The 108,977-nt window shown below is 33.8% G+C and overlaps 7 protein-coding genes across 7 annotated transcripts; 2 read left to right on the top strand and 5 right to left on the bottom strand.

Annotated features, from left to right (window-relative positions):
- Window positions 1–214: 214 nt before the first annotated feature.
- Window positions 215–772, bottom strand: LOC123665394 (histone-lysine N-methyltransferase SETMAR-like). Its single transcript, XM_045599707.1, has one exon. The coding sequence runs from the start codon at window positions 770–772 to the stop codon at window positions 215–217; it is 558 nt and encodes a 185-aa protein (XP_045455663.1).
- A 7,589-nt stretch (window positions 773–8,361) lies between these two features.
- LOC123665395 lies at window positions 8,362–11,058 on the bottom strand. The gene is made up of 2 exons (XM_045599708.1): window positions 9,680–11,058; window positions 8,362–9,301 (listed from the first exon to the last, which is right to left on the bottom strand). The coding sequence occupies exons 1-2, from the start codon at window positions 11,056–11,058 to the stop codon at window positions 8,362–8,364; spliced, it is 2,319 nt and encodes a 772-aa protein (XP_045455664.1).
- Window positions 11,059–25,951: 14,893 nt separating this feature from the next.
- On the top strand, window positions 25,952–36,153 carry LOC123665601 (myrosinase 1-like). The gene is made up of 10 exons (XM_045599881.1): window positions 25,952–26,051; window positions 29,308–29,455; window positions 30,640–30,806; window positions 31,676–31,936; window positions 32,623–32,711; window positions 33,422–33,569; window positions 34,202–34,365; window positions 34,749–34,901; window positions 35,381–35,472; window positions 35,775–36,153. Exons 1-10 carry the CDS (start codon window positions 25,952–25,954, stop codon window positions 35,911–35,913), a joined length of 1,461 nt encoding a protein of 486 aa, XP_045455837.1. The 3' UTR covers window positions 35,914–36,153.
- Window positions 36,154–38,474: 2,321 nt separating this feature from the next.
- Window positions 38,475–49,174, bottom strand: LOC123665396 (myrosinase 1-like). The gene is made up of 13 exons (XM_045599709.1): window positions 48,901–49,174; window positions 48,089–48,224; window positions 46,235–46,338; window positions 44,845–44,992; window positions 43,222–43,388; window positions 42,581–42,841; window positions 41,883–41,971; window positions 41,609–41,756; window positions 40,846–41,009; window positions 39,804–39,953; window positions 39,391–39,482; window positions 38,970–39,114; window positions 38,475–38,516 (listed from the first exon to the last, which is right to left on the bottom strand). Exons 1-13 carry the CDS (start codon window positions 49,172–49,174, stop codon window positions 38,475–38,477), a joined length of 1,920 nt encoding a protein of 639 aa, XP_045455665.1.
- A 5,637-nt stretch (window positions 49,175–54,811) lies between these two features.
- Window positions 54,812–62,773, bottom strand: LOC123665398 (myrosinase 1-like). The gene is made up of 11 exons (XM_045599710.1): window positions 62,745–62,773; window positions 61,792–61,895; window positions 60,043–60,190; window positions 58,872–59,038; window positions 57,873–58,133; window positions 57,325–57,419; window positions 56,587–56,734; window positions 56,069–56,232; window positions 55,562–55,714; window positions 55,200–55,291; window positions 54,812–54,999 (listed from the first exon to the last, which is right to left on the bottom strand). The coding sequence occupies exons 1-11, from the start codon at window positions 62,771–62,773 to the stop codon at window positions 54,849–54,851; spliced, it is 1,512 nt and encodes a 503-aa protein (XP_045455666.1). The 3' UTR covers window positions 54,812–54,848.
- Window positions 62,774–79,207: 16,434 nt separating this feature from the next.
- LOC123665399 (myrosinase 1-like) lies at window positions 79,208–92,048 on the bottom strand. The gene is made up of 12 exons (XM_045599711.1): window positions 91,878–92,048; window positions 91,432–91,664; window positions 85,212–85,315; window positions 84,514–84,661; window positions 83,904–84,070; window positions 83,033–83,293; window positions 82,520–82,608; window positions 82,069–82,216; window positions 81,792–81,955; window positions 81,176–81,328; window positions 79,957–80,048; window positions 79,208–79,417 (listed from the first exon to the last, which is right to left on the bottom strand). The coding sequence occupies exons 1-12, from the start codon at window positions 92,046–92,048 to the stop codon at window positions 79,279–79,281; spliced, it is 1,869 nt and encodes a 622-aa protein (XP_045455667.1). The 3' UTR covers window positions 79,208–79,278.
- A 2,884-nt stretch (window positions 92,049–94,932) lies between these two features.
- Window positions 94,933–102,272, top strand: LOC123665559 (protein SYS1 homolog). The gene is made up of 4 exons (XM_045599846.1): window positions 94,933–94,990; window positions 100,557–100,902; window positions 101,182–101,303; window positions 101,876–102,272. The coding sequence occupies exons 2-4, from the start codon at window positions 100,723–100,725 to the stop codon at window positions 102,063–102,065; spliced, it is 492 nt and encodes a 163-aa protein (XP_045455802.1). The 5' UTR covers window positions 94,933–94,990; window positions 100,557–100,722; the 3' UTR covers window positions 102,066–102,272.
- The last annotated feature ends 6,705 nt before the right edge of the window (window positions 102,273–108,977 follow it).

The raw sequence follows: 108,977 nt of genomic DNA on the forward strand, positions 1-108,977 counted from the left end.
TATAACTTGGAGACCATCTGCTTTGCAATATGAGGTCGCGCGTTGTCATGCAGGAGTAGCGGAGCCTAGCGATTGACTAAAGCTGGTTGGAGACGTGCGAGCTTCCCCATTATTGTGTTTAGTTCTTCACAGTACACATTTGCAGTAATGCTTATGCCATTTGGCAAGAAGCTGTGAAGAATTACACCGGCGCTAGACCACCAAACAGTTAGCATCACTTTCTTAAGGTCACTTTTTGTTTAGGGCATTGTTTAGGTACTGAACCAGGATCTAACCAACTAGCTGAGCACTTGCGATTGTCGAATAGAATCCATTTTTCGTCACAAGTAACAATGCGATTCAATATGCCTTCGTTTGTGTGTCTGTTAAGCAGTGCAAGGCACGTCTCGATGCGTATTTCGCGCTGACGTTCATTCAATTCGTGAGGCACCCATTTGTCGAGCTTCTTTACCTTGCCAATTTGACGCAAATGGACCAATATTGTTTTAGTGCTAACTTCGAAAGCTACTGCTAATTCAGCTGTAGTTCGAGAATCATCAGCCTCCACAATCGCCTTTAATTCGTCATTGTTGACCAACATTTTCGGGTGACCACATGGTTCATTTCTAAGGTCAAAATTTTCGGAACGAAAGCGAGGCAGCCTATAATGGGTGGTACGATCGATAGTAGTGATCGCACCGTAAACATCGTTGATGTTGCGTGCCGCTTCTGCCGCTTTGCTACCATGATGGAACTCATACTCCATAACCACTCGAATTTTTAACATATCCATGATGTCGAAAAACGTACAAATACAATGTAAACAGAATGTTTAACACTAAACGAATGACTAATTATAAAAAAGAATTCTATATTTATTAAATAAAAATAATTTGAAATTAGAGTTCTTAGCGATTTTTTTTTTAGTTTTTAAATAGACAGTACGACGAAACGGCAATTTCATATGTAAAGACAGTATATAAAAAATGTTGTCTTGTTATCAACAGTAAAGATAATTGCAATTATTTTTATTGACTGGATGATGTCCCTAAAAGGGCAATCACGTAGTATGACAATGATGTAGTAACTCGATGGCTATAACACGCCGCAACTAAGCCAGGTATTTAGAAGTATTACATAAGTAACAGCTCTGTTCTATCTGTATATCTACTGCTTTGTTCGTAAGGACCTTTGTCACAAATATGAACATAGTTTAATTTAACTTTGGTTACATGCATCAATAGTAAGCAGAAGAGAACTCAATATACAGTCTACAAGTTCGCCATTATTTAACGCCGCGTTGGCGCAACGGTCACAGCACTGGTTTGAGGCTGTTGCGCTGGCGGTTGCGGGTTAGTTCCTCGCACATGACAAACATTTGTATTGGCCATACAGATGTTTGCAGTGATCTAGATGTTTGTGCAGTCCTTGTGGGTCATCCCACCGTGCCTCGGAGAGCACGTTAATCGTCCCGGCTGTTATCATGTACACCTGATAGCGATCGTTACTCATAGTAGGGAATATATCCGAAAAACTTGCATTGAACAGCGCGGTGGATTAAGCTCTGATCCTTCTCTTACATGGGAAAGAGGCTTATGACTAGCAGTAGGATATTCCAGGCTGAAGCGTTACTAGGTTCGCTATGATACATCGTACCGAATAAATGTCTACATATACCATATCGTTAGATAAATAACAAGATTAGTAGTTATGGTCATAAGTGCAATGAAACGATAAGATTTGTTTCTCCCTGAAGTTATTTGTATCGTAACGAACGGCATGAAAAATCTACATTTTTAAATAAGTAACAACAAGTTATTGTAGCAAAATCAAGGTAGAATTTGTAAATATAGTAATTTATTATAAATTTTAACACTTGGTAGGTACGTTACACAACGTTACCGTAAAACTATAACCTGGGTATCTTTAAATTGCGAGTGAATAGGTTACTTCTAGGTAAGCGTGCTCCATCTTGGACCGCATTGTCTCTTATCGTCAGGTGAAATAGTGGTCAAACGCAAGCCTATCATTGTATAAAAAAAAATTACAATCTGGCAATGTACACAGTGCTCTAACCAGCAATCTTAAAATTCTTATACTTTCAATCTTTTAATGTTTAAAATCTTTCAATGTTTTAAAGCTAAACAGGCAATTTTACCCGATTTCATTTTTACCCGCGAACACCCAACGAACAAATTTACCCGTTTTCATTTTGTTAATTGTGTTATTTAATTATTTATTTATACTTTTATATAATACTTTTATTATATATAATTTTTTATTGATCATTTGAAATTACATATGGAAAATAACAATATTCTAACTTTAATAAAAACAAAGTTTGTCTTTAACACTTTAAATCACTAAGTGAAAAGTGATTTCTTGTAGACAACCATTACGGAAAATATTAATAAAATAAACAATCAAGAATGAAAGTCAATTATTTACACGCTTTACTCATACTCAGTACGCGCAAATAAAGATATTGTAGTTACACGCTTGTGAGTGAAAATACAAATATTATATTCAAGTGCAAAGGCAATGTCGAATCATTGTTTAGCGAAGTATAATTAAATCAAATTCATTATTAAATTATTTTTGGTTAATTTTAAGTTGTAACCTTTTTGGAATAAAGATTCTTAAAAGTATCATTAAGTAACTTAAGTCATTTATAATTGTGTTTGCTCGCAAACGAAAAAAAAACTGACTTCAATTACATCGACCAGTAGTACAACGTAGATCGACGAAAAATAGTCAAGTAACTGCGCGTTATCAAAGATTACTCAAAAAGTAGTTATCAGATCTCAATAAAATTTATATGTGACCACATGACAAACATCAGCTTTCGATTAAATTATTAAAATCGGTACACCCAGTAAAAAGTTAATGCGGATTTTCAAGAAGTTCCCTCGATTTCTCTAGGATCCCATCATCAGATCCTGGTTTCTTTATCATGGTACTAAACTAGGGATATCTTCTTTCCAACAAAAAAAGAATTATTAAATCGGTACACCCAGTAAAAAGTTATTGCGGATTTTAAAGAATTTCCACCAATTTCTCTAGGATCCTATCATGAGATCCTGGTTTCCTTATCATGGTACTAAACTTGGGATATCTCCTTTCCAACAAAAAAAGAATTATCAAAATCGGTACATCCAGTAGAAAGTTATGTGGTATAATACAACGTAGGTCGACGAAAAAAGCGTCAAGTAAAAACGCATTATTAGATACAGCTCGAAAAGTAGTTGTTAGATCTCAAATAAATTTAAATGGGACCAATTGGCACACACCACCTTTCGATTAAAAGAAAATTTGTCGAAATCGCTCCACCCAGTCAAAAGTTCTGATGTAACATACATAAAAAAAAATACAGTCGAATTGAGAACCTCCTCCTTTTTTGGAAGTCGGTTAAAAATTTAAAAATTGTCAATCCGATGGCTCCTAAGTATACTGAGTCAACTAACAACTTTTGAATATTTAATTTTTTTAAGATATTAATAACATTTACTTAATTTCCTATCTACCTATGTAACAAAAAAATAAAGTTATTAGAAGTAGAGTTGACTCAGTATACTTAGGAGCCATCGAATCATTAAAGATCCTGATGTTAAGATAGCTTAAAAACAAACAGCTTACTAACCTTATAACAACCGCTTTCAACCAACGCATGGTAACTACTGCTAAAGTTATCTATTCAAGATAATGTGGATTATTAAATAACTAGTGGCCCGCCCCGGCTTCGCACGGGCGCAATGCTGATACTAAATATACTACAGAATGTCTTTACTTATAGTATGAAGCTAGCTTATAGCATCGTTATTAACATAATAACAACATTCAAATACGCGTCGTTAGATTGTAGACACGTTGTTACAGAATGCGTTGAAGAAATAAAGGTTCACTGCTCGTTCCCCGTTGGAGATAACGTGATAATTTGTAGCCTATATGTTGATCCGACTTCTTAATAATATTCGTGCCAAATTTGAAGTAAATCCATGCATTACTTTTTGAGTTTATCCCGGACATACATACAGACAAACGACAAACAGACAAACAGACAAAAATTCTAAAAACTATATTTTTGGCTTCGGCATTGATTGTAGATCATACCCCAGGTATTCTTTTGAAAAAATATTCAATGTACAGTTTTGACTTTCCTACCATTTTATTATATGTATAAAAAAACCGTAAACAAGCAATATAAAGTCGATATCTTTATTTAATGACGAGTAAAAACTTAAAATCACCGTTGCTTAGATGTTTTTTTTAAAATTTGCCTTGTTTAGGAGGCTAGAAATCGTCGGACCTACGAGCGATATTGTTTTGTGATGACTTTCGAAAACAACTTACGGACATGGCTCAGCAGCGTGATGGGTCTGCAGTTCTTCAGCATTTGATATTGGTGAATGTTGAAGACCATCAAAAAGTACGAGGGGTTTTAGTGTCGCTCCGCGTCGATAAATGCCCAAAAAATATACAAAAGTGGTGTTTATTGATAGATTTTCAAGTATCATACATCAAAAGTTGCTCTAAGTAAGAATACAAACTGATTTTCTAAAATAAAAAAAAATAAAAATAATAATCTACGGATCATCGGAAGGGAAGCATCGGACACCACAATTGGATTTTTCTCGCGCACAGGCGAAGAGAAAATCCCAAAATAGTAAGTACCACGTGCCCACGTGCTCCCACTTCTTGGGGTGCGCAGGGCGGGATAGCCGAAATTCAGTGCGGGATAGCCGAAAGATCATCGGACAAATCGGGCATAATTTTAAGATAGCTATTCCAATGATATTCGTTTTTATAAATTGTAGAAATTTTATGTTGGATATACAATAAAAACATTTGTTTGTCTGTGCCCATCCACTCTAATTTACGTTTTTGTATATGGTATCATTCACTTTCCTCTTGTCCTCGATGGCGACTAAAGATGTCTGTTAATTAATTGCTCTGCTGTGTATTTGCTTTTGTAAAGTCCGCGTGTACAAAATAAAGTATAGAGAAGTAAGAATATAAACGCCTATCATTAACCCAAACCCAATATTTTAAAAATAATCTCACCAAATTTAAAACGGTGACACTCAATTTATATAAAAAAAAAGATTGACATGAAGTAGTTCTACGTAATTATAGATTGGAAATTTTCAGCCCAAGTATTATTGTTTTATAAATTTTTAAATTTATGATACAATAATAGCACGAAGGGGTATCCCCCGTTGCCCAGTATATTAGGTTTAAAGAAATTTATTCTCAATAAGACGATACAAAGTCACTTACGCTTCAGCCTGTAATATCCCACTACTGGGCATAGGCCTCTTTCCCCATGTAGGAGAAGGATCAGAGCTTAATAAACCACGCTGCTCCAATGCGGGTTGGCGGCAAAGTCACTTACTTGAGAACAAAATCACGCAGTTGAGAACGATACATTTAAATTCGTCAGTCCGCCTACACTCAGATTCAGATATATCGATTTCGCTACAACAATTACTAAAATAACTAATTTTATAACAAACATCGAATTACAGTGTTAACCACTTAACACATTCATTTAGAAAAACGAGATTGATTAGTAATTAGATATTAATTAAAAAATTGCAACTTAAATGCACTGAGTGAGTGTACACTTTTATTGTTGAGGGTATTTCGTTATGTGTATGTTTATGTGCTTCTTCAAAGGCGTTAGATTTTATGCCATATTGCGTGTGCGACTTTTGTACGAACATATAGCAAGCGCGAGGGTTACTACAATTAACTGAGGTAGGGCACTGCAGGAATTTCCTGCTCAAAATATGGAGCAGCCCGACTGGGGTACCTCGACCTTACAGAAGATCACAGCAAAATAATACTGTTTTCAAGCAGCATTGTGTTCCTGTTGGTGACTAAGGTGGCCAGAGCTCCTGGGGGAATTGGGGATTGGGTCGGCAACGCGCTTGCGATGCTTCTGGTGTGGCAGGTTTCTATAAGCTACGGTAATCGCTTACCATCAGGTGAGCCGTACGCTTGTTTGACGACCTAGTTATAAAAAAAAAAAAAAAAAAATTAAAAATTTCGTTCACACTCACTTCAGCCTATTGTAGTCCACTGCTGGACATATGTCTCCCTAACTTCACGAATTTTTGAAATTGAGTAGAAATTCCCTTAAATCAAAATCATTGACGTTTCGTATAAAAGTGTATCCCATTTTTGCATAAATATTACTTTACCCTATATTTTTAGACTCAGTTAAGTATTGGTTAAAAATAAATTAATAATCACATGTAATTTTTGATGTAACTTTTATGCTTTAATGTTTAAACTTTTTCCTTTCAAATCGGAAGTAGAAATTTTAGAAGCGTGAAATTTAATTTTTAGGAGTTTTGATGGCATATAACGTTAGTAAGAATCCCAGCCTTAACAATAATTCTGAATGGTAAAATAGGAGATTAGTTCGTATTACTGAAATTACCTAAAGATGGTTTGAGAAACCTAAGGAAAGACTGTTTGTCGTATAACTGTTCCAGGATGTGTGATTGAGAGCGAGCTGTGTGAGTAGTCTGGTAGGTCTAGCGCACGAAGGTGAACCATAAATGTGGCACAAACAGGTCATGAATTATTGTAATATAACGATTATACATTATTTTAGACCCTCTTTGTAAATATTATCAATGTCTACGCGAGCGAAGCCACTCCACTTATAACCTAGAAAACCTAGTGTGTGATAGTTTGAAAAACTAGTTAGTAAACTTTCCTTAAATCTTACTGTACATATGTATAATGGCGCCATTGCTCATCTAAAGAAGCTAGGCGCTTATATAATCATAATTAGAATACAATGTGTACCTGAACACTAATTAGTAAATGTAATCGTAATCACCAAGTAACTTATGCAATGATTTATATCAATCTTAAGGATCGATCACTGCTAGATCAATTTTTAGTACTACAAGAATGGAAACAACCGTATGATCCACTTGATGGTAAGCGGATACCATAGCCAATGGACGCCTGCAGTATAAGGAGTATTGCAAGTGCGTTGACAAGCGGATTTCTGGTCACCTTACTTAACAAAGGAACTCAACGCTATTCGAAACCAATATTACTTTGCTGCATGTGTGTTTTCATCTAGGTCAATATTTGTCAAGCTACAAATATTGACCTAGATGATGGTATGGAAAATCTCTAGCCTAGTAATAAAGAATTGTGTGAGGCGACAAGACTTAAGGCCAATGATGAAACTACAAATTTTTATGGGTCAGAGCTAGCCATTAGTTAGGTAATTGTAAAAAATTAAATTAGAATGTTTTGATTGTTATTAAGAATTTCGAAAATTAGCTGAAATTAAATAATTATGAATAAGATTGTTTTAGTATTTAAAATTACAGATTTAACTTGATTTTACTATTACTGTAGAGGCTTTGAAACTATTTTTTTACAGTAACCATAAATTAAATTATTACCTTAATATATCTATCAAATTTTGTTTAATTGAACTGCTGGCTTATACACAGACCGAAGACGGACAGCAGCGTCTTCGATGTGAGAAAGCCAGCCCTGCGGTCACCAACCCGCCTGCCAAGCGTGGTGACTATGGGCAAAATACATGAGTTCACGCCATTTTTGGCGCGAACTTGTGGAGGCCTATGTCCAACAGTGGACTGTATTATGATTATAATGATGTACACTGTATAATGTTTAAATATAGGAAACTCAAAATGACGGACCACCAACAAACACGTTATTAGTTTTCACATTTCTACATATATTTATTTCATTTTAAAGTAACACTGTGTGAATATCATATTATGTCATGTTACCATTATTTCGTTTATCACAAGGAGTCTGAGAAAATACAACTTACATATACAAATACAAAACATGCTTATAAAATAAAAACTAATATTTAACAGGTACTGCTTCCTTAATTTAAATTATGGATATCAAATTAATTAAGAGATAAGAACGAAAATAATACTAATAATAAATATCCGATCTTATGAGTTCCTTGTTGTGACTTACTTGTAGCAGATAAAAATTTTACAACACTTTTTTAAGCTGGACACAGTGAAACCACCCTTAGATAACTTTTTTCAGTTAGATTTGAATTTGGTTAATTACTTAGAACTATGAAATGTACTTTACGACTTATCCTCATCATACCAATCAAATTTTGTACAAATATCATAAGTCTTTTTGGATGAGTGCTAACAATTTGACATGAGATTTTTATATAATAAAAAAAAAATAAAAAAATAAAAAATAAAAAAAAAAAATAAAAAATAAAAAAAAATAAAAAAGCCTTTATTTCCTTATCCTTAATTTCCATTTCAAATGTTTGTTAGTGTTTGGTTAGTTATTAATGATTTACTTATTGTCTAAATGTTAGTAAGTTAGTTTTTTTTTTTGCTATTGGATATGGACCCCTCCTCGGGTGAAGGCCTCCTCCAGTCCTTTCCACTCATCTCTGTCCCTGCTGATAGTTGGCCAGTCTTTTCCTAATAGTTGGGTTATATCGTCTGCCCATTGTCTTTTTGGTCTCCCTACCCTTCTTTTGCCGATTGGCCCTTTCCATCTTGTAGTGATAATTGTCCACCTGCTGTCTGTGTATCTCGAAACGTGACCTGCCCACTGCCATTTCAACTTAAGAGCTTGTGTGAGGGCATCTGTTATCTTTGTTTTCTGTCTGATTACTTTGCTCCTGACTTTTTGTACTTTTCTAATGTTTAGGATACTTCTCTCCATAGCTCTTTGTGTTGTTGTGATCCTTTGTTTTGCTTTTGTCGTATAAATCCAAGTTTGGCAACCATACAGCAGACAAGGCAGTATACAGGTGTCTAATACCACTTTCTTAAGATTTATCGAGTAGTCTCCTTTTAGAATTTCTTTGAGTGACCAAAATTTCTTCCACGCTATATTTGCTCTTCTTTCGATTTCATCTTCATTGCGCGTTTTCAAAAATGATATTTGTTTGCCTAAGTAGATGTAACTGTGGACATATTCTATAGATTTTTCCCTTACGTTGATGGGCCGCTCTATACTGTTTGTCATAATTTTGGTTTTTGTAGCATTCATCTCTAATCCTACCTTTGAGCTTGCTTGAGCAAGAGAGCGGAGCATGTCTTGTAATTCATTTGCTGTTTCAGACAGTATGACTATGTCGTCCGCGAATCTGAGATGGCTTAGATAGCTGTTGTTTATTTTTATGCCTCTAGTTTCCCAGTCTGTGTTTTGAAATACATCTTCTAGAACCGCAATAAACAATTTAGGTGACAGGGGGTCCCCCTGTCTGACTCCTCTTTTGATATTAATTGCATCACCTGTAGATTCTAGCATGACCTTACTTATGCTGTTGTTGTATATGTATTTTATAATGTTTATATATTTCAAATTTATGTTTAAATTTTTTAGTGATCTCCATATAGAGTTGTGGCTTATGCTATCAAATGCTTTGTTGTAGTCAATAAAACCTAGATAGAGTGGCTTATTAAACTCTTCGTATTTTTCTATAACCTGTTCGAGTGCCTGTATGTGATCTAATGTGCTAAACCCAGAGCGAAAGCCAGCTTGTTCTATTGGTTGTGCATTTTCTATCTCTTGTGATATGCGTTTCAGAATTATAGATGAGAAGATTTTGTATATGTTTCCTAGTAAACTAATTGGTCTGTAGTTGTTGATATCGAGAGGGTTTCCTTTTTTATATAGTAGTATGATATTTGATGTGCACCATTGGATTGGTACGATTTCGGCTTCAAGTATGAGATTGAATAATTTTGTAAGAGGTCTAATTAAAACTGGTGCACCTATTTTCAAAACTTCATTGGTTACTCCATCGGGACCAGGACTTTTATCTGATTTTAGTTGTTTCAGCTGAGCGTATATATCTTTCTCTTCTATTGGTCTAATTGTTTCTGTGTTATAGCAATACTGTGATTCGTTGGCTTTCTCGATGTTTGTATCTTTATTTTTGTATAGTTCTCGGTAGAAAGTAGTTGCCTGCTGTATGATTTCTTGTCTTGTTTTAGTTTCTTTGTGTTGGCCTTCTAATTTTTGTATCCAAGTTTTCTTTAAGTTTAATTCTTTAAATGCTTTCCTTGTGCTTCTGGATTTGTTTAGATTTTCTGTTATTATCTTTTGTCTGTGCTTACTATAGTCTCTTTTGATCGCTTTGCTAGTTTCCTTATATAATTTGCTGAGTTCTTTCTTTGTATTAGTATCTTTATTCTTACTTATAGTTAGTTCATAGCGTTTCTTAATTAAGGCTATTGTTTCTTCGCTAAGTATTTTGTGTCGTTTTTCTTTTTTAGTATCGTTTTGGTTAGTTAGACTTTTTGTTATAGTTAGTTCTAGCGCGTCGTAGTAAGATTGTACGTTTCTGGTGTCTACTAGTTTATTTTCGATATTCAATTTCAGGTTATCTATGTAGTATCTTATTTCTTCTTCAGTTTTCGGAATTTTTGGTGCTGGTTTAAAGCCTTTTCGACTTTTTTTCGGTTGGTTTAATAGGACTGTTGCTCTAATTAGTCTATGGTCTGTTCGGAACTTTACGTTATTGAGAACTTCATAATTTTGGACTATTTTTGGGACATTTGTCATGATGTAGTCGATTTCATTTTTAACACTTTCGTCTGGTGACTTCCAAGTCCATCTTCTGCTGGGTCTTTTTTTGAAATAAGTATTGATTATTGCTAGTCTATATTCAAATGCGTATTCTAGCAGTCGTTCGCCTCTTTCGTTTCTTCGGCCTAACCCATACTGTCCCATAACTGGTTTTTCTTCTTTTTTGGGTTGCCCTATTTTTGCATTGAAGTCTCCTAATATTATGATTTTCTCATCGGCTAGTGTGTGAGCTATTTTCAGATCATTGTAGAATTTTTGTATCTCTGTATCGTCTGATCTTTCCGTCGGTGCGTATGCCTGAATTATAGAAATGTTTAGTGTGCCAAATTTCATTTGCAATAACGCTACTCGCTCCGAAATGCCAGTAAAGTTAGTTATATTATTTTTCCATGCCTTTTTTATTAGAAATCCGACTCCATACAATCCCTTTGTTTCTCCCATATAGCAGAAAACATAGTCTAAATCCTCTTCTATGTGACAACCCATTTTTCTTGTTTCTGATAGTCCTAGTATGTCGCAGTTTATATCTTTCAGTGCATTATTGAGTTCTAAGTATCTGTGTATTGATGACAAAGATCTGACATTATAAGTTCCAATTTTGATACAATTCTTAGAGTGTATGTCCAATTTTGTGGTTTTTTGTTTTTGTGGTTTTCCTGGAGGGTTGTGGTCGTAATCTTCCACGGGGACCAGCCGGCTTGGAAGATCATTCTCTTTGTTTATTGTTTTTGTTTGTGTTTGTGTAGATTTTTATATATCAGATAGTATTTACGCAATGTTCCGTCAAGATAGACGAAAATTTAAAAAACACATTTTCCTTTTTAATATTGTTTTTCGTGTTTTTGTCTATGAATTGGCTTGCAGTGTAATTTAAAGTAAGTATTGGATTTATTACAGTTATATTAGTATAAATAGAAAGAAATAATAGATCAATCCGGTCTTGTGTAGTGGTGCGGGTACCGTGAATGCGCCCGAATTCCTGTAGTCGAGTGTTCGATTCTTGCTCGGGATCGACATTTGTATTTGCGTAAATTTATTTATGTATACTTTGAATATCTGTATTTTGTGAGTCTCTCCACCGTGTATCGGAGAATACGTTGAGCTGTCAGTCCCGGTTAATGTTATCATAGACGGCTGATAGCGATCATTACTCATAGTAGGAAATATATCCGTCAATCCGCAGTGGAACAGCGACGAGAGTTAAACTCGGATACTTCTCCTACGTGGAAAAAGACGCCTATACCCAGTAGTGGGATATTACAGCCTGAAACAATCATAGAAAAGAAAAACTCGTTTTAATCGATCGAATTCAAAATTCCACATTACACACGCAGGTTTTCCTCATTCATTTACACGTATGAATACTTATCGTCTAACTTGTTTCCTGTGATATGTTTAAAAAAAGATATAAAACATGAGTAATATTTCAAATGAAGTCATTTTACAGGCAATTTTTCATTCATGAAACTCGTTACGATGTCACTTGAGGATAAGAAAATGAATAAGCTAGAAAGAATGGACTAAAAATTATTTGAATGGAAAGTGGTCTTTGTAAAGTACTGTTCGTATCAGTATTTTTTTTTAAATATCAAGCGGCATATTTTCATTTGTTTTATGAAGTTTCAAGACACTCGCAGTTGGCTATATTAAGAAAACAAATAGGGACAAAGGCTAATTAAAACTTAACTCGCACTGAAAGCTGACGTAGGGGACAGCAGAAAACATCCTGCTCAAATCTGGAGCACCCCGACTGTGGAAGTACCTCGACTTTATAGAACATCATTGCAGTGGTCATAGCTTCAGGCTGATTTATTTGCGGTCGTGATTTTGTCCAACGCAAAAAGACAAATACTTGGATAGCCCATATGAGGTTCATGGGTGGTCTAGGCATTGTGGGTTGTTTGGTCTTGGCTGTGTTTTTATTACCCCTGACACAGGTTTCTTATCCTACTGGGCGCCGTTGAGTCTGAATTTTTTATTCCTTTTATTATCATTTTTAACGCAAAACAAAACTCCAGCCAAATTACACGGTACTTGAGAACTAACACGTGCGTACAGAAATGAAGAATAAGTGCAAAAATAAAATAAAATAACGAACGTTGTCTATGATTAGCAAAACACGCAATTATCAAGGAACAGCTACACCTATTACTGCTAATCTTGTTGTTTCGAAGATTAAAAAGGATCTGTGAACAACAGATGTTATCAGTGGACAATAGAAGTCAATAAATTTGATAAGACATTATTAAATGTATATGCAAGGTTAATCATTGTTGTTGTCTCGGGATTAATATCTGTCATGAAGTTATCTAGAGGAGAAATTCTTAGTCTTTTTAGATATTACATGACTTAATGACATGAACTCAGAATAGGCAAAACTAAAATCGTCATTGAGAATATATTCTTTTTAGGTTGATTATTCTATTCCTTACTAATATTTTTGTCTTATTTGTGAAATACTGAGACAGTCTGCCGTATAACTATAGTTCGATATATATATAATATCTATTGTCAATTTTAATTTGCAGACTATTTTGTCAACTACATCGATCAATTTTCTACGTGTCATTAGTGGAATCAACTATGTCTCATGCATAGGCACAACTGAAAGCCATTAACTTATCAATCAATCAATTAATTTCAATATCCTCTGCTAAATGCTATGTTTTGGAGTAGCTGGACTAGTTTTTTACAGTACCCTCTCTAGTTCTGGTTGCGTTCATTGCTTACAAAATTATTCGACATGTATTGGTATCCACCAGAGAATATTTTACGACGTATTTATCTTTTCATTTTCAAACTCCACATTATTTAAAAATCCAGAAGTTTTAGATTATTAGTTGAGGTGAAAGAGGCGCTAAGAGCATTAACTTCCTGTTTTACTTTTAGCAGCTAAACCTACAGGGTACTTCCCGTGAACTCAGAATCTTGAAATTTGGTACGAAGCAACTTCTTACGCACAGATAAAGAAAAAATTGCGAAAAGCATAAACTTTGAGTTACATCATGTAATAAAAATATTTTTATAATTTTGTTTGTACGGAACCCTCGGTGCGCGAGTCCGACTCGCACTTGGCCGGTTTTTATTTAATTATTTATTTATATAATTATGTATTACTTGTATGTTTTTTTTTAAATGTAACTAGTTCGGCAAACAAGCGTATGGCTCACCTGATGGTAAGCAATTGCCGTAGCTTATAAATGTCTGCAACGCCAAACGCCCGCGTCAGCGCAAGCATGTTGCCGACCCTTTCCCCTATCGCCCCAGGAGCTCTGGTCAATTTATTTACCAACAGGAACACAACACTGCTTGATAATAGTATTATTTAGCTGATGATATTCTGTAAAGTTCTACTAGTACTACCCCAGTCGGGCTGTTCCATATTTTGAGCAGGAGGAGGATTTTCTGCTGTGCCCTACCTCAGAAGTGTATTTATTAAAAAACTAGCTGCTGCTCGCGACGTCGTCTGCGTGAACGCTATACAGCACCAAAAATGCCTTCGATTATACCTTTTAAAATAACATTCATTTACCCGTTTCTTCTTTACATTTCATATCTACAGAAAAATTTCACAGATAGCGCTGCTTTAAGATGGTTTTGTCTACTTATATTCATTTAATTATGTTTATCGGCTTAGTTACTTAAATTGAGTGATTTTTATAGTGTGAAGCTAGCTTATATCGCATGGTTATTAAACATAATAACAATAACATTAAAATATGCATCGTTAGATTACACGTTGTTACAAAATGCGTTGAGGAAATAAAGGTTCAGAGCTCGTTCCCGGTAGGTGATAGCATGATAATATGTGCCTGTATGTTGACCCGACTTCTTAATAATATTCGCGCCAAATTTGAAGTAAATCCATGCGGTACTTTTTTTAGTTTATCCTGACCATACATACAGACAAACAGACAAAAATTCTAAAAACTATATTTTTGGCTTCGGTATCAATTGTAGATCACACCCCAAGTATTCTTTTAAAAAAAATATTCAATGTACAGTTTTCAGTTCCCTACCATTTTATTATGTATAGATAGCGATAACAGTCGACTGTTACCAACACAAGCGTTTATTTGCTTAACATTTTTTAATATTATATTTTACATAAAGCCCTCTTAAACTGTAAATTTATTCGCACTGTTTATCATATCAATATTTTCTTTCTATAAATCGCTAGTGACTATTAACATAGTCAGAACTGCAAAATCGCATTTTTTTGTTTATTTCATAAAACGTTCCCAAATGACCAAGTCTATCATCAGCTGAAGAGAAATTTTTTATTTTATGCATAGTTTTTGAATTACTTAATTTAAAAATGTCGGATATTACCTGGCTAGCTCGCTAACAATGTCAGATGATAACTACCAACGTTGTTAGCGGTGCGCAGGAGCGGGTGAGTGCGCACGATCTCTTTTTTTTTTTTTTTTTTTTTTTTTATGCATAGATAGGCTGGCGTTTGACCGCTATTTCACCTGATGATAAGTGAAAATGCGGTCTAAGATGGAGCACGCTTACCTAGAAGTAACCTATTCACTCGCGACTTAAAGATCCCCAGGTCATAGCTTTCAGGAAACACAGACGCTGGTAGAGAGTTCCATTCTTTGGCCGTACGGATCAAGAATGTACTAGCGAATCGCTTAGTGCGTATAGGGGGAATGTCAACCATATAAGGGTGACGTAACGCAGAGCGTCTGGTTGTACGATGATGGAAGGGGGAGGGCGGAATCAGGTCATGGAGTTCTTGCGCACACTCTCCGAAGTGTATCCGATAAAAAACCGACAGGCCGGCCACCCTACGCCGATGATGTAAGCTTTGCAGCTTTGTGGCGACCAGTGCATCGTCACCGATGAGCCTCCTGGCTCGTCTCTCAATTGATTCAAGAAGCTCCAGCTGGTACTTGGCTGAGCCATCCCAAAGATGAGAGCAGTACTCCATGCATGATCGAACTTGTGCTTGATATAAATTCAGAAGCTGTTCCGGAGTGAAGTACTGTCTCACCTTCGAGAGGACGCCCAGTTTTTTGGCAGCTGTTTGAGCTTTTGCCTCTATGTACGAGCCAAAATTGAGGGTGGATGTTAGAGTAACGCCAAGAAGCTCCAGGTGGCCGGATATGGGCACGGGCACATCTCGGAAAGAGGGAGTCAGTTGGAAAGGACTCCGTTTTGCCGAGAAGAGACACGCCTGGGTCTTAGAGGCGTTGAACTTGACCAGATTTGCGTCACCCCAATCAGAGACGGCTTTAAGGGACAAGTTCAGACGCTGAATCATGGCTTCCCTCAGCGACTGGATCTCAGACCCACTCGCTCGTGCGTCGGACATGTAACGCTCGACAACGGTGCTGTCATCTGCATACCCAAAGGTCCCGGGTTTGAGCAGGTCGTTGATGTGCAGCAAGAATAGCGTTGCCGAGAGTACAGACCCCTGAGGGACCCCGGCATTGATGACCAAACGATCGGACTCGCAACCGTCTATAACCACGCGAATTGATCGATCCCTCAGGAAGTCAGATATCCAAACACAGAGAGAAGCGGGTAGGCCGTATGAGGGAAGTTTGCTAATAAGGCCATCGTGCCAGACCCTGTCAAATGCCTTCGAGATGTCGAGCGAGACCGCTATGGCTTCCCCGTGTTTCTCGATAGCCTCACTCCAAATGTGTGTGGCATACGCGAGAAGATCACCAGTGGACCGCTTGCGACGAAAACCGAACTGTCGGTCGCTAAGAAGATCGTTCTCCTCAAGGTGTGCCAGAAGCCGATTATTCAGTATACGTTCCACACTCTTACAGAGTATGGACGTTATGGAAATTGGTCTGTAATTGACAGGGTCAGATCGACTGCCCTTTTTGGGCACAGGCTGCACGTTAGCTTGCTTCCAGGCTTTCGGCACTTGTCCTGTCGCTAGAGAGAGACGAAACAGACGTGTCAGGATTGGAGACAACTCTCAACAATCTCCCACTTCAGACTATGTTAGCGGGACTAACTGATGTTGCTATGACACTTGTTTTTTTAGGACATTTTATTGTTAATCCTTTACTTTATAACACCGTTCACAATGTCTAGTAGATAAGCACGTTTAATCAAACTAGCTACTGGACGTGGTAAACAAAAACATAGTAATAGAAGTAAAAATGCCGATGAAAACATTTTGAGCAAAGCAAAACCTAGTGAGAAACAGGTATTATTAATTTTTACTTATTATATTACTTTTACGATTTCTAACAATAAAGTTCATAGTTTAATACAATTGCAAATTTGATAATAGATAGTAGAAATTACACGAGACATTTACAGTAAGTAATTTAAAATTGTAGGATGTACCTCATCCAACTTTGTTAACCGGTTTTTGAAAGGAGTTAAATGTCGTTAGTACCATATCCGACGTTGTTAATCGGTTTTCAATATGAGTTAAATGTCATTAGTACCACATCTGACGTTGTTTATCGGTTTATCAAATGGATTCAATGTCGGTAGTACCATATCCGACGTTTTCAACGTTTTTTTATTTAATTAATTAAATGTCGGATATATTACATTTGAAGTTCTTTGAGGTTATGCAGATGACTTAAAATGTCTTTAGTACCAAATATAACACCCAAACATATAAAATAGTTAATTTTAACTGTTTTTTATTATTTCCTATTGAGTTTCTAATACCGAGAACTTTTCAAGATGAGTGAACTCAATTTTTTTTTTATATATAACTAGATCACCCAACAAGCGTAAGGCTCACTTGGTGGTAAGCGATTACCGTAGCTTAAAGACGTCTGCAACCTACTCACTAACAGGAACACAAAACTGCTTGAAAGCAGCGTTATTTAGCTTTGATCTTCTGTAAGGTCGAGGCACTACCCCAGTCGGACAGCTCCATATTTTGAGCAGGATATTTCTTGCTGTGCCTTACCTCAATAACTACTAAGTATGGTCATAAAATTTTATTATTTCCATCCAGACCATAAAAATTTATAGTATGTAATGTTCTTAACTACAATATCTGCAGGTAAGCGCATCATCTCACTACATAATGGAAAAAATTTGAGGAACGAATTTCAGTTTTAGTAGATCAACGTGGCAAATATTAGCACAAGAACTGAATTATAGATGAGAATGATGAGAGGGATGACGAGAAGTGTGTGTGATGATGTCAAATCGTTTTCATTGATTGTATCATATTGTGTCAGCAAAAATTCAAAGAAACTATCTTTAGAAGGTGTGGATAGTGCTTCTCGAATGTATAGCATATACACGGAATGATTTGATTCTAAAAAAATATAGTGACAAAGCAAATAAATAGGAATATACTTAACGCAAATTTTAATATTGGCTTTCATAAGCCTAAAAAAAGATCTCTATGATACTTGTCACACATATACGAAAGTAAAGAATTACCTACAAATGAAAAGTAATCAGTAGATAAAGATGAAGCTAAGTCGAATGAAGAAGTATTAGCAGCTACTTTTGATGTTGTTTTTTGAAAAGTTTTGATAACACCACATATATATGTAAGCGTGTTTTACTACAAAATGAAATTGTCTACCTTAAACTTTACGTTCTATAATTTGTCTAACAAAATAGCTACATGTTTTATGTGCCACGAAGCTATTGCAAAACGTTGTGCAAATGAAGTTTCAGGTTGACTTTATCAATATATATATAAGAAAACGCATATAGTCTAGGCAGAAATTTTGGTCCGACTATAGCCCGGGTCAGAACAGGAACGGAAGGAAGGTTTTTTCTCTATACTTGCTTGCAGTAAAAGAATTTGGAGTCACGATTACTCACTGTTTCATGGAGAAGGGTCATACTCAAAATGAAGGGGATAGTGTGCATTCAATCATCGAGCGCGTAGTGAACGCAAGATGCTATATTATATACCAGAGGAATGGTGCTGCCTCGTTCGCTGGGCCAAAGCTGAAGGTGAACCTTATGAAGTTAAAGTGATAACAACTCCAGCAATATTGGATTTTAAATCCTCGCTTTGAATTATATTAATTACACTGGACACATATGAAATATGTAACAGTTATGACACAGTTTTGATAGAATTTAATATGAATATAATTTTTAGGACGCATTTAAGTGACTAATCCCCAAAAGATATCACATTTTTTATTAGAATTCTATAATGTATCGGAAGGAATCTTCTTGGATGAAGAAGACTGATTTTCATTGATTAATCTAAAACATATTAATATAAGAACCTTTACACCGTAACTGATACACTTTCCATTCGAAGACTTTTTATATTACATATAATAATAAAAAAACACACTGAATCAGACTTCAACCCTAATAATATAAATAAGCGAACAAACACTAGTGTTGTTAAGAAAATCCAGACACACACAAGATTTGCTCAATCCCAATTTCAATATCTTGCATCTCACTTGTATAATAAATGTAACAATATCCTACAAATATACCCTTTAAATCTGCGCGAATGTAAGCAAAAAGTAACTGCGTGGCTTAAAACTCTAACTTATGAAGATACAGAAGTTTTATTTGAGCATATTATGTAAATAGGTTTGGATATCTAAATACTTAGTCTTTATACAAAAAAAAAAAAAAAAAAAAAAAAAAAAACAAACCACACAAACACACACACACACACACGCACACACACCACACACACACACACACACACACACACACACAGACACACACACACACACACACACACAGGTTATTACTAACAATTTTCTTTTTTCTTGTATTTATTTGTATTATTTGTAAAGCTTAGTTTGCTTCGTCTTATAACTCTTTATTAAGTATGAGTGTGTTAAGGAAGAGTGACTTCTTCTGGCACGGGAGCTTATTGCACTCAAAAGAAGAAGTCAACCTTTGTGTTATTAATGTAATGTTTTGGTTATTGATGAAATAAACATTTATTATTATTTATTATTATTATAAGTCTTAGATTTAACCAAATCTTTGATTAATACCCAAGTGTCTTATTAAATCTAGATAATTATTATAGAAGATTTTGTGTTTTGTTTAGTAGGTTTTAGTGATGCCACCAATTGTTGATTGTCAATAAGAAGATTGATTTGATTTAGTTAATCTGAATATTACTTTAAAAAAAAACAAAAGCTGTAATTATTTGTTGAGTTATTTCATCATCTCAGCCGATCACAGTCCATTGCTGGACATAGGCATCCATAAGTTCACGCCAAAAATGGCGTGAACTCGTGTGTTTTGCCCATAGTCACCACGCTGGGCAGGGAGTTGGTGACCGCAGGGCTGGCTTTGTCGCACCGAAGACGCTGCTGCCCGTCTTCGGCCTGTGTTGGATGGTTATCCCGCCATCGGTCGGCTTTGTTAGTTCCAAGGTAGTAGTGGAACTGTGTTATCCCTTAGTCGCCTCTTACGACACCCCCGAGAAGAGGGCTAGGGTGAGAGGGTGGTTGAGTTATTTAAGTCAAAAGAAATATTTTGTATTTATTTTGACGATTTCCTTTATTCAACAAACTTTTCTTTGTTATTTTTAAATAAATATATTCACTTTTTTACATTTTTGGTGTTTGTTTTTTAGTAATATTTACATACGACATACATTTTTTATAAATACTAACAATGAACAATGACGTAAATGGAACTTCCGACAAGCAATCATTAATTTCGTACAAGCAACAATGTCGGTTGTGGTACTTCTGACCAATCAGTATTAGTCTTAACCCGTTAAAAATGTAACAAGTGACTTTTCTCATATTTACACATTAAATACCGGCTAGTAATAATATTATCCAAAATATAAATAGCCTGTACAGCATTACTCTAAAATTTCATGACCCTACTTAAAATGAATAAAAAGATACACGCAATTCACACTTTGAATCGCTCTCCTGTAAAGTTGCTGTTTTTCACATCCGACGTTTTTAATAGTCATGGGCGAAATAGATAAATTAGTCTTTGGTAATCTTGATATTAATATATTATACAGTATACGTATATACGTATGTATGTAAAGTAAATTTCTGTATGAAAAAATTGTAAATTAAAAATGTAAAATAATGTAAAAAAAATTTGGAAATAGATTTTTTTTACTAAAACGGAGGTAGTCGGTATGGACACTGCTGAAGCCATCAAAATCTACCCGCAAATTTCAGTCTCGTGAACAAGACATTCGCAGTTAATGTCGAAATATCGAGCTCCGCAAAATGGAAATATAAAAGCGGTAAATATCCCGTTTTTTTTAATAGTTTTAGTAATAGAAGTAACCATGTTGGTCTTAAATCTTATATAGATTTTTTTTTCTTAACTTTTTAAGTGATTCATGCCTCCAAGGAGGTTTTATTTATATTAGTTAACAATGAAGCCGGCTGTAGATAAAAATATAGTAAATATTTTATCTTTTACCGATTATAGTTCCATGTTTATATAAGGCAGGCATCACTGCGAATAATGAGTAAACTTAGTAAGCGTCATGTTGTGGTTGAAAGCAGTTGTTATGAGGTTAGTTAGTTTATTATTATTTACTAAATATATTTAATATGTTATATGTGTTGTATTAATTACATAATATAACTATTTATTTAATGCACATATTATAAATTACTTATATACTTAGGTAAACTTTTAAATCAATATTCTTATGTAACCATGTTCCGTATGTCAGTAACCAAGTTCTATTCGAGGTATAAAGAAAATAATTATTCGGGTATACATTTTTTAAAATTATTTTTTTTATCGATAAAAAAAAAAAAAACTTCTTTCCAAAATCATCTTAACAACTTTATTTTATTTATATTGATTTTAAAAAATTAAATAATAGTTTATCGAATGATATAATAATAATAGCAAACTGCAATAATAATAACAGTCATCACTAGACTATACATTAGACTGTATAGCCATCATTCCATCACATAAGAATCTTACGCTTTTATTAAACGTTACGCCCAGGCCCGTAAGGCCCCATAAGGAAGTTCGTTCCAAAATCATATCTATATGTCCAAATCTAAATCGATTTTTAACCGACTTCAAAAAAGGAGGAGGCTACTCAATTCAACTTTATATATATATTTAAATGTATGTTCGGGGATAGCTTCGTGGTTTATGAACCGATTTTTATAATTCTTTTTTTGTTGGAAAGGAGATATTCATAGTTTGGTACCATGATAAGGAAACCAGGATCTGATGACGGTATCCTAGAGAAATCGGGGAATACCCTCGAAAATCGTAGTGACGACTAGTGCGCTTGTTAATTGCTATATTTTAGGCAACTACCGGATTTTTTTAAATGTACATATATGTTACATTCACTTACGATAAGAACTTATCTCGCCCATCCAGCCTCCGGAACAGAAAGTAGGGTCAGTGCAAATTGCGCCAAGAAACAAGTCAATCCTGTATAGCACTGACTGGCTGTAGCGCCAACGGTTGCGTGTATATCCCCGCACATGGCAAAGCTTCTGTCCTGGGCGTTTGCGCTTGTGTATTTCGTGTTTTCCGGACACCCGACACTGGAGCAAATCTTAGTAATTCCGTAGAGTGTAAAGCGTCTATTTATTATTTAATTACCAAATTCTTGGCACCATCCTTTATATTTCATATGTATTCTTTACAAACTGTACGTTTAATTTAGCATACAGTAAATAAACAAATTACTTTCATAATGCTATGGAATTGTTCGTTTGTGTATAAAAACACTAATCCTACATACATTTCGATAAAAGGAACCGCAATTGCCAATAATCCGCCGCTCATAAATTATACAGTAAGTAAATATGATCTAATATGTAGTTGGTAATCTTATCATCATAGTACTATAAGGATTTACATAAGTGGTGGCGACAAACAAGGAAACAAAAATCATAAATAAAAAAAATACGGCAATATGTTAACCGCGTTATTATGATCTGTTTGGTTTTGGCTATCTGTTTTCAATTCCATGATAGTGGAATCGATTCCTGGTCCAAATCTGGATGAAGTATTTATATATCATAGTGTATGTATGTATGTACAGACGTTTTATTGTATTTCTAATTATCAAATGCGTGAAGTAAGAGTAGCAAAAATCATCTTGCGGTATAAAATATATTTATTTATTCAGACTCTTTTCAACATCAACACAAAAATTAACAATTTAATTAAAAAAACAAAAGTAATAAAGTCGCATTAATTGCAACAGGCGGCCTTATTGCTAAACCAGCGATTTCTTCCAAGCAACCTTTGGGCAGAGCACTAGAACTTTTACATTGCGATCTATTCTTATAGCAACATATTGGTACACAAAATAATCATTAGCGCCGGTCGAGCCATTACAGAGAAACACTGTGCCACGAGGTTTTGTATATAAGGTATATCAGTCGGCTGTTACTAACTACTACGACACAGGCATCTTATTATATCAAGAACATCTGTTCATGCTTGTGTCTTCATCTCTTCTTCCTGTGTCATCAGATGGTTGTGTGTGTATGTTAAATATATTGCTATGTATTGGAATCATACTAACTTATTATTTTATATAGTAAAACTAGCTCTGCCCGTGACTTAAATTAAAAAACAATTATTGTTCGGTTCGCAGAGTTACAAACTATATAAATTTCTAAAATAAAAGTAGCCTAAGTTACTCCTTATTATATCAGCTATCTGCCAGTGATAGGCCCGTCAAAATCGGTCCAGCCGTTTCAGAGAATAGCCGGAACAAACAGACAGATAGACAGACAAAAATTGTGAAAATTGTCATTTTGGTATATGTACTGTGTATACATCCATATGCATATAGTAAAAAGCGGTTCTTTTAATTTTACAAACAGTCACTCCAATTTAATTTATTTATTTTTTTTTTTTTTTTTATTTGTTCAAAACACAAAAAACACATAGTTAAAACTTATACATAAGCCTGCCACGAAAACTCACAAGAGCTTATCCGGACAAGCCGCCGCGTCGCATATCATATTATCATATGATATCTTTATCGTACCGTACCATGTTAGGCCATTAAATTTAAACTAAGGTAATTACCAAAATTTTGTAACTATTAAACGCTTAAAGATTTTAGTAAATGTTCTTTTAGTGATCTTCTATATTTGCGTTTGTCCAGGTATAACTCTTGTAGGTCTTCGGGAAGTTCATTAACAAATGCAGGTATAATAGTGTTTAACATTCTAGCTCCGTAAAAATTCCTAGCATTCGGCACAACAAATTTTTTTGAGTTTTGGATATTTCTTAGGGTATTGGGTCTACATTTTTCGATTAATAAAGAAGGATCATTAACTTCATTTAGGATATTGAATTTCACCAAAGTAAATACATCCATGACATTACAATATTTAAAAATATCACCTTCATTCAAGATACATTTATTTTTAAATTTTGGGATAATGGTTTTTAATAAACGTAACTGTAAAGCATAAATATTATTTAAATGTGTTTTATAGGTCCTACCGTAGCTACTCAGTCCATAACTGATAACAGATTGAGCCAGGGCTAGATACAGTGTTCTACAAATTTTATATGGGAGCTTATGTTTCAATATAAACAATCTACTAAGTAGAGATCTTAATTTAGAGCAGACGAGGTCTATGTGAGGCTTCCAGCTAAATCTGTTATCAATAACGATGCCGAGATAAGTATGTTGATTTACTTTTTCTAACAGTGGACATTGACAATTCAAACTAATACGACTACTATGGAAACATTCATGAGTGTGGGCCATGATAGCAGGGGAGGTGATAGGTACATTATGGGAAGAATGTATATGTATAAATTTAGTTTTTTGAGCGTTAATCACCAGCCCAACATCGTGGGCCCATTTACAAATAAGATTATAGTTGTTTTGCATAATATTTTCAGCTTCAGATACTGATCTATGTGCCGCAATCAAACAAGTGTCGTCGGCAAATTGATAAATGGAGCCTTGTTTTATCAAATTACACATTTCATTAACATAGAGGAGATATTCAATTGGCCCAATTACAGATCCCTGTGCTGTGCCATTTGTGGTTGGATACATATTACTATAGCAATTGGCAACTTTAACGGTGGTAAAGCGATTCGCATGATAATCTTTTATTACATTTAGTAAAGGGCCTTGAATCCCATTTTGTGATAATTTACTGTATAAAGTATTGAAATCTAGCATATCAAAGGCTTTTGAAAAGTCTATAAATAAAGTAATTACATGATATTTTTCATTAAGATAGAAGTTTATTTCATCTGTAAATTCCCTTAACAAGTCAGTAGTGCTTCTGTTTTTCTGAAAGCCATACTGTTTGTGGTTAATGATATGATTGTTTCTCAGAAAAGATGTTATTTGATCCCCTAGAAATCTTTCAATAATTTTATCGATACAAGACAGTATAGTGATGGGTCGGTAGTTACTGTAATCATTATGCTTGCCCTTTTTGAATATGGGTCTTATAAATCCGACCTTGAGACTGCGAGGATATAATCCTGTATCCAGACAGCGGTTTATTAGGTGACATATAACAGGTACTAGCACATCAGATAAATATTTTATTTCGCGCGCACGGATTCCGTCATAACCTGGACTTTTATTTAAGTTGATACGTTTTAAGATTTGGGCAACAGCTTCGTGATTAGCGCGTTTTACTCTTAAGGTCATAGTGGGTTTTATTTCGTACAAATTTGGATCTAAAAGTTTAGTGTCACAGTTAATTTTTATTTTATTTACTGAAAGGTCGAACTCTTTCGCAAAGTTGTTCGCTAATATTAAAGGGGTTAATTTAAAGAACTTTAATAAGGTATCATCAATGCATCTAGTGATTTTTCCGGATATCCTATTAATTATTCCCCACATTATTCTTGGATTTTTAAAATTACTACACACCTCTGACATAATATATTTATTTTTTAACTTTTTAATGTATTTATTGGTTTTATTACGATATATATTATAATATAACCTTTTAGCAGAATTATTTTCATCTTTTCGCCACACATTATACAATTGGTCCCGCTTATAACACATATATTTTAATCGCTGGTTAACCCACTTGCACGAGTTCCGCCTATTATTTAAACTAATATTTTTTGATGTTGATAGATAGAGTTGATGATTTGTATAGATGTATGGATAAAACTAGATATGTCAACGTGTATTTTGTGGTGTAAAGTGATCTATTTTTATTATTAAATGACCATGGTAACACAGTACCACAAAATGTTGTATGAGTACTTATTTTACACAACAAAATACAAAATACAAAACAAAATAAAGAGATTTTACACAACAATAAAGATATGAGGGGGCTAATGATGATTTTAAGAGTAAGGGATGGCATTTGTTGATTTTTGGCTCGCACACTTATCTTGAGAAACGCAACTACAGTACATGGTTATCTAGAACTATCTTTAAACGAGGAGTTCCTTAGTGAATCTTTATTAAGATTCTAATGATTATATTTTCAGTGTTATGGTGTGTGCAGTGGTGGGTGGTAGAGATTTCCCACCTGGTTTCAAATTCGGGGCAGCAACAGCAGCATACCAAATAGAGGGAGCCTGGAATGTAAGTGGTGAGTAAAAAATGTTTGTATTTATTTTCAAAACAAAGAAAAAACCCACTTCTATAGGTAACAAAACGTAAATATCATGAATGTAGTCAAAGTCAATACGTACTCCCGATCCCTCCAGGAGCTCTGGTTACCTTACAGCAGTATTATTTAGCTGTGATCTTCTGTAAGGTTGAGGGTCCATCCTTGATGTGCTGCTCCACTTTTTTTAGTAGTATAAATAACGTATATACAACATTGTTGGGGATATAGAATATAATAATATACACAGCTATTGGATAACACGAAATGGAAATTCTATCAATAAATATATAAACGCTTCACACTCAACGGATCCCCCAGTAGGATTTTCTCCTGTGTTGGGGGAACACATATAATACACAAAGACAACGCCCAGACCACGACTAACATCTATACAAATGTCTGTCGTGAGCGGGGATCGAACCCGCCAGCGCAACAGTCAGTGCTATTACCGCTGCCCTAACGCGTCGTCGAATGATAATGCCAATGATAATGTGATAAATGCCATTTTTTATGAATTGTAGGAATTAGTCAATATTACGGTTTATTACTTAGATAACTTTTGGATATATTCGAAATAATACTTGGTTAAAAATTTAAATATATCAACAATTTTGTACGTTTTTTTGGCTTCTCAGCAAAATTTACATTTCGAATCAATGCTAGTTTCACATTAACTATTACAAAACAATAATAATTGTCATTTAATAATTTTTTTCTCACTGTCCTGTTCAGCAGTGGATTGCAATAGGCTGAACTGACTGCACTTTTTCAGCGTACATGAGTTTAGATATTTTTGGTTTTGATTTTACTTTGATAAATTTTTTAAATAATTGGTATTTAGTAACTACTGGCGACTCAAATGGATAAATTGATAGCTTTAATAAGAACAATCATTAGTTAAGTCAATTACACTGTCAATACGCACTCCGCCTTTCCGAATAAGGCAACTGATATCGGCTAGTTTATAATAGTATTGTTATAAAAAATAATTAAAACAATTAAAATTTTTATGGCACCTTACGTATAAATACAAATTAAGAAATACATAAAATAAGAGAACAAAAAAGAAATATAGGTCGAATCGTATATACGGTCGAATTGAGTAACCTCCTCCTTTTTTTGAAGTCGGTTAAAAATACATAAATGAATTACAACCAAGATTATGTTAAAACGAAACATTAGTAGCACCTTGGCAGTACAAAACAGGAAGTCCCCTATGTACAATTGTACATATAAAAAAAAATATTTCGCATATAAAAATAGTATTGTGAATAAAACGAATCGTTTTTTGAATGCTGAAACTGTACTTAGCTGGAACTAGAAGTAAGCACAAAAAATCTTAGAACCGATTCAGCCTGTAACACGCCATGCTGAGCATAGGCTTCTTTTTCCATGTGGGATAAGGATTCGAGCTTAATCCATCACGCTGCTCCACTGCAGATTGGCGGATATGTTCACTACTATGTAACGTACAGGTTTTTATGATAACAACCGGAACCGAAGGCTTAACGTGCTCTCCGTGGCACCATGGGGAGACCCACAAGGACAGATATCCAAACCGGAAAGAAATATTTGTACAGTTACAAATGTCGATCCCGAGTGGGAATTAAACCCGCAAACCGTTGGTATTTTAGGCGACCACTCGCACCACGCCAGAGCGGTTCATAGCTTAGTGTTAGTTGAGCTTTTAAAAGATTGTGCTTAATCGAGTTGTTTTGATATTTTTAACTGACTTCAAAAAAGGGGAAGAAATAAAAGGCTAACGTCATCATCATCATCATTACAGCCTATACAGTCCACTGCTGGACATAGGCCTCCACAAGTTTACGCCAAAAATAACGTGAACTCATGTGTTTTGCCCATGTGTTCACCACGCTGCTGGGCATGCGGGTTGGTGACCGCAGTACTGGCTTTGTCGCACCGAAGACGCTGCTGCCCGTCTTCGGCCTGTGTATTTCAAAGCCAGCAGTTGGATGGTTATCCCGCCACCGGTCGGCTTTTTAAATTCCAAGGTGGTAGCGGAACTGTGTTATTCCTTAGTCGCCTCTTACGACACCCACGGGAAGAGAGGGGGTGGCTATATTCTTTAGTACCGTAGCCACACAGTACGTCATCAATGTAGCCGAAATCGATTAAACTCACATTACAAGAGATAACTCTAAAGTACTTATTAAATCTCGCTCAAATTGAAATAGGACTACAATGCAAGCGACAGTTTACGTATTTAAATAGAATCTTCAAAATCGGTACAATCAATACGAAGATATGAGGTAATAAGGAGGACCTATTTCTTTCTTTGATGTTGGCTAAAAATAGAAATAGATGGCAACAAGTGAGTCCTAAGATAAAACATTGTTTGAAATGAATAATATCCCCTTGAAAAGTATGTAAATAAAGATTTACTGTATCTTTATTACCTAAAATTATGTTAAAATTGACTCCCATAATCATTTATCAATAAAAAAAAATATAATATGGTTCACGATAATAAACAACACATTAATAACATTTAGACTTATCACTTAATAATTTACAATATATTATAAAATAGTATATATAACAACATTACTTAACCGGCAAATAAAGTCTTATCTTAAAGCCAAGTTTATGCCATCATTTATACAGCTTTAGATAAATTTTTTGAAAAATTGCGGTGAGCAGATATATGACTACGGTACACTTTCTGATAAAAAGTAGCCTTTGTGTGGTAAAATTGAAAGTCATTAAACCAACCAATCAATTAATAAGTGTAAATATAGACATAGATAAGAAAAATAATAATATTAGAAATTAGAAATCAATTATGTGTATACTTCTGCATAAAAAGTATTTAGTAAGGAAAACAAGAAAAAAAAAAGAAAAAAAAAACCGTCGGCGTCGGACCACGTCCTAGTTTTACCAGGCAGTCACAGGACTGTTGATCTGTAGTATAAGTAGAAAAATCGCCTGTGGTATTATAATGCATGCATGATAAACAAAGGCGCGGGCATTTTGAGCCCGTGGATCAATTATAAAAAAAATAAAATATAGTTTTTTTTTTTTAAAAAAAACCAATCAATTAACTTCTGACTTTAACAAAACCAGTAAACAGAGATGGCACTGTGAACAGACGCTTGACCACAAATTCGAAAAAAATGGCGTCTAAGATCGGAACATTAAAATAATATTCTATTTAAATTGGATATCTAATTATTGTAAGCAATAATTGACGCACTTAATATATATTATTTTTCAGATAAATCTCCTAGTGTATGGGACAGCCACGTCCATGCCAATCCTGATCGAATCATCGACCGATCGAATGGCGACGTCGCTAGTGACAGTTACTACAAGTGGAAAGATGATATTGAGATCGCGAGCAAACTTGGCTTGCACTTCTACAGGTATTAAACACCATTATTTCTGTGCCTAGCGCAGTAATATTAGCATCTTGCATATGATGTCCTACTGTTAGATATAAATTTCTAGTACACAATTTGCACTTTGCAGTATGTCTACCATAACTACAGTAAAGACAAAAACAGCCTACAACGCTTAGACTGCCTTGAACCGCGTACTGGTTATACAATTATTTGTCTTTTTGCGTTGAACAAAATTGCGACACTCAGTATATTTGAATAAGTTTTTTTTTTTATGTCACTAGGTCGGCAAACAAGCGTACGGCTCACCTGATGGTAAGCGATTACCGTAGCTTATAGACACCTGCAACACCAGAAGCATCACAAGCGCGTTGCCGACCCAATCCCCAATCCCCGCAGGAGCTCTGGTCACCTTACTCACCAACAGGAACACAATACTGCTTGAAAACAGTATTATTTTGCTGTGATCTTCTGTAAGGTCGAGGTACTATCCCAGTTGGGCTGCTCCATATTTTGAGCAGGAAATTCCTGTTGTGCCCTACCTCAGTTAAAAGATATTGGTATAGCAATCAATTCTTCAAGGATTTTTAATTTATGATTATTTTCTAAAAAGAAAATAAAAAAGTATTTAGTTACAAAAAGGTATAATGGTATTAAGCCAAATCATCTAGTTTAATTTAAAACAGACTAACTTTTAAACAGACTTAATAGTCTCCTTTGTTGAAAGATTAATCATCTGTATATCGAGTATTTTGACAATATTATTTTATATTATATCTATATATTATTATTATTTTTGAGTATATTGTATTATCAACATTGCTAAGGCACGTTGGGTACAATTAGCGACAAGAAGATAAAGAAAATAACTTAAAGTATGTGAAAATTTAACCCATTTGAGTAAATAATGATTCATAGTTAGTTTTAGAATTGTTAGTCTAATTAAACAGCTGAGCGCTACACGAAAAATAGAAATGACGGATTCCTAAATCTTTAAATAATGTTTTATTACGTTTTTCTTTAAATTTATGTAGGTGAAACCACGGGAGACAGCTAGTGTTAATTATTGTATGAATTTTTAAAAAGTGTTTAGAAAATTTAAAAAAGTAACCGTGTTGGTTTCGTCTTTCTCTTTCCGCTTAGCTACTTTAAGCGATACAGTTTTATTTGTTTGTATTATTCATCACATGTTTTGTTTTTTATTGCAGATTTTCGATCGCTTGGTCGAGATTACTGCCTAAAGGCTTTGCGAACTATATCAGTGAAGATGGAAAGAAATACTACAATGACCTAATCGATGGGTTACTTGAGAAGGGAATCGAACCTTTGATAACGCTGTATCATTGGGACTTACCACAGGTCTTACAAGACTTAGGTAAAGTTGAATTTTATAAAATATCATAGTCTACTTGTTCCTTACTTTTGTAATAAATTTTAATTAGCATATTAATTAAAATGCATTAAATGCCGCGATGCGTTAGGTAGCAAAAGTTTCTTGGAGTCAAGGGTAAGTAGGGTAAATAGGTTGGCAACGCGCTTGCGATCCTACTAGCTAAAGCTACAAGCTAAAAGCTACGGTAATCACTTATCATCAGTTATGCCGTACGATTTTTTGCCAACCTAGTCACATGAAAAATTAAACCATAATTTTATTTGCTGGAAAACGAAAATAAAACCGGCTTAAATTACATCGACAAGTAATACAAAGTAAGTTGAAGGAAAGATAGTCAAGCAAATGCGCATTATAAGAGATAACTCAAAAAGTACTTGTCAGATCTCAGTTGAATTTAAATGAGTACATGAGACGCACCACCTTTTGATTAAACAAAATCATCGAAATATGTGCACGCGGATAAAGTTCTAAGGTAACATACACACAATAATATGGTCGAATCGAAAACCTCAAAATAATTTTATGTGTAAAGCAAGAAAACGAAGGTTTATGTTAAGAGATCACAAATCCTATAATCCATTGTAGCAACAGAGAAGATATATGGTTAATGAAAAGATTTCTCGTTTGTTAAACAAATTTAAGTGTGAAATGTGGGGATTAATGTAGCTTAAACTGAATGGAGAAGACAATGTTCTTGACAAGGCAAGTGTAGATTAGGGAAGGGGGAAGTTGGAATGACTAAAAAGGTAGGAAGTAACTAGGGAATGTATTGCTAATTCTTCCACAGATGGTTGTTTACCTGCAATTTATTCTACTTAATCACATTTCTAACATAATATTTTTCTTTTTAGGTGGTTGGACCAACCCTTTGATATCCGACTGGTTTGCGGACTACGCACGCGTCGCATACTCTCTTTTTGGAGATCGTGTTAAAATCTGGATAACTCTAAACGAACCTGTGATGTTCTGTGATATAGCGTATAATACTGGTGCTTTAGCACCAGGCGTCTATAGTCCTGGAAGAGGAAGCTTCCTCTGTAACAAACATTCGATGATCGCTCATGCTAAAGCTTACAGAATATACGATGAAGAGTTCAGACCCAAATACAACGGTAATTTTGTGAAAAAAATTTAAATTAAACTAATACTAAAAAGCTACATTTATTCAGGTAGGGGTATTCACAGCAAAGAAATCGGATTCAAAATTTCTAATAATCCGACTGAGAAAATACCTCAATCTCACAAAAAAAACACAGCTAAGTAAATGCTGTGGTGGGTAAGTAGTTACAGTTCCCGAGGTGTGTGGTTCGTGGGTAGGGTAGGCAACGCGCTTGCAATGCTTCTGATGTTGCAGGGGTCCAAAGACAACTGTATCCGCTTACTTAGTCGAACCATATGGTTCTTTGCCACTAGTAGTATAAAAAAAGCTACTATATCCTTAATATTTCATTCTAGTTCAAAGGTTTTCCAAGATGAAGCAATTAGATAAAAATTGATCTAAACCAACTACGAAATTTTGTAATTAGTTGAATGTCAATGTTTCTGAATTTTCCATGCGATTAGTATGTCGGAAAAGTTTTTGGTATTATTTAAGGTACAAATAGAAATATTTCACATTAAACAATGATTATAGACAACACAACATAAGCCCTAGAATCTAGGGACATTGACTAGTCCTTTGAGGCAGTTTGCTATGATCCCGCTATCTTCTCTGGTGGATGTGTGTTTTATTTCTTTCGTTATTTTAGTTTAATTTAAATTTATATCGTTAAATTTCAATGTATTGTTTTCATTTCAGGCAAAGTATCTCTTGCCAATCAAATTATGTGGTTCGAACCAGCTACTGAAGATGACGTTGAGATTACAGAGATAGCCAGACAATTTATGGTATGTGTTTTCTATGAGAATATCTATATGTTATTTTACGTATAAATTATTATTTTATGGAGGTAAGGCATATCAGGAAACATCTTTTCCTAATTTGAAATCCAAACGGGGAAGTACCTCAACCTTACAGAATATCACTGCTAAATAGCACAGCAGAAGTGTTATGTTCCTGAGGCGAGAGAGGTAGCTAAATATGCAAATTTGCAATTCCCCTGATGTTACAGGCATCATTGGCTACGGTAACCGCTTCCCATCATGCGACCCTGACGCTTGCTTGTCACTTTTATAGAATAAAAAAAATCAATGCCAGTTATGACCAGACAGTTTGTCCTCGGTACTTTTGCTCTAGGGCTATGTATACCTTTATTGCAATAAAAAATTGCATCTGTATCAGCCAATTGTTACATAAAGTACAAATATTCAGAAGCCTATATTAGGAACAGAGGAAATATAAAGCAGATTAATATTATACGAAATTTATGAAATGTTCGTTTTAATGTTCGAAGAAAAATTCAAGGCTTAAAGTCTGGGGACTTCAAACAGGTCAAAAACAAAACGAAAATCCTCCATTATTGTTACACTAGACCTTACAGCTCTAACTTTAACGTCATTATATATACCTGTATGTATGTTAGCTATAAGGTTATAACAAAAGTCCTCTTTGTATTCTATAAAACAAAAAACTTACTACATAACCATTTTTGTTTCAGGCTGGAATGTACTCTCATCCTATATTCTCTAAGGAGGGTGGCTGGCCACCAGTCATGGAAAGGATCATAGCGGAGAAGAGCAAGAAAGAAGGCCTAAACCATTCAAGATTACCACCTCTTACGCAAGAAGAAATCGAACTTATTCGAGGTTTGAACAATTATTATTCTTTCATTATTCTTTTGAAAAATATCGGTAAAGCTGATTTATTGCTTGTCTTTATATACGTGTTTTAACTTATTTGTATATATTGTTTCAAAGTTGTACTCATAATATATGTCGTCATAGTGAAAATTAATATATAATTAGTTACGCAAATTGAGCTTAAGTTTAACCGAGGTAGGGCACTGAAGGAAATTTCCCGCTCAAAAGATAGAGCAGCCCGACTGGGGTAGTACCTCGACCTTACAAAAGGTCACAGTTAAATAATACTGTTTTCAAGCAGTGTGGTGTTCCTCTTGGTGAGTAAGGTAACCAGAGCTTCTGGGGAAAATCAGGGATAGATAGAGTCGGCAAAGCGCTTGCGATGCTTCGGGTTTCACAGGCATCTATAAGCTACGGTAATCGCTTACCATCAGGTGAGCCGTACGCTTGTCTGCCGACCAAGTTTTAGTCTGTTTAGAGATTTAAAATACAATCAGACATAAAATAAACTTCTAGTCCTATTAGTTTGATCATAAGATTTAAGTTTCATTCGTGTATTTAGTGCCGTTAGTTTGGGCATCATTCGGAGCCATGAAATTGGATGAATTAAATTTTAATCATGTTCTTTTAATTTACAGGTACTTATGACTTCTTTGGTCTCAACTTTTATACTTCGAGAACTGTCCTTACTGCAAAAGAAGAAGAAAAGATAGGCCCATGGCCTTACAAAGGCTCGTCTGATATAGACGTTCATCTTACAGTTAAACCTGAGTGGAAGAACGCAGGGACTAAGTGGTTCTTTGTATGTATTTGATAGTTTGTATCTAAAAAATTATAGCCAACTTAAAACTAAATCATTTGGGTACCGTAGTGAAAATTTTACTAATATGATATGATTCAGCCCGTAACATCCCACTGCTGGACATAGGCCTCTTTCTCTATGTAGGAGGAGGAGATTAATCTTAAGACAGATAGCGTCAGTCTGTCTGTCTGAGTTTCTGGGAGGATGGGGGGTAGGGTCGGCAATGCGCTTGCGATGCTTCTGGTGTTGCAGACGTCTATAAGCTACGGTAACCACTTACCATCAGGTAAGCCGTACGCTTGTTTGCCGACCTAGTTATAAAAAATATATAACAGTATAGTAATATACCAGTATTTGTATTTGTGTATTATAATTTATTTCAGATATATCCTGAAGGTCTTCGCAAGCTACTCGTTTGGTTGAAAAAAGAGTATGGAGATATGGAAATATTTATCACAGAGAACGGCCTCGCTAGTTATGACATCGGTTTGGATGATCACGATCGCGTAGAGTATTATAAAGAACATTTGGAGCAGGTAAGAAATTACAAATCTGTTGAATTAAAATGTTTGAAATCTGAACTAATTTTAGTTGGTTTGGGTTTAAATCTTGTCTGGATTTTGTGGATTTGTATATGAGACGAAAGACAATCTGGATTCGTATGTCGATCTATACTATAGGTAGTGGACCTTTAGATTTTATTTTCATTTATTTATTTATTAGGATAAGAGATATTTTGATTATGTTGACTGCTTTTAAATCATTTTTTTTCAGTCAGTTTTCATTAGTAGTAGTAATAGTATTTTTATTAGTAGAGTTTTGTTATAATTTCATAAATAAGTTAATTGATTTTAATTCATGAATGAATCTTTTTCTCGGCATTTTTTTTTAATTTTAGAGGAACGTAAGCTTTTTATTTTGTTATGGTGATTTTGATATCTTCTTCCTATAATAGTGTCTGTTATAATTAGTAAAAATATATTATATAAATATTTTCTTGTAATTTTGTTTTTAGGTTCTTCTTGCAATTCAAGAAGACGAAGTCAAGGTAACAGCGTATACAGCCTGGACTTTGATTGACAACTTCGAATGGTTAGACGGTTACAGGTATGTTTTTTCTTATTACCTTTTTATGTTTGATGGGATGCCTAAAAGAGCTACTAGATGACGCAGTGATAAATATGTATGTCATAAGTATGAGTTGTAAGCAAAAGTTTTAAAGATTGCGAGCAGTTTTTTTATGTCACTAGGTCGGCAAACAAGCGTACGGCTCACCTGATGGTAAGCGATTACCGTAGCCTATAGACACCTGCTACAACAGAAGCATCGCAAGCGCGTTGCCAACCCAATCCCCAATCCCCCCAGGAGCTATAGGAGTTATAGATTTTCCAAATTATTTCAAATTTTAGGTCCAAATTTGGGTTGTATCAAGTAGACTACGAGGATCCAGAGCGCAAGCGGACACCAAGAGCATCTGCGCATTACTACGCTAGTGTTATCAAGTGTCACTCATTAGATATAGATAATATAATCTCGGATGAGCTTTAATTTTTTGTTTTATTTTAAATGTAGTAACAATACCTTTTTTATCAGTCTCCTAATTGACTTTTTTTTCATGTAAGTGAATTTTGTTATAATTTCGAATACAAGAGCCACTTAACCCGTTTCACTTTACTATTTGTTCTTCAACAGAATAATATATACTAATGTGATTTATGTCTATTTCGACGTGTGTAACTATTTATTAATAAATTTTATTATTAGTCGTAAGAAAGACAGAAATAAAAACGAGTGTGTTTTATTTAATAATAAGTCAGTGCAGGATTTTTCTAAGCAACCCATTTTTAATATATTATCTAATATACTAAATTTATTATAAAATATGTTTCATTTTATTATCAGCTCGGTGAAGATCGACTTAAGTTCGGATCTTCTATTATTGATATCGTTTGATTTTAATGAATATCTTAAGAGATCGTACAGTTTTAATACGTCTCTGCAACGAATTAATTAATGATCAAGAAAGTAAGTCATGTGAATCCTTCCAAAAAAAAAATATTTCAGAAACAAGATAATTTTATAAAGATAAACTTTGTACTTTATAGCATTTAGTTTGGACGCATAACAATTTTAAATCGTTCACAGTTTTATTCAAATCGATTCAGATTTTAGTTTTCGGTGTAATGCGAGATATACTATGTATGTACAAGCTAATTTAAATCTTTAAGTATACTTCCAAAAATGTCTCAAAAGAGAGTTGGATCTGTTATAGTTTTATTTAATACTAGCTTCTGCGCGCGACTTCGTCCGCGTGGAACAGAGGTGCGCGCAATACTTGATCATTATTTTGCTGCGATGTTATTTAAAAACTGCGATATCTCCCGAGATACTCATTGAAATCGAATTATGTAAAAGGCTATTTTGTTTTAAATTAAATACTTGTGATGAATAACGTATTTATTTAGATAAGGATTAATATCATGTTTATAAAAACATTTTCGCAAATAATGCATTATTTTAGAACAAACTTGGTTAGCATAAAAAAGGTTATAGTGAGCCAACCTTAAAAGATAGATATATGCTGTCGCGGACTTTTTTTTAGAACTTTTAAAGAGGATCAATTCTGTCATAAATGATTTTTGCGAAACTTTAACTGTTTTCACAGCGCACGCAGCGGAAACTCTCCAAAGGAAAAAGAACCCCCGATTTTGAAACATTCTTTATTGGTGGTCCGCTCCTTTTGGTCTTAGCGTGATGATATATAGCCTATAACCTTCCTCGATAAATGGACGATCTAACACTAAAAGAATTTTTCAAATCGGACCAGTAGTTTCTGAGATTAGCGCGTTCAAACAAACAAACAAACAAACAAACTCTTCAGCTTTATAATATTAGTATAGATACATACATAGTATGGAGAAATGAGATGAACCTGTGGGCTTAGTATAATGAGACACACATTGAAACCTTATTCCTCACTATGTTATTGTATTAAGGTATACAAACAGTGACAAATCAATAATACCATTTTTTTAAGTTATATTTCTTTCGGTGCGTTAGGGAAAAATGATGGGAGTAAGTTTTTACGATGCACACGAACACCGTCACAAAAAACCGACACCCTGAAGTTAGCTAGTCAACGAAGAAGAAGAAGTTAGCAACGTGAAGTTAGCTAGCCAATGAAGTATAACTTCTTACATCAAGTTCTTACGTTAGTGCACACACTTATTTTTATTATTTTCTTATAATCCCATGTGTACAACCTCATTGTTCTTAAATACCTCCCACACTCCATAGATAACAAGTACAAATATTAAGTAATCAAGCGATAAAAACAAATGCCAATTACGTCACAGAAATGATAACAACGAAATATACAAATATTATTATTTTATCCGAATAGCAACACCTACTTAGGTACTGTGTAAACAACTAGGTACTTGCTAATCACTTATTAGTTAATAAGAGAAACAAATACCATATAACGTTAGATATTTAAAAATTGATAAAGGTCATTCAAGATTATATAAACTGCGATAATAGCTTATGACCTTGAATCTCGAGTTTTTGGGATGTTTTTTTAATATAAATGTACGTATAATTATGTCACGTGTCTTCTTATTGCTTCCACTAGTGATAAGAGGGCAGGTGCATTTCTTACCCAGAGAGTCCGCGCATAACGATTCAACGGGGAAATATTACCAGCATTTTTGGCACCATTGCACGCGGACATGATTTATACTGTAACTATGTTTAAATATTTAGTTCTTAAGGTGTGAAATTTAAATATGTATAAAATTGTAAAATTATGAAATAAATGCAACAATGATTACGACATCAACATACATTATCAAGAAAAAATATTCCTAAGTAAAAAAAAAAAATCTGCCCGTATCATACTTTCTGTACAAAGTGCAGATTGGTTATATTAAGGGTAAGGTAGAATTTTACAGTAAATATTTACCTAGTCTTCATTGTTCATTATATACTAATCTCAAAAATAATTAAATTTGAAATTTAACTAATAAACTGAACTCAAAACTGTTGATTATTTTAAACTTTAAAGGGTAATGAAGGATGTAACTTAAAGGATTTGAAAATAGTAACTTCTAGGTTACGACTAGTTCAATAAATTGAGGAATTGTTACTGTCTGAAATAATACAACTACACATAACACTAGCACTTTCCATTCACACTGTTATACTTTAAGATATAAAATTATAAACATTTTTGAATATCATATCAAAAATTGACCGTTCCAGCGGGATTCCAACCTGCGTCTCCGACTGACCATGTCGGCGCTCTAGCCAATTAAGTTATGGAACGATGTACCCGCTAGATCGAAATTTTTGATATGATGATTTTATTTTCGGTTTAAGCGAACCGTGGCGCCGTCTATATTGAGTTCTTTATAGAAAACCGTAACTATTCAAAGTTTCATATTACAATGAAAATCTTTGACAGGAGACGACACGGCGACACGACGGCTGGAACGGTCAATTTTTGATATGATATTCAAAAATGTTTAGAATTCCTAATGTGTGGGTAACACAAAAATAAAATCGTACATATATAAAACTATTTTAAATATTTTCAATAAAACCAAAGAATAAAGTTCATCTGTAAATTTATTATCAACATCTAATGCGTTATTCTTGATAAGGTCAGTGTAAAAGCGCGCGGAGGCTCGAAGCGTGCGTTTGCGCTCTGGATGCTCGAAGTCAACTTGCGCAAACCCGAATTTTGGTCTGAAATGTTAGGTGACATTAAAAGACAAGTATTTTCTAGGTTTTATCGGAACTTTTCTAGATTTAAAAATATCTATAATCCAAATATAATTTTTTCATATAAATGCAATCTGAAAACACCACATGTGAAGTAAATGACTCCGCCAAGAACAATACAATAATGTCTGTTAAAATTTTACTAAACTGTTTTATTATATTATTCTGCATAGTGCTTTCCAAGATCACAAAGAACATAATGATTGAATTTGTTGTACTGTGTTTATTAACAAAGATTACCTGTAACCATCAGTCCATTCGAAGTTGTCAATCAGAGTCCAAGCAGTGTAACCTGTTACATTAACACCGTCTTCTTTAATCGCGAGAAGAAGCTAAACAAAATCAGAAACAAACACTTGATATATTTTTACGATTAGGTAAGCGCGGTAACTTACTTACTGAAAATTACTTAACATAAATTATTAACTTGATAACTTATAATGACTTAAATTATTGAAAAAAATACATAAACTTATCATTAAAATTTGTGTTTTGTAAGGAATATATACTAAGAATACATACCTCAAAGAGAAACTTTAACCTAATTACTTGCAGAAACGTCATGAGAAATCCTTGTTTTTCATAAAAAGCTTAAGCCTGCTGTTAATAAGCATTGAATTGTCATGGATTAATGTAGTTAGCAATTTGATTACCTGTTCCAAATGCTCCTTATAGTAATTAATTCTGTCGTAATCCTCAAGACCGTCTTCGGTGGCGTAACCATTCTCAGTGATCAATATTTCAATATCCCCGTACTCCTTCTTCATCCAGGCTAGCTGTTTGCGAATACCTTCGGGGTATACCTGGAATACGTTCCACAAATACAATGTTACAAACTTTTGTAGATTTGAATATTCGAAGTTCAAATTTTTGAAGTTCACTCCTTAAGAATCGATTTTCATATTCAAATTCAAAATATTAGGAGTAAAATCGATTGAACGAATGACCTCGTAACGTTTTTGTTAAGGCCACCTGGCGAATGATGGCGTTATTTTATTTGTTTATTTACCATTTGATATGATATTAATCTTATTCATAGACTAGTAAGACTTTTTTGTGCCTATTTAGACAGTCGATCTGAAGGAGTAAACTCCAGTTGTGCATCGGAGCTGACACACACAGTTTTTTTTATTTCCTTTGATAAAAGTTTCTGGGTAGTTATAGATTGTAATAATTATACTAAAGCGCACTATTTTAAAACTCAATCTCTGATCTATATAAATATAATGAAAACCAAACACATCAGTTTTTTCATGCCTAGGCGATGTCTTCCTACTGGATATACATTGATCCCCCACTTATAATTGTCAGTCCTAATTTGCAAACTACTAAATAGTAAGTAAATAAAAGTTAGGTATCGGGGAGTGACTGCTACCTTAACCTTCAACCACATCTGGATCTTTTATCCACAAGAGTTATGAAACTTATTAATATTTTTAAAATTAATTTATAAATTAAATAAACGACGACGAAAACTGTAAATCGTTACTTTCTTTGTCACGCGTTGTAAATACATGCATTTGAACTGTAAGACACGTTCAGTCTGTAAAAGTTAACTTAAGCCCAGTTGCTATGTTAAAAAAACGGTTAGTTTTCTTACGAGTTTTAATTTTAAAACATGTCTTGTTCGAAATATAGTAACCAAGCGTTTTCTGAATATAGCAACCTGACATCACATTATCTGGTAGTACATACAAAGAACCACCAAGTGGCTGCTTGCTTCCACTCCGGTCTTGCTTGGAGATATATGTCTAAATCACGTGATCCAAAAAATGGCCAGTCACCGATTTGTTCTCCCTCTCTCGCTTTCCTCACAGTTCGTGACGTGTAATAATTGAAACCCATGTAGTCGTAGGTTCCTGTGAAAACATTTGAATTAAGAAAAATTTAATTGTAGTATGCGACGAGTATACAATGACAGAGCAATCTTCTGAGGTAGTTACGAAGCTTAATATAGAGATATCTTAAAAAAGTTTACATTAAATGTTACTTATTTTTAAAGAATATTTTACATTATATTAGAGTTTAAGATCAGTTGAAGCGTGTTCTTATTATACTTATACATTTTAAACCAACGTTCTGGCAAAAAAAAAGATTATAATTATTTTTAATTCTACATTCAAAAGAGCCTAAACTTAGCTCTAGGAGAGAGTCAGGTTAGGGTCGGCAAAGCGTTTGTGGTGTTGCAGGCGTCTATAAGATTAGTAACTGCTTACAATAATAATAATAATAATAATAATAATTTTTTATTGTACACCAAAAGTGAGCAAAAATACAAAAATAAAAACAGGATTTAAGTACAAAAGGCGGCCTTATCGCTAATGAGCGATCTCTTCCAGGCAACCTTTGGGTAAAGGAAATGGTATATATGTAGACAGGCTACAATGTGTTGGACCGCGCACTTATTTGCCACTTAGTTTTATAAAAAATCAAAGTTGATTTTAGAATGAACACAAACCTTTAACTAAATCAATTTCCTCTTGAGTGAAAGGGGGTAAACGTGAATGGTAGAGGCCTTCTTTTCTGCTTTTCTCCGCTATGATCTTTTCAATCACTGGAGGCCAGCCACCTTTCTTGGAGAATACTGGGTGGGAATACATGCCTACCTGAAATAAGTTAAAACAATTATATATGTAGGTTTCAACGCAAAAAAGTTCATATATTCAAAATCAGTCAATTTATTCAAAATGAAAATGAGTGTAAATGCCTGTAACTCATATACAAATACATACCACGAGTTGTCTTGCTATTTCTGCCGCTTCTTTGTCACTTTCAGTCTCGGGTTCCATCCATATTAAATGATTGCAGTAGGATACTTTTCCTGTAACAATAATCTAATTATAACTCCTTATTCAAGTTTTCTCATGACATTTAATAATAATAAAATTTATCAAGTATTGAGGTAAGGTAAATTGGGACATATCCTGCTAAAAATCTGGAGCAGTCCTTTTGGGGAAGACCTCGACCTTCCAGAAGATTTCTCCCAAGTAGTGTTGTGGTCCTGTGGTATGGCAGTGTTTGTTGGGGTAGAGTCGGCATCGCGCTCGCCATTTCTTTGGTGTTGTAAGTGGGTCATCAAGTGGACCGTATCAAGCATACGGCCCACTTGATGGCCCATACTCGTATACAATACTAATCTTTTCTCGCAGCTTCATCCACGTAGATTACACATTTGGACTGTTTCATTTTCTCTCGTTATTATAATTATAACTTTTGTCATTCTGTGATAACAGTAGTTTCATAGTTTATAGAAATGTTAGTAATTTACGTACCTTATAAATTTACCTACACATAATTTCTTAAATTAACATCTAAATACCCAATAGTAAAATGTTTTAAGGTCTGCTGAATCTTTAGTCACCATTTACAGTATTTAATTTAAAAAAAGTGTATTTAAACTTAATACTTAATTTTTTTGAAATATATTTACCTTTTTGTTTATTCCTAAATTCCTTATCGTAAATTCTCCAAGCTTTAGCGTGAGCGACCAAAGCGTTTTTGTTACAAAGATAGTTGCCAACTCCAGGATTACGGATTCCTGGAGCGTGACTGCCGAGGTTGTAGGCTACTTCGCAGAAGATAATAGGTTCGTTCAGCGTTATCCAAGTCTTGACACGATCTCCGTACAGGGAGAAAACAACGCGTGCGTAATCGGCGAACCAGTCAGATATATGAGGATTTGCCCAACCACCTGAAAAAATTCGAATCCTGAATTCTTCGAACGCGTGTATTGTACGATTTTGGCTGTTCCATATTTCCCCATCAAAATAACCAAGGTCTCTCTGTGATAACGTAATATTTTCTTGATGAAAGGAAAAAAATTAAAATCGTCAAAGTAGTTTTTAGTTTATCCATTAAAAAAAGTGCTCCAATATTTCTTAATGAAATAGTAATGAAAAACTATTTATTTTTATTTCAAATATAAAGTATGAGAAGATTACTACCCAGAATTTATAGGGGTAGAAAATAAGAAGACACACATAGGCCTTCACAAGTTCGCGACAAAAATGGCGCGAACTCATGTGTTTATCAAAGAAGCACAAAAATATATGAATATATAATAACACGTACCCAAATCTTGTAAAGACTGTGGCAGATCCCAATGGTAAATTGTGACCACAGGCTCTATCCCTTTTTCAAGAAGTGCGTTTATTATATTATTATAGTATGCCTTTCCATCTTTACTGATGCGATCCGGAAAACCAGTCGGCAATAGTCTGGTCCACGAAATTGACATCCTGAAAAACAAAAATGAAAAACAATATTATTTAAAAATAGGTACATTTACTATAAGTGAGGGGCTGGTGCGTTTTTTGCCCAAAGAATCGGTATAGCGTATTTAGCGGGAAAATACTGACATCATTCTTCATACCATTCCACGTGGACATGATTTATATCGAAACTATCTGCAAATATTTAATATATACAAAAAATATATACAAGTTACGCAAAGATTTTGATTAGGAATCGAACATACAGCCATGGAGTAAAAAGTAGAGTCCCAGCCAACTGCATTAACGAGCTAGTCAACAACCATATAGGTACCTACTTTGATTATAAGTCATTTAATTCCTACAATCTTATCAAAAGTTATAAACAACAATTTTTATCGTATTTACATTTTGTATTTACACACTACCTCCTTGGTTGGTATTAGATAATGTTACTGATTAAATAAATATTAAATAATAAAATAAAACATAAACACCTTAATACCTTATAAGTATCTTACAAAAGACTTCGAAAACAAAAGCAAATACCTATGCATATAGAAACGTTATATAAAAGTGTATGCGTCAGCTCTGACACGTGACTAGAGTTTATTGCTTAAAAACGATTACCTTAGTATTTAAAAATGTTCTATTAAATAATTAAAAGGCGACAAAGACAGCCCTGCGGTCACCAACCCGCCTGCCCAGCGTGGTGACTATGAGCAAAACACATGAGTTCACGCCATTTTTGGTGTGAACTTGTGGAGGCCTGTGTCCAGCAGTGGACTGTATAGGCTGTAATGATGAAATCATTCATTCCCAAAGTGGTCTAAGTGGGCTTCCATGAGTCCACGAGATACTTGACGGGGTCTATGTAGGCGTGATCAAGAAATACGGGGTTGACAATTCGTAAGTGGGGTCCGAAAAATTTATCTTGACTCGATTATTTTAAGGATTTATCGGTCTAATTTAAAGTATCACGCGCTTTTGTGCTTGTATATTATTTCTGTTGCCGGGCCTCCAACACATAATAAGTCTTAGTGCGAGCTGTTTACAAAAACACTAGTGAAAATGACAATGTAAGTAAATTGAATGATCGAGTTAGAGCAAGTAATGGAATTTAAGAATAAATAGTAATAAACCTTAATTGCGGTAGAGCAGCAAATACCCTGCTCAAAATCTTGAGTAGCCTGACTAGGGAAGTACCTCGACCTTACAGAAGATCTCAGTTAATTGATACTGCTTTTAAGCAGTGTTGTGTTCCTGTTGTGAATAAGGTGACTAGAGCTCTCGGAAGAATCGGGGGTAGAATTGCGCAGCAGAAAACAATGTCATTGCTTTCTGCTACGCAATGCTTCTGGTGTTGCAGGCGTTTTTAGGCTATGGTAAGCGCTTTCCATCAGGTGAGCCGTACGCTTGTTTACCGACCTTGCTGTGTACATGAAAAAGGTAAGTAAAATTTAAAGTGCAAAAAATACTGTACCGATAGAAATGCAAACCAAGTACGCTTGCAAGTTCAACATCCTTCATCCAATGAGTGTAGCTGTCGCAGGCGACATCTGCCGTTGACTGACCATGGATCATTTCTGGTCGAGATCTTACGAAGGTGTCCCAAATACTTGGGGATTTATCTGAAACAACGACCATGTAATTGTAACCACTATATTTTTCTTCTTTTATTTTCTATCTTTTTTTTAAACTGCTAAAAATATCGATATGTTTAATTTTTAGCTTATTGTATTTTATGTTTCACATTTTCAGTTTTGCGTAATTTATTTCTTTATAGAATCTAAAGGACCGGGTAAATGTCATACCTAATATATAACTAGGTCGGCAAACAAGCGTACAAGCTCACGTGATGGCAAGGTTCAGCAGATGATAGCCTACTCAAAATCTGCTGGTCGAAAATAGCGACAAACCTATCCCCAACCCTCTCTTATTTATCGCAGTAACACAACACTACTTGAAAGTAGTATTATTTAGCTGTAATCCTAGTAACGAGGAAAGATCGGATTAGAAATGAGTATATAAGGGGAAGTTTGAAAGTAGCACCTGTGACAGAGAAAATGAGTAGAAATAGGTTAGCGTGGTATGGGCATGTAATGAGGAGGGATGAACGCTATGTTGGTAAAAGAATGTTAGGGATGAATGTCGAAGGACGAAGAGCGATCGGCAGACCGAAAAAGCGACGGATGGATTGTGTGAGTGAGGATATGAGAAAGAAAGGAGTAAGCACTGAAGTGACGAATAATAGAGAGGAATGAAAGAGGAAAACATGTTGTGCCGACCCTACATAAGTGGGATAAGGGCAGGAAGATGATGATGAATCCTCTGTAAGATCGAGGTACTTCCATAGTCGGGCTGTTGAAGATTTACAGTAGGACCTGTCCTGCTGTGCCCTACATATCTTGAATATAAGTGTTGACATATCTAAGATCCTAATAAATAGATAGTTGAAAATGAGTATTTAAATGTGTAAGAGTAAAACGAAACATAAACGTGCTCAAAATGACAAAGGAACGAAACCGCATTGTAGTAGATTGATTGGAATTTAAAATTAAGTTAAATTTTAAATTTACGTATAATGTATTGTTAATTATAATTTACTTTACGTGGAGTATGTTTAGCTATTTGCGAAAAAAACAAAACTTTTTGTATGCTGAATCTTGCCAACACTATTTCCTAATTTTATTTTTGATGAAGGTTGCCCCCTTACTTTTAATGAGAGATCGCTAAACGTTAGGGTTGGCTTTGCACACTTGTATTCATTAGTAAATATATTTCATTGTATATATGTCAATATGTGCAACAAACATTTTACAAATAAGATACACTTGAAATGTTCATTATAACGTAAAATGTAACTTATTTACCACTTGCATTCCAAGCACCTTCCACCTGATACGCTGCTGTGGCTGCTCCGAATTTAAACCCAGGTGGGAATTGTCGACTACCCACTGCCGCACACACAAATCCACTGAAAACATAATACAATCAATTAGATGTAAGCTGAGTTGAATCAAATAATATGTAGAAACATTTAAGTAACATAAAAACTGCCTTTAAAGACTGTTGGGATCCATCCCTTCGTTTTATGGCATAACACACCTTTAAGTTTTCCAGTCAATTAGACAAGTTGTCCCATTATTACTTTCCTATTTTAGTTGTTAACTAACTTCAAAAACGGAAAAGGTTCTCAATTTTACTGAATTTTTTGAAGTGAGATTTCTTTAGAATCGTTGTGATTTGATACTCGATAAAACGAAAACGTGACACGATAAAGAAACAAACACCTAAATGTATAAAGAGAATGAGATAGAATACACTACACAGGATTTTATAGTCTCAGTGAAAAAAAAATTCTCGTAGGCTACTTTTCAGAAGCTTCGTGGCTTCTTCCGTGTATGAATTGCACACACACACACTTTTTTTTGTGTGTCCTCATAACTTTTTAGTTGGCAAACCGATTTCGATGTTTCTTTTTTATCAAAAGATCTTACATGTCATTTGGTCGTGGACCTGTGTTAAAGACGTCTATACGGATTTTGAGAAAGCTTTCGACCGTGTAAACTATAACATCCTTCTTCGAAAGCTACACGGTCTCGGAATTCAGATCGATTTGTTACTTTGAGTGCGGTCATATCTTACTAATCGTGCACAGACGGTTGTTTTCAGAGGTTAAGGGTCTGATTTTATCCATATGGGATACCCTAGGGATCCCACCTTGGCCCTATTTCCTATAGCGCGTATATTTATAACATAGTAACGGTTCTTGTAAACCCAAAATACTTACTCTATGCTGACGACAGAAAAAGTGTACATGAATGTACGCATAGTTGATGATTCTAAGAGATTACAAAATGATCTTAGCAACCTATTTGATTACTATACAAAGTATAATATAAAATGTTAGTATTCAGAAGTGTCAATGTAGTAGTTTCACTCGCAAAACAATCCTATTGTGTGTAAATATAATTTGAATGGCGTTGATACTGGCAGAGCAAAGATGGTCATTTATGTGTGTTGTTTTTGACGGCAAAATGTTGATGTCATCTCATATTGCCATAACTAGATCTTAGTTTTGTCATGAAAACGTTAACGTGAAGTCCGTTTAAAGATCCTTTACCCTTCAAAATAGTTCTTTTTAATTGTTCTTCGTATGTGTACATTAGAAATTTCTTTATTATTTTTTTTTATACAATGATAGGCTTGCGTTTGACCACTATTTCACCTGATGATAAGTGAAAATGCGGTCTAAGATAGAGCACGCTTACCTAGAAATAACCTATTCACTCGCGACTTGAAGATCCCCAGGTTATATTTTTCTGGAAACACAGACGCTGGTAGAGAGTTCCATTCTTTGGCTGTACGGATCAAGAATGTACTAGCGAATCGCTTAGTGCGTATAAGGGGAATGTCAACCATGTAAGGGTGGCGTAACGCAAAGCGTCTGGTTGTACGATGATGGAAGGGGGAATCAGGTTATAGAGTTCCTGCGCACACTCTCCGAAGTGTATCCGATAAAAAACCGACAGGCCGGCCACCCTCCGTCGATGATGCAAGCTTTGCAGCGATGATCACCGATGGGCCTCCTGGCTCGTCTCTCAATCGACTCGAGAAGCTCCAGCTGGTACTTGGCTGAGCCATCCCAAAGATGAGAGCAGTACTCCATGCATGATCGCACGTGCGCTTGATATAAATTTAGAAGCTGTTTCGGAGTGAAGTACTGTCTCACCTTCGAAAAGACGTCCAGTTTTCTGGCAGCTGTTTGAGCCTTTGCCTCTATGTATGAGCTGAAATTGAGGGTGGATGACAAAGTAACACCAAGAAGCTCCAGGTGGCCGGGTATGGGCACGAACACACCTCGGAAAGAGGGAGTCAGATGGAAAGGACTCCGCTTTGCCGAAAAAAGACACGCCTGGGTCTTAGAGGCGTTGAACTTGACCAGGTTTGCGTCACCCCAATCGGAGACAGCTTTAAGGGACAAGTTCAGATACTGAATCATAGCTGAATCATAGCTTCCCTCAGCGATTGAATCTCAGACCCACTCGGTCGTGCGTCGGACACGTAACGCTCAACAACGGTGCTGTCACCTGCATTCCCAAAGGTTCCGGGTTTGAGCAGGTCGTTGATATGCAGCAAGATAGCGTTGCCGAGAGTACAGACTCCTGAGGAACCCCGGCATTGATTGCCAAACGATCGGAATTGCAACCGTCAATGACTACGCGGAACGCGGATCCCCCAGGAAGTCACATATCCAAACACAGAGAGAAGCGGGTAGGCCGTATGAAGGAAGTTTGCTAATAAGGCCGTCATGCCAGACCCTGTCAAATGCCTTCGAGATATCGAGCGAGACCGCTATGGCTTCCCGTGTTTCTCGATAGCCTCACTCCAAATGTGTGTGACATTCGCCAGAAGATCACCCGTGGACCGATTACGGCGAAAACCGAATTGTCGGTCGCTAAGGAGATCGTTCTTCTCAAGGTGTGCCAGGAGCCGGTTATTTTGTATACGTTCCATACATACATTCCATACATACATAGTATGGACGTTACGGAAATGGATCTATAATTAACAGGGTCAGCTCGACTGCCTTCTTTGGGCACAGGCTGCACGTTAGCTTGCTTCCAGGCTTTCGGCACCTGTCCTGTCGCTAAAGAAAGACGAAACAGGCGTGTCAGGATTGGAGACAACTCAGGTGCACAAGTTGTGAGTACTATGGCAGGTATTCCGTCAGGACCACTTGGTTTTTTCACGTTAAATTGCCTTAAATTAAGTGTAGAAAACCTGATATAGGTGATGAATACATACATATCTGCTGAGCTTGCAACCTTCTTACGTTAACGGAACGCAGAGTGGTGTTAGATATGAGTTATTGTGTGGATTTTATAATCCACACAATAACTACGAATTATTTCGTGGCCACCTTGGCTGCCCGGAGCTAGCTGAACTCATTTTACTAAATAAAACGGCACGGCGCATGAAATAAACTCCCTCATTATATGTTCCGAATCGCTACACCAAATATGTACAGGATTCTGTTCTTACAAGATTACCTAACCTATAATCTATATATTAATACGTGAAGCAAAAACTTTGTACCCCTTTTACGAATATTGCGCGGACGGAGGAGTACGAAATTTCGTAAACTTGAAATTTATATAGAGAAGGAGAAAAGAATGCTAATGTTTTTTTTTAAATTATTCATATAAATATATTAAATCAATATAAAACATTACACGCTACCATGTATTGACACACACATACACGCATATTATACATACTCTTTAGTTGATTATTAAAGTCAAATTGAAAACTTTTAAAAAAAGTTCTTTATTTTCATTATATTTTGGGTTTTATTTTAATTTAAATTTTTAATTATGGTCGAATTCCGACCACTGAGCGACCACTAATTTGAAATTACAAGGCAATATATTTCAAAACAAAATTAAACGAAACGAACTGTCTGTAACAAAATTAAGCAAACAAAAATCAACTAAAATACATATTATTTGTATATAGTTCATAAATATTTATATATACTTTCTAAATACAAGTAAGTATAATTTTAATATTAAAAACTAGAGCACTATTAAAAATAAAACAAATCACAGACCTAAGTAAGACCACTGTTAACCAGTTCATTTTAGCGACTACTAAATTATCTAACAGATGACGTTTTTATCAACGAATGGTATTTATGCACGTTGTCAGGGTTATCAAAACTTTTTTACGATAAAATATAACATCTTTGTAGAGAAAAACTGTAAAAGTAAAGAAAGTAAAATATAATAATTATACAGAGAACACGGGCAGCAGCGTCTTCGGTGCGACAAAGCCAGCCCTGAGATCACCAACGCGCCTACCCAGCGTAGTGAATATGGGCAAAACACATGAGTTCACGCCTTTTTTGGCGCGAGCTTGTGGAGGCCTGTGTCCAGCAATGGACAGTGATAGGCTGAAGTAAAAGAGAAAAAAATTAGTTGTCTGTTAAGTTGGTTTACGGATGATAGTTTAACGTGACAGCGTCATAGCAAAACATCTCCTCGGACGCATAGGCCAATCGAGTGGAAGAGAGATAGATGCGGCGTAGGCGTAAAATGAGCATAAAGGGACTATGAGCATAACGGGACAAAGAGTCATCCTTTTTCGTGCATGCAGTCTGCGCTCAACGATTTTTTAGACGTTGTCAGGTCAAAAAAAAAGGACAAAAAGCAGTCCCGTTACGCGACTGGAGTTTACTCCTTAAGTACGACTACCATGGCATTTAAAATTATATCGTGTCGTTCTCGTAGATATGTTGCGCTGTAATACGTAACTGTTTGTCACATGATTTCGCTCTCAATTTTTTTGAAGCTATAATTCTTCTAGTGCTTTACGGAAAAATGATGAGAGTACATTTTTGTGCGCTCACCGTCACAAAAAAATCCGACACCCTGAGGTTAGCTAGTCAACGAAGAAGAAGTTAGCAACGTGAAGTTTGCTAGCCAATGCAATATAACTTCGTAAGTGCGTACATAAGTACATACACACTTTTTTCCTCATAAAACTTTGGCCCTTATATTGTTTCTTAACGACTAAAATCCAATAATAGCATACCTGGTTTCTTTTTATTGCATTAATTGTCTAATAAAAATTTAAATTTGTATTAATTTATGGAAGAGCGAGATACCCACTTATTTAGAGAAGTCCTGATTGCCACTTATTAAGAAGGTTATATTTTTATTTATTTATTTATTTATTTATTTATTTACTCTTTATTGTACACCACAATATGCAAATACAAAATAATAATAATACAGACAACTTAAGAATGTGTAGTACAAGAGGCGGTCTTATGGCTAGTTAGCCATTTCTTCCAGACAACCCTTTTTTTAAGTAATACCTAATTATAATTATATTTTTACAGATATATCGCAACCGCCCTGGTGTATTGTTGTGTGTCGTGTCGGCGGCGCCGAAATACCGACAGTCGCGGGTTCGATTCCCGCTTGGAGTAATTAACGAACTTCGTAGATCATTTTATTGCTTTTACAGTTTTCTAATTTTGTAGATCATTCGCTGCTGATTCAAGGTAGACATCATGAATAAAATGTATGGATTTGTTGTGATACAGAAATAGCTTATTTAAGTGGTTCAAGCTTCTAAAAACTATATAAACATATTTTCTATTACAGTTTTTCGATATAGTTGATAATTTTTAGGCAGACCACAAGTCAAATCAAACAAGTCAATCAATGGTGTTAGGACACCAACTTCAAGTGTCAAACAAATGAATCAGTGGTGTTAGGATCTACTTCATTTACATAATTAAGTTGTTTTTTTTTTCTTTTTTTTTTGTCGCGCTGAAAGGCCTTTACGCACTCCGACGACGATGCTAGCGGGAGTGTAGACGCCTGGCCAATCTAGACTACGCACTAAAACCCAGAGGTGTCCTCATTGCCATAGCGGGGCGCCACGGGATCGCTTTCGCATACTACCGCGACACCCCGTCGGTTGGCCCACCATGAGCGGGCCGCCTTCGTGAAGTTTGTGTCCTAACACCAGGGATTGACTTCTAACTCAAAAATTCTTGACTCCTAAGTAGCCATTGATTTTGTAAGATTTTGTTTGAAAAATAATCTTTATTTTGTAAGATTTTGTTTGAAAACCTTTGTGTAGTTAAAAAAAATTAGGAAGTGCATCATATTTTATTTCAACGAGTAATAACCCTAGTTTGGTTAGTAAATAACATTATTATTATCTGAAACATTAATAGATAAAACTTAGTTATCTTCAGTATCAGTTTTCAATTAAGGATTATAATAAGTCATTTTCAAATAAATAAAATATTTATGTAATCTGAAATGGACTAATAAACTTTCAAGGTCAATGATATTTGGCACGAGGCAGGCGCTTTCTCTAAAATTCTATAAAAATCCAGCTAATTCATTGATTGGTTTAGTCTGTAACATCCCACTGCTAGGCATAATTCTCCTTTTCCATAAAGGAGAAGGGTCGGAGCCTAATCCAATGCTTATTTCTGTTGTTAATAATGATGTCTTTGTTATTCTTTTTAAAGACTTTGAATTGTCTTGTTGTTATAATGTTCCATGACAGTAACAGATCTAAAAAAGCGTATGGCTCACTTGATGGCTTGATCCTGCTGTGCTCTACCTCAGTTAGTTGCTGCTCCATTGCGGGTTGGGGGCCAGTTCTATACAACTAGTAACGATTGCTATATAACCGACGGCTTAACGTGCTCTCTAAGCCACGGTAGGTACACCCTCAAGGATAGACATCCAAATCGGAAAGAAATATTTGTAAAAAAACAAATATCCATCACGAGTAGGAATCAAACCCACAAACCTTCGGTGTTTTAGATGACAACTAACACCACTACACCATAGAGGTTGTTTGATCACATCATAGTTAATTTGTTAAAGAGCATCTACATAATATATACTTTTTGTACCTGGGTGACCGATTTCAGCTCGGTATTTTTAGTAAATCGTGAAGGATTAGTAGAAGAGAGAGTTAAAATGATTCGCTGCCGGTTTGGATGTCCGGCCGCTTTGGAAGTCTTTTTTAACCGACTTCATAGAAGGAGGAGGTTACTCAATTCGACCGTATATATATAATTTTTTTAATGTATGTTTTGGGCTAATTTCCTCGTTTATGAAAAGATTTTGATAATTCTTTTTTTGTTGGAAAGGAAATATCCCTGATGTGGTACCATGATAAGGAAACCAGGATCTGATGATGAGATCCTAGAGAAATCGAGGGAAACTCTCGAAAATCCGCATTACTTTTTACTGGTTGTACCGATTTGATGATTTTTAACTTAATCGAAAGCCGATGTTTCTCATGTGGTCACATTTCATCGAGATTTGATTTCAATTTTTGGAGTCATCTTTGATAATGCGTATTTACTTGACTATTTTTTCGTATACCTACATAATACAGTCGGTTTTCTTTCGTTTGCCTGCAAACACAATTATTAAAAATGAATTAACGCACGATTTGACAAAGGCAATGTATAAAATAAAAATAAAAAATGACGATAAATTAAAAATTGATACAAATTACACAATTACAAGATTGAGAGTAATTGCTTCTCAAAAACTGATAGGCGCTCCAACAAATCGTGTTTTTTGGAAATCATATTTAAATACGGATTACATATTTATAAAATATGAATAATATTTTTTTTACCGACAATAATTAAAAATATAAAAAATCAAAAATAAAAAATAATAACGATAAATTAGGAATAACAATTTTCAATAATATTGAAAATATCGAGTGCAATTACAAAAAAAAAGGAAAAAAAACAATTCGTCACGGGACATGTGGATTTGAACCACGATCTTCTCGGTTGATCCCGACCGGCCGATTTCCCATCGAGCTATTACAACTTTATTGACAGTTGTGAATTTTACCTTCGTATTCTAACAATATTGTAGCTACTTTTTCACTCCCTAAAAACAGGGATAAAACGACACATTCTATCCGAGATTCAGATTCTATATAATTTTAGGCGCACATAGGGCACACGCCATTTTAGGCGCGAACTTGTGGAAGCCTATGTCCAGCAGTGGACTGTGATAGACTGAAATTATGATGATGAAGATGATGATGATGATGACGATAAAAGAATTTAATTCTGAATGCCAGTCCGCCTTTTCAATATATAATAAAAATATTATATTTGTTTATTATTAATTTAAATTACTTCATTCTTAAACTAAAATATTTTTAACTGACTCCCAAAAAAGATGGAGGTTATCAATTTGACAGTATTTTTTTTTTAAATATGTTACCTCTTCTGTTACCTCTCTTTAATTATTTACTATAAGTATATTATTGACATTGACTTTGATTGTTAAATATGAGTGAGCATCTTTTGTGTGAGTCTAGTCAGGCTGTATGACTGTTATATTATTATATATTTCTTTTCTTTTTTTTCTGGAATATTTTTATTGTTACTTCTGTTATTTTTTTCTCATTATTAAGTTTTTTTTTTTTTTTTTACGTGTCTATCTTTCCTTGATTTTTATTTTATATTCTCTTTTTTAGCACATTATGTTCTTGTGGCGTTTGGCGTCTGAAGTCGCCGATGCAGGCTCTGACGGAAGAGCAGTGCCTTAGCAGTAACAATTTGCTGCTAAGCAATGCTGAGGCAGAGACCTGGTTGGCCTTCTAACCTAATTGTATTATTAAAATTTTAAATGATAATGGCCAATAAAGAACTTTTCTATCTTTCTTTCTTTCTTTCTTTACCTCAGAACTTTTCAACGGGTGGACCGACGCCTGTCTTGTAGTTCCTTTTAAAGTAATTGGAGTCATTTTTTCTTTAATTTGAGGGAAAACACAATTATGTTACTCAAAATTTATTTCAAATGGATAAAGAAAATGAAACTAAAAGAAAATAGTTAATAAAAACAATGTAAGGGAAAGAAAAAATAACATTAATTTTCAAAAGAATTTATTTATGAACAAAAAAATTTAAAGTTCATCAGTAATTATATTAGAGGTTGTATCATCAAAATCTAATGAGCGATGCTTTATCACGTTCGTGTAGTAATGTGAGGAAGTTCGAGGCTTGGGCTTGAGTTTTGGATCCTTGAAGTCCACTTCGTACAACCCAAACCTTAAGCTGAAATAAGTTGAAAAGAATTATTTTCCACTTTTTTTTACGATACAAAAATATTTGACAAAAAGTAGGGAATTTATCCACCAACTCGCAGTTGATTAGTATGGTAAATTTAGCTCTAAGCCCTCGCTTATTTGGAAAGCGATATTATCTCAGTGGTGAAACGTTATACGATACCTAAATTAATATTAAGAAAAATATACCTGTAACCATCACACCACTCGAAGTTGTCCATCATTGACCAAGCGGTATAGCCTCTTACTTTGACTTTATCTTCATTAATCGCAAGGAGAACCTGGAAAAATCCGAAATGAAATTTTAGTCTACAGAAATACAAAACGCACAAAACTGACTAGCACGTTGTTACAGTTTACATTGATCTTGTTTCAGGAGCTGGTTCCATTGCCACCTCTGAGTGGGAGAGGGATTATTTATATTTATAAAAAAAAACACCTATTACTAATACAAGCATTAAACTTCCTGTATTAAGATCAGATGATCGTATGCGTTAGATATTTATTGCAGTGATTAGTATTGACTATTTGTCTGCTGGCGACTATAGTACCTGTTCCAAATGCTTTTTCATGTAATTCACTCGAGCTTGGTCATCAATTATGGTTTTATTAGTAGCGTAACCATTTTCAGTGATCAGAATATCAATGTCCCCATATTCATTTTTCAGCCAGTTTAACAGTCGACGAAGGCCCACAGGATATTCCTGAAATGATTTTTACAATGTCACGTTTTAAGGCGATTAAGTCAAAATCAAGTTGATGTTAAAAAGTAATAATTTTATTATTAATATTATAAAGCTGAAGAGTTTAGTCAGTAGCACTAATCTTTATAACTAATATTTGAAATTGAAAAACTACTTTAATTTTAAATAGTTTATTTATCCAGGACAATATAGAAAGAGCGAGGACGGCCGATAGCCTTGCAGACATACATATAATCTGTGTTCCTCGTTTTTTGCGGGCAAAGCCGCAGGCGGACGGTAGTGAAATACAATAGTGACAGTTATTTGAAAAATATACTTTAAAAAGTTGAACCGTATTTTTAATAATATACATACGACGAGCCACTCCGCATCCGTCTTATTCCATTCATCATTCATAGTGAGTTGTATGTCTAAGTCCTTTGATCCTGAAAGAGGCCATTCACCAACGTCGACTCCATCTTCTGCTTTGTTCACAGCCCGTGCCGTGTAAAAGTTGAAGCCCAAAAAATCGTAGGTTCCTGCAAAGAAAAGTATATATTATCTATATATAATAGAAAATATATTGCTTAAAATCTAGAGCCGTTTAATTGAGAAAGTACCATAATATTTTAAAAGAACACAGAAAAATTATATTACTGTCAAGTAGTATTGACTTCCTGTGGTGAGTAAAGTAGCCAGAATTTCTAGTATCGGAGCTAGGGTTGAAAACGCGCTTGTGATGATGCACCGCACTTATTATTGCAGGCGTCCATCGGCTAAGGTAACCGTTTATCATTACGTGGACGTCTTTACCGTCCTAGTGGCTAGCTAGTATATTAATATAAAATCTTATGAGAATAAGGTTTTTTAAGCATTAAATATTATAACCATACCTTTTATTACTTCGATTTCTTCTTGAGTAAAACCTGGTAGTCTTGACAGAAAACGACCTTCTTCCTTACTCTTCTCTGCTACAATCCTCTCAATGACCGGTGGCCATCCGCCATCTTTGGAGAATATCGGATGCGAGTACATACCAATCTGAAAATATAATAATGTAAAAGAATTTCAAACTATTTAAGTATTTTTCTACTTTCACTCCATTCGATTTGGATAATTGCCGAGAAATTTGTTATTATTTAATTATTCAGATAACTGTAATAATACAGAGAAGGTTTAAAAAATTTATAAAAATTACACGTAAAAATATGTTGATGAGTAAACTTTTCTAAAGGAAAAGTAGAAGAATTAGCAAGTTGAAGTGGCGGTGGGCTGGTCTAGTGTGTTGCAGGACCGATAGTCGTTGGAGCAGACGGGTCCTGGAGTGGAGACCTCCGTCTTGACAAACGTAGTGTGGGATGTCCTCTGGCCCGTTGGACCAACGATCTACGTAAGATTGCCGATGTAGGCTGGATGAGGATTAGGGAAAACCGGGGTGTCTGGTGCGAACTTGGAGAGGCCTATGTCCAGCGGTGGTCTGCAATAGGCTGAACTGTTCTGTTCTGAATAAACTTTTGCCATTAAATTTTATAAGTAATACTTCTTAATTAGTAAAAGCAATAAATTTTATGTATTAGTCACGAATACTAATATCATTTGATATTAATATGAAATATATATTAAATAAATACCATGAGTTGTCTTGCATTTTTTGTCGCTTCTACATCAATTGGACTATTAGTACGAGGTTCGAGCCAGATGTATTGATTTGCAAGAGAAACTTTTCCTGTAAAAAACAAATAACACAATAACATAAGTAATAATCACGTAAGAATACTACTACATACATGTAAATATATATATGTATGTAATGTAGAAGAACATCTTGGCTAAAAAAATCTACGCCAATGGTTTGGGAAAAGCACCCGTTCGTTATTCAGGGCTGCGGTATCAAGGGTACAAGTTTCCAAAATGATCGCCGAATTTCGTGAGAAGATGGCACTTTAAAAAGAAGATATATGTAACAAATAGTTATATATACTCCTACAACATGTTTAATTTTTTCCCCAATATAAAAACTTAAGTTTATTCCCAATATTTCGATGATGATGCCGTAATGCTGATGACATGGTCACGGGAGACACATGCGATGTCGCCAAAATTAGCGAGAGTTTTTAAAATGACATCCACGATAAGTCCCGTATAAGGACAAGTTTGTAATTTTTTCAAAGAATATTACCTCCTTGTTTTCCTCTAAATTCTTTATCATAAACTCTCCAAGCTTTAGCGTGAGCGAGCATCGCATTTTTGTTGCAAATGTAGTTGCCTTCACCAGCACTGGCGAGTCCTGGAGCGTGTTTACCAGTGTTGAAGGACAATTCACAAAATATGATAGGTTCGTTCAGAGTAAGCCAAGTTTTCACGCGATCTCCAAATAGAGAGTAAAGGACGCGTGCATAATTTTCAAACCAGTCAGATATTAGAGGGTTCAGCCATCCACCTGAAAGAACAAATTGAAATTCAATAATTAAATAAAATATGTGGATATTTTCGCGACCATTCGAACTTTCTATTCGATTCGATAGGTTCCATGACCATTATAACTCCATTATGTTAACCCATTGATATTTCGATGCCTCCAGATAATTCCGAATTTTAGGTTTTAGATTCGATATTGATATTTTTAATTAATTATGTAATAATATTATAATATTGACACAAAACCGTTTACTTAAAAAAAACTTCGAAGGAAACCTCTCTTGTAAATTCTAGCCTATGTTATAATTTTTATTTTGTAAACATTTTTGAATATCATATCAAAAATTGACCGTTCCAGCGTGGATCGAACCTGCATCTCCGACTGACCGTGTCGGTGCTTTAGCCAATCAAGCTATGCAACGATGTACCCGTTAGATCTAAACTTTTGATAATTATGATAATTTTATATTCTTATATTGCCGATTTTTAGTTTGCCGTTATAGCCCCCATATTTTGTGAAAAACATACATAACATAACAATACACTTTATTGTACACCAAAGTATCTATATATTACAGTTCTAAAGATACATATAACAAATAGAGGAAATAATAGTAAAGTCTTGGTAAAAGAATTCTTTTAGCACTTTGTTAATACGAAGCCTGACTATTAAAATATATAGCCTATATCCAATAAGAACCAGTATTTTAAATAATAAATGTATAAGTTTCGTTAATATTGAAAGCTAATAAATATGTACCCCAATCTTGCAAGGCCTGCGGCAGGTCCCAATGATACATCGTGACAACTGGTTTGATACCCTTTTCAAGCAACGCGTCGATTAGGTTGTTGTAATACTTCATCCCGTATTCACTGATACGATCTTGTTTGCCAGTGGGCAAAATTCTTGGCCAGGAAATTGAAAATCTGAAAAATTAGGAGCAATCTTATGAAATAAGTTTCAAATGAGATATTCTGCAAATAAGTTTTTTTGCTGCTACTTCGGAATCAATTTAATTCCTTTATAACCAAGTGTAATATAATTGTATATTAATTACAGGTAATTTTGAGTTCATCCATGTCATAAAATATACCCTGTACAAACAAATTTTCTTCTAAATGTTATGTAGGTAGAATTTTTAAAATTACAAATTTAAATATACTCCTGTACTGTGTGGCTACGGTACAAAAGAATTTAGCCACCCCCTCTCTTCCCATGGGTGTCGTAAGAGGCGACTAAGGGATAACATAGTTCCGGTACCACCTTGGAACTTGAAAAGCCGACCGATGGCGGGATAACCATCCAACTGCTGGCTTTGAAATATACAGGCCGAAGACGGGCAGCAGCGTCTTCGGTGCGACAAAGCCAGCCCTGCGGTCACCAACCCGCCTGCCCAGCGTGGTGACTATGGGCAAAATACACGAGTTCACGCTATTTTTGGCGTAAACTTGTGGAGGCCTATGTCCAGTAGTGGACTGTAAAGGCTGTAATGATGAAATATACTCTTATAATGAATCTAATTTTACCAAGTCGTCATCAAAGTTCTATAAATACTAAATATGTGTTTTAGTTCTAAACATATACATATGCTAGCCGGAAGTATAAAAGCGTGACAAAATAAATTCTGACCCTGCCCCTCGTTGATAATGAAATATTTAACCAATTGGAGCATATTTATACAGATTTTACTGAAGTAGTAGCTTAGTAGTACTATTTAGGATACTTTTGAAATAAAAGACATTTCTTCGACTTAAACGCTATACATGAATACCGGATATATTCTAGTAGAATTCACACGTTTAGTGAAAGAGGCTTTTATAGGACACTATTAAAACAGAAAAAAATGTTTGCGTATGTAGGAAGTGCACGCTAATTAGCAGTCAGCAGTTTATTGTTTATATGTTATCATTAAATTTAGAGAATATGGTACCTGTAGTAGTCTAAGCCCAGTTCGGTTGCTATTTCAACATCTCTCTCCCAATCATGGAAACTGTTGCAAGCGATGTCTGCATTTGAATGGTCGATGATCACGCTGGGATCGTTTTTTATAAAGACATCCCAAATACTAGGAGTTTTGTCTGGAACATATCAAAGACCAATAAAGATAATCTTTGTATACGAAACGTTCTTGTAGCATTTTTGTTTCACAAATTCGTAACTGTCGTTGTGATTTCTGAAGCTATCAATAATGTAAAATGAATTATATTGTTCATATTTCCCAATTTAGTTACTTTAAACTAAAGCTTTCAGGCTAATTATAAACCCAAACAAGATAAATCTGAACTACCGTATCTTACATTGAATGGATTCACCATTTCTCTCCGCAGTGACCGACTGAGTCTCTCCGCAGATTGCGTGTGATTGCGTACTACCCATTGCTACTAAAATTGCTCTTGCACATAGTCCAATTGTTGATTATGCTGATACTTGCTATTTTAATATTACAGAGGAGTAGCCTAATAAGCTTGATTACATTCAAAAATTATGTACATATATTATTTAAATTTGGACTACGCAAATATATAAAAATTAAGTGGTTCCCAATTTGCCTTCGCAGGAATACTCATATCCTTATCCTTAACCTATTTTATTTTAAGGAACGATTCAAGTTCCATTTCCAGTATTATTATTATTATTATTATCATTTAAATAATTAATAATATACTTGTTATACTGATATACTGATCATAATTTAATTTAAGGAAATTAGCTTATCATATTTATGTGGTATATGTATTTAATTAAGATTAATTGTTAAATTAAGTATTCTTCCTGCTGGTACTATTGTATCAATTAAGTAAGATCGAAGAACTGCACAGTATGAAGTATCTTGCTCAAAATTTAGAGAAAACCAATTGGGGAAGTTCAGTTCAACCTTTCAGAAAATGACAGTACAATGGTACTGCACTCTAGTTGTGTTAAGTTCCTATGTTGAGTAAGGCAGTGGAGAGGTATTCGAGTGAAGCTTTTGATGTTGCGATCCATAGGCTATTTAAGGGTTTATCATTAAGCGGACCGCACACTGGTTTGCCACCATGCCACGCTACTAGTATTATAAAATAATTGTGTTTGCTCGCTAACGAAAAAACCGACTTCAATTATACCGATGAGTAATACAACGTAGGTACACTAAAAATATAGTTGAGTAAATACGCGTTATCAAAGAGTACTCAAAAAGTAGTCATCAGATCTGAATCAAAGTTAAATATGACCACACGATAAATATCAGCTTTCGAATAAATTAAAAATCATCAAAATCGGTACACCCAGTAAAAAGTTATGCGGTATAATACAACGTAGGTCAACGAAAAAATAGTCAAGTAAAAACGCATTATTAGATATAACTCGAAAAGTTGTTGTTAGATCACAAATAAATTTAAGTGGGACCAAATGACACACATCACCTTTCGATTAAAAAAATTTTTGTCGAAATCGGTCCACACGGGCAAAAGTTCTGATGTAACATACATAAAAAAAAATACAGGTGAATTGAGAACCTTCTCCTTTTTTGGAAGTCGGTTAAAAACATTTTTATTTGATTTTGTTTTGTTTTAAAAAAAATTGTCGAAATCAAAAGTTCTGAAGTAACATACACAAAAAAAAATACAGTCATGAAAAAAATACAGTGAACATTCTCCTATTTTAGAAGTCAATTAAAAATATTAAATCAATGACTCACCGCCATAATTCCAAGCCCCCTCAACCTGGTAAGCAGATGAAGCTGACCCGAATTTAAAATCAGGTGGAAAATTTTGAGCACCCAGCACCGAACACACCAACAAACTAAAAAATGAAAAAAATGCGTTCGCTTGTCAACGAAAAAAATATTGACTTCAATTTTCATCGACTACTTCTCGTATATAATCGAATAAATGTTCAATTAGATACGCATCATTAGGGATGTATCAAAAAGGTTTCGATCAAATTTTAATGGAACTACATGATAGTACCAGTTTTCGATAAAAAAAGGAACATCAAAATTGGTACATCCAGTAAAAAGCTATAAGGCTGTACACATAGTAAAAAATAAAATCGAAAATTGAGAGACTTTTCCTTTTTATTTTAAAGTCGGTTAGAATATTTTTTAAAATTAAATAAAAAATTCTGATAATAATTAATAAAAAGACCTAATCCATAGTTCTGTTGTATATAAAGCTTAAAAGCTCTTAGTATTCAAGAAGTTAAAGTTCTGCGATCTTTTTTTACTTTTTTAAATTACTAATTATTTTTATTTATTTATTTATTTATTTATTTATTTATTTATTTATTTATTTATTTATTTATTTATTTATTTATTTATTTATTTATTTATTTATTTATTTATTTATTTATTTATTTATTTATTTATACTTATTTATTTTTACTTTATTGTACACCACAACTACATTTTAAACAATAAACACATTTAAAAAACATTTACAGACTGTGAAGTACAATGGGCGGACTTATGGCTATTTAGATGGTTAATAAAACTTAATAAGTTATTTTTGATTTCCTGAAATAGCGTATGAATTTTATACGAATTATATACTTTGAAATTTTGAAAAAAAAAAAACAATTAATATATATTTCATATTCAATACTAATATTATTTTATTAATATTAAAATTACAACTGAAACTTTTCACTAACCTTGTCGCCACAGCTTTAAGCCCCCACATCTTGATTCAGATTATCCTTATTTGGATTGGAATTCTCGCTTTTTATACCCTCAGTATTATGACGTATACATTTTTGATAAACGCACACATACATACGGTGGTCCAGACAATAAGTCCAAAAACGTGTTAAATAGAGATAAAGGTCCTAATTAATATAAGGCAAAGCTCATTCGATCGGGAATGACGTCTAGAAAGTTATTTTTTGAAATGAATTGCCCTTAATTTTTTGTTAACTTAAAAAATGTATTATAAACGAAATACACGATTTTTAAAAGCTTTAGCAATATGGTCCTATTGAGTATAAGAAAGGCTCCAATAAGCAAAAATTTATACAGTAATTATTTAAACATTTTCAATAATCTGCAATGAAACACGGAGCTCGGAGGTCGAGTCGAGAGAAATTTTGTTATTTAACAATAGAACTATTTCTTAAGAAAAATTAACTTTAAACTTTTTTCAATTTGGAATTTATTTATTCAAATGCTTATGCACCATATATTTTTTTTAATTTTTAGTTTTAAAAAATATATTTTTGGGAGGTACTCGTTTTGGCAGCGACGCGCGCAAGCCACAGCGCGAGGACTTATTTTCAGCGTTAAATTAAAATTATAGCTCTTAAACTATTATATATTTTTATACAACATTTCAAGATTTTTATATAATATTTAAAATAATATATAATCCGCCCCGTGTCTGCTGTAAAGTATCCGAAACATCGGGCATCTAAAAAACTTATAAACCGCGATAAAACCCGAAAATGTTGTTTGTATGAGTGAAATTCGCGTACGCTTCAGCCTATAATATCCCACTGCTAGGCCCCTTTCCCCATGCAGGAGAAGGACCAGAGCTTAATCCAATCCAAGAAATTCGCGTAAATATTAGAAAATAATAAAACATAATTTATTTTTTATTTTTTCTAAGACTTTTTTAAAAAAAGCGTTATGTTGCCTTATTAATAGTTTCGGAGTTATGACCAAAAAACGAAATTGCTTTTTTTGCAACTTTATGTGTTAATAACTTATGCAATTATTGCGTGCTAGTAAATCCTTTCGATCCATTTTTCGATTTGTATGACAATCGTTCATTTTTATTGTCCCTCTGTTTTGGCAGTCGAGATATTTAGAAAAAAGGCAGTGACTTCAGAATACCTCACCTCATCTACTACTATTACTACTATACCTCAAGATACAGTAGCCGCCAAAATCAAAATCAAAAACGAATCAAATAGGCTTCAAAAGCATCAAATCGTCATTTTACAAGTTAAATTTTTAAAAGTGAAGCTACCACCGATTCGAAATGTAGGTTCTGCAGAGAAGAATAGGCAAGAAACTCCGCAGTTACTCTTTTGAAAATAATATATAAACTGTGTTTTTTAATAGTTTAGTAATATTTTTCATGAAATACGGTGTCACTAAATACACGCATCTTTATCAACTATTTTATTTTATATTAATATGCACCGAATGTAGTATTCCGCTTTATCTATTTATTTCTTATTCATAGACACTATAAAATTATGTTGAGACAATTGTAAAATTGCTTGTGTGATTTTATCATACATGCGAATACTATAATCTAAAAAGGAGACTTTGCGTCGTTGGAAACTTAGAGTTACAATTTTGTTATTCCTTCTCGTATTTAGATTGCGATTATTACTATTAGACCAGTGTTTTTAGCCTTTGAAAATGGTTAAAAGTGAAACAAATTATAAAATGTAATCCATTGGAAAAGGAAGAGAAAACAAATAACAGGTAGTAAGGCCCAGATCCTCCTAGCCCCCTCTTCTCTATGAAATGTTGATGGGCTAAAATTTTCCGCAGGTCACTCAGGTATATAAGTTATCTTAAAATAGCAATAAATAAGTATATACCCACGTATATAATTTAAAGAAGATGATACAACTTTCTCAAAATATTGAAAATGTCTTATTAAATATTCTTTTTATTTTCTGAGCATTTCTTTGCATTTGCTGAAAACATTTACCATGGTAATGTATATTTTTTTACACCATCAGAAAGTAGAGATTTCAACGAATAAAAAGACCACCGACTTTTTTAAAACGTTGATATGTTGACCTGAGAATTTTCGAGGGTGCTTCTTTGATATTGAGGTGAAAACAAGGTAAAAAAAATAAATATTTTAAAACAAAAAATTACAATCTTGAGTTTTTTTTTCCTAGGACTTGTAGTTTAGCCGGAAATCGAGATAAGCCGTTTTTTACCCTTAAACCTAACCTTTTACCACTTCCCGACCTCAGATCTCCCGTAATTTATTTTTCCTTTCTTTTTCCTTCCTTTCTCTTTCTTGTACAATGGGTTTCATCCTATTTTTTTTTTGCTTAAAAAGCTATCTGTACTGGTCTATATTTATATCAAAACAATCAATATACTTGTGAATATACTTAATATTGTTATAAATATATTGCAACAAAGTTGTTAATGTCTCTACCTTATGATTAACATCTTGCAGGGAGACTCGAGCTTCAAGATTGTAAATGAAGCAAACAAGGGCTATTCTTGTTTGCAAAATAAATACAGTCTCAATATCTGTAGCATTACCCCACAGTAACAGACCATAAGACACAACACTATGGAAATAGCTAAAATATATTAAACATGTAGTAGCAATGTCGGTCTGTTGTCGAACTTTTCGTACTTTTACACCTTATCAGACCTATAAATACGGATTGTGATTGTCATCGAAGCCTGATAACGTAGATTCACCATGGACTGTTCATATCTTGATAGGCAGCCAAGCCAGCGTGTGAGCCTTGACATAATAGTAGAGTGATGGATGGCTCTAATCTTTTTGACAAGTTGCAAGTTGAAGTAATAAGGAATATAGCCACCCCCTCTCTTCCTGTGGGTATTGTAACAGGCGACTAAGGGATAACACAGTTCCACTATCACCTTGGAACTTAAAAAGCTGACAGATAGTGGTATAGCCATCCAACAACTGGCTTTAAAATACTCAGGCCGAAGACGGGCAGCAGCATCATCGGTGCGACAAAGCTAGCCCTGCGGTCACCAACCTACCTTCCCAGCGTGGTGACTATAGGCTCACGTCATCACATATGAGTTCACGCCATTTTTGGCGTGAACTTGTGGAGGCTTATGTTCAGCAGTGAGCTGTGATAAGCTGAAATGATGAAATGATGAAAGAAGGCATGTGTCGAACAGTGATTCTGAAAGAATTTCAAAAATTCCAAAAAGTATTTTTATTACGTTACAAAAAGTGTATATTATCGATGTGTAGATAAAAATAAAAAAAAATACAGTTTGGATGGACAAAAGTTATAGATACAAAAAAAAATATTTATCAATATAATTGGTCATTTAAAATTAATTAGGAACATTTGTGTAATGTTTTACAGCAGTCGTTTCCGCTTATTGTGGTTAAAACGTTCGTTAAAGATATGATGCTTATTTAAATATTAATAACTTTTATAGAAAATAAATGTATTACTAATTAATTTTTTTTCTTAGATTAAAAAAAAATAAAATCAGTTGTACCTTTTTTACAGAGGACTGTCTATCTTTAGTTTTCGTATTAAAGCACTTGAAGGATAAGCATAATTATAATCCATGATTTTCAATAAAATGAATGGGCATTTTAAATTAAAAACAAACTCTTTTAACTGACTTTAATAAAGGAGTTAGTAAATGTGACCATCTTTTTGTGTTACTTCAACTTTTTACTGTGCGTATCGATGTTGATGATTTTTAATCGAAAGCTCATGCTTATCATGTAGTCTGATTTAAATTTTATCGATATTTGATAAGTACTTTTTGAGTTATCTTTATATAATAATTCGTATTTAATTGCCTGTTTTACGGCTACCTACGTTGTATTAATCGTGGTTATAATTGTAGTCGGTTTTTTTTGCGAGCAAACTAATTATAATTATTTAATACATACCAACTTATGTTAAGTGCTTTTTCCTGCTATTGGACAGTCAGAGACAGAAATTGTCTGCCTTTAGGGAAAATGCAGAAATTTTCAAAAACATTGTGCTCTGGTAAAACCTGAAAATGATGGCCTTCCTGTAAGTATGTAACAAGGAGATTTTGAAACCCGTATATTTGACGGAGATCAGGTAACCTAGTGGCTTGTATGGTAAAGGTGCAATGGTATAAATGGGACGGTGGTACTATGCCAAAGCGTTCTTAGAAAACTAGGAAACTTTCCACTGTACACATGATAAAAAGCATGGAGATAAATATAAATAAATATAAATATTTACAACAAACACACGTGGTCACCTGTTCCTAAAATAAGCATTTTAAAGCTTATGTTATAGGTATCAGCTGACTGGTATAGCTACATACATACATTTTTTTTGAAAATAAATAAATTAATTAATTAATGTAAACTGCACCAAGGGGCTAGTCAAAGAAAATATCAATAAGATCCAAAGAAAGTATTGCTTAAACTGCAAAGTTCTAAACCGTTTAAGTCTGTGAGCTTGGGATCGTCGACAATTCGAACTGTCTAGCGTTGGATGACGAAAAGCGTTAGGTTAGGTTAGGTTAATATTATTATTAGTTGGTATTTTTTTAAATAATGGCTCGTAACCGTGGGTTTTTGTCGCTTTTTGGTATTATATTTGGCGTTATAACTTATATGGCGTATTACAGATACATTTTTTAGCCATACATCTAACATAAAATCTTCAAGTGCTTGTAAATAAACTGACCAGATTTTTTTACTAGTTATTAATAAAAAAATATATTCAATTAAAACACCAAAAAATGTATACAATTATTTATTTTATTAAGATACATTATATATTACAATCGCTAATAATAAGATGCCAAAAAAACTCATTCGAGTTTTACCGGACATCAGTGTTGTCGACATTATCTCTATGTAATTAGGTTCACATTTGACTTAATACTTAAGCACATCATTCTACCATCGTAGCATTTCGTAGCATTTTAGTATAAAACAAATTCGCATCCCGTTGTCAGTATGCTTTGAATATAGACAACGGATTTTGATGCGGTTCTCTTTGATAAATAGAATGTTTCCAGGAGGAAGGTTTATATGTATAATACATGCATAATATAGTAGAGGTACACTGATAGTTTTAGAGGTTTCTAATGCGATGTCATAAATAAACATTTTCTTTTTGTGCTTACATTGCAAAGCTGGCTGAATCCTACGAGATAGATCAAAATAATGTACTGCAATATTGTACACCTTTATAAATTATAGTTTACAAAACCTAAAAAACCACGCTTTTATAACTAATCGAACTAAAAAGTAGAAAATATTTTTTAATTACAAAGATTTATATTACAATAGTAGAAGATCGAACAATTAATCATAATTAATTACTTCAAAATAAAATTATAATAAAATTTAAGTTACTAAGACAATAATTCAATTCAGAGTAAAAAAACGTGGCGTGCATTTTACAATATTTTCATTAACTTTTTGCTATGTGTTTATAACTCTCCGCACATAGATAGTATCAAATACCCCACGCTTTTTACTAAAAAGTTATATCAATTTAAAGAGTGACGTTGACCATGTAAAGTCATTATTCCACGAGGACAAAGTCGTGAGTACAGCATTTAAAACCTTAAACTTTTTTGATCAAATTTCAATAAGTACTTGTTCGGATTGAAAAAATATTTTTGTGTTAGATAGTCCATTTTCCAAAAAAGGCTATAGGCTATATAACATTATAGTAATGTTTTTTTTCTCAAAAAAGCGGGTGAAATCGCGAGTCACAGCTAGTATAAAATAAATAAAATACGAACCGAGGACTCATCATTGTTAGCAAGGTGTAAAAAAATCATATTGGTTGTCAGGGGTTTAGCGGCGCTGTATTTCATGAAAGACATGGCTATATGCGCCAATCCGTATTAGAGCAGCGTGGTGAATTAAGCTCTGATCCTTCTCCTACATGGGGAAAGAGGCCTATGCCCAGTAGTGAGTGGGATATTACAGGCTGAAGCGAATGGCTAAATTTATAGTAATTGACATTTTTAATAGTAAATACGGAGTTTCTTGCCGATTCATCCCTGAAGTATCATAAACTGAACGGTAGCTTTTTCATTACTATAATTAATTTATTAATAATTGTGTTTGCTCGCAAACGAAAAAAAACCGACTTCAATGACATCAACGAGTAATTCAACGTAGATCGACCAATTAAAAGGTCAAGTAACTACGCGTTATCAAATATTACTCAAAAAGTAGTTATCAGATCTCGATAAAATTTATATGTGACCACATGATAAACATCAGCTTTCGATTAAATTAAAAATTATCAAAATCGGTACACCCAGTCAAAAGTTATTTCTGATTTTCGAGAGTTTCCCTCGATTTCTCTGGGATCCCATCATCAGATCCTGGTTTCCTATGGTACAAAACTAGGGATATCCCCTTTCCAACAAAGAAAGAATTATCAAAATCGGTATATCCAGTAGAACGTTATGCGGTATAATACAACGTAGGTCGACGAAAAAAGCCTCGAGTAAAAACGCATTATTAGATATAACTCGAAAAGTAGTTGTTAGATCTCAAATAAATTTAAATGGGACCAATGGACACACGCCACCTTTCGATTAAAAAAAATTTGTCGAAGTCGATCTACCCGGTCAAAAGTTCTAATGTAACATATATAAAAAAAATACAGTCGAATTGAGAACCTCCTCTTTTTTTGGAAGTCGGTTAAAAACTAATGTATTCGAAATAAACGAATTAATTGTAAACTGACGATTCAAAAGTGCTTTTAAAGCTTACTTATATAAAGTATGATTTTATTTTGATTTAGCTTTTATTTTTATTTTTCAGCCGACTTCAAAAAAGGAGGAGGTTACTCAATTCGATCGTAGGTATATCTAGGTAGGTAGATCTTATATATATACCATATTTAAATATGTGTTCGGGGATAATTTCGTCGTTTATGAACCGATTTTGATAATTCTTTTCTTATTGGAAATGAGATATCCCAAGTGTAGTACCATGATAAGGTAACCAGGATCTGATGATGGAATCTCAGAGAAATCGAGGGAAACACTCAAAAATCGTAGTGACGACTAGTGCGTTTGTCAATCTTTTTCGTCTACTTGTACGTTGTATTACTTGTCGATGTAATTGAAGTCGGTTTTTCTTCGTTTGCGAGTAAACACAATTATTCTTTTTAATTCTGAAAAAAAATATATATGCGTTTAGTCTTTTTTCAAGGAAACAGGGGACGAATCCAGAAGAAAAAAGAATATACTATACAGCTTTTTCTCTTTCTACGATCAAAACACACTGTAGAATGCTTGAAATATGAAAACGTAAATAAAACACATATTCAATTATCTTTATCTTCATTTATTTAAAGTTCAACTATTTAAAAAATGAAGTAAATTTAAAGTAATCATGTTGAACTAAGGGGTTAGGTGTGGTCAGAATTTTCAAAAAAAACGATTCCTTTATGTATTACATCTTAGAAATATTCTCTGAAATTTTGATCTAAATCCGACAAACACTATCTTAAAATTACTATAACGCGTGTTAGATTGTAGTAAAACCAATGTCAGCAACTGAAAATGAAAATACTAAAATAAATAAAGAACTACTTACATGATTTAAAGAACTATTTATATAGCCAAGGAATAGATGACTCGGTGAAATTAATTAAATTATACGTATTACTTTCGTAAATTGTGTGTAAAACTTCCAATGCGTTATATAAGATTTTAAATCCTTTTTTCTTTAAACTATGTTTTTTGAACTGGTGACCACTGTAGCTCGAAAGCCGCTCGATAGATTTTAATGAAATTTATACAGCTTTTTGAAGACGTGTGCTAAACTAGTGTCTGATCGAAGGTTTTTTTAATATCGATTTTTCCTGAAAATCTGGAAAAAAAATCCTGAGAAAGAATAAAAAAAAGCTTCGATCAGACACTATATTATCTATCAATAAAACTATTTTTTTTGTCCGATTGATTTTAAATAATTCTCCAAGGATAAGCGATGGTCACCGTAAAGAGCCCCGGTTGGAACTGGATTAACACAAACAGTCATTACTTTAATCTTTTAAAATTATTTTTAAAAAAATCTAAACTTTCTGTCAAGTCAAGTCGAAATCTTATTTAATGATACTTTTATAAAAAAATAAAAAAAAATACATAAAAATATGTATTTAAAATTGTAATTTTTTCATGTCTCTGCTTACACCAATGCTGCAATTGCTTAAGTCAATCGTTAAGTCATTTAGATTTGATGATTGACGAGCTTAATTAGCAGCCTTAATTCGAATTCGTAAGGGAAGGAGCTTTATCTAACACGCTGACCACCGCGGGTTGGTAAAATATTTTCGTAAATAATGGTAATTAATTCGAGGATAATGGCAGGAAAACTTATTTATTACTATATTTAACTAATAATAATAATAGCTGATAAGTTTAATTGCGCTAATTAATTTTAATATTAAATAATGTTCTATGAAAACCGTTTATTAACTTATCATATTTTGTAATCCTAAAATACGGTAATAGGCAATTATATTCGGCTGAATACTATGATAGTAAGAAAATAAAAACAGGAAAACGACACTAATTGTCTAATTATGTAGTTCGAGAGGAGATTAATAATAATTTAAAGCGTTTTAATTATAAGGAAATTTAATATTGTTTCGGGTGCATTTCCGACTTAATGATGAGATTATGTGCACTAATATAGTATCATTTGTTTTAATATATTTTCTTTCTTGTATAAAAAATATTTAAAACGGAATACTTATCATGTTTGTTATTACATGCTTTTTATTAGCTGCAACTGTATGTTTGTAACCGTCTCCTTTGGACTTCATTTTGAACCACTTTAAACGTTCAGATTTCATTTAAACTTAGTAGACTTATCGAGGACTGATGACAATACACTAATTTGATAAGATTTTCTACTTTTTAGTTTAGTTTAGTTAGGAGGTCGATATTTCAACATTATCTACGAATCTTTTGTTCACGAGACACCCAGTTTCTTATGAAAATAACTATGTTAATATATAAAAAACAATCTGGCGTTCTAAGATACAATTAATCGGTGCTAATCAATGCTATATGCTATGTAAAAATGATTTTAGCGTAGTTTCATATGCAATTAAAATAGAATGATATAATACTAGCGGACCCGGCGAAGAGTGAATAAGAAGTTATCGCCATATGTTTTATGAATTTTACCTTCTTTTGTAATGTATCTTATAAAAACTCAAAAAAAAGTAAGACTTATCCGATTTGGTTGTGCCTTTTGAAAGTTACGCGATAAATTTCGGCGAATTATTTTTTAACCGACTTCAAAAAAAGGAGGAGGTTACTCAATTTGACCGTATATATATATATATATATTTTTTTTTTATGTATGTTCGGAGATAACTTCTTCGTTTATGAACCGATTTTGATAATTCTTTTTTTGTTGGAAAGGAGATATCTATAGTTTGGTACCATGATAAGGAAACCAGGATCTGATGATGGGATCCCAGGGAACTCTTTAACGATTTATAGCAATTACCTGCTGTTTGAACTTAATTCGTTTCTATTGATGAGAACTTTGCATATGTATGAGTTATAAGTGCCATTTCAGTCTGATAATGGAGACGAAAGATAGTCGAGGGAACTCTTCAACGACTTATAGCAATTACCTGCTGTTTGAACTTAATTCGTTTCTATTGATGAGAACTTTGCACCTATATGAGTTACAAGTGCCATTCAAGTCTGATGATGGAGACGAAAGATAGTCGAGGGTACTCTTCAACGATTTATAGCAAGTACCTGCTGTGTGATCATCTGTGTCGCAGGACCAGGTTTGATGATGGAACCCATAAACACTTGAGGGAATTTCTCAACAATTTACAGCAGTTACCTTTTGCTGTTTGACGACCGCTTTGATATAATGGTGCATGTGCCGTGGCGGCGGTGCCTAAACACCGAGGGTCGCAGGTTCTATTCCCGCTCGGAGTGGATATTTATGTTTATACAAATATTTATTTTCGGTCTAGTTGTTAATCCTTGTGGTTATCCCAACCTAGCCTCAGAGAACACGCTAGGCTGTCATTCCCGGTTGTTATTACGTACACCTGATAGCGAACTTTACTCATAGTATGTCGACGCGTTAGCGCAGCGGTCACAGCACCGGCTATTGCGCTGGCGTTAGTGGGTTCAATCCCCGCGCACGACAGACATTTGTATTGGCCATATAGATGTTTGTCATGATCTGGGTGTTTGTGCTTGTGTATGTTTCCGAACCCCCGACATAAGAGAAAAAGCATCCTTGTTAGGTCTACCCATCACTAAAAATTGTAAAATAAAATAATTTTTAACAAAAAAAAACCGGCTCCAAAAAGGAAACTAAAAAGTGAAAAATAAATTTACTTAGTACAAAGTAATTCGTATTTTGATTTAGTTAATCAGAAATGATTAAATAAATATTTTATAATTTTGAAGTTGGTGCCAAGTAAAACAATAACTACTCTAGTATCTACTCGTAAGTTGTATTCAGTTTTCTTTTATAATTTGTTTCATTGACTATTAGTAATATTTTGGCGGATATATTCCCTACTACGAGTAACGGTCGCTATCAGGTGTACATGATAACAACCGGGACCGACAGCTTAACCTGCTCTCCGATGCACGGTGGGGAGACCCACAAGGACTACACAAACACCCAGACCACGGCAAACACCTGTATGGCCAATACAAATGTTTGTCATGTGCGGGGATCGAACCCGCAACCGCCAACGCAACAGGTACAATCCATGGCTGTAACCGTTGCGTCAACGCGGCGTCTTACTCAATTCTTAGTTTGTTTACTACTACAACTAAAACTTATAAAAAAACTAAAATCATGAACATTTTAAGCAAATTTATATATATAATTTATGTATTTTAATATTAAAAAAATAATCAGTAAATCTATGCATTCAAATTTGTCCTTTATATAATGTATCACGAAGCGCAGCAATCGTCGACCCACCTTATTGGTTCTGTCTAAGACTAGAACGAAATTTGCCTGGAGGAGGGAAGGGTAAAGGGATATCACATTCGAAGGAGCACGATTTTACAACTAATTACCTTGTCTAATAAAAGATGTAAGCTCAATTAACGAATTTAAATCTCGGCTTTCGCAATATATTCTCAATAACACTTTATCGTTGGAAGAAACCATTTAAACTATTCGTTAACTATGCTTTATATAGGATTATTTATATTATATATAAATATTTATATATATAGGATTTATAAGATGACGATATGTATGTTTTACTTTTATTGTAATATGTTGTTCTCATGTAAGTGACATCGTCTTTTTGAGAATAGAGTTCTTTAACCTTACTACCTAAAACTTATTTAAACTAAAAAACAAAATTATTATCATATATGTATACTTTACTTTAATTTATATATACTACAGAATTAGCAAGTTGAAGTGGCAGTGGGCTGGTCATCTGTGTCGCAGGACCGATGGCCGTTGGAGTAGACGGGTCCTGGAGTGGAGACCGCGTCTTGGCAAACGCAGTGTGGGACGTCCTCCGGCCCGTTGGACCGACGATCTACGTAAGATTGCCGGTGTAGGCTGGATGAAGATTGCGGAAAACCGGGAAGTCTGGCGCGAACTTGGGGAGGCTTATGTCCAGCAGTGGACTGCCATAGGCTGAAGTGATGATGATGATGATGATATATATATACTTATTTGTCTATGCTACTAACTTATATACAATTATATAATTGTAACATATTTGCCTGACCTTTTAACTGACTTCCAAAAAAGGAGGATGTTCTCAATTCGACTGTAATTTTTTTATGTATGTTATATCAGAACTTTTGACTGGGTGAACTGATGATCAATTTTGTTTTAATTTAAAGGTGTTGTGTATCATTTGGTCCCATTTAAATTTAATTGAGATCTGACAAGTGCTTTTAGAGTTATATCTAATATTGCGTATTTACTTGATTATTTTTTCGTCGACCTACGTTCTATCAAACCGCATAACTTGTTACCGGTCGGGTTTATCGATTTTGATAATTCTTACGTTAATTGGAAGCTAATGCTTGTCATGTAGTCTTATTTAAATTTGATCGAGATCTGATAACGCGTATTTACTTGACTGTTCGTTCGTCTACTTACGTTGTATTACTTGTCGATGTAATTGAATTCGGGTTTTTTTTCGTTTGTCAGCAAACACAATAGTCAAGTAAATACGCATTATCAAAGATTACTCCAAAAGTTTTAATCAGATATCGATAGAATTTAAATATGACCACATGATAAACATCGTCTTTCGATTAAATTAAAAATCATCAAAATCGGTACACCCAACACGTACGTACGTACAACCTACTGAATCGATTTGAAAAATTATTTCACCGATTTTAACGAAAAAAAAACCGACTTCAATTACATCGACAAGTAATACAACGTAGATCGACGAAAATAAATAGTCAATCAACTACGCGTTATCAAAGATTACTCAAAAAGTAGTTATCAGATCTCAATAAAATTTATATGTGACCACATGATAAACATCAGCTTTCGATTAAATCAAAAATTATCAAAATTGGTATACCCATTAAAAAGTTATTGCGGATTTTCGAGAGTTTCCCTCGATTTCTCTGGGATCTCATCATCAGATCCTGGTTTCCTTATCACGGTACCAAACTAGGAATATCCCCTTTCCAACAAAAAAAGAATTATCAAAATCAGTACATCTAGTAGAGAGTTATGCGGTTATAATGCAACGTAGGTCGACGAAAAAAGCGTCAAGTAAAAACGCATTATTAGATAGGTATAACTCGAAAAGTAGTTGTTAGATCTCAAATAAATTTAAATGGGACCAATTGACACACACCACCTTTCGATTAAAACAAAATTTGTCGAAATCGGTCTACCCGGAAAAAAGTTCTGATGTAACATACATAATCAAAAAAAAAAAAAGTACAGTCGAATTGAGAACCTCCTCCTTTTTTGGAAGTCGGTTAAAAAACTAAAAAAACCACGCTTTTATAGCTGATCGAACTAAAAAGTAGAAAACAATTTTTAATTACAAAGATTTATATTACAGTAGTAGAAGATCGAACAATCAATCATAATTAATTACTTCAAAATAAAATTATAATAAAATTTAAGTTACTAAGCGAATAAATAATTCAATTCAGAGTAAAAAAAACGTGGCGTGCATTTTACAATATTTTCATTAACTTTTTGCTGTGTTTTTATAACTCTCCGCACATAGATAGTTGCAAGTAGAATAATTGTTACATTCAATATATCAAGCACCCCACGGTTTTTGAATTAATCAGTTCGGACATTCCATTCGAAAGATATCGTGAGTTTAAAAATGTAAGTATTAGAAAAAAGTTGCGTGGTCGCCGCTCACCATGAACGGCTAGCATTATGTGATCTTTTATATCTTTATATGAAATTTTTGAAGTGAAACATCTTTAGGCGCATGAGGGTAAAATTTTTTACGTATGAAACGGCAACGTTTTGATGAAACGGCAACGTTTTGATGAAACGGCAACGTTTTGATGAAACGGCAACGTTTTTGTCAGACTTAAAAATTAGTTTGCAAAAGAAGTTTCACTTGTGACACATGCACATTGTACGCTAGCACTTTCCTTTTTAGTAACCTGACACAAATAGAAGGGTTATTGTTTGTAGGTATATTTTAATGTTTAATATCGATTTTTTTTTAAATAGTCCGTGCGAAGCCAGAGCGGGCTGCTAGTAAGTAATAAGCTTAATGCTACTATTATTAATAAATGAAGTAAGTATTTTATAACATTCACACACGGTCGTCTGTTCCTAAGGTAAGTAACATTATGATTGTATTATAGGTAAAAGGTGACTGAATAAAATAGATCATTACACTTAGATAATCAATGTAGAACTAAAGAATTTTCTAAACTAATCAAGTTGCTTTAAATTGTTTCAATTATAACAACTCAAAAACTAATTTCAAATTTTATTTTTTCCCAAATTCGTTTAATTTTTTTGTTAGAAAGTTGAAGTTATACTTCATTTGGCGCGTTTGGAAAAAATGATGATAGTCAATTTTTACGATGCGCGCGAACTGTGTCACAAAAAAGCCGACACCCTGAAGTTAGTTAACGAAGAAATAGTTAGCGATGTAAAGTTAGCTAGCCAATGAAGTATAACTTCTTACGTGCGTGCTTATGTACACACACACACTTTTTGAAGAAAATAAATTGGGAGAAATCAAATTTGACATGTCAATCACAAAAGCTTTATGATTTTTAAATTATGGTAAAAAATTAAACACTAAAATGAACACATCTTTAGATTTTTGTTTCTTCAACTTTTTGTGAGGCATGCTGCGAACTTATATAAATAATATCTTAGTTAAATACTTTTAATCGATAAGTTTATATTGTATTTCTTTTTTTGTTTTGTTTTACGTTTGCATCCTCTTTGTATTTCCTTGCCCTTGTTGTAAATTATGTACAATGTGTTTTCTTTATGTATCATTTGAACCTGATGCAGTGTGTTTTCACAAATAAATTTATTATTATTATTATTATTACCTATAGTTGAAGACGCGTTAGTTGCAGAGGTCACAGCACTGTATGTTGGGCTAGAGGTAGCAGGTTCGATTCCCGCACATGACAAACGTTTGTATTAGCCGTATAGATGTTTGTGGTACGGGCGTTTGTTTTATGTGTGAAGCGTTTGTTTATTTATTATATACTAGCAGCCCGCTCCGGCTTCGCACGGATATAAAATATATGTCATTCACTGAAAAAATGATTAAAATCGATCCAGTGGTTTTGATTTATTCATTACTGCCCGTGGCCCGTACGCGTTAACTTTAGAGTGAAACAATTCTTCTTTTCCTAAATCATGAAAATTTCTTCTTTGGAATATGTAAATTCATAGACTACATTTTTACTTATTATACTATACTTATAGGCACGCTCGCGCTGACCCGACCGGCCGAAACCGCCGCAAACGCTACGTCCCGCAATTTTTAAATCTGTAATATCTTCGAAAATATTCATTTAAATTATATGCTGTACAGGACCTTATAGATCTATATTAAATCAACAACGTATTTAGGGTATTTAATTAGATAAGGATTAATGCTGTATTGATTAAAATCGCTTCGAAAATTAGCCATTATTTGTCGTAAAAAGTAAATGACAAAAAAATGTTATTGTGGGATATCCATAAGAGATAGACATATACCATAGCGAAGTTTTCTGTAGACCTTTTCAATGTGTACAATACTTAGTACATTATTTTGATAAATCTCGTAGGGTTCAGCCTGCGTTTGCAATGTAAGCGGAAAAAATGTAATTATTTACGACATCACATTAGAAACCTCAAAAATAACAGTATTTCTTCACTATTTAATGGATGTTATTATACATATAAACCTTCCTCTTCGATCACTCTATTTATTAAAAAAAACGCATGAAATCCGTTGCGTAGTTTTAAAGATTTAAGCATACATAGGGACATAGGGATATAGGGACAGAGAAAGCGACTTTGTGTTTATACTATGTAGTGATTTTGCAGTCAGTTGTTGAATTTGGTTTTCGTAAAAAGATATGTACTTGTTTGTAAATCTATTGTACCAACTGAAAATCCAATTTCAGTTTGGAAATCGAAATAATAAATTTTAATGAAATAATTAATAAAAATTAAAGGCGTGTAAAAAAAAATATTTTACAATGTTTATTGTAACAACACAACATAACAATACACTTTATTGTACACCCAAGCAGAAATAATATATATCAGATTGATTTTAACAAAGTATAAGGTACAAAGCCTTATCGCTGAATAGCGATCTCTTCAGGTCAACCTAGAGGCAGAGGAGATGTATTGTAACGGTGTAAGCATACAAATTGTGACATAAGCGTGTGAATAAATTAAATAATATACATTTATTATGAATGCGTGAATAAATTAAACAATAGTATATTTTATTAAATTTAATTTATATTAACACACGTGCAAACCATTGATTTGCATGTTTTTGTTTTGAAGTTATGAATATTATTTTATTGAAATAAATAAAACATAAAACAAACTAACTTTTATAGAATTAGCTTACACAAAACTTTAACTTTACAGTAAATTTTTTAGTTTCATTACTCTACAGTTAATTATTGACCACACCACCGATAATTTGCTGGTATTGAAAGAGCAATTTGTATGAAAACACAATTGCTATAATTTTGTAGCAGGCGCAATATATGAATAGAGGTACAACATTTTTATATACATAACATATTATTACTTGATCACAGATAATATTGAAACTTCTGATTTATACCATTATTGTGTCTAGATAATAGCGTTATAGTTTTTACGTACGATTATTTACATCTCTTGGATAGCAACATTCGTAAAAGTTATTAAAATGTACAAACAATTTAGAAAATATTCATATTTTTTGTTTTTTTTTTCTTTAAATAATTTGTTCAATCATAAAGAAGAAATACTATATTTCTAATTATATGCTTCTTAAAAAACGTAATTTACAGTTCATCAGTAATTTTATCATCAACATCTAATGAGTGACTCTTGATAACGCTAGCGTAGTAGCGCGCGGATGCTCGAGGCGTGCGCTTTCGTTCTGGATCTTCGAAGTCCACTTGATACAATCCAAATTTTACACTGAAATTAATTGAAAAAGCTATTATTTCGCTTTTGTTTTTATCACCTATTTGTCTTTAGAGAAAATAGAACCTCACAATTTAGAATTATATTATGTATATTAATAATCTCTCTCTTTTTAAAACCATATCGGAAAAAAAATATATAAATTCCGAATAAAAAAGGGATGATTTGCACAGGATGTTATTGTAAACTATTGTGTTTGAAACAGGGATTCCAAAATTTTATACAATTTTTAGCTGTTTTTATCTAGGCTATCTGGATTCCAATTTGTATCTGGATTCAAAATTGGAATTTTCAGCAGGGTATAATAATCTTTGTTTTTCTTATCAGTTACGCTAACACAATGGCTGTACTTGACTCGTCGGTTACAATTTACTTATTCTGTATAGACATGATGTGACTTCAACAAAATAGTTTATCCTTTAGTTAAGTCACTACTGCTGTTACATAACTCTAAAGACAGACACACATTCAACCTTACAATTTATTACAAATTATATAATATATTTATTAATTTTTTTATTTAAAATATATACCTATAACCATCACCCCACTCGAAGTTATCTAGTAACGACCAAGCTGTGTAACCAGTTATTTTGACTCCGTCTTCCTTAATAGCGAGAAGAATCTGGAACATTTTTGAAATTTCGAAATAAAACCTTAAGGGGCTACACTACCTCAGCTCGAATTCAGATTTCACCCGTACTAAATACACATGAGAATTGAGAGCGCATGGTTGTTCATCGCGCGAATTATATGTACCTATTTTCTCCCCACAAACATTATCAATAGTTATTTTTTAAAAAGCGCAACATATAAAATGTTCTTCATACTTATTTCAATTACCATGCTTAATCTCAAGTCCATAACTTCTATATTTACTGAGATATTAAGGTTTTGATACAAAAATAGAGGTAACTTTGCGATTTTTTTGTATCGAGAAAATTTTATGGAATCGTGTTTTCGAAACATATGAAAGATAGTTTATGTCCTGAACTTTAGATACCATACATAAATTTCAAACTTAAATATTCAGTAGTTTGGAAGATATGGACATCCTGCCGAGTGGAAAATAAGCAATTTGAGGTAGCATACACTCTTAAAATCTTCTCCTCGTTCTACTTAATATTAGAAATTTACTTAATACGGATATGTTTGATAGCAGTAAAGAGTAGTGGTAAGACTTATAATTATAAGCTCTTATATTGTTGCGTTTTCTTAGACACACTAGACAGAGTATACAGTATCGCTGGATATTATTGGACGTTTGCAGCATCAGTGGATTTGTAGGTAATAATAATAAATAATAATTAATATTTATTTTATTTTCTCTCACACAAAATAGACACAAAATACAAATTTCAACAATAACAAAGCAAAATCTGTGTGAGAGACTGGCGACTGTACTAGGAGACCTTGTATTCAAGATTGCCCGTCCCTCCACATCCGGACCGAATGCAATTTATATAGATCAATTTGATCTATAAAATTATTACAAATATAGGTGTATTTAGGTATACCCTTTTGCATGTTTTTTGTGCCCAAACAATGTAATCCATTTTATCTACTAGTGGCTTTTGAGTGATTAGTTGAGTGAGTAAACACAAATGGCGGGGAGGAGTAGGTTTCCAAATTACTTAGAAAATACTGCTCAAAGTAAATCTTCGGAAATCACAAACCACTCATGTAACTAGGTAGTATGAGCCCCAGATACAAATATTTTTAATATGTTATAGGTATACGCTAGTGTATTACCTGTTCCAAATGATCCTTAAAATATTGGACTCGATCCTGGTCATCAATTCCATGGTTAGCGCTGGCGAAACCATTCTCAGTGATCAAAATTTCAATGTCTCCGTACTCTCTCTTTATCCATGCTAGCTGTTGGCGGATGCCTTTAGGATTTAGCTGCAATTAAGTTCCACAAATTAAGATTATATTTATAATAATTTTCACAATAAACATTTTCTAGAATATTTTTACCAGATATATATAGTTTATTTTTTTTAACGAGCTTATTTAACGGAACGGATGGAACGTAGTAAAATTTAATGTGGATCAATTTCCCTTTCAAATTGTCCAATATGTATAATATAAGATCTTCCTTTTCATTTTCACACGTACACATTAGTCTATTTCTATTATTATTTATATTTAAAGTCGTTGCTAATACAATAAATTATTACAATCATAATATAATAAATAGATGCAAAAATACTCAATTTTTCATTGTTAATTTTTTTTTAAAGGGAGACAATAAACGCGCAAAGGAACATGCGAAACATAAGTGCTGAGATCGGGCTTAGGACTGATTAATCTAATATCATATTTTGATATTTTGGACTAGAAATAATCAAATGGGTCTACGTACATAGAACCACCAAGCATCTGTCTTCTTCCATTCAGGTCTCGAACTAAGATGTACATCTATATCTGGTGCACCATAATAGGGCCAGTGCCCAATTTGTTCACCTTCTTTCGCCTCCTTCACAGTCCTTGAGCTGTAGTAGTTGAAACCCATAAAGTCGTAAGTCCCTGTAAAAGAAGTCCGGTAAAAAACTTAAAATACCTCATTTTTTTAAAATCACCTAATAAGTGTTTCTTTCATCTTAGTATAAAAAATGACTACACATTATACTAATCCAAACCTTTAACTAAATTGATTTCTTCTTGAGTAAAAGGCGGCAGTCTTGAATAGGGTAGGCCTTCTTTCTTGCTCTTCTCTGCTACGATCCTCTCGATTACTGGTGGCCAACCACCTTCGCTGGAGAATATTGGATGAGAATACATTCCCACCTGGAAAATTAAAATCAAAAGCTAAGTATAATTCTTTATCTAATATTTAAGCCCTCGTCATTGTTCTTCAGAAGAGTGAAGAATAAGCCCAAGTTATTATATTATGTATATTGAGAAGTTTGAGTGTACTAATTATAGTTCAAGATTAGCTATTAAATATTATGAACTTAACTTTACTTATTATTAACTTAATTGAATGCAATGATATTTCACTTTCGGCTTCTTTACTGGTAAGCCAAAATATGCTTTTCTCCTGAATTTCAGGTATCGAGTTGAGCTCAAAAGAATTATTCAAATACCTACCATGAGTTGTCTTGCCTTTGCTACTGCTTCTACGTCGCTTTCAGTGTGAGGTTCAAGCCAGATAAGATGATTGCAGATGGATACTTTTCCTGTAAATAAAAAATTTAAAATAAAATTTTAATCTCTCTGGTCAAAATTTTTTTATTGATATTTTTATTGTTTCAAAAATTTTTGGATATTTTTTTTTGTTTAAAGTTTTTCTATGTACATTTCTATGTGCATTTGACATTTAATAAATTGGAAAACAAAGATGCTCAGATTACTATTTGACTTCTCCATTGGCGCAGTTTGTAGTGGCTGCTTTCTGTCGTCGTTCTGCTGCCTGAGTCTTGGTATTATATTTGTATTTATATTTATGAAAAAAGTTTGCTGTTACCTACAACACAAGCATTAAGTTGCTCACCATAGGAACAGACGACCGTGTGTGTATATATATTACAAGATAATTATTGTTATTATTTTTGAATATAATTATTATTAAATTTAATGGCTTCTTTAAAATCAGAACATAACCATTATATTTTGTCCTGAACTCCTTGTCGTAAATTCTCCAAGCCTTAGCGTGAGCGAGGATAGCGTTTTTGTTACAAAGGTAGTTGCCAAATCCAGGACTAATGTGTCCTGGAGCATGAAGACCATTGTTGTAAGATACTTCACAAAAGGTTACAGGTTCGTTCAGAGTTATCCAGGTTTTCACACTATCTCCAAAGAGAGAAAAAACAACACGAGCGTAATTGGCAAACCAATCAGCTATAAGAGGATTCGTCCAGCCACCTGAAAAATAAAAAAAGTGGATTTTATAATTATAATTAAACTGCATTGAATTATAACGTGATCTTCAAAAGGACTTAGTTTTGGACCATACTCAAGTGTATATAAAAAAAATCGATTTGATCAGTTAAGTTTTTCGACAGTTATCGTGACCAAGCCAGTTTCCAGACACACGGAATATTTTTTTAAATATTTTTTTAAATTTATTTCAAAAGCAAAATGTCTTTTAAAGATGTCGAAAGTGTTGAAACTAGTGTTTTTTCATCACATTTATGTGTAAATATCGTTCTACAAGTGCGATAGAAAATAAATAGAGACAATTTTAGTTCAAAAAATCACCTGATAAGGCGATAGTAGAGCACTACCTCGTGACGTTTGCTTACGATTGCAAAAAGATTTTCAAAATATAGCATAATTATGACCGAACAATATTTACTAATAATTAGCATCAAAAATTTAATTCCATTACTACACCATATTTATATTTTAAAAACGTTGCCTATAAGGTACCAAAGGAAAAAATATCTCCAAGAGCAACCAATAATTGATAAGGATTTAATCAAAAAATAGATTGACTGGGATTGGAATTAAGAAACATGATTTAAAAAAATACCCAAATCTTGTAACGATTGCGGCAAGTCCCAATGATAAAGCGTGACTACTGGTTGAATTCCCTTCTCAAGAAGCGCGTTGATGACGTTATTGTAGAACCTTTTTCCATCTTCACTGATTTTGTCTGGGAAACCAGTTGGCAACAACCGAGGCCATGAAATTGAAATTCTGGAAACGAAGTGCATGTTATATAGCAAAATCATTTAACATGTCACAATGATAACACATCTGTGTGACGATAATAATATCTAACATCGCCAAATGTCGGTCGAGTAGGTAACGCTGTAACATAGTAACGCTGATTTTTTTAATTAAAACTTTTATCAAGCGCCTAACTAATCTGGACTACTCCTTTTCCTACAGGGAAATAGAGACCTATGCCCAGCAGTGGGAAGATACAGGCTGAATTGTTACTAATTCTGAGTGCAAAAAACGTTCATCAAAACTATACCACATGAAAAATTTTAAAGTCATGAAAATATATTTCTTCAAGGAAGGCGACAATAATATTGTTTAATAAGTAGTTATATAAATAAGTTACCATTTATTACAATAAGATTAGTACGATCAACACTATAACATATTCGTTAAATGTAACAAATAAACTCTACCTATAGAAATGTAAGCCCATTTCATTTGCAAGTTCAATATCCTTCTTATAATTATTGTAACTATCGCAGGTTACGTCTCCCGTTGCATTTTCAACGATCTTTTCTGGGTAGGTGTGTACAAAAGTATCCCAAATACTTGGAGATTTATCTGTAAAAAAATATTAAATTTTCTTAGTACTTAATACACGGGCATGGGATCAAAGCAAATTCTCCTCTGATGTGACAAGAAGGCGGCTGTCGCTTATAGTAATTCACTTCAGCAGAGCATTAATCATTATTGTTCTTCATTCTGTTTAGTTTCAAACTCTCCTCTCGTTTCAGTTGAACAAGTATTTGAGCAGCCTATTCTTTTCGTATTTTCAATTTAGACTATATTTACGAATAAAAAGAACTTAGGGTCCAACATTAAACCATATCAAAATTAATTAAAATCGTTCAGTTAATTAAGTAGGAAAAATCAACCAAACATACTTAAATAATTAAACGCTTCACAATCAACTGTAATTATTTTCCTGTTTACAATATCTAATTTTATTTTAAATGTTATGTAACAGGAAAGAGTAAAATGTGAGTTCAATGAAACATAATGATGATTAACATCAGAAAATTAGCATCTACTATGTTAGAAGAACTTGTCGCCTAAGGCTTGGGATAACTATTCAGCTCATACTACATTATGACAGAACATTCAGACTCACCGCTCACATTCCAAGCACCTTCGACCTGATAAGAGGCTGTTGCTGCTCCAAATGTGAATCCAGGAGGGAACTCCCGTCCACCCAGGACCGCATCCACACTCACGCTAGAAGAAAAAAACAGCAATAAATAAGTTTAAATTGAACTAGCTGATCATACGATAAGCTAGAAAATTGAATAAAGTTATTCACGATTCTTTAGGAAATACTATAAAATTCCAAATATGAAAATCGTTGTTTTCAGTATTAGTGTAGCCCAAAATTACATACAGTCTTTATTTAAGTATATTAAAACTTCCATGGAATTGGGAGTTAGGCAGATGGAACCGGAAGTACACCTAAGCATATGATCTCATTTTAAATTTGAATCAAGGAAGAAAATATGTTTAATTTAAAATTCGGAGACTTCATATTCGAAATAATGCTGAAATTCGGATTCGAAATTATGCCAACGCGAGACATCCGTTTTATTTACTTTTATTTCAAGTCAAAAAATTTGTGCTCTATTGGCTTTTATTATTTATTTACTACCGGCGCGCCCGTCTCGGGCAAGGTACAACTGTGTGGTGAAATTTTTCCAATTCAGGTTCAGGGAGGTGTTTAAAATAGGATTTCTATTAATTTACATAAATATAGGTATATAACAAAAAATAAAAATAAAATAAAATAAATAAAACAAATTATAGTAGTTATTTTTAATTTCTTTTTATAAGCCGCTCTGTCCGTCTGTCTCGCTGCATGTTTAGTGTGGTGTTATGCAAAATAATCAGAATAACGAAGACAGATAACGGAGGTTTAACTTAAAATCTTGTGTAAATGTGTAGTTACATCTTGATACATCATCTAAAAGTGAATTTAAGAATATAAAAACATTAAAAATATTGTATTGTGTATTTGTGCGCAGCCACCTCGAATACGCGTCCGAAGTTTGGAATCCCATGTACGCTACATACATTAATCGCATTGAAAGTATCCAAAAACGCTTTCTTCGCCATCTGCAATTTAAATGTCAAATATTCGACACTAGTTATGAATCAAGATGCCAGCGGCATCATATCCTTCCTCTGTATCAGCGCAGGCAAATGAGTGATATAATTTACCTTTCTAAATTGTCGAATGGGTTATCGGATAGTCCTGAGCTCTTGGCAAAGGTTGGATTAAATGTACCATATTATACACGCGGGAACAAACATATGCTTTTACACGTACCATTTGCATCCACAAATTATAGAAAGAATTCATTTACTGTTCGTGCTTGTAGGTCTTTCAACTTGATTTCCAGCGAGTGTGATATTGATTTATATCACACTACTTCTGCTAAATTAAAGCAATTACTAAATAAACGCTTTTTCTGTCAAAGCTTTGTTAACTAAAAGTTTAAAATTAACCGAACAATACAACCTACAAACACAGAACTTTGTTTGCTCACATTTTTTTTTTCTTTTCTTTATCAACAATTTTATGAATACTGTTTAATATTTTAATTTCCTACTTGTCCAACACAACACTATTGTTAATTTATTGCTACACGTGGAAACTTGACAATGGCCTTCTGTTGTTATGATTTATATTATTGTTAATGTTAGCTGTAAGTTTCCCAAATAAAATAAAATAAAAAGTGAATTTATAATACTATAATATAATAAACAATTGTAGTAAAATCGTACAGAACAAATGGTAAATTAACATAGCCACAATGAAAAAGATGGTACTTGAGTAATTCAACAATATTAATTGTCCTAATAAGTAGCTATCATTTATTATTTTAATTTTAAAAAATTGTGTGTGTCAGCTCTGACGAACGACTGGAGTTTACTCCTTCAGATCGACTGTACAATAGGCACAAAAAGGCTTACTAGTCCAAGAAAAAGATTAATACCATTTTAAATGGTAAACAAACGAATCATATAACGCCATCAATAGATGGCGGATTCCAATAGGAACCCTATTGGGTTCAGATAGATGGAGTTATTAGAAAGCATCGTAACGCGATCTCCGATATCCGATAGATGGCGTTAAAAAACGTAACGAGGTCATTCGTTCAGTAGATTTACTCCTTAAATTTTTTTCATAACGATGGCCTTATAGGAAAATCGATTCTTAAGGAGTAAACTTCAATTAAATATAATATTCATAGCTATGATTTTCAACCCGTTCCCTAAATTTAAGGCATTTCACAAGTATTTCGTCTGCAGCTTCGCGTGGATTAGATAGACTATTTTTAACCGACTTCAAAAAAAAAAGGAGAAGGTTACTCAATTCGACCGTATATATATATATGTGTGTGTGTGTGTGTATGTATGTATGTATGTATATATGTATGTATGAATGTATGTTCGGGGATAACTCCGTCATTTATGAACCGATTTTGATAATTCTTTTTTTGTTGGAAAGGAGATATCCCTAGTTTGGTACCATGATAAGAAAACCAGGATCTGATGATGGGATTCCAGAGAAATCGAGGCAAACTCTCGAAAATCTTAATTTTAATTTATTTGAAAGCCGATGTTTATCATGTGGTCACATATAAATTTCATCGAGATCTGATTACAACTTTTGGAGTAATCTTTGATAATGCGTATTTACTTGACTATTTTTTCGTCTACCTACGTTGTATTACTTGTCGATAAAATTGAAGTCGGTTTATCTTCGTTTGCCTGCAAACACAATTATTATTTTATTATAGTTATTTAGTTTACTCGCGTTAAAATATAATTACCTTATATTACTTGGCAATAACTTCTGGTGTGTTTTTTTTTTTAATCTGTCCATTAGTTTTAAGTGTATCCATTTCAACGCATTTGACGCATAATGGACCACCTTTGCGTCTAAATGCGGAAAACCGAGCCCAATACAATTATCCATTTCAAAGAAACAAATTTAAATCCTTACTATTACAATATTAGTATCGAAGTACATAATATTAATCTTAAAGGTGGACTGGTTTAGAATTAAGCTAATTTGTTTTGTCATTTAGCGCACAACGTGTTTTAATGTAATTACAACATGGAAATCTAATTTTATATCTAACTAATAAAAACACTATTAACATCTTTCATAAAATATTTGCTATTTTTGGTAAAGGAAAAACACAGTGTGTTTTTCTTTCAAATTCACTAGTATAAACCTGTGATCGCACAAGATTAATCGATCTTGTGAGTAAAGTGCAAGTGTCTAGACTATGTCTATCATATTAATTTAATAAATATAGTATACTAGCCGACCTGGCGAACTTCGTACCGCCTTATTTTTTTTTTACTTGAGTATATATCGAAATAAAATATAGCCTATCTTTCAAGTTAAATCAAACTGCATACGGTGTGCAAATTTGATTAAAATCGGTTAATTAGTTTAGGAGTCCATTGAGGACAAACATTGTGACACGAGATTTATATATATTAAGATTGAATGATTTGATTTATAATTACGTAATATAACTGATAACAGCGTCAAGTTACGTATAGTTGGGGCATGCGGGCAGCGCGGGAGATTTTGCGCCGTTAAGGGCGTGGCGCCGAGAAGGCGTGGTGTTGCGGGAGGGGAGATTTTTCACATACTCGTCGGAACCGGCGGACGTAGGGTCAGGGGGTCTTTCGTCTATATAGATAAAAGATTTATGAATAACAATGTTGCTATTTATTGAAGCAAATTATATTTGACCTAACACTAAGAACAAACAATGAAAATTTTAATTAAATTAAAGAAAACTGAAAAGTGCGATTAGGTTTTCTAAAGTTTTTAATTTTTCAGACTATGACGACTGATTGTTCACTGCTGGCCATAAACCTCTTTCTTCATCTGAACACATGGTATGTGAGGAAATTTATTACAAAACTTTGAAATTGATATTCCAACTTTTTTTATTAAGAACTATTTTTATTTAACTATTGTTCATATGTATAATAAATAAATAATAAATTAACACTTCCTACTCAACGGCCCTTAGTAGGATTTTTCTCCTGTGTCGGGGGTCCGGAAACTCACAATACACATACACAAATGCCCAGAAAAATATTTATATGGCCAATACAAATGTGACCGCCAACGAAACAGCAACGTGTCGTGTATAAAAATTAATATCTATTTTCTATTTCCATTTACGACATAATTTGGAAACAACTTTACAAATTTTATTCATATTGTTCTTTAAGTTTTTTTAAATACTTTGTAGGTCTTTGTGGATTGTGGGTCTCCCCACCGTGCCTCGGAAAGCACGTTAAGCTGTCGGTCCCCGTTGTTATCCTGTACACCTGATAGCGATCGTTACTCGTAGTAGGGAATATATCTGCCTACCCGCAATGCAGCAGCGTGGTGGATTAAGCTTAAGAGGTCTATGTCCAGCAGTGGGATATTACAGGCTTAATCGTGAATACTTTGTAGAAGGATAAATGAATAATTGTGTTTGCAGACAAACGAAAAAAAAACCGACTTCAATTACATCGACAAGTAATACAATGTAGATCGACGAAAAAATAGTCAAGTTACTACGCGTTATCAAAGATTACTCAAAAAGTAGTTATCAGATCTCAATAAAATTTAAATGTGACCACATGATAAACATCAGCTTTTGATTAAATTATAAATTATCAAAATCGGTACACCCAGTAAAAAGTTATGCGGATTTTCGAGAGTTTCCCTCGATTTCTCTGGGATCCCATCATCACATCCTGGTTTCCTTATTATGGTACAAAACTAGGGATATCTCCTTTCCAACAAAAAAAGAATTATCAAAATCGGTACATCCAGTAAGAAGTCATGTGGCGAAAAAAGCGTCAAGTAAAAACGCATTATTAGATATAACTCGAAAAGTGGTTATTAGATCTCAAATAAATTTCAATGGGACCAATTGACACACACCACCTTTCGATCAAAAAAAATTGTCGAAATCAGTCCACCCGGTCAAAAGTTCTGATGTAACATACATAAAAAAAATACAGTCGAATTGAGAACCTCCTCCTTTTTTGGAAGTCGGTTAAAAATTAAAAAATTAAGGAATTAGCGCAGAGAATTACTGAAAACTTAACGATCATTTAAGCTTTACGTATTTGACTGTTCACAAGACAAGACAATGTTTGTCAAATGAAATGTAGCTAATAAAAACAGAAAGATTTATCTATCTTATATTTCATTGTGCAGTAATATATTAAAGTTAATTTGTATTCCTTATTATAACTCTTTTAAAAAACTAACGGATTAGTTGGCTAGCTCTACTAAAAATATCCCAACACATGGCTTATTAATTAAAAATATCGCCATATGATTCAGAAAATCAAAGCCAGTAATTTAGAAAAAATCATAATTCTAGTACATCACCTATAATCATCATACATTTGGATTTAACATAATTATTTTATATTTTACAGACAAAATTTAAATACATATTTAATAGTTTTTTTTTTTAAACTACGAATAATTGTATTTACTCGAAAACGCAAACAGCCCAACATCAATCACATCGACAAGTACTTAATACAACGTAGGTAAACGAAAAATTACTCAAGTAAATATGGATTATTAGAGAAGTCTTAAAAAGTACCATACGGTGAGCACTTTTTTAATACAAAAAAGCTTTTGATTAAATAGAGAACTATCAAAATCGGTAGACACGATAAAAAGTTATGAGGTAACACGAATAAATATTACGTTGAAGTCAGTTAAAAAATAAATTATATTTATTAGTTATATATAAATTATATAGCATCATTTTAATTATGAGAAAAGTTTTGTTAATGTATTTTTTCATGATTCAATTACAAAATAACAAATTCATATATTACCTTTTTCGTGTGAAAGACGATCACTAATTAAAGAATTCACTGACCTTATCATCACCGCGTTCAACCACCACATGTTGTATCTATTTATAGTTAGTCTTATAACTAAGTCATCAAATTTGCGTTAGCTCTTTTATACGTAATATCATATCAAAATAATATTGTTAGCTATTTGTAATTTTCCATATTAAAAAAAGTGTTGATGGGTTCTACGTAAAGTACAAGGCAAAGAGATACCTTTAAGGGAGCTCTCTCTCCAATGCTCTGAATCCAGCCACTGTAGCAGGTACTACTAGTACATTGGTATTCGAAATATTTTAAATTTGGTGCCTAGATTATCTTTTCTTCTTTCTCGTTCGTTCCAATGATGTGGATCGCGACCACGAATGATATCACTTCATTGAAGGCGATCGTAAGCAGCATGTTTTGCACGGTACAAGCTGCCTCACACTGTATTCTTGATGACATCAGACCAAGTTGCTCGGGTCGTTGCTTTGGCGCGTTTCTCTTCGACTTGACCCAGTATTATAAGCTCTTTGAGACTATGCCTGGAAGATCGCATAATGTGTCCGAAGAAGGCAAGGGCCCGCTCCATGCAGATCGTTTGAACCGCTTGGTGATGTTGAGCTCTTGTAAAATTGACTCGTTCGTCCTCATGGTAGCCCAAGGGATTCGGAGTAGTCTTCGCCAACACCACATTTCAAAAGCATTGATCTTGCTGTAATCGTGACTTTTGAGGCACCAAGTTTCCAGCTATAGAAGAATTATTTTATTTTTATTTTATTTTTATCAGAGAAAAAAATAATTGCACAGTATAGATAATATTGAGAACACAAGAGCTCGGACCAGGCAGACTTTGGTTTTGCCACGAATGAATACCACGATTCCCCCATACCTTGATTAAGTTGATCATTGCACTTTTAGACATTCCAGCATGTCGGATAATTTCTTCAGTGCAGCCACTCACATTATTAATTAACGACCCAAGATAGACAATCTCGTTGACTTTTTCATAAGTATTAATTGAATTCGAGTGGAGTAGAGATTGAGCTATATCTACAACCATAATCTTGAGTTTTGTATGACTAAGAACCGAGCTTGGCACTTAAATTTCAATTTTATTCAGTAGAACTGTCATCTCGTCTTCGCTTGAACTCGTCGTATCGTCAGCATATCTTAGGTTCATTATCTTCTGACCAGCTATTGTAACGCCCTCATCACAGTGACCCAGCACTATTCTCACTCACCATACAGATTGAATAGCTTCGGTAACAGAATACAGCCTTGACGTACGCCAGGGTCATGGAAAGTCCTCGATAAATGGTTTTCCAATTTCACGAAACTGCTTTCATCAAGGTACAGATTCTGTATCTAGAAAGTGAGATGAGGAGGAACACCCATTTCTATGAGGACAGAAAACATATGCTCCCTCTGTACACAGTCAAATGCCTGGTGCCTAGATAATGAATAAGAAAGATTGAGTTCATTTCCAATTTTAACACTATTGAGCTACAGTTTTTTTTTAAATAAAAAATTATGAAAAAGCCTTACTTTCACATACATTCAATCATTTTGCACGAGATATTTTAGCTGTGTTCTTCTGTGAGGTCGAGTACTTCCTTAGGCGGGCTGTTCTATTATATATATGTATAGTATTATAAATATATTGTTCTATTACCTATCATTTATTAAAACTAAAACCCCTTGTTTTAGAGAGTAGAGAGAGTACAACGGGACAGAAGACTCCGGCGAAGGCGCCAACTTTCTTGACGCCTGGCCGCTCCGTTCTAAACTAGCCGAATTCGACATATCCATCTTCAGGCGGTCGAGGCGGTGCAGCTCTTTTAAACCTCATCCTTAATCTATTCATCAGTCCCAAAGAATTGGTGGTATCATTCAAGCTCGGAGCAAGGGGGCTTAAGGTATTAGCGATTTCTGGAGACTTTGTCCAATATTATTTAGATATTTTAGTCCTAATGTATTATTTTACAGAGTGCTTAAAACATTGACTAAATTACTCGTTCAACATTTCTGTGTTATATTTTTGGTAATTCGAAAAAAATACTCGTTTTTTTTTCTTAGAAATTGTCAACAAGCGGCAAACATCACAAATACAATTTCCGTGCTGTCAAAACCCCTTGTTTTACTCAATCGATACAGAGGCTCTCTAATATTAATATTATATGTAGGGAACCCTAAGAACAAAGTAAATCCTTTTTTGTTTTCAAGCGCTTGAATATTTTTAATATTCAAATAATTGTCACCATTTTTATCGCAATGAATCTGGTTTGATTTGATGTTTTTATTACATTAAATAATAACTCCTGTCAAAATTCGTGTAGCAATAATAATATATATAACACATAAACCCCTATCTATTATCACACATCAATACAGGAACGGGATGGTCCTTAATTGCATTAATTTTTAACCAATTAAGAGAAAATAGCTCCGAAACCAAATTTAATATAGCATGGATTCCACGGCAAACGCAAGTAATTAAGCGTAAAGAAAGGCTCCTGCGATCAACCAAGTACTTATCTATTGTCTTGTTATCCTTTTTTTATATAACTAGGTCGGCACACAACCGTACGGCTATCCCGATAGTAAGCGATTACCGTAGCTTATAGGCGTCTGCAATATCAGAAGCATCGAAAATCAATTTCGCGTTGCCGACCCTATCCTCAAAACCTCCCAGGAGCTAGAGTCACCTTACTCACCTATAGGAACACAACACTGCTTGAAAGCTGAATTATTTAGCTGTGATCTTCTGGAAGATCGGGGTACTATTGTGCAAATGTGTCTTATTTGCTACTATTTACTATTTAGTCTTCTCCTTTCTACGAGACTGAGAAATATCTAACCATATTCTATAAATTAACCGGGACAAAAGAAACACACGTTGGCACATGGTTGACCGTTTATTCACACTCAAATTGCAAGTTCTAAATACCCTCCTATACATATAGAAATAATGTTTCTACCTGCAATTTACATATGTATATTACATTGGTGACAAATTTCGAGCTACTTGGCAAAAGTCGACCGCTCCAGCGGGATCGAACCTGCATCTCCGACTGACCGTGTCGGTGTTTTAGCTAATTAAGCTATGGGACGATGTACTCGCCAGATCGAAATTTTTGATATGATGATTTTATATTCGGTCTAAGCGACCATCTCTTCTTCTTCTTTCTTCTTCCTCATGTGTGGGTAACACAAAAATAAAATTGTACAGATAAATGAATGTATTAATATTTTAGGAACCCTTTTAGATAGAGAGATACAAAAAAAATCAGTACATTGACATACGTACGACCTGAAATTTTTGAACCCTTACCTGTTTTTATCTTATACTATTAAACGAGCAATTCTTGTATATATATATATATAATCTGAATCTCGGAAACGGCTCCAACGATTTCCATAAAATTTAGTATATAGGAGGTTTCGGGGGAGATAAATCCATCTAACTAGGATTCATTTTTAGAAAATGGCGTTTTATCCCTGTTTTTAGGGAATGAAAAAATAGCTACAATATCGTTAGAATACGAAGGTAAATTTCGCAACTGTCATTAAAGTTGTAATAGCTCGGTAGGAAATCGGCCGGTCGGGATTAACCGAGGAGATCATGGTTCAAATCCCAATGTCCCTGATCAATTATTTTTTTTTCCTTTTTTTTAATTGCACTCGTTATTTTAAAAAAAAAATATTATTCATATTTTATAAATATGTAATTCGAATTTAAATATGAATTCCAAAAAACACGATTTACTAAAAATACCGAGCTAGGCTCGGTCACCCAGGTACTAATCTTAAATTGCATAAACTATCGTTAAACAATACAAATTATTGATTGTGGTCATACAGCAGACTCTAGATAAGTTATTCTTCTAAGCTTTTGCCAAAATGAAAAATATAGACAATAAAACTACCTATTTGTCATTCGTGTCATTTGGTATTTATTTTGACACTGACAGTGTGATCGATGTAGTGAAGAACGAGATTTCTGTGGAATTTCGCGCTGGTGGTTTTGGCTAACACACGTATTAGAGAGATTTTGGTGTTTTATTTTAATTTCTTTCGTTAATTTACTGTAAAAATAGTCTGTTTTTTATAATCATTGTATTCTACTCTCATTACTGGTTGTTGTAAGTGTTTGTAGTTAGTTATTTATTATTTTTGTAAACTTAAATTTATTTTAGTTTAGAAATAAGTTTTTTAATTCAATATGGAGGTCGATCGACCTCCTGATCCCCCCGATCCTGGGATTTTTAACAATATCCCTGATCCCTCTTTATCTAATTCATCTTCCGAATCTCGTAAACGACCGAATGAACATATTTTAACTGATATAGCATCTAAGAAAATAATTGTCAACCCGGCCACTGCAAATCCGTCCATCCAATCCATTTACGTACACCCATCTTTCTCTGAAGGTCCTAAAAAATACTCAGGTGATGATAAAGGCCCCTTCATCGTTCAGGTGTCGCGGGAAGTAACTGAGCCCTCCTCAGGTACTACTCTCCGTGCGATACAGTTTGGGCAATTTTTACATAAACATAAAATCAGTTCCGTCGTAAAAGACGGAGTGAAAAATCTAGGCAGAAATAAAATCTCTGTTCAATTTGATTCCGCTGATGCAGCTAATTCATTTTTAAATAACCCCATTCTAAGCCACTGCAAATATAATGCCTTTATCCCGACATATAATATTATATCTCGAATGGGTTTAGTTAAAGGAGTTCCCGTGGACTGGTCGATGGAGGAATTCGTCGACTCATTAGAACTTCCGGCTGGATGCGGTGAAGTTGTGAAAGCGAGACGTATGAATCGCAAAGTTCTCAATGAGGGAGTCATCACCTGGGTTCCTACCCAATCCATAGTTTTGACCTTTAGGGGACAAATATTGCCCACTAAAATCTTCTCCTATCACACTGCCCTTCCTGTAGAAACCTACAACCTTCCTACTATCATGTGTCTCAGTTGCTGCCGCTACGGGCATGTTAAAAATCAATGCAGATCGAAACCGAGGTGCTACAAATGTTCACAGCAACATGGTGGAGATTCATGTGATGTCACTAAGGACAATGCTTCTTGTGTTCATTGCTCAGGAACGCATTTCGCTACAGACAAAGGTTGCCCTGAGTATTCGCGACAACACTCGATTAAATTAGAAATGGCCGCTAGTAATAGTTCATATTTCGAAGCATCCACTAAATTTCCTCCTGTTCGTAGATCCTACGCGGAGATAACTAAAGAAGTATCCTCCCCGTCCTTACATATTTCTCTAAACCCCCACAATGCCAGCCCTTCCTCAAACAATTCCATCTCCTCCTACCGCAAAAGCGTAGTCCGTTCTGCTCGCCCCTCTTCCGCTCTTGGGAAAGGGTACGATAGACAAGCCCACCAAGCCATTATTGGCAGCTGTCCTTCCACCACTCCTAACGGTTGCGCTATTAATGAAAACAATAACACTCCTTCCTTTAGAAACTCCTCAAACCTTTTAGAAATGCTTACTGAACTCATCCTTAGTATGGTTGTTTCATGCAGTGATGTTCCCCTACCGTCCAACGTTGCCCTAAACCTTTCCAAACTAGCTAATTTTGCTAATAATGTTTCCGACCAGCTTCCTTCAGTGGAACTGCCAGAGCATTCGTCCTAAAAAACATGAACTCATTTCCCTCATCAATCAGCATAGTCCGTCCATTATTGCCATCTCTGAAACGTGGTTAGTTCCTGGTTCTCGGTTTCGGGTCCCAGGTTTCTCCTGTTTGAGAGATGACAGAAGTGATGGATATGCAGGTTGTGCCCTTTTTATCCGCCATTTTATCCCATTTTCTCAAATCCCCCTCCCTCCCAGCCAGCACTTTAGTGCTGTTGCTGTGAGATCCTTAAACATTTCTATCCTTTCTATATATATACCTCATCCTTCTTCTTCCCTTTTTCCAGATCTTCACTCTGTCTTTTCTATACTACCTCCTCCTGTCCTTATAATGGGTGACTTTAACGCTCATCACACTGCATGGGGCTGTCATTCCTGCGATAGATATGCTCACTTATTGGTGGACATTGTTGATGATGCCAATCTTTGCATCCTTAATGATGGTTCCCCTACTCGTAGGGTTTTCCCTTCGCAAAACCCCGGGTCTGCAGTAGATTTGTCCTTATCGTCTCCCTCTCTTGCTTCACAACTTTCATGGAATATCCTTTCTTCCACTTTTGGCAGTGACCACTTTCCTATCGTCTTATCTCTTAATCAAAGTTCCACTTCTTCTATTATCTCAAATCCTAATCCCCTATTAAAATATTCCCTCAAAAATGTAAATTGGTCTGACTTTGCCAGTTCTGTTGATGACATATTGGACGCTATCCCAGGTTTTATAGGTGTTGAAAATGTCATTCTCTGTTACGAATCATTTGTCAATGCTCTTACAACTGCCGCCGATTTTCATTTTCCTAAAAAACATTTTCCCAAAAAACAGGTGCTTTCCACTCCCTGGTGGGATGAGGAATGCACTCGTGTATCTAAACAAAGAACAGAGGCAGAGTCTATGTATTCTGTGTCTATGTCCCCTTCTAATTTTTTACATTATAAACGGTTAGACGCTAAATTGAAAAGATTAGTGTCTAAAAAGAAAAAATGCTGCTGGGTTGATTTTTGTGAATCACTTTCTCCGCGATCTCCTTCTTCAGTAGTTTGGGCAAAACTTAAAAAATTTCGTCGTTCCCTCATTTCAAGTAATAATTCTTCTAATGATCCATCAGAATGGCTTAACAATTTTGCTGACAAACTTGCTCCTCCCTTTGTTCCTCACCAGAACAACTTTCTTCCTTCTCTTCCAAAACCTATCTCAGACGAAATGGATGCTCCATTTTCCTTCTCTGAGCTCCAGTGTGCTTTGTCTGGGCTTACAGACTCCTCACCTGGAGAAGATGGCATTCCCTACTCTTTTATAAAAAACTTAAATCATAAATCTCAGGTTATATTTTTAAACATAATTAATGGATTTTATACAACAGGCGTTCTTCCAGACTCTTGGAAAACACAAATAGTTTTACCAATTTTAAAACCAGGCAAAAATCCGTCAGATTCAAATTCCTACAGACCCATCGCCCTTTCATCTACTTTAGCGAAAATTACAGAGCATCTGTTGAAGAACCGTTTGGAATGGGTAATGGAAAGTAGAAATATTCTCTCTCCCTCTCAATTTGGCTTTCGAAAGGGACTGAGCACAATGGATAGTCTCAGCATTCTCACCACAGATATTCGAATAGCCTTTGCAAAAGGAGAGTACCTTGTGGGTGTATTCCTAGACATAAATTCTGCATATGACAATGTTCTTCTCGCGGTACTCAGGCAAAAACTGCATCAGCTGGGTATTCCACCGAGGATGATACATTTCATATGTAATTTACTTTTCTGCAGATCAATATCTGTAAGATTCCAAAACGTCTCTCTTCCCCCCAGACTTGTCTGGAAAGGTCTCCCTCAAGGCTCCGTCCTTAGCCCTTTACTTTATAGTATCTACACCTCTGATCTCGAATTATCTGTCAACAATTTTTGCAACATTTTACAATACGCTGATGACATTGCCATATATTATCGATCAAATTCAGTCGATGATATCACATTTAGGGTTAACTCTGCTTTGCATTATCTAGGCCAGTGGCTGTCTGACCATGGCTTATCTTTATCGATAACCAAAAGCCAGGCAGTTGCTTTCTCTAGAAAAAGAATCGTCCCTGTCTTCGATTTTCATTATGGAGGTCAGCGCATTGACCTCGTAGATAAGGCTAAATTTCTGGGAGTTATTCTCGATAACCGACTTAATGGACTTTCTCATACAGAGCATATTCTTAAAAAATGTGAAAAAGGTATCAATGCCCTTCGGGCAGTTTCAGGCGTTTGGTGGGGAGCTCACCCATATTCTCAAAAACTCCTCTACAATGCCATAGTTCGTAGCCATATGGACTATGGTTTATTCGTTTTAGACCCTATTATTAAATCAACTTCAGAAAAACTAAATAAAATACAATACAAATGCCTTAGAATCATTCTGGGTGCTATGAAATCTACACCTACGAATGCTCTGCAGGTTGAATGCGTTGACCCTCCGTTGCAAATAAGGAGACAATTCCTTTGTGATCGGTTTGTCAGCAAAATGTTACAGCTATCTTCACATCCTCTTTGGAGTCGTTTAAGCGAACTATCACAAATTCACAATCCCAACAAACCCGAATCATGTCTTTTGAATAGCTTCCTGTACTTTACTAAACTTCCAAATCCATATATTCAACTGCCTATAAATCCTCTTTTTTCTATTCCCTATAAAGCCCTTGTATATCGTCCTGTCATTGTTACGAACCTTGGTCTTATCAAAGGTTCCCCGAACACTAAGTCTCTCTTTAATTATGTAGTTCATCAAAATTGGTCCGATCATCTACTTATTTATACCGATGCGTCTAAACTGTCTGCAGATAGCTGCGTTGGCGCAGCCTGCTGGATCCCAAAATTCAAAATTATTTTACAGTTTAAGTGCCCGCCTGAATCATCGGTCTTCACCGGTGAAGCAGTCGCTATTTTGGAAGCTATTTTATATGCCCACTCCCATGATTTAAGACAAACCGTAATTTTGACTGACTCCTTAAGTTGCCTATTAGCAATTAAGGAAAACCCGTTTCGTAGCAGAAAAAGATTTGTCATTATTTTAAAGATCAGGGAAGTTTTGTTTTTATGTCATCAGAAAGGATTGCAGATCACTCTTGTTTGGATTCCCAGTCACTCTGATATTCCCGGCAACGAGACTGCGGATTCATGTGCCAAATCTGCCATCCAAATCGGCTCCCATGCTCACTATAAAAATTTCTGTTATGATCTTGGTGTTGCAGCGAATACTCGGTTGGCCAATTCGTGGACATCATCTTGGATATCATCCAAAATGGTAAAAGGTAAATACTATGCGAGCCTGCAACCAGAAATCCCTAGACGACCATGGTTTTTCCGTTTTAGACACGCCGATCGCTGGGTCACTTCGACCATTTGCAGGTTGCGTTTAGGTCACGCGTGCACACCCAGACATCTCGCAAAAATTAGAGTACGGGACCATTCACTCTGTGAATGCGGTTTAGATGAAGGATCCCCATCCCATATCCTGTTTAATTGCCCCAAACTCCTTCATCCGTTGTATGACGTACTCCCTCCTGAAGTTCCCCGCCCTATAAATGTTGAATCTTTATTAATGTTTGTGTTTAGTCCTCTGTGTTCGTTTTTATGTAAATATATTAAATATAATAAAATTAAATTGTAAATATTACAATGTATATATATATATATATATATTTAGTACAATGTTATATACTTATAAATATTTTTATATTTTTGTACATTTTGAGAGTATTGTGAATAAATACATACTATTTTCGTGTATTTTCAAAATTTTACTAAATTGTATTCTCAAATCCACCGAAATAATATCAATCTCCGTCGTGTGTTCTCCATCCCACGTGACATTGGCGAAATGATATGTGTCAAACTGACACAACTAAAAGCCATTAAGCAAAGAACTGAACTGAGATTTCTGTGATCTTGCAATACAAAACGAAATAGCGAAACGAAACGATTTATACTGATTGCACTTGCTTTATTTGTTTAAAACAGATGATAAAACACTCCACACGAACCACGTTAAACGTTTTTAATGGATGTGCGAACTTAACTAGTGTAATATTGAGTGAAAAATATGTCGAAAATAAAGAAATTAACAGGCTCTTTCCGCTATACGCATTGGGACCCATGTCTTATAATTTCACAAATAGTGGCAATGCAGTTTGTTCTTTACCTCACACTTTGTATCTTGATAGCTGTGATGCAGGATCTGACGTCTTCGACGAGAACTTTGGACCATCTCTTTCAGTATCATGTAAGAATTTGAAACATTGGTTCATAATTTATACTTTTATAATATTATTTAAAATACCTGATGTAGTGGTGCGTGTAGTCAGTTAAATCCTTCTGTTACATGGAGAAGAGACCTTTGCCGAACAGTAGATCATATACCCAAAAGTATATAATTCACCTAAACCCAGCGTAATAATGAAACCATTAAGCCTAGAATTATACAGCGAGGTCACAGTGTGTCAACCGACTAGTTTGTATAAGTTGTTTCATATTTTATTATAATATTTTATATTTCTTACAGGAAATACATGTCAAAGACAATGAAGGCAGATCAGTAATCCTGGCATTTGTTTTGAACGCCATTATAGGAGCTTTAGTACTGTGGACTTTAGTGGGGAGAACCAAGTTGTGCTTGGATTTTAGGTAAAGAATTATATTTTGGACTTAATTGATGTAGCTTTGAGAATAGTCTACATACATATAATAGAACTTTGTTAGCAGAAAGTTAATACTTTTAACCATAGGCTGTGTCAGTTCAGAGTTCAACTTATCTATGTATTTCATCCAGATATGGCCAAACTAGTATGATTGACTCACATCCATCCCAAAAAATTGTAGTTTTTTTTTTATGTCACTAGGTCGGCAAACAAGCGTACGGCTAACCTGATGGTAAGCGATTACCGTAGCTTATAGACGCCTGCAACACCAGAAGCATCGCAAGCGCGTTGCCGGCCCAATCCCCAATCCCCCCAGGTGCTCTGGTCACCTTACTCACCAACGGGAACACAATACTGCTTGAAAACAGTATTATTTTGCTGTGATCTTCTGTGAGGTCGAGGTACTACCCCAGTCGAGCTGCTCCATATTTTGGGCAGGGAATTCCTGCTGTGCCCTACCTCAGTAAAAAACAGTCCAGACAATTTTCTTTACTTTTACACATACTTACATAGTTAGCAATGAATTATTATTTATATTGTTTTGGTTTCTCATTTCAGTTGCACCTTCTATGGTATACACTTACTATTCTGCTGGGTGTACAACGGAAGTTTCCCCACTACATTTTCCTGGTGGGCGCTTAATATAGCCTGTGCAGCGATCACATGCGTCGCCGGAGAGTTTCTGTGCCTCCGTACCGAGTTGCAGGCGATACCTCTCAGTAATATCGGAGCTAAAGTGGATTTATGAAAGTTAAGTTATACTGCAATTTTTACATAACGGACTTACTAGTTATGGTGTCCCATGAAAGAATTACTATGCTTACTTTACTGCCGTAATCACACATCAATACATTCATATCAATGCTGTAGAACAAAAATGAATGTTGTGGCCGTCTTAAAGAGTTGTACACTGTTATACTAAGCCATAGGTGCTTAATAAATAATTAAATTAGAACATATGTCCAAATTAACCAGCTGATGTAAGCCATTCAGTCAGACATTCTAAGTTACTATCATTTAATAGGTTAAGAATGTATGCTACCTCAAATTGCTTATTTTCCACTCGGCAGGATATCAATATCTTCCAAACTACTGAATATTTAAGTTTGAAATTTATGTATGGTAAAGTTCAGGACATAAACTATCTTTGGAATCTTTTATCTTTGGATTTGAGATTAAGCATGGTAATTGAAATAAGTATGAAGAACATTTTATATGTTGCATTGTTTTAAAAATAACTATTGGTAATGTTTGTGGGGCGAAAATACATATAATTCGCGCGATAAACAACCAAGCGCTCTCAATTCTCATGTGTTTTTAGTACGGGTGAAATCTGAATTCGAGCTGAGGTAGTGTAGCCCCTTAAGAGGTGTAAGTTAATGACAGCGATGAGTCAATATTTTCTTATGAATAGATTATTTGTTGGGAGTTTAATTCTAAAGTTATAAACTAAATATCAGTGAGTTAGAACATAAAAAAGTGATTTATAATTTTTAGTTTTGTTTGTATAATATTTTGATACTTGGAAGGCAGAACTGTAGCTGGAAATAATAATGCTAAGCGGAAGATGAATAATTCAAACTATTTCCTTTTTTTTGTGTAAATAAATAATAAATTCAGAATGATTAGCAATAAATATTACAATAATGTATGTGAATAGTCTGCTTTAGAATTTAATTTAAGAATTATGAGATATGTTAGTTTCGAAAAAGGTTGTGTAATAAGATTTAAAAAAAAAATCACTGTATTATATTTGAATGTTACCTTTACCTAGACTTGTTTATATATCATAGGATCTTTTAATTGGTTCATCAGTTCACATAACTTATTCGTTATTTTTTTTCTTTTCATTGGTTATTGATGAGCTATCTATTATATTATATATTCAACACTATCCATCAGATACTTCTATTTACAGCTTTTTAAATATAAAAATTTTAGTTATTCGAAATAACTAAAAGCTACCGGTAAAATCTATCAATAACTTATGCGTGTGGCGATTACCAGAGATGAAACAAACCCTTACTGTCCTTAATTGATATTTAAGCATTACCTCAGTGTTAATTTTTTGTGTGTAAATAACTAAGAATATGAATTTATGTTTATAATGTAAGGTAAGGCTAAATTTATATTTAAGGTTCACTAAGGTTCTAAGGTTTAATTTCTGTTTCAATAATTTTTGTATTTCAGAATTCTAAAATAATTAAACTCCTAATAGTGTAAAGATACTCTGTGGTGTAAACAGGTGATAAATATTGTATATTATCAAGATTAATAATTATTAAATTATATTTATTGTTATAATAATTGTAAATAATAAATATAAAACCTTTTTGAAACCACCATTGTTTATCATTTTAAATTATGAAAGGTCACTATTAAAACTTAAAATATGTAATTGAATATGTAGGCAGTGAGTAAACTATTTCCTATAGCTTTCGAAGCACATAAACAATAGCATAATAATAAAGCACATAAAGTTATATACCTACCAAAAAAAAACCTTTAATTTTTTAACCGACTTTAAAAAAGGAGGAGGTTACTCAACTCGACTGTATATATATTTATGTATGTTCGGGAATAATTTTGTCGTTTATGAACCGATTTTGATAATAATTTTTTTGTTGGAAAGGAGATTTCCCAAGGGTGGTATCATGATAAAGAAACCAAGATCCGATAAAGGAATCCCAGAGAAATCGAGGGGAACCCTCTAAAATCGTAGTGACGACTACTGCTTTTGTTAATTTTTTTCGTCTATTTATGTTGTATTACTTTTCGATGTAATTGAAATCGGTTTTTTTTTCGTTTGCTAGCAAAAACAATTGTACTAAGAACATTCAACAGTGTTTTCGAAGCCTACTGTAACAAGGTAATTTTTGGTTCGTAACATTTCATTGGACAAAAATAAAACTCAACATTGAATATAAAGATATATTTAATAAACAAATCAACAAGTAAAGCAACGAAATATCGTATATCACAATGTTAAAAATACCTCTAGCATAAAGCCAAGTTTACGCCTACACTAGTCACTTACAAAGGCGTGCAGCTAAAGAATACAGAATAAGATATATTTTGGTGTTATAATTTACTCACGTCATTTCAAAAAAAAAAAAAGATTCGATATCTATTGATTAAAAGAAATGATATTATTGTGTCACTTTTACAAAACTAAAGAAAAGCAATTCATTTACTTTTAGATAAATAATAATAATTATTCTTTCTATATTTCTATATTTTATTAATTCTTGCACTGTGTTCCCCGCTATATGACACTCTCTCTCATGAACATTGGTTGACTGGAAGAGATCTCTTCTAGAGATAAGTCCATCTTTGCCATCAACTTTTTGTATAATTTTTCTGTACATTATTTTTAGTGCAATAAAGTATATATATAATAATAAATGTATTCACCCCTTTTAACATAATATTTTACAACACTTCAAGTATCATAATTCAAAAAAAAAAAAAAAAAAGAGAATAAGTCAACTTTGGCAGCCATATTAGTGATACAGCTGCCTGCTAGATCTTAACATGTAGGTAGGTATATTAATGACTTATTTCTGAAAGACTGAGGGCCTGTTTCACCATTTGTGGATAACGATATTTGACGAATGATGATATCCAATAGAAAGTTTTTGATGTATTATTATTTTTCACCATCGAATCCCACTGTATTTATATTTCTATTCGCAAAAATGAATCTGAAAGCTGTAGTTTATTAATTGAGGTGAAACAGGCCCTAATTGTCTATTCTGCCTCCTACTGTTATAGTTTAATCGAAACTTATTCGCAGGTTAAATTTAATCCACAACTAGTGAAACAGGTCCTGAATAACGTCAATATTTGTTTAAACATAAATTTAATTAATAAGGATCATTGAATAACAATCTAATTCAAGCTAAAATTTATATAAAAATTAAAATTTATTTTTTACTATTTAGTCTCTTAGGTATTAGTAATAAAATAAACGTGAGTTTTTATATTTTATATATGATCGTGCACTAGCGTTTTATATTTTTATGAGGTGCATGTCTTTTACATTACATTTCTAATTACAGTATTACAATTTTCAACTAACGATTTTACAAAAATACTTCTTAGAAGATCTAAGCGTATTCAATCATTGCCAATCTTAAGCCACGTTTCTGTATTGAAAAACGATTCGTTTTGGTCACAAAATAGAAAGTTACCGTAACGTAAGGTACAGTTAACGAATCGTAAATTAAAGTAAAAAAACCGTAAGTTAAACTTAACGAATCGTTTTTGGATATAGGAACCAGTCCACTGCGACGTGTCTGATACGGTAAAGACACAAGTTAGTGAATACATTTTGTAGTACTAAGGGTCAATACCATACCAGTACTAACATCGATGACATTGACTGAACACATTACCGTAATGAATTTAGGCATTGGCAGTTAAAATATATTAGGCTACACAAAAAGCGACCGTATTGCTTATAAATCAAGTTATAATTTCGCTGATAGACATATAACAAAAAAGTCACACATGTGCATAATATACAGAAACGTTTTAATTTCGTTAACGTTTATCACACATCACACATTTACAGGAAGATAGTTTTATTGTTCAACGCGTACATTCGTTATTCTAATAATAGCCTTTAAGTTTTATTCTATTGCAAAACAATAATATTTTGTAGATATATATATATATATATATATATATATATATTGTACCAATGATCAGTAAGTGTTACTGATAACTCACTAATAAATATAATATCAAGAACCACCATAGCCACCTTAGGAATATATATTTAGTGACAATCTACCACATACCAGGATGTAATTTTTAAATATAGTCAATATCTTTTCTAAATTCCTTCCAGGTAATCTTTATAAAATTCCGCCTGTAATATCCCACTGCTGGCATAAGCCTCTTTCTCCATGTAGGAGAAGGATTGGAGCTTCGATTCGAGCTAAAATCGTATCGATTTGTTATGAGGCTATTTTGTAGAACAGGTCCAAATTTAAAGATGATTTCTGTATGAAATTACATTATACTTGGTTTGAAAGAAATTTGATTCCAATCCTCATCAAAAACAACTCAAGTTTGTTCAAAAAGTATTTTTTTATTAAAATCACTTTAAAAAATTCAAATATAAGTCATTTAGCTTCAGCAGAACATTTATAATACATTTTAATATAATGTATGACACAAGTTATATTAATAAATAAATATATTACAACATACACACATGGTCGACTGTTCCTAAGGTAAGCAACCTAATACTTGTGTTATAGGTAACAGCCAACTATATTATTATATTATTAACTGATTTTTTTATAAAATACATAGAATTATTACCAAAGACACTAATATTTTTAAAATAAATAATAATTTTTTGACATGTATAACTTTTTTAAATATAAATGGATGATTTGAATGTTATAATGAAAATGTATTATTGATATATTTTAGATGTATTCATAAGATATTTTCGTTAATGAAGTAAATTTGGACGTATATATTTTTTTATTTTATCGGCAGTGTAAAATTTTTATTTGAATACAAAATAATATGAATAGCATGATTCACATTTTAATATTTTTAAAGATGAAACCAAAATATTCGAATATTTAAGACATCTGAATAAAATCATATTAAAATAATTAAATATAATTTTTTATTATATTTTAAAAATACTGCAATAATAATATTGTTTTGAAATAAACGACATTAACATTAAAATATCTAAGATTTGAAATTTGAATTAATTTAAAGATGAAAATTTCTAAAATATGTAATAAAATTTAATTTCAATACTCGTAATTATCATACAATTTAATTAGAAGAAAATAATATATTATATAAAAAATTACGAATTTAATACCCGTTACTATTGCCGCTTTCGTTCGGTTACTATATTCATAAAACCAATTGTTTTGTTTACGAACCGTTCTATTTCGAACACCAATTGTTTGTAATTTAACCGTGCATCACTATAACGAATTGTTGTTTAAGATAGGAACTGAGCTAACCGTTTCTATATTTAAAAATCATCGCACGCTTATGTCACGTTAAAAATTTAACGGTTTGTAGCGAAACGAATCGTTTTCTGAATATTGTAACCCTGCCTAAGTCTCCGTTCCTATACTCAAAAACAACTAATGATTAAGTCGGGTTCTAAATTTAACGACTCGTAAGCAAAAACAATCGTTTTGTATACAGGAACCGGGTTTAGAGATAGAGATTTAAGATTTTAAGATACATACATTACAAGACATTTAATTTATCTAAATAGCAAATAATTGGACTCATATTATTGCTTAAAAATTAATACCTAGGAAGACGAGTCTGATACGTTTATCTTAATATATAATTACATTTATTTGCTTTATATGTAAAGAGAACTGTTTTATACAAGGCCGTCAAGGCCTGTCTGATTTACATACTTTTTAATTATTGAAAGACTGTCAAATGTCAAATCTGACGTTTGAGTTTTTCTTCATCTTTTATAATTGGACTCCTATAGGAATTGGCAAAGTCAGAGTGTTTTCCCTGAATTACTTTTGAAGACTCTGCTTATAAGATTAGCGTTGTGATATACTACAAGGTTATGTACGGTTTGCTTCACACCACTTATTCGTGTAGACGTTTGAGTTTGTCAGTTGTTGGTGCAATTTAAATTTAACGTCAATGATGTTTAGCACACAAATGATTTAAAATCAGTTTTTTATTATTCAAACGAATATTTTTTGAGGTAGCTATTTATTTTTGAGTATTTATTGGTAAGCGAATATTGATTCTATTTAATAAAGCGATTACCACAAAAAAAAAAAAAAAAAAAAAAACATACGAAGGTCAAAATTATAGATTTTAAGATTGGTATAAAAACATTACCTTTGTAAGGATAATTTAAATTATCATGGCGACACAAGACTTTGAGAATGCGTCTATTTGCTTTTCATAACTAACTAACATTCTTTGATAACATTGTATCATTTTGTAAAACTGCATTTACTTGCCTGCATTTTGTATTATCATTATAAATATATCATTAATAATCTTTCAAATGATAGCTGATATATAATATTGGGAAAACATAGTTTTTTTTTGCAACCTACTTGCAATCTGCCTTTTTGGCATTTGACATGCAATGAAAAATATAATAAAATTTGGAGACTCTTTCGACTTCTAACGTAAATATAACTAACTATAATAAATAAGATTACATTTTTATAGCCTTAAAGTTAATCGTCAATATAATATAACAAGTAATTAAAAAGATAAAATAATCAATTTCTTTAACAATCTCAAAGGTATAACCGTATTTTGCTGATAGTGTGAAAACGCGTATAAGTAAAATTGAATTCTCGATATGTATATTGGTACGCTTGTAGCGGCCGGGCTTAGTTGGAGGGACGTGGAGCGAGAGGCACAGGACAGGAGCGGATGGAGACGTCTCACGAGGGCCCTTTGTACCACTGGGGTACCTTAGGACAGCAACACAACACACATATTGGTACGCTTATAAATTTCGAATGACGATTGAATCAAAATGGCGACAATTGGATCAAATTAGATTTTTGACAAGGTTTATATAAAAGACATATGGCTTTACGAATCTATATAAGATTTGCTGACCCAGCCGAATAAAAATGAGTCATAAAATGGGTACCCTAACGCTAAA

This window comes from Melitaea cinxia, chromosome 24, assembly GCF_905220565.1.
Source record: "Melitaea cinxia chromosome 24, ilMelCinx1.1, whole genome shotgun sequence".
In the NCBI taxonomy this organism is placed as follows: Eukaryota; Metazoa; Arthropoda; class Insecta; order Lepidoptera; family Nymphalidae; genus Melitaea; species Melitaea cinxia.

What these genes read in the sequence shown, in the direction of transcription:
- LOC123665394 (XM_045599707.1), bottom strand. Translation starts at nt 772, where the DNA reads ATGGATATGTTAAAAATTCGAGTGGTTATGGAGTATGAGTTCCATCAT.
- LOC123665395 (XM_045599708.1), bottom strand. Translation starts at nt 11,058, where the DNA reads ATGGGTTGTCACATAGAAGAGGATTTAGACTATGTTTTCTGCTATATG. An exon ending in GAAATCGTACCAATCCAATG is followed by an intron (nt 9,302 to 9,679) that starts GTGCACATCAAA and finishes ATACAACAACAG; the next exon opens with CATAAGTAAGGTCATGCTAG.
- LOC123665601 (XM_045599881.1), top strand. Translation starts at nt 25,952, where the DNA reads ATGGTGTGTGCAGTGGTGGGTGGTAGAGATTTCCCACCTGGTTTCAAA. An exon ending in GGGAGCCTGGAATGTAAGTG is followed by an intron (nt 26,052 to 29,307) that starts GTGAGTAAAAAA and finishes ATTATTTTTCAG; the next exon opens with ATAAATCTCCTAGTGTATGG. An exon ending in ACAGGTCTTACAAGACTTAG is followed by an intron (nt 30,807 to 31,675) that starts GTAAAGTTGAAT and finishes TTTTCTTTTTAG; the next exon opens with GTGGTTGGACCAACCCTTTG.
- LOC123665396 (XM_045599709.1), bottom strand. Translation starts at nt 49,174, where the DNA reads ATGTATGTATTCATCACCTATATCAGGTTTTCTACACTTAATTTAAGG. An exon ending in CTTGGTTTGCATTTCTATCG is followed by an intron (nt 43,389 to 44,844) that starts GTACAGTATTTT and finishes TTTGTTTTTCAG; the next exon opens with GATGTCAATTTCGTGGACCA. An exon ending in GGAAATTGATTTAGTTAAAG is followed by an intron (nt 41,010 to 41,608) that starts GTTTGTGTTCAT and finishes ATGTTTTCACAG; the next exon opens with GAACCTACGACTACATGGGT.
- LOC123665398 (XM_045599710.1), bottom strand. Translation starts at nt 62,773, where the DNA reads ATGTGGGGGCTTAAAGCTGTGGCGACAAG. An exon ending in CGGATGCGGAGTGGCTCGTC is followed by an intron (nt 55,715 to 56,068) that starts GTATGTATATTA and finishes AAATCATTTCAG; the next exon opens with GAATATCCTGTGGGCCTTCG. An exon ending in GAGTGGTGTGATGGTTACAG is followed by an intron (nt 55,000 to 55,199) that starts GTATATTTTTCT and finishes AACTTATTTCAG; the next exon opens with CTTAAGGTTTGGGTTGTACG.
- LOC123665399 (XM_045599711.1), bottom strand. Translation starts at nt 92,048, where the DNA reads ATGGTTGTAGATATAGCTCAATCTCTACTCCACTCGAATTCAATTAAT. An exon ending in CAATGATCAACTTAATCAAG is followed by an intron (nt 91,665 to 91,877) that starts GTATGGGGGAAT and finishes GTGTTGGCGAAG; the next exon opens with ACTACTCCGAATCCCTTGGG. An exon ending in GCAATCGTTACAAGATTTGG is followed by an intron (nt 83,294 to 83,903) that starts GTATTTTTTTAA and finishes TTTATTTTTCAG; the next exon opens with GTGGCTGGACGAATCCTCTT.
- LOC123665559 (XM_045599846.1), top strand. Translation starts at nt 100,723, where the DNA reads ATGTCGAAAATAAAGAAATTAACAGGCTCTTTCCGCTATACGCATTGG. An exon ending in ACCATCTCTTTCAGTATCAT is followed by an intron (nt 100,903 to 101,181) that starts GTAAGAATTTGA and finishes TATTTCTTACAG; the next exon opens with GAAATACATGTCAAAGACAA. An exon ending in AAGTTGTGCTTGGATTTTAG is followed by an intron (nt 101,304 to 101,875) that starts GTAAAGAATTAT and finishes TTCTCATTTCAG; the next exon opens with TTGCACCTTCTATGGTATAC.